This window comes from Patiria miniata, unplaced genomic scaffold (assembly GCF_015706575.1).
Source record: "Patiria miniata isolate m_02_andy unplaced genomic scaffold, ASM1570657v1 HiC_scaffold_19, whole genome shotgun sequence".
Taxonomy (NCBI): Eukaryota; Metazoa; Echinodermata; class Asteroidea; order Valvatida; family Asterinidae; genus Patiria; species Patiria miniata.
Window position 1 is genome coordinate 15,779,677 of NW_024037057.1, and position 102,629 is coordinate 15,882,305.

Here is a 102,629-nt window from a genome sequence, read left to right on the forward strand (position 1 = left end):
TTCATGCTTTATCGCCGCACGCATAGCGCGTATGTTTACAACCACCGGGTGAGCCATTGAACCTTTTCTCAATCACTGATTGGTTCCCTAGGAAAGCCTAAGGCGAAAATAAAGAAAAAGATAAACCGCTTAAACGAAATGGGGAAGCCATTAGTGCGAGTAGGCCCGCTGGTCAACCTCGTCCCCAGGGTGTCGAGCAGTACGCGCCCACCACTACCTGCTCTCTCACCCTGGTATTGGATCATTTGCATGTGCAAGATTTTTGAACACGTATGCAAATTAGGAGTAGTCTGGTGCCTGCCTGTGCGTTACATTTGCGTTTGTTTTTGCATGCGGTGTCTGGGGTAAAAACAGAATCAATTCGTCGCAGCGCGAGCATGGCGTGAGTTACGAAAACATGATTTTATTTTAATTAAACTGTTACGAACTTAACGAGACAACATGCAGTATCACATTTCATATCAATATTAACAAACTGGAAAGGAAATGAATATTTTCGAGAAGGCGTGGACGAATGATCGCGAAAACACTTGCTGCACGTTGTGAATAAAAACACCAAGTACACGATATAAATCCATTTCTAGCCAATTGCGGTATCGTATCAGGATGCAGGAAGGAAGTTTCATATCCAGGGTTTACTATTGGAAACAACGTTGGAAATAAAGTAAGCACTGGGGACGAGGTTGGCCCGCTGGTCTAATTGTTGTGCCATTGGAAGGGCGTACTATGCACCGTTCACTATCGATCACTATAACGTCTAGGGCCAAGACTATGTTCGTTTCGGTGCTCATGTTTCTGGGAAACGATAGATCCTGTGCGAATGACAATTCACGGATAGCCTTATAATGTAAGTAGTTCCTGCCAAATAAATGCAATTTCAGCTCAGCAAATGCAACTGATGGAAACATGAAAATATAAAGTCTGACATTGTCGGCGGTGCTGCGCCGTTAACTACTACATGTACACGGAAACTTCAGTTCGGACACTGTTTAAGGCTCCTTTAATAGTGAAAATGCAATCGTTCACCGCTTCCACCATTTATGCCGACAGTCTTGTTTGCTTTATTTGCCTCGCTTTGATTTTTTAGATGGCGTACCCTGACAGGTCTATTACGTTCGAATCCTGACTATTTTGAAGCTAAGTCAACCTGAACTTAAGCTTGTTTTAATGCCCCTACATCTATATATGTTGAAAGAAAATTTTTCAAAGATTCCTTCAGTTTGCCACCCCTAATTTCCCTTAGAAAAACAAGTAAAACACATCATCAAGACAGAGGTATGACAAAACAGTTGTTGACTGATGTGATGTGGGATATGACGTTTTGAACACCCTCGGGGACGCATAGCACCCTCGGCTTCGCCTCGGGCGCTATGCGTCCCTCGGGTGTTCAAAACGTCATATCCCACACCACATCAGTCAACAACTGTTAAGTATACACTTTACAACAAACTCCATTGGCCCAAGGGCGTATTTGACAAAGAAACAGAAACCCCCGAACACAGGTGCATTTAAAGGTTTGCCAATTTCCTCCTTTTTCTGGCCTGACCTTTTTTTCCACATTATGCGCTAGGGATCTTCCATGTAATTGTACGTGTGCATATAATTCAGCATTAAATCGGTTCAAGAAACTATTCTGAAATTCACTTATTTTTATATGACAGAGGCAAAAACATCCACACAGAAAAAAAATGATACTTGTAACAAATTCTATTCCCGATTACTGAAGAGTATCATCTTAACTGTCTCACCCTAGCACGAAATGAAATTTGATGTAGTCTAACTTAAAAAAATACCTTTATTACATTGCACTAACAAGTAAATAGTGCAAATGCATGCTCGTAATATCACCCAGTTTCAAACGAATGTCAGTTTTTCATAGTCCAGAATTTATCATTGACAACCTCTATCAAACCTGTATCACCTTGAAACACATTACAACAAGCAAACACGATGTCATTTTTATAAGTGACCAATTGACCTTTTGGTAAAGTTTCCCAATTGACACTTGTTTTTGGCGTATTGCTATTGGTCAGAAAACTTGGAAGAAAAATACACTCCAAAGATATTTGTCCGTGCAGGAAACCACTTAAAACAACATCAAGCTCAATTTTATAGTAACTGGACTGGATGATACTACAAAATCCTCCAAAACCATAAAGGATCCCTTAAAAGGCTATGATTAATTTTGTCTTCCTTTTCTCCTCCTTGAAGGGTTCCTTCAAGCAACAGGGACAAACTTCAAGGCTACAGGGTGACGAGGAGCTAAGAACACGACTTTTTCAAGTCCCACAGTTTGCTAGAACCTTTTATCCTTTCTTCTTTATTTATTGCAGGTTTAGGGTAAAAGCCCCCCAACCCCCCCCCCCCAAAAAAAATTACTACAATTGCCACACAGAATCAATTGTTGTCTGCCATCTCCACCCCATCCCCACCCCAAAGCTGCCAAAGCATTACTCTGGATCCACCCTACTTTCGTTCAGAATATTTAGAATTATAATAATTGATAGACTGTTATAAACAAGTGTATATCTAAATATTTAACGAATTTGAAATTCACAAACAGCATAGCCCTCATCGATGTGTCTCCGGCCATCTCTATCCTAAACTCTGTCAGGTTCTGTGTCAGAGCAATTTTGATCTCAGCCAGGTCAACGCGAGGAGCCGGCGGGAATTTGGAGGAGCCGATTGCATCTCATGGACAGTACAAAGCAAAACAAAAATAAAATAGCCGACTTCCATCATGAGCTCTCCAATTGGAAACAGACAGAGCCCTAATGACATCGCCCAGAACTCGACTGCAATGGCTGATATACCTGGGGAAGGAATACGAAAGAGTCAAAGGAGACCAAAACTCTGTCAAGAAGCTTACTCAGCTGCGCCAACTCCCTGCCTGCCGTATCCCGTGGTCAACCATCGGTTGCAGCTCCGTCTCAACACCACCCAAGCATAATTACGTCAGACGCATGTCAGAATGGGCGTCGCCATGATTTTTTTCGGGGGGGGCAAAATTTTTCATTATATTTTCAATTTATCATTTTTCCGAGCGTGAGCCCCCCCCCCCCATCAAATTAACAGCAATATGGCTTCGCACTTCTTTTTTCTCCTTTTCCGGGGGGGGGGGGGGGCAAGCGACATACGTTGTCTTGTTGACACAGTCTACGTCGACCTTCCAGTAGATAGCCGTGACCGCATGGGCTGGGACTACTTTTTAGATGCACTTCAGTGACGGGGAGATTGGAATTCGGGTCATCCAGATGCGTACTGCAACATTGGACGGAGCCGTTGCAGCAGCAATAGAGTTACAGGCTCTTCATCAAGCTGAAAGGGAGTGCCGGTCAACTGAGTTGAAGAAATTACGCAGTGCTAGTGTCAATGCAGCCCCAACTGCTGAAGGACCTATTGTTCAACCAGATGCTGGAGAAACAGAGTGGAAGCAGCAGTAGGAACTGATGACTCACATTCCACGACTGAAAAACCACACTGGCATTTATCCTAGACCCAACTCCATTGAAGAAGTTACTCAACCAGGGGTACAGGGCAGTGATCCGAGTGTGCGCCAAAAGTCACCATTAACCCCTCCGATTAAAACAAACGACACTGCTGCAGGTGATGAAAAAAGGCAGAAACGTCCCCGAAGGCTCTCTCAGAGGTTTGGGGAGTGGCAAACATAGCCTGAAGTACTGCAGTTGATCACATTATCAATGTTTACCAGTTGATGTCACCCCGTTCTTTTTGTCTCGTGCCAGAAAGATGAATGAGACACGAGTCGCTCCCCCGTAGCAACCCACACCTGCAGAGACTGCCACAAGGCATTTTCGACATCTGCCATTTTGCGCCGGCACATAGATGATCTACATCTACTCAAGGAGAGGTTGCAGTGACCCTTCTGTAACGTGAATTTAAGCGAAGAATGGCCTCATAACAGACACTGGGAGGCGAAGCATAAGATGCCAGCAGCTAAGAAGGATCCTGAGGTTTCCAGAACGCCCGGGCATGCTATAGATGTACTTACCTTACACCCTGACCAAAATGACCGAAGTGTGGTGGCGAAGTGTTCCTCACCACTTCCTGTTAGGTGAGTCATTGCTTCCCTCATCAGTAGCTCAGTACATCAGTGGCTCAGTAGACAATGCAGCTGGCAAAGCATCACAATGAGAGGGTGGTGCAGACAGACCTGCCAGCGGAAGGGAGGCTGGTGGAAAAGGGGACCCAGGATCTCCTCGACGGGAAGGACATCATCGCGAGGATCGTCAAGGAGAGCTTCATTTCAGAATGATTCACTGTTTATTTATGTACATGTAGCACTTTTCGTTTTTAGGAACAAATCAATCTAAGAGCGTTAACATCCTTGCAGCTCGAAAGTTTCGAGTTTAAAACAAGTTTGGAAATTATGTTTCATATCTGTCTACGGTTGGAAGTATGTTGCTACTACACATTTTAAATAAACTGTTTTGATGTTTTACAAAGACGTTAATTGTTAAACTTGGATTTCAGGGTTTTTGAAATTGTAGAACGTGTTTAAAGTTTAATTATAAGATTGAGCGATAAGTGCACACATCCTTCATTAACCCTTAAGTACGGGTTATAATGGGGACATTCCTCCACACATAGAGCAAGTGGCCCGCATGACTGCACAGCCTTTGTGTGGTAGCGGGACTGCACAAAAGCAGCAGCTGTGGAACTACCCACTAGCTGTGTGCCACGGCATACCACAGCTGGCAACTGCATTCCAATGAGGATTAGCGGCCGCGGCCATGACCGCTTCCCGTGCTCATGGAGTTAAAGGAGGGGGTGATGTAACAAAAGCAATTGTAAAATTAGGTCAGGTTCATTGTGTTCATTTGTATTACATTTGGAGTGCGGCGTGTACACGCACATGTGCTCTTTTAGTTTAGGCAGACAATTAAGGCCTGCATGGGCTCCGTTTGGGTAGGACGTACCATGATTACCATTTGGTCATGAGAAACTGTGGATTGACCATCTGTCGTCACTTGTAATATTTGTGTATTATTTCAGTTGTTAAATAAAATAAGCAGAGATTACCAATCCGCTATACATGTACGCAGTTCACCTCTCGTCGATCCCAATAAGTTATTATGTCTAACTGAATGTCATCATTCCGGCCGTTACCGTAGATGCCCCTTGGTCTGAATTCTCTGATTTGCTGTGTATGATCCCTGTGACCGCTCATAGACGACGTTACAATATTGCATGCATCATATGACTTGCACCAGTAATCTATCAGATCTAATTCTTACCAGGTGACTTTTGTAGCTCATTGGAGAACATTTTATCTTGTAATAAAAAAACAATATAAAAGAATGGGGCCAGTTTCACAGTGTGTTCAAGTTCCCCCCCCCCCAGAATATACACCACAAAATCTAAAAACAATGTGGTACATGTCCAAACAAATCCAAAATCAGCAACAATTCAGTCTTTATTTGATTTGATCGTATTGATTTAATCACAGATGAATCAGGTGTTACAAAAATATATAACTTGGTTTAGAAAGCTTAATCTCACACGAAGATGCAATAATTGGTAAGTACATGTACATGAATGAATACATGTCAATACTGTAAGGTACTGAGTGGGCTTATGAGGAAACTCGCTCTGAATATGCCTGGAATTTTTTTTCTTGGACAGGTCAGTGAAAATTTTGGGAGCCCAGACAAAAAGTACATTTTATATCTAAATAATACAGTTAAGCCTGGCCAAGTCGGCACTCTTGGGACCTGCACATTTGTGACAACGTACACGATTGCCACCACCTGCTGTATTTAAAGTTGTCATTTTGCCAACTTACATGCAAGGCCTATGCACATGATTTGTTGCAATACGTTTGGCTTCGATTTACCTTGGTTTATCTCCTTATGGCTTGAGTTGATTCCAACAAATTAATACTTGATTTTTATCATCACAGGCTGGGGTATTTCGTAGCATTCCATGTACTGGAGACCATGTATGTGTACATTTATACGCGCAGAGTATTGAACGTACTGTCCATAAACGAAACGTACGTGTACAACATATTGCAAATTGAATACGCACATTGACTGCATCGTTCAATAAGACGACGCCCAAAATAGACCTAGCACATGCGTGCAGGACTAGAGGGGTACATGGAATTGATGTGCTCACGATAGATGCAGTATTGGAGAAACCCCTTTTTGATTGCGCACACTGTGGAACATGTTGCCGATCGCAGTGCAAGAAGTCCATGCCAATGTTTGATTTTTTTAAATGGCAAGTTAAACAAAGGATTTTGTTGTGCTTTTTGTGGAAAGGGGACCGCGAGTAACACACCAAATTTAGCCAAATGGTGACTTACAAAAGCCAACTTAAAAATAAAAATTTCAATGGAAATGCATTAGAGACGATCGGGACTTTCGTTAGACAGCCACCTTGAGCGATTTGGCGAGTTGTACGATGTCGACTTGGCCGGAGTTTACTGAACAGGGTTTCTTGCAGAATTTGACGACAGGAAAATCCACTGGAATTTTCAAAATGAAGACAAATTGCTCTTAGCTGGTTTGCGCAGATCGCCAAACTTTCCCCGGAACTTGGCAAATGTTGCAGCATTCATGATAGCATTGACTATCATGGTGTGGGCATCATGGTCAGTCTCAACAGCCTCGGTAGATGTCACTGTGGCTTCTTTGTACAACCAGCTGTCATCAACATTGGACAAACCAGAAGAAATGCACAAGGTCAGAAAGAATGAGGACATTTTTTTATCAAATTCCCAGTATTTTTCAAGATCTTCAATTTGGCACAGTAAAAAGGTTTATAATAATATAGGTTTAAAATGTGAAAGCCCACAAGTGTACGGATGGAGTGAATTCGTGTGAAACCCTTTCAAAGCATTTTTTCCCCAATTGTAATTCTACCACATGCTTGTGCTTATTCGAGAAAACCAAAATCATTCTATTACGCGTCAGTGTACGAAGTGCACGCGCACACCTGTGTGTCAGTTCATGAAACCGAAATTATTGATTACGCAGTTTTCACAAACTGACAGCACAAAGCGCATGTGTGTCAATTTGTGAAAACAGTGACGAATGAAGTCCTCCAAGTCACAAGCCATCCATGCTAACTGTGACACCTCAACCGCATGCCTGTTTCATTGTTAATCACCGGGTACTTAGACTTGTAATTTGACAAGCTACTGGTGGACTTATGATTAACTTGCGACTGAATTGTGGTTGACTTGTAGTTGACCTGTGGTTGACTTGTGATTAACTTAAGTGTTGACAAGGGATTGACTTGTGATTGAGGTATGATATGATTGTCTTACCTAAGATGAGGACCACTCATTGGTATCTCCAGCTGGCAGGGTATGATATCAGTTACCTCTAGTAACTTGTCCTGAATACAGTCCTTGAGTTTATCCAAACCATCACCCTTGTCAGCAGACACCAAAATTCCACATGCTTCATGTTCACTTCCCATAGGCCTGCACACAGAATACAGATACATGTAGATTTCATCAGGTGTGCATACCAATTATGTGTACAATCATATCCATATGTAAAAAGGAAAATAATAATAATAATAATAATAACAAAGCATTTGTAAGGCGCACAGTATCTGACAATAACAGTCATTCAAAGACGCCGGTCAGTGAAAGTCAGTGTGTGTGTGTGTGTGAAGGTAGAGGTCATTATGTGTAAGAGAGAAACTGATTGAAGAGGTGGGTCTTTAGGTGGCGTGTGAAGAGAGATAATTGGTGTATTGCCCTTAACTCGTCTTCATTGTGACCAACGTATGAATTAGCAATTGTTGACTGCTATGATGTGAGATATATTGATTTTAACACTCAAGGGGTGCATTTATACAGTTACAAATGATTTTTTGAAATTTGGAGTATCTGCACAACGTTTTAAATAATCTGCTTGTGTATGATTTTGTTTATTCATGGACTTGAATAAGTCATGGACTTATGCACTATGAAACTTTTGTGAAATTGTCATAACTAAATGTTGCGCAGTGTGAAATGCAGCAATTACTGGGACAATAAACTGTGGCGCAAGTGGACTTGTGCCACTGCGTAAAGTTTTGTGAAATCTGCTGCTGATTTTACGTAATTGGCACCACGAACTGACACTCAGTTGCGTGTGTGTGCACTGCACGCGCGTGTATTTACAGAACCGGGTTATTTAGGGTTTCACGAACTGACATCCTCCACAGTGCGGCACTTTTAGAGTGCATCCCCTACATTTTCGGTTTCACGAACGGACACTTGCCTTATTTTCACCAATCACAACACTTTTTAATTAAATTTTTGAGAAAGCACACAAGTATATGAATGGATTAAATTTGTGTAAAACTTTTCAAAATGTTTTTCTCTGTTCTGTATTACAGCATTATGCTTGGGTGTCAGTCATTGTTTTGTCAGTTCGTGAAAACAAAGAATCTTCCTATTTTGTATCAGTGTCGATTGTTGATCGTGTGGTTTTCACGAACTGACACCTACTTGCGCGTGAGTGTCGGTTCGTGGTGCTGATGACGATTTGATTGACTTAGACTGCTGAGATATGGCTGAGATGATGTCTGAATGAGTTGTGAAATTGTGATGAAACTTGCTTATGATGACTTTTTGGTGACTATACTACGTATCATCCTGCCAGCCGTTGGGTGTCATTTCTATAATGACTAGCAGGGCTAGTACTCATGATTGTGAAGACCCTATGGTCAGTAAAGGTTTGGAATAATAACTGAATAGACTTACTCTTGGAGTTTATCTGCCTTGTTGCAGACTTCCACCATGTTATCAATGAGTGAATCGGACACACCAAGTTCTGTCAACACTTGAAGGACGTTAAGCTTCTGTGATACTGTGTCTGGGTGGCTGATATCCCGAACATGTACAATCACATCCTGATACAAATTATAAAAATACATGAAACACAGCGTGAGAATCACACTTGTGCCTTCCCTTTTCTCCAGTTTTGAACCAAAATGTAAAAGTGTTGGCCTGCCTTGGTGCATTTTTTAAAGCTACAAAAGTTCTAAAAATCTAAAGATGGGTGTTTATCAACTAACCTGACAAACTTTTAGCTCTGTGAATGCTGTACATTCTGAAAAAAATATTCTAGGATCTCGATTTCAATTCAAAAGTTGCAGAGTCATGTTTTGAATTGCGCCCGAAATCAGCGTCCTAGACACGTTCTCATTCAGCCAATTGCAGCATATGTGCGTCGTGTCAACGCTTGCGCCCACCCATGCACGAATTCACCAAATTGCCGACCAACTGCTTCCAGAAATTTTCAAAAATGCATCAGTAGATGCATTTTTGGAAAAGGCCTTCTTTTATTGTTTTCTTCAAAATGACAGCCTGCCACAAAGAATAATTTCGCAGGGAGTTTAATTTATTGCCATTACTATGTTTAAAATAATTTTGTCTGTTACATTTTGGATAGCTTCAAATGATAAACTCTACCTTTACGTCCATATCATTGAAGAGTTGAAGATCCGACCTACAGTACATGTTTAATGGAATATTTGTCAATGAAATGGGGCAAATGATTAAATGTCATGTGACTAAATTCCACCAATCACATGACAAGGATCTATTTAGGTGTTACATACAAAATGCTATTTCATGGAATGGACTGTTGAGATATCCATGGAAAGTTAATTCACATTAACTCTTTGCACGGTGAGTTTCAAGGATTTACTAAAAGGAAAAAACTATTTGATACAAATGTAACTCACCGAGAGCAAAACATCTTCTAGAGTAGCAGCAAAAGAAGCAACCAGATTATGAGGCAAGGCTGATATGAAGCCAACAGTGTCCATATAAATGACGGGCATTCTGTTGGGCAGTGTAGCGGCATGTGCAGTCACATCCAACGTTGCAAATAGCTGGTCTTTGGGTTGCATGGTAGCATCTCCACTCAGTGCCTTAATGAGAGTGGTTTTTCCTGATATAGCACAAATGATGGTCAAGACAATGTTTTATCAATGCTTGTACCTGAACGCAACATGCTGTTCTAAGCAGACTAGGAACTACTGTATCCCCTAAACGGTATGGTATAACATGTTTATCCCACCACTGACACCAATAAATCAATTGAATATCAAATAACAGAATCTGTGTACCGTAATTTCCTGCGGATAAGACGCGTCTCATCTGACTTTCTAGACCACAAAAACATCGCTGCGCCTTATCTACAGGTGCGCCTTATCTGGTGTCGCTTGAGTTCAAAGTGACGGTCTTTGTGTGAAGAATTCTTTCAATGCCGCAATCCATAATGCGGTCAACCAAGGCTCAACTCTCCAGACATTGTGACCGTATTTTCATTCCAACAATGCCGCGATGTGTTGATCCCCCATGATCGTGCTTTCATTCCAACAATGCCGCAATGCGTTGATCCCCCTTAGTGATCGTGCTTTCGTTCCAACAATGCCGTCATACAAACGTTTTTCTTTGTGGCCGTTTTTTCATTCCGAAAATGCTGCAATCAGAATTACTTAAACGTTTGGAAATCGCATTCACTCAAGTTCTATTGTGTGAACGTTGAGGGTGTTTATTGTACAGGATATCTTCGAAGTCTGCAAGCCTGAAGATCAAGATGAAAACAGTGCGAGTCGGTAAAAGCGGCTCAGGAAAGCGTACTTCCGGCCCGAGCACCATGTTATGCATACAGAGACCGCACGAACCTCAGTGCACGTGTGGCCGAACATTTTGTAGAAACACGCTGCGGTGTATCATCAAGTCCGAGCGGTAAAATCTCGTTAAAATATATATTTCAACGGACAAATACATACACAGAGAAGAGAGATCACGTTCTGAGAATTAATTTGCGGAAATTCTCTTTCTCCACCGATGTATGTTATTTTCTACGATCCAAATTCGTCCTGATACGCTACTGTAGTCATGCACGGAACATCATGGTCCGGTACCGTACGTAGGCCGTAGTCACTGGTTCCTGGCCCACATCATAGCTTCGATTCTGTAAGCATGCGATGGGAACCAACGAATACTGATGGCACTGCTGCCGCACGGAACATCGTACAGCGGCATGGCTTCGACGACGTGCATCACAAATGCGTCAGAATTACAGGCCTTTTCGTCAAGATTTAGCGTGTCAAGATGAAATAATATCGTGTAAACGATTATGTTGTGCATGCAAATGGCGTGTGTAATATTACTGTGCGTATCGGCGGCTGAAAATGTGATCGGCAATTTGTTTTCTGTGTACGGTGAGTAATTATACTGACACTGTGACAGCTCGGTTACTTCTCCCACGCGGTCTGGGTAAATTTTCCCGTGTCGAAAGTCCAAGTGCGGACAGTGGTCACATTTGACCATTTCTCACTTTACTATCGTCTCGGTAAAACCTTCCAAAAAAAAATCCAGTGCGGACACGGCTTAATTCATCCTCCGAATAGTGTGATCGTTCTAAGGCAACACAATGGCCCCTTTGTGGCGCTGTACCGACACCGGGTGACGCCTGGTGTTCTTCTGTGTGCGGTCAAACATGCGTCTTATGCGGCGGTGCGCCTTATCTGTTGGCGTTTGAATTTTTTTGGGGTGATTTTAGGGACCTGCGCCTTATCCGCCGCGCGCCTTATCCGCAGGAAATTACGGTACATGTATTCAACAACTGACCTGCTGACACCAGCAAATCAACATACCTGCATTTGTGTATCCCACCACTGACACCACTGGAAAGTTCTTCTTGGTCCTGCCACTGCGTAGTAAAGTTTGTTTCTTCTTGAGTTGATCCAAGGCTTTGCGTACCTTCTGTTCCCGTTCTTTCAGGACTCGCTGCCTGACAGTCAAGTAGGTTTCTCCTCCCCCACTGATGAAGGAGTGCCCGCCCCTTTGCTGATCCATGCTGCTGGATTCGTTGCGGAGACGGGACCTGTATAAAGGAAATATTGAAACAAGGAGAGGTGGGGAATATAGTGGTTTAACCAATGTTATGATAATTACCATAGGAGTACCGGTATGCCATGTTGTATCTTTTACTCTCTATAGTCTGAGGGTTCGATAGTCGGAAGGTTCAGTACTCCAAAGGAACAATAGTCCAAAGGTTCATTAGTCTGAAGGTTCATTAGGTTCATTATTCAGAAGGTTCAGAAGTCTGAAGGTTCGATATTCTGAATAAACGATAAGGTTAGACAGTCCGAATATACCACAAGATTAGATAGTCCGAATAACGATGCGGTTCGATAGTCTAAATCAATGAGGCTTAACAGTCAGAATTGACAACATCGAACCTTACTGTCAATTCGGACTACTGAACCTTGCATGCTTTTCAAATTAATGAACCTTGGGACTTCTGAACATTGTTTTAATTTCAGACTTTTGACAGACTAATTAACCTTATTCTTAATTCGTACTCCTGAAAAACTCCTGAAACTTCAGACAGGTGAACCTTCGGACAAATGAACCTTTGGACTAACGAACCTTTGGACTATCTCATCAAATGCTCGGATTAATGAACCTTAATTCACTTTTGGAGTAATGAACCCCCGGTTATGGGAAATTGGTGTGTTTTGGACTATCGAACCTTCAGATCAATGCCTTCAGACTATCAAACCCTCAGACTATCGAGAGGATCCTGTTTCATCATAGAAAAATAGGTAACAACTCCATATACCCAGTTTGAATCCTACCAAGTACTGTGCAGCACAACCAATGAATCTACAGTCCCACTGGTTCCAATAATATGTGAGGCTTCTGACAAAATGAGATGGAACTGGGCGCAGGCAGTAGTGGACCTTTTTTACAATTTTCAGTAATAATTCGATATTTGTAATCTTCATGTTTACTTCTCATACTTTAAAGAAACAGCATAAAAATCATGGAATAAAAGTGTTTCAAAGAAAAACAATTGGCATCTTTCATCTCCACGGTCTAAACTTTAAAGACTTTTTCTCAGCATTTTAATTTTTTTGACATGTCAATCAATGCGAACTTTATAAACAGCCACAACCTGTCAATGGAAAGTCCAAATGTTCAACAAACAGTATTGATAAGGAGAATTTTATTCCCTTTTTTAATACCCGTAAATCCTCATTTTGACCTCTGCCCAGTTCTGTCTCATTTTGCCTGAAGGTCTCATAACAAATGCAGTGAGAAGCCAATGTCTTTGCTGGACATGTAACTGACCTGAGGTATGGGATCTCAGCGAGGGCAATCTGCATCTTGGCCTCTCTAGTCCTCGCATGATCCTTGAAGATCTTAAGTACTACACCATATCTGTTGATATCACACACAATATAAAGAACATACATTACTCTCAGTTGTTTTACAATGCACCAGAGTTGCTGACTCGAGTCATGTGACTTGGACTCGAGTCGGACTCGAGCCGCTATTTTTGTGACTTGTGACTTGACTTGTAAATACCAGCTTTGACTTGTGACTTGACTTGGACTTGCAAACAATGACTTGTGACTTGACTTGGGATTGCAAACAATGACTTGATACCAACCCAAGTCAGACGCTACTCGAGCGATCCAATACACTTTAATTAAGCTATTATACTTTTAATTAGCTGTTTCATTCCAGAAAATAGACCTCAGTGACTGAATCCAGTAAAATGAATAGTTCCCACTAGTTTCAAAAGTTTTCAATAAGACTGTCACAACAAACTACAGTTTTCAATGACCAATTGTCTCTTGCTTAATGTATTGGTTGAACAAACTTTGAAAGGAACCTTTCATGAAAAGAAAGCAGGCCTTTGTCAATTGCATGTAAAATACCGGATAGCCTAACCCATTGGTATACATGAAAATTGAACAATGAAGTGTTAGTATACTACATGTAATCAAGTGAGGAAGTCTTTTTTTCACGGTCATCTCAACATTTATTTCTACAATGTAAAGTAAATTTATTAAAGTATACAAAGGGCTAATATCTGACAGATATGTGATAAACTACAAGAATAGTAATTGCAACACATTGAAAAAGGGGAATTAAGGAGGCATGTTCAAAATAACTCTTAAGTTCACGCCAGGTTAATTCTTTTAGCTTATTACAGCTGGACAAAATAATGTGCAACTTGACGTGTTCTTGGAAAAAGATGCTTGTGACTCGACTTGTTTTTAGACCAAATGACTTGTGACTTGACTTGTGACTGGACCTAATGACTTGTGACTTGACTTGTGACTGGACCTAATGACTTGTGACTTGACTTGGACTTGCAAACAATGACTTGTGACTTGACTTGGACTTGCAAAAAATGACTTGCTGCCACCTCTGCAATGCACCCATTGGTTTGACAGGATTTTGCAAGAATTAACTCTCCTAGTGTCTGAACAGTCACAGACAGTCAACAAAATAATCCTCTTCCCCTGTCATGCCTTTAACACAGGCTAGTCACCAACAGTCAGCTCATATTTCAAGCAAAGAGCAAGGAACAGGTAGCACTCTGACTAGTCAAATTCAGTCAAAAGACAAAAACATGCAAGTGGCTTATCAATCACCTACAGTCAAAGCATTGCTGTATCCAGTTATACATAAGGCTCCTGTCATTTGTGACACCAGAAAATAATGCATTTGTAACTGAACAACTTGACCATGCCCATGTGAATGCCTGGTGAGACTGGAGCCTAAAATATAGCATTCATCCAAGATATGGTTTAATTGGCATCATTAAATGTGTAGTGTGAAAATTCAACAACTTCAGTGTGTTTTTTCAAAGGGTGAGAAGTGCACAGTTTAGATGCTACAATGTAAATGATGTATACAGAGTCAATGTTCCCACCTGTCGTACACCTGCACCCCCCATGCTTCCTCCAACTCCTTTTGTTGTAATGCACTCAACTTCTCCACACTCACGAAGACAGCTGTAATCTCAGGACTGGATTGGATCATCTCCGTCAACTTGGCATGAGTTCCCTTGCCAAAGACTGACTTCTTAGCTGGCTCCTTGACCCCTTGCACCAATCCCTCAACTACCGTCCAGTCCGGAATGGTCTCAATCAAGGCCATGGACTCCTCCAGTTGCAGCTGGGGGTTCGAAACCTGTCCATGTTTGGAACCTTTGATTTTAAGGTCAGGCTGGAGTACAAGGAAGCGATGGCCTCCCACAGGAGGCGGGTCAAGGTCCTCTGAGATATGCTCCTCTTGCAAGAGGATCGCATCCCATTCTGATGTATCATCATCCATGTCATCTTCAATAGTTCTTATATCTGACCCTAAACTTTCAGTAGTCCGGTGCTCCTTCGTTTTCTTGTGCTTTCGATACACACCATGAGTTGTTTGGTATGACGACTTAGGGAACCATGCCAATGCTGCTCTTACCCATGGCAGATGCACAGCTGTACCCGTTACCGACCAGCTTATCTTACAGTGAGCATGACACTGGAACGCACCAACTGTTCTGTTTAGGCTGGGAGAAAGATGGCCCAGTAATCTGCCATGGCAAGCATAAAGGGGGATGCATGGGAAACCTTGGCCACGTGTGATGGATGTACATAGAGTCAGCGTGTCTCTTACAGTAACATTGACTGTTCTTGTCACGATCTTCGTGATAGCTGACATAGTCATGATAGTGACAATGTGTAGCAGTCTTATTCTGTGAAGGAAAACTGAAAGAGTTTGCCAAAAAAATTGTTTCAACATTTAAGAGAAAACAAATTAAGTGTAGCTTATAAATACACAACGTACATATGGGTTGCTGCATCACTTGAAAATAACATGTACGTATGCGATATGCGCTGTGAGTGGATTTACTATAGGCACAGACCGAGCGCAACCCAGACTTGGCCAAGTCTAGCATGCATGGTGCATCGATCTCCGCACGCGCACTGCCTGTACGTAGGCCTGCGCGATATTCTGCATGTTCGTTGTGTCATGGAGAGGAAGGTGCAAAACATTGTGCACTCCAAAGTTCCACGCGCGCTATCGTCATACAATTGAGGAGAAACGGTCAGAAATGGTTTCAAAACGTATTTAAAATTCATTTCTATTTATTTTAATTATATTTCTTCCCTTCCAAAAAAAATATCCAGGGTCGGCCGCATTTTTAGGGTCGGTCGGGTTACGCCAACATAACACTTTTTTTTTAGGCCTAAGTTGGGTCCAAGTTACTCGGACTACAGAACTGTAAGGTTTTTTACAAACCGTTAGCCTTTAGGCGCTAGGCCTAACATGCCTGAAGAGTAAGAGTTACTAAGACCAATTGAAGTTGCTGTAGCAGCACATTCTCAATTTTTTCTGACCTCGAAACTCTGCTGTCGCGAAATGTTTGGCCTCAATATTTCACAAGTATTATCTGGATGAGGATTTGTACCTCTAGAGTGGGTTGAAATTTCTCAAACGTCAAACAAAAATGTGAAATTTACACAAATTTCGTTAACTTCAGGCGTCTCGCACTCGGCCGTCTCTCGTCGTTTACCGTCGACTGAGGGCGCTCTTGACCAACTACAGCGCGGCCGCGGCTCATCATCATCATGCATCGCGCGAGGCACGGAGAAACTATCGGAATGAAAGCCGCGCTGTCAATGTCATTGTTTGAGCATGCATAGGCGTGGACGACTTACATTCTCCATTATTTTAAAGAAAATCCACATTAAATATATTTTCATATTGGGTAAGGCCAAAAAAAAAGTTTCCGGTTTCTGGTATGCACGTGCGTCGCCGTAGCCATGCGCGTCGGCAAAATGAAAAAGGTTTTTTTTCAATGAAAGATGATGACTCAAAACCGCCAAACTCACTGGTTTGACTGGAATCCTGCTGCTGCACAATTCTAACGTATTTTTAGATGGGGTTATGATCGAGAATAAGCTTTATATGGCCTCTGTGGACCCCCATATATTTGGGGGTTTAGTCGGGCACCGTTTGCAGTCATCAGTCGACATTTGAAGCAAAAAAAACAGGTAAAAAAAAAAGCCGCGTCGCCGCACCACTTTTGGGCAAGCTCCATACCAGAAACCGGAGACTTTTTGTTTTGGCCTAAGGCAAGTTTTTATCAAAACTTTTAGATGGACAGCTCGAACAATAGGGTTGAATGTGATATAGTTCAGTCGGAAAAGGGGGGTATCGTGCACCCTCGGAAAATCAATTTCTAATCAACGTCTCTAGGTCAGAAAAAAAATGCGTAGAAAACGATTTGCTATGTTAAAAAAATTCAAAAAAATTGTCCCACGTATTGTTTTTATGCAAATTAGTGCCACCATTACCGACAAATCTATTTTTCACTGTATCTCAGCCAATATTGCAGATAACTGAGCGAATTTGGTGTCTAAACCCATAATGTCAAGGTCAGAGATCACAATAAAACTTTTCTGGAAGTGACCACATGTGTCTGTGGCATAGGAATATGCAAATTAGTGCCGCTAATACTGGAAAATCATGTTTTTGGCATATCTCGGCCAATATAGCACATAACTACACAGGCAAGTAAGGTGTCTAAACCCATGCTTTGAGCGTCAGGTATCATTAGAAGACCATTCACGAAGTAAATATGTGTATCTCTGGCATACAAATATGAAAATTTTAAATGGCCGGTTTATCAAAAATTTGATTTTCAGCCAATGTTTTATTCAATTTCAGCCAATATTACAGTTAATTTTGAATATGATGGCTTAAAATCAACTTTGATAATTACTGCCTATCAAAAACCCTTTCCTGTCAACATCAGCTGCAATATTGGCTGAGATATTGGGTAAAATCAAATTTCTGATAATGAATTTTTAGCTTTGGTTAATATCGAATAATGGAGTGGAAAAAAATACGTCATTGCACACGGTACGGGTGCCGTCTAGAAAGTAGAAGCGGGCCTAAGACAAAAAAGTTTAAAAAGTAAAAAGAAGAGGTAAACAAAAATCCAGAAGGCTGTTATTATTCCGTTTATCATTCGAGCGAGGTACGTACTATTTGGTCATTTCTAATTTAAGCTGGATTGTTAGTAAATTTTGGACTTTTTTTCAAATAACAATAAGCCAAGCCTGTAATCGTTAATGACGGTTTTTAATAATTACTTTTTGTGAGATTTACAATTAAAAAATACCGACTCTCCTTCAAGGGCGGATCCAGGGGGGGGCCAAAGGGGGCCATGGCCACCCCCCCCCCAAAACGAAACCAATTTTTTTTTTTTTTTTAATGTGACATCGCAATAAAGGCAGGCAATGAGTACACCACCATCTTTTCCTCAAAAAAATTGGTTAAAGTGGTCAGAAATTGCCTCAGATCGCACCACAGAGCATCTAGAATCCAAAAATTTTTCGGGGCCCTAGCGGGCCCCGAACCCCACGCCGTAATTTTTTAGACCCACTTTTTGGGGGGACCAAAATTTTTTTTGGCCCCCCCCCAAAATTGTGTTCTGGATCCGCCCTTGCTCTCCTTTCGCGTGGGTACACAGTAGGCAAGATGGCGCCATCTTGTATCTATAGGTTCACTGTGGTTGCAAACCATGTAAACATATTTCCATACAAGTATAAGCTCACTTTCGCGCACTTGCAATATTTAAAATACCGTCTCTCCAAGGTGTTGAGGCACACACCAAATTAAATTTTATTTCTTCATCTTTCCTTACCCCAGACTGTGGTATTTTCCGATCCCCTGAGCCCATTTTTTGGACAATAGGATCAGCTAATCATTAGTACGTCTAAAAATTGAAAATATCAGTCAGTAAAGTGGTTGAACATTTTCTACCGCATTTCTACCTACCTTTCCACACTGAAACTGCCAACAAAATTAAGTTACCTCTTTAAATAATAATTAACTAATGCAAATATATTAAACGTTAATAAGGTATTAAATGTGTGCTTGGTCGGTTTTAAACACTCTCTTTAAGAATTTTATAAAAGTGGGTAAGTCTGGTGTTTTCCGCCTATCTGCCAAAGGAATCCCATTTTAACGTCTCGATCATTAGGCGGATGTTGCGAATAGGCGGATGTTGGATGACAGTTATCTACGATCGTAGATATACGAAACAACAACAGACCAAGCACTGTGCCTTGAGGCACTCCAGATACAGCCTTCTGTCAGACTACCACTGATAAGCTTCTCCATTGATCACAACTCGTTGTTGTCTCTGGGTTAAAAAGGTGCTGATCCAGTTGAGGATGTTGAGGATGAATGGCCTTTGCGAAGTCCATGCTGTAATGATATGAGGATATCATGTCTATCAAGGTGTTTACTAATCTGAGAGTGGAGGATGCGCTCGATGAGTTTACACATAATAGCTGTCCGCGAAACAGGACGATAGTTCCCTGGGTCGTCCCTCCGAGCACCTTTTTTGTGAAGGGCGGTGGCATTTGCGAGCAACCAATCTTCAGGAAGATTCCCCGGATTGCTGGAACAGAGCAAATGAATGGATAACCAACCCACGCACCCATGTCTTCGTTCATACCTAGTGTGGACATTCCTTTGTGTTCGTGTAGTTAAGAAAAACCTGTGGAAAAAAAATCAATTTACTCACACTGTGAAAACTCTTTCAACTTCAATTTTTTCTATGATTCCTTGAGTGTTTCTCTTCATTTTGCGACCGATAAACCTAACCTTCAAATGCCTCTAAACCTGTTTTCAGAGAGGGGAACCTTGTGCCAGTGTACGTGTTCATCTCTTCAAACCGTAAAAAATACCAGAGAACAAAAGAGAACAATATCGTCCACGATTCCCAGCATACGTCCGCGATTGAGGTCGAGTACAAAACATATTGGAGTCTTCCTAAAATGTTGAGTACAAACAACAGAGGGACAATAGGACGTCCACGATCGACGGTGAACACGTTTGTGTGTGTGCCTGTGCAGAGCATGTGCATACATGTGATTCAAAAGTTAGCAAATCTGCGCGCGTTTTTAGGAATTAAAACGCCAATTGCCTGAAACGCTGTGCTAAGATTGGCTTCTACCGAAGTGGGTAGAAGCCAATCAATAGACTGTGTACAAACATGGAACAAAGGGGCGCGTACGCTTGACATTTTGACCAAGTCTGGGTTGCTGCACTGTACGTTTTTAACATTTTGGTCAGGGTTTGACGCATGATGGCGGCCGTAATGGTAAGGCGTGTTTAGTGTATAATGTATGCGCTAAAGACGTATGCTGTTTAACAAACAAGCCCAAGATATTCTTGAGCATCCTGAAGTCTACGAATATGTCTTGTGGGCATTTTTCACGTATTAGTTTGTGGTGCACGTGGAACAACAAACTTTACTCTTCATTTATATAATACATCATTCGGCAGATTGATGTCTAATTAATATTTGCATATTATGAACAGGTGCGGATCTAGAGTGGTTTTGGGGGTCAACCCCCCCCCCCCAGCTGTGTCTTAATTTTTTGTTCTTCATAGAAATACATTGAAATAATGTGAACCCCCCCCCCCCCCGCCCTGACACCCAAACAATAATGATAATTACATTTGTAAATAATATCCGTGCGTGCAATTTTGTCATAGCCAACTGGGTTATAGAAATACCGGTATTTCTACACTATTCTGTAACAGTGTTGATGATCGTCGAATTTTGAACAGCGCCTCCATTGAAAGTATATGACACGAGCCCCCCCCCCCCCCAACTTTACGGAAGCCAAGTGTCCGGAGAAAAAAAACCCGTCTACATTTAAGTTTTTTGGCTGCATGAAACCCCCCCCCCTTGCAACAATCCCTGAATACGCCACTGATAAAATGGATAAAAGTGTTGACTTGTCCTACTGTTTTCCAATGTGAACAATTTGTGAATATTACTCATTAGTAGCTCTGGTAATAGCATATAATGCTCATAGGCGCAGTACAATCAAATTAAAAAAACAAGTTGAAGTTAAACATTAAAATAAAGAGTTAAAAACATTGAAAGATCACACAAAATTACACAGATTTACAAAAACAACTTAAGGTTAAACCTTAATATTAAGATTTAAAAAGCATTCAGGGATCTCACAAAATTACATAGATTTACAGGAACAGTGAGGCCAAACCAAAAAAAATCGTGTGTTTACGGTAACGGTTTGAAAAAAATCCAGGTAGGTAGGTAGGGAAATAATTTTATTTTGTAAAATTTTTATTTCAGTTCTGCAGGCTCATGCGTGTTCTTTCACAAAATATTTGTATAAAAACATTATTCAAGCATTCAAGATACTCAATCGATACATTTCATTCCAAATTAATTCGTACCGTCCCAGGGTTCTCCCCAGGATTTTTTTCAAACCCGTGGGGGAAGTTTTGCTGTGATTCAACAACCAGCGAAGCCATGGCGTGGGGTTCGGGGCCCGCTTTTTAAGGGTCCCAAACATTTTTGAGAGAAGATCTTGTAGGCCCTTTTGTAATTAAAGAAAAAATCAAAATTACATTTACAAGTTAGTTTCAAATTAAGAAATTACGGTGAATAAAAAAATCCTTTTGCTTCCGATTACATGCCTTTCAAAATAGCGTCAATACGTCGGAAAAAATTATTTCGCCAATTTTTTGGGGGGCTGATTAATGGAGCATCATAGAGCAAGGAATCATGTTTATTTTGTGCCTGGATTATTTTCATTTGCGCCACGAACATTATCAAGACTGGCCATCAAAAGTGATTAAAGTGATTGTGTAGCGTTCCTTTTTGTTGTGAGTTGTATAAAGGGAGAGCCTCGTGTAAAGAAGTGGCAAGAATAAATGGCCGGAGAGCCCCGAAACCCTGAAGAATATTGTCTGTGGTTTCCTTCGTCTGGCGTGTGAGAACCCCAGATTCGTTCTACGTTACAATATTTCAGTTTGACTGCTGGGACCCTGAGAAGAGTTGTGTCAGAAAATGACCTAAGCGACCGGGCTGTTGTGTATGGCATCAGCAAGGTTCCGGCAGGCCTTGTAGATGATAACACTCAGCTTGTATGAATCCTGCGAATAACAGGCATCCAGTGTAGAGATCTGAGAACTGGAGTAAGGTGCTCTAGATCTCTGCGTTTTGTGCCAGTAAGAAACCTCGCAGCCATGTTCTGTAATCGCTGGAGGTGAGATATGGCGTACTGTGGAAGGCCATGCAGCAGGGCATTTATACACGAATCTAACCGGGAGGTGACGAATGCATGTATGGCATTCGCGCTGCTGCTTCATCAGTGCCCGGGTGCTTTCTGTTCAGTCTTATATTATACAGCTGATGATATGTAGCTTTACAGACCATGGTGATGTGTGCACTTTTACCCAGTGATGAGTCAAAAATGACTCCAAGGTTGCGAGCCTGATCCTTGGGCAGGATAGTACAGTGGGATATGTAAAATGCTTGGCCGCAATCTTTGGCACGCTGTTGATGGGTGCCAATATAAACCAGGAATTCTGTTTTATCTCCATTGAGTGGATGGTGCTAAACAGGCTCATGAGGCTAGCACCATCCACTTCTTTAATCTCAGCAACACACTCTTCAATTGCAGTTGCATCGGTTGAAGGTTTGAATGACAGGTAAAGCTGCGTGTCATCCACTTACAAATGGTAACAAAGTCCATGTCTTCTTACCAAATCTCCGGCAATGGTAAGGTGTAGATGGTGAAAATGGGTCCCAGCAGAGGGGGAATGGCCCTGAGAGTGAGTTATTCCCGCGTACTTGCTGCAGCCTGCCGGTAAGGTAGGAGTGGAACCACTTGAGTGCCTCAAATGTAATGCCAAGTCTGTCCGACATTCGTTGCAGCAATATATCGTGGTTCACCGTGTCGAATGCAGCAGACATGTCCAAAAGGATCAGAACAACTGCCTCCTGCCTATCCATAGCCATATAAGCACACCATTTTGCACTGAAGTGCAGTTTCCGTGCTATGTCCTGCGCGATAAGCTGATTGCAAGGCTCAAACAAGTCGTTTCTTTTTATATGTGCAGCTAGCTGGGCAGCTCGCAGACACTGCTCGCTCAATAACTTGCAAACATATGGCAGGTTTGAAATGGGACGATAGTTTTCCTTGACTCGGTTGGCGAGCCTTGAAGGGGGAAGCTTGCAACAGTGGCATAGCCAGGAATTTTTCAGTGGGGGGGGGGGGGCGCTGGAGGGGGGCTGGAACATTTCATGGGGGGGGGGCGTCATGTAGGGGCGTCAATCGCTTCTCAAAATTGGGGGGGGGACATTCCTTGATCAGAACTGATGCGAGCGCGAAGCCCTTTACGGCGTGGGGGTTCGGGGCCCGCTTAAGGGCCCCGAAAAAAATTGGATTCTAGATGTTCTGTGGTGTGATCTGAAGCAATTTCTTACCACTTTCCTCCATGCTTCAACTAATATTTTCTTAGCAAAAGATAATTATTTGAACATCGTTTTCGAGGTTGGAGTCATTGAATCAGCTATCGGTTTTTGGAGCTATAGGCGTGGGGTTCGGGGCCCGCTTAAGGGCCCCGAAAAAAATTGGATTCTCGATGCTCTGTGGTGTGATCTGAGGCAATTTCTTACCACTTTAACCAATAATTATCTTAGCACAAAAGATAATAATTTAAACATAATTTTCGAGGTTTTCTCAGCAAAAGGCATAAGAACTTTTTTGAACATTGTTTTCGAGGTTGGAGTCATTGAATCAGCTACCAGAATTCTGAGCTATAGGCGTGGGGTTCGGGGCCCGCTTAAGGGCCCCGAAAAATTTTGGATTCTATATGCTCTGTGGTGCTATCTGAGGCAATTTCTAACCACTTTAACCAATATTTTCTAAGCAAAAGATTCATTGTAGTACATAATAGGGCCCTGTAAATGAGACACGAGTTCAAAAATCTGGGGGGGGGGGGACATTTGATATTGTGTCCCCCACCCCATCAAAAAGTGGGGGGGGGGGAACCAGCCCCCCTGTCCCCCCCAGGATTGACGCCCATGGCGTCATGTAGATCAATGATTATTTTTTTAGAAACTCAAAATCTCAGTGGGGGGTGACTGGGGGGCGACAAGGTTTCATGGGGGGCGGTCGCCCCCCCCCCCCCCCCCCCACGCCCCCCGGTGGCCACGCCACTGGCTTGCAATGTATATAGCCTAATCGGTGCCTACATATCCCTACTGGGGTTGTTTTGACTGCTCTCGGACTTCTTCGTTGTTAATGAAGTCATTCCACCTGATGCCCAAGATCTTTCTCATACATTTTGTGTCAAAGGCATCAAGTCTCTTTTCCTGACTAAATTTTAGAAGCCAGGTTTCACAGCTGTTGAGTAAGGTGGACAAAACATTGTAAGAATTGTAGAAACGAAGCTCATGGCGCATACTTTAAAAGAAAAACAATACATATGTAATTACCAAAACGACTTAGATTTAGGTTAGATTTGATTGTAGACAGGGATTTCATTTGACATAGTTCAAGTGGGAGATTGCTCCAAAGTTCCGGGGCAGCATGAGCGAAGGACCGTCGACCCCACGAGTGATTCAGTGGCCAAGTTTAGCTTTGGCCAAGTCATTATACCGTGATGGTACGGTAACTATTTTGGCTGCAAGTTACCCTGCAGATGGCTAGCGATGAACGCCTTGACCAAGGATAAGCTTGGTCTTTAGGGTAAGCTTCTTAATTGCTTGTTCAAATCTTGTTACGCTGGTTGAAGGCTGCACACCTTGTCTACAGCTCATGGTCCATTGTACCCCGGTTGTTGATAGAACTAATTCCCTGGTAAGTGAAGCCTTTGGTGACTTGTTCTTTGTTCTGGCTAATAAGAGACATCATCAGGTGGCCAGTGGTTTCCTATCAGCATATTTTCATGGTCTTCTTGTCGCAGATTAACAGGCCTAGACCACCTGTACTTTGCAATGGCATTCACTACGCCCTGGAGACGTTGCTACATGTATCAGCAAAATCAAGGTCAGTCAGCTTGCTTCCTTCATACCAATTGATGCCCTGTCATTCGTCTACTATACAATGTACTACTTCTACTACGTGGACTCAGGCAGAGAGGGCGGCGTCGAGCGCGAGGAGGAATTCTTCACTCCTCCCTCTCCCTCTCCCGCGTGTTTAGTTCATCTACATTCGCTGCAACTGTCAGTCGTCGCTCTCCTCATGACAAGACCGTCCCAGTCAATTTCCAAAGCAAAGCGGATTGGGGAGAGGATGCAGCCTTGTCGGATGCCGGTTAATTAACACCTGGAAACCAACTGCTGAAACCATCTGTCCTGACACAGCAGCAAGAATGCAAAGGGGACCTGGTATACTTGAGTACACTCTTGTCATTTCTTGCTGATGCGCTGGAGAGTGAAGATCTGTTCAGCGCATGAGCGCTTTTGTCTGATACCTGCCTGATTGCACTCCCCACCAGTTGACACAGTTAAAGATTCCCTTTATTGAGTACAGCACCATCTTTCCAATCGTGAGAGAGTACTCCTGATGAGTTCGACATATAGTTGCAGATTGGCACAACTACCGAACAGATGATGGCTTTCCTTGTTGGGTGTTGATAGGAAAGGTATATACAGGGTCTTTGGGCTGGGCAGAGGTAGTATAGTGTAACGTCAACTGAGTCCTGGGTTGTCACACGCCAGACGAAGGACAACCACAACACTATTCTTCAGGTTTTCGGGGCTCTAGGCCATTTATTCTTGCATGCACTTTCTTTACACGAGGCTCTCTCTTTATACAACTCAAAACAAAAGAACGTTATACAAAATGTCACACCACCGAGCCGGCGCAACCCGGCAACGCCCCCCCCCCCCCCCCCGGCCAAGCACACAGCCGCACGGCGGGTCCGCCCGGCGCCCCCAGTGCCAGTGCTGGTCAGTTTTAGAGCGCCCCCATTTGGAAGATGGGTATCCCCCGCGCTTGATCTGACCAGTCTATGATCTGACGGAGGCCAAGTGTCAGGAGAAAAAAAAACAAGTCTACATATTTCGGCACGAATGTGAAAGTGCAAGATCTTCGAATTCCTTAAGACAATATAGCTTCCTGCAAGTCGCGCTTTAGAGCGAGCAAAGATTAATAACTATAATGCATAATGATTCATGAATCACGGGTATGGTTACCAGCTGGTCGAGATAACGCCCTCTTGCGGCGGCGGGTTATCACGACGGCGGCGGATTTTCAACATCTACGACTTGACCTATTCATCGTGCGTGACATAAACAACTGGTTTTTTCGTCCTCGGTCTCGTGTACGGTAAGACATTGGCATTTAGGGGACAATGTTGCAACCTGACGCCAGCGGTTGTGTACAAAGTCTGTGGAGAGTCAAGAAAATGTTCGTTTCCTAAAAAAATTAATAAATGTTTCTCAGTCATGTGTGTCAGTCTAGTCCCAGATTGAAAAAATTCCATAGGCTACTCGATCGCCACTTTTTTCAATTAATTTTCTAGCGCCAAAAGTTACATCTTTTATGGTTATTCCCTCCACTAGCCCCATATATGTGGCCAATTTATCCGTAAACATAGGCCACACGTCCACATGTACAAAAACGTGTCGCACTTTGTCAAATTTTGATTTTCACATTTAGGATTAGCGGTTTGTAGGTTTTTTTGCTTTAGAACTAGAAGCATACTTACCCTCTTTAGGCCTATAGGCTAATCAGAAAGTGCTGCCTTTTTCAGATGTCTAATTTTTGTGAAATTTCATGTTTAAATTTTGATACGCAAATGTGTGCAAATGAATCTGGAAATTTCTCGAAAAATAGACATCTGAAAAAGGCAGCACTTTCTGATTAGCCTATAAAGAGGGTAAGACCGTAAGTATGCTTCTAAAGCAAAAAAAACCTACAAACTAAGCCTAAATGTGAAAATCAAAATTTGACGAAGTGCGACACGTTTTTGTACATGTGGACGTGTGGCCTATGTTTACGGAGGTAGTCCAGTAAATTGGCCACATTGATGGGGCTATCCCTCCACTTTCCCTCCTCTACTCTCCTCTCTCACCCTCTCCTTTCCTTAATTTCTATTTATCAATCAGTCACTTACTTCATCGAGATTCGAACCTCAGACGCTTGTGTGGCTAGGCCGCACACGATCGCTGTTGCAATAATCAATCTTTGGACGTATTTGAAGTATCCATTGAAATGAACTAAATATTCATGAGAAAATAAATATTCATAATGAGGTATTGCACTATCATTGGCCGGCTCATGCGACGTCATGGTTATCGATGTCATGCGCATAACGTACCGCTGTTCCAGACACTTCAATCAGTTTTGACCGGCTGCCTCAACTTGGTTCTGGACGACGTGTGCATCCAAAAATGTGCTCTAAAAACACATTTGTCCTAATTTTTTTTCACCTTAACACAGCTTCCTGGATTCCTCTTGGTTGAAATCACAATGTGAGGTGACAATTAATATGTTTGGCAGCAGATAAATTGACGATCGAGTATGGAATTTTTCCTATTTCTTTCATATTTTTACCTGATAGATCATAGTACATAGAAGAAGCTGAAATTTCGTTTACATATTCCCTTGTGTCCAGAACTGTGCGTACGCTGGGTTCAGAAAAGAAAAATATGTTTTGTGGGCGGCGTTTTCAGTACGAACTCCCCGCGTGAAGACTTATCATCAGACCTCCTCAAGCTACGCGCTCCTATTTGAGTATTTCTGCGTACTTGCCTTTAACTAGTTATATTTTGCAAGGCATGCATCCTAAAAAATGACTAGGCCTACTTTCACTGGGATCCTATCCTTTGTGCACGAACTTTAACCAGCAGCCGAAATACATACATGTGGAAATTGAAGGCATTACCGGGAATTCAGGCAAAATATGAAAAAAAAATAGGCTTTTTACAGCTAATTACTAAGTACAAATGCAGGCAGATGCTTCCGGGCCTGCAGAAGTCGAAAATATGACCAAAAGGTGACCTTTCTTGGTCTCCTATTATCGTCTGTATTATAGTAAAGATGTCATTGATAAGAATTTGCAGTTTCTACGAGGGTGTTAAACTTACATGTACATGTACGGTGCAACTAAAAAGACACATTTCTTATATTTTTTTGGAATTGGTTTGGTCATAAGTTTTAAAATCCGACATCTTAAAAATTGTCTCTGTTGATTGGGATGATCAGAATAACAATGTCATGGGGATCTACATTTAGTAGGTAAATATGTATCAAATGTATTATGTAAATATATAAATATAGGCCTTAGTATAAATCTCGAAAATAGGATATTGAAAATAATCTTGAAAAAATGAAAAGTGTATTGGCATTGAAAAAAGAAAGGAAAAAGAAAGAAAGTATGTTTGAAAGGCTCAGGAAATATATTTCCTAAAGCCGACAAGTCCAAGTCATTCAAAAAAAAATGTATATATTGAGTTACATGGCCCGGACAGCACATATTTTTCAGAAAACGTCCCCTGCGCAGAATTAGGCAGGATTCTTTTCTACAACGCCAAAACTGCATGCTTTGGAATTCCCCAATTTCGCTTTGTTAATCGGTATGGTGGATGATCGTAAGCCAACAATAAAAGTTTTGTTGAGGAAAAGAGTGGTTCCTTTTTTATTTTTTAAGCTACTTGGTTGCAAAGCCTTATGTGCGCAGAAATACATGTAGGAGGATCGATGCCGTTTGCTGCTGTTTGCTGCCGTGGCGGCAGCGTGCAAGGTGTGCATGCACATGTGCGGGCAATCCTCACATGGGGAGTTCGTACTGCACTGAAAATATTTGCAACGATCGAGTAAATTGCGGTTGATTTTCGGTAAACATGCCACCCGCGGATATATTTGCCTTTTTGGCGAGCTGCGAAGCAGATGCGAGCCTATGTAATACCAATTTCCGTCCGTCTGTCCGGGCGGACGTTCTAGCCAGACGGACTTGTGGGGTGATAGCATTGTGTTCCCATTATCCCTTTTTCTAAAGATTCCCTTCTGGGGTGATGTTTTTCCATTGTGTAAAAAGTGGGGTGATGAGTTCTGAAAGGAACATCACCCCACAAGGGTGGTCTGGTCAGAACGGACATCCGTCCGTCCGTCTGTCCGTCCGTCCACGTTCAGATAAAAATGTTGAAGTTTTTGGTTCTAGTTAACTTGGGGAAAAACTTAAATGCAGTTGTCATGTATCATCTCTATAACTTCAGTTAGGTTCATATCATTGCAGTAAATTTTATGATTTTATTGAGGAACTTTAATTCAAGGAAATGTTAAAGTTTTTAATTGTTACATGTACATGTATACTGGTATAACATGTACGTGTGTGTATACCGGTATAACATGTACATGTACACTATGCATTATGGGGATGTGCATGAGCGTCTGATTTGATCTTTTAGTTTATGGGGTTGGAGTAGGGATGGGGTAGGGGAGGGTGGGGTGGGGTGGGTTGGGGGATAGGGATAGGGTTGGAGTTAGGGTTTGTGTGAGTAGGATGAGTAGGGGAGCTAGGATGGGTGGGGCGGGGTGGGGTGGGGTGGGGAGAGGGGTTGGAATACTGGGTTTGGGTGGGGTGGGGATTTGTAGGGGTGGGGTGGGTACATGTAGGGAGAGACAGGTAGGGAGAGGATGGGCATGGATGTAGGGGTTGGGTTAGGAGGGGGTTGGGCAGGGGGAGGGATATAGGATCGGAGTAGGGGTTGGGTTGGGGATGGGTTGTTGTAGGGGTTGGATAAGGGGAGGGGGAAGTATATAGGGATCAGAGTAGGGGTTGCATGGGGTCAGGTGGGGATGTATGGGTGGGGGAATGGGGTGGGCGGGATATTGGAATTCGAGTAAGGGTTAGGGTGGGGATGTGTAGGGTGGGTAAGGACAGATAGGGGAAGATAGGGTAGGTGGGTGTAGGGGGTTGAGGTAGGTGAGGGTACGGGTCAGTGGAGGGGGAAGGAGATAGGGATTGGAGTTTGGGTGGGGTTGGGATGTGTAGCTGATAGGGTGGGGATGGTTAGGGGATGATGGAATGGGTGTGGGTAGGGGGTTGGGTTGGGGAGGGGGCAGGTTGGGGATGGGGTAAGGTTTTGGGATAGGGTAAGTTTTGGGGGAGGTGGTGATGGTGCTGTGTCTTCATGTACATGTATACCCATTCTTGTTCTGCATTTGTGGCGACTACACAAGAGTTTTCCCATGGTAATACAAGTATGGGGAGCAGAAGACACTGTTGGGGCTGCAAAAATTCACAACTGGGTCCTAATTACCCTAGCAATGGAAAACTCCCCCATAATACAGTGATGGCTAACCTATATACACGTGTATTTATTAGGTAATCTGTTGACTTTTTATGTTGACATTTAAAAACTGACCCCTACGCCTAGGCACATCAACAAGAATCCTTATCCCCTTCCATCATGCCCATCCCCAACCCTACCTTCAGCCTCCCTTCCTGCCTTGGACAGCGAGCCATGGCGGCTTCGCCGTTCTAGTTTAAATCCAGCGTATGCACAATTCTGGACACAAGGAATCTGTAAATGAAATTTCAGCTTCCTTCATCAGGTACAAATATGAAAAAAATGTTTTAGATTTTTTTTTCGCCATAGCAGCAGACTACTTCCACTTCCAGAACTTACAAACCTTACAGAGAGACCAATTGAAGTTGCTGTAGCAGAAAATTCTTAATTTTTTCCAACCTCCAAACTATCCTGTCGTGAAATGTTCAGCCTGAATGTTTCACAAGTATTATCTTGATGTGAATTTGTACATGTATATCTAGGGTAGTCCGAGTAACTGGGACCCAACTTATTGCCTTTTTAACACTCGGAAATGGTCTGGCGATATTAGTACGGTCCAAGCTAAACCACATCACCGGTCGAAACAAAAACCCAGCATTGCCCAACAAAAACATCAGATTTTTACCATCAAAATGGCCTACAATTAACTAGACATACCACCTGAGATACAAGTAGACATCGATGATTAAGATGGTTGTACTTAAGTTTACTTACGATCTGGTGAAAAGTGAAATTTGGACCCAAATTATCACCTTTTTAACATTCGGACATGGCCGGTCTGGTGATATACCTTGTACAGTGTCCGATTAAAAAAAGTGTTGAAGGTTTGAAGCAACAAAAGTGCTCACAATCTAAAGAAAGGTGATAAACAACTAAGCTGATGAAATCTCAGCTCAGCTTCAGCAGTATTTTGAGAAAAATAGCATTCTAGGTTGTTGATTTCAAATCAAAAGTTGCTGAATCATGTTTTGAATTGGGCCTGAATTTAGGGTCCGAGACACGTAAGTTCTCACTGAGCCGATTGCAGCTACGTGATGTCGCGCACCGATCCAACGAGTTATAGCAACTGCGCGCGTGTGTGCGTCATGCATGCCTGCGCGCGCATTGCCGAATTAAAAAACGAACTACTAACGGAAATTTCCAACGGTGCATCTTAAGACAGATCGTTTTAAAGGCCTTTTTTCGTAAATTGCTTCAAAATGACAGCATACCATGAAGAATAATTTCACAGGGATTTTACCAAAATTATCCTTTTTTTATAGGCCCCCCTATTCGTGTAGCAAGAAAGATAATGTGTAAGTCTATTCCTTCTTCCATGCAGTTGCAGTGTCAGTTGGAAAGATGTCATCACAGACTAATTGCGACCATTGTGGAGGTCCATATCAGAAACGTGTTGGAGGGTCTAGCTATCTTCGGTACAGAGTAGGTCTTATGGTAGACCAGGAATCTGCAGAAGTTCTCTTTCCGTTGGTAAATGCGACAGCAGGGTTTGTCTGTCAAAAATGCAGGTCGTTTGCTATGTCCAAGTGTAGGAAAGTGAAGGGACTTGCTATATCCAAGTGTAGGAAAGTGGGACGAAGGACACGGGCAGCATATAGGCTGCCACCCTCAGCAATAGCAAGATGGAGGAGTGGGCTGCCACTCGAGGAAGACCAAGAGCAAGGAACAGAAGCAGTAAGTATGCAAGTACAACTACAAAAAAACCTGCTAAGGCTTTATCATGTGACTTCATGTATATTTTAGTTGACACATTGCTCAAATTTGAATATTTTAATGTCAGAACAGCTAGGCCTACCTGAAATTTGCTAATCTTTTTTTCAAGATTCAAAATTGAGCATGGTGAGTTTTTGAAATGACTGTTGCATTTTCCTAATTGGATTTACATCACGCGACGCAGAAATTCCATCTTATGAAGAGTTAATGCAGTACCCGCTTCTGTGTACATCAGATTCGAACCAGCCAACCAATCCAGTTAGCTTGGTGGTCAAGTGGTAAGACATCTGCACTAGAAAGCAGGAGGTCATGGGTTCAATTCCCACCCGAGTGACTTGGCATGTCACAGGTCTTAAATACAGGGTGAGTAAAAAAAAAAGGAAACCCAAATGTCGGGACCATTTTTTTTTAGTGAAGTTCTGCATGTAGTACTTTCAAAAACTAGGATATGAAAGCCCAATTCATAAACTTTCTTTTAGTACAAAAATCATTCAAATCACTGTATGTACTTGAAGTTATGGAATTCTAAACACAAACAAATCGCATAGGGATGTGTGTGAATTGTTTTCGTTTTGCTGAAAGAACACAGGCCTTTTTTGTGATCCGTGAACAGAACTTTAAAACGGCTGTTGTGTTTAAAACTCCGTAACTTGAAAAGTACATGAGTGATTTGAATGATTCTTGAACTAAAAGAAAGCTTATGAATTGGGCTTTTATATCCTAGATTTTGAAAGTGCTACATGCAGAACTTCATGAAAACAGTGGTCTTGACATTTGGGTTTTCAGGGGTTTTTTTTACTCACCCTGTATTGCAGAACATCCTCTTAGCCTATTCAGGTCTTCAAATTCAAACTTTTTTGAAAATCAGTACATCTTATACAATGTTTAAGCAGTTCCTCGTAACTTCACAAAGCTAATATTTTGTTCTATTATCTATAACAATTTTAATAGGTTCCAACATACGTCTGTGTTACGAATTTGTTTCAGGATTTCCACTTTTGACAATAAAGGGATCTTCAAAATAAGCCTCTCACCACATTGACTCTCCTGCGTGTCTGTCTTTTATCAGTGTGCCCCGCTTGATAGTGGTTCTCCTATGGAAGCAGTTGGATCTCTGCCACCTACAAACAACAGTGATGAGGCTAATGTGATGCCACACAGTCTTCCAGCCCAGCCATTGCTGTATAAAAGAGGAAAAAAACCAACTTACAAGGTATCTTTCAGCTTCTTTATATACCTACAAGGGGTTGACTAGAGGGCGTGCAAGTCACAAGGAAACTATCGACACTGCGGAACTCTGCTACATTGGAGAATTTGCAGGAATTTTGATGGTCAAATGTTGTCCAAGAAGCCAAATCCGTAATGCCCTTCACGATGGTGACTTTGAAAGGGTTGCTACCGTCACTGTCTAGTGCAAGAACAAAGAACACAAGCCAGAAAACACAACTCGGGTTCGTTTTTTCATAGGGACTCTTCTGATTTCTTTTAATTCCCCTGGCTTTTAAGATTGTTTCTGTGTGTCTGTACATGTATGTGCGTGTGTCTGTTCAATTTGTTAACTGTTTTGTGCTGTCATATCCAAAGTCGGACTCCAGTCTTTTGTTGACAATAACCTTTGGGTAGGGGGCATTGCAAACTCCAAAATGATGGCGCCCTTAAACACAAGTAATGAAAATGTAATGCCTAGTAAGCTCTCTCCTTATATTACAGCTTGGCACCGCTTGCTCATTGATATCAACAGATTGGAAAGAATCTTATGATCCAGGCCATACATGTACCAAATCCACTGAATTTGGAGCAACTTGGCTTGAATCGGAAGTGGTGGAGTTGCCCTCCAGTGGATTGGTAGGTCAGGGCTTGGAACTGGCTCTTGCATTACCTGCAAACTCCCAAATGTCCCCCCCCCCCCCCCCCGACTTCTCGAATGAAATCTGGGGTTGGGTCGGCCTGATATTCCAGCATAATCAAAGCAATATGCAGCGGTGCATTGTCCTGCTGAAATGGGAATTCCCGGCCGATCAAACGATGGGCAGAAGAGATCAGAATGCCTTCAACTAGCACCAGCTACAGGCCGATGCCACCTGTGGATTGTTGATTAAGCCGAAGCAACCCCAGACCTTTATTCCCAAACCTTGTACTTCTGTACATAAGTTAGTCCAGGAGGGTTTTCCAACAGCGAGTCCAAGAACCTGTGGAGAGGTGCGTGCATGGTTGCCCATGCAGCCTCCCACTTCCACTGTCTCTGGTCGCTTCCAGTTTCTCCATCCAGTATTGGCTGCAGGGCATCATGCGCTGCAGCCTTGAATGGATGGCTTGATTTCAGCCTCTGTGGTCCAATATCTCCACTGCTTTTGACAATACCATGGAGGAGATGATCCGGACACAGGACTGCTTTGCAACACTGAATATGCTGCTCCCTCGCGTCTGATGGTAGCTGGCTAAATACCAGCAAGGACTGGAGGCTGTTCTACTGGTGTTAATCATAGACATCCAGTGATAGTATGGAGGCAGTTGTTAGGCATATTGACAAGCCGAGTGTGTGCACTGCGGCTTGATGTGGCAGCACAGTATTCAGCTGGTGCATACACCAGTGATAGTGCTGTAGTTCGCAGCACTTTGGTGTTTGCGCCCCAGGAAGTGCCAACTAGCTGTCGTAGGAGGAGGGCAGCGCGAATGACACTTTGTCCCTCAGTCCTTCTAGATGTTTCCGATAGGTAAGGGACCGGTCCAACTTGACTCCCAGGGTAGGTGGGGCATGGGTCGAAGGGCAGGCGGGTTCCATTGAGCTGGGTGTACAGCTCGCGGGAAGCTTCCCTGTTGTTGTGGTGGCACGCTGCTGAGACTGTTGTTGCACTGCTGAGCAGAATTCGCCACTTATTCAGGTAGGACGACAATGTACATCCTGGTTGAGATTACACAAATATAACATGGTTTGAGGGTGGACAGTCGATATTTGCTCCCCGAGGTATTGAAAGTTGACAAACTAGTTTGTCAACTTTCAATACTGAGGGGAGCTAATATCGGCTGTCCACCCGAAATAAACCATGTTATATTTGTTTTACTGTACCTCCTACATATTCAGCGCCAATTTGTTTGTTTTTTCGTTGCAGTATGCACCTCAAAAAAAACTTTTAAAAACTTGTCCAGTTCACCAAAAGAATCGCATTGCTCAAATTCACTAGTTCAGTTTGTTTACAATACAGTGCAGCTGTAAATACAGTAGTTTGTGTACAATGATCTTTGGTACAGGATGAATCTCTTTTGTCTATAAATATTCTCTAGTTCGGCATCATTGAGCTCAAGAAAATAACAATTGCTTTGTAAAGCGCATGCGTAGTAGACTGTCTAACGGGTAACCCATGCGACAGTCCTGTGCGTGAAACCTCGCGCATGCTTAGTAAACAGCAAAAATAACATCTGGCTCGTGATGGTGAATTGACCAGTAAGAGTTCGGCTCATGATCATAAATATGTATGAGGTAAAGTAATGCAATCTATTCTCTCCCATCTGTTGCTAGTCAACTGGATGGCAAGGTCGTCGGCATAGGCATATTTGCTTAAGATAGTCTGGGGGATGTCTTGCAGGTAGATGTTGAATAGCATTTGCTCTAGCACTGAGTCCTGTGGGACTCGCTCACTGTACTGCATAGACATCTGGGGTCCGTCGCGCTGATCTCCTGTGTCCGCGGTTTGTAGCCTGGTTCCAGAGCCTGTCAACCTTCGGTCCCAGTTGCTCGACCCAGGATGTCCTTGGTGGGCCTTGGGGTCTTGACCAGCCAGGTGCTGGGGGAATTCTGCCTCTGCCGTTAATGGCGATATTAAGTGCCTTCTTTGCCGGGATATCGTTGGCGAGGCGGGCAGTGTGACTGAAGAGAGCCTCTCTGCGGTGACGGACAAGATGTCCAATGGTGGATTGTTTGGTTCTTTGGGTGACTTCTGCATTGGTGATATGGTCATACCAACGGATCCCGAGGATGATCCTTTGGCATCGTTGGTGAAAGGCATCGAGTCTTCTCAGATCGGTCTGGAGGAGTGTCCTTTGGGACACCATTCCTCAAATGCCACAGGCAACTTTGTTGATCATGGCTGGTCCGCAGGACGAAGTTCCCTTTGGAAATTAGCTCCATGATGAACTGGACCATGTGCTTGTCAGCAGCAGTACTCAACAGCTTGTATGCCAGATCTCAGTGCCACATGGTATCATAGGCGGCCGACTTCGATTTGGTCTGGAAATTATCTTCGATGTCCTGTGTCCAAATTTTTTTTTTACTTGGTCCACTGTTGACCTGCCGTGCCTGAAACCTGCCTGCTCTGGAGGAAATTGATGCTCGATAACAGGCTCCAGGTGGCTGTGGATCATGCTCTCCAAGATTTTATATAGAACGTGCAGCAGGGATATCAGTCTGTAACTCTTGATGCCATCAGATAGCTTGTTCAGCTTCTAAATGGCAATTACTGTCGCTCTTCTCGAGATCTTAGGGGTTCTGAGTTGTCGCATGCATGAGGAGAAATATCTTCCTAGCCATGCGAGGGCATCTTTCCCAGAGTGCAGGATGAATTAAGGACGGACGAGGTCCAGACCCGGAGCGTTATCACCTTTTAGCTGGCGGATGGCGTCTCTGACTTCAGATGGTGTGAATTAATGTCAACGCCAGGGGATTACCACAGCTCTGACAAACTTTTCGTCAGTTCCCTCTGGAATGACCTATCACGATGGTTGTGCCAGCCATTCTTCACAAGTTGTGAGGCAATGTTTGTTGGCTGAGACTGGGCACTTGCCTGGGGCTGCTTTTCCTCCGCCAGTGTGCGCCAGGCCTTCATGCTGGAGTGGGTAAAGTCCACAGATTCAACCATTTCCATCCAACGCGCTTGGCGCTTTTGGTCCAGATGGTCCATCAAGGTATGCATCAGATGCTGATTGACTGTCTTCTGCAGTGGTTGAATCTTTAAATTGATCGTATAAGGCTTGGCATTCTTGGTCCTAGCATGGAATGTAGTTCTTGCGACATCCCTGTGAGATCACCTTTTGTCCACCATAGAAAATAGTGAATTAGTACATGTATTTGTGTTCAATTAGATTCATGACTGATGTATATTTTCAAATTTAAGGTTTCAACAAAAAGACGCACATTGGCTGCCATTGTGGCTGACTCCCCACCACCCAGAAAGCCACGTGCACTGAAGAGACTAAATAAGAATATCGAGCAAGTAAGTGACGTACCCCACCCACTTGTCAGTGATGTCTCTGTGTGCAAAAATCTTCACCAATACGGTGTATTAATCAAATCATCTCTGGCTTTTTAAAACATTCCTTCCACACGGAAATTTACATTTCAGGAAGAGCACTGTTTAAATTTCTCTTCTGTATTTGGCAATTTAAAGCAAATATTAAAAGATAGCATCAATTTTTACCGCTCAGCTGAGAAGCTGGAGGGGTATCGCCTTCGGCATCCGTCCATTGGAACATTGGTCCACCCGTTGGGTTAAAAATGAGATTTCGGTGTCTAACTTTGGCAGGGGCTTGCCCTTGGGTACAGGCAGCTTACCTGTAGTTTCCAAATGATAACTTGAGTTTAGAAACGTTGTTTAAGATTGTGACTTCGGCAGAGGGTTTCCCATTGGATGTAGATAATTTGGTTTCTGATTCGATTTTTAATGGTTTCTGGATTATAACTCGAGTTAGAAATGAGATTTTAGTGTCTAACTAGGGGGTTTTCATTGGTTACACATAAGTTAGGATTGGTTTGGGGGTCAAAGGTCAAGGTCAACATGATGAGTTTAAGGTTAATGGTTTCCTAATGATAATCGAGTTAGAAATGAGATATGGGTTTCTAACTTCAGTAGGGGGTTGCCGTTGGGTACGGGCAAGTTGGGATGGATTTCGGGATTCAAAGGTTAAAGGTCAAAGTCACAGTGGTGAGTTAAATGTTTATTGTTTCTGGATGATAACTTGACTCCCGCTGAGGGGTTTCAACAGTGACGCTGTGACGCTGTTTCAACAGTGACGCTGTTACTTTAAGACACAATTGCAGAAAACCCCGCCACTCAATCTATGTACCTCGTAGCTGGCTACGGAGTCACGACTGATTGCCCACAACAAACCCTCTCAGCGCTTTACCTGTAAGTACTAGGCACTCGTCATATTCCACTGCACTCCCACTCTGTATCCGCGTAGCCGGCAACAGGGTAGTTGGTTTCGATTTAGAATTTTTCCAGCAACCCCCATTCCTTTTGCATTGCTTCGTTCTCAAGAGGACCCCCACTTAGTATCTGCGTAGCTGGCAATGGACTTGAATTGTTTCTTTTGTAGTGATTCCAACTGCGTAGCCAGAGATTTCAGGGGTGTATTTCAGGGTGGCGGGGTATTCTGTAATTACTCCTATTTTAATTAGAATAACTAGACGTACAAGGTACAGCACATCATTTGCAGCTATCCAAAATGGAACTGACAAAACTATTGTTGAAACGCCTTCTTGGTTTAAATATAGTAATATCAATAACTCCCTCTGAAGTACTGCTGTCGTTGTTAAGAAAACACTGGAAGAAGGTCTTCCCCAAAGAGGCATCTCAAGATGCATTTTGGGATTTTTTTTTCTCAGTAAGTCGCTTTTTTATTTGGCGACTGGTTCAAGCATTGCCACAACGGACAAAGTACAATTCGTTGGTTCAGTGTGTGGCATAGCGTAGCAGTCATCTGAATGAGAACATGTCTCAGACGCTGATTTTGGGTGCAATTCAAAACATGAATCGACAACTGATAGAATCAAGCTCCTAGAATACTGTTTTCCCGGAATATGTAGCATCCACTGAGATAAAGCTTCATCGGGTTAGTTACAACCCTTCATCTTCAGCATTTTTGTTGCTTGAAACGAAGGAATTGCACAAATGACAAATAATGTAATCTGTCTTAAATTCAAAAGAAAATAATACATCAATATCTTTTCTAAACTGAAGGAACATGACTATGCAAAGATGGTGGCTTCGGTGAGGGAAAGCGACAACCTGAAGAGCAAATTAGCCACGCAAAAAGAGGTGAGTGACACAAAGAAAAGGACCTAGAGAATAGAGAAATCCCTCACATCTTTGACTGACGAGTTTCTGGAAATGAAGCACATCAGCGAAGACCAAAAGAAATTATTGACAGAAAGGTATTCCAGTGCAAAATCCTTTCTAGCTGCTAACACTATTGCTTCTGTTCTGGGGGGGGGGTATTTTTTTTATTTATTTTTTTTTGGTTCTTTCTTGCTTGATTAAGCACATTTGTCCATAAATTTTGCCCACATTTTCTTCCAACCCTACATTTTGGCATTTTCGTGAATCCGATGGACCTCAGACTTTGACACATATAGACAATTATCTAAAGATGGAGCTAGATGTTCCTCACAAGTTCGTCCGACTATCATAGATACAGAAAACCATAGATTCATGAAAAAAGATATCTTTTTTTTTTTAACGTGGTGCGTTTTAAAAAGGGAATGTTCAACATTTGCTTTTGCTGCAATTTTCAGAAATATTTGGACTTGGAGGATTGGTATGTTATAACAAATACGTTACACTGACTTGTTTCATGTTTTGGGTTCATAGATGCAGGAAAAACCAAGAAAACCAATCATATTCTTGTAGTCTTGTTCCCTGAACCCCACTTAAGATGAAACGGATCAGTTATAGACTTTGGGGAAATTGTAAGGTCAGAGAATCAGTCTAGCAAGCTTGTACCTCTTCACAGGTGTGTAATCAATTGCAAAGCAAATGCAAACACACTAAATATGAACAAGACTTATGTTTTTGGACAAACACAGGGCTATTTCGGTTATTTTTTGTGACATATGACATACATGTATAAAGTTTCAAATACATGTATAAGTTCCATCCTGGAAGGATGTGTAGTTCTATTTATAACTGGTGGCATATAATATGTGATTACATTCTCATCTCTTTACATTATGACGTCATCATGTCACATGTGACGTCACATCAATTTTCATCTATAACTATATTTTTGTTTGTAAGTAACAACTTAGCCATAGCATACATCATTGAAAGCAAGTTCACATCTTTCACCAATTTTAAATTACAAGGCACTTCCGGTTTCAACCGGAAGAAAGGGTCACGTGATTTTGCACATACTATAACAAATGAAGACCCTGGATTATTCTATCGATTCCCGCAAACGTCAAGTTCAGGTCTCTCACAGTTGATTTTATATTGATTTTCAAAGATTAAATCTATTAATTTTTAACCTGACGTCATGTGATCCATGGATGACGCCATCGTGACGTCACTTCAATTTTCATCTATAACACATCCCGGTTAAGGTACATACCAAGTTTCAACCTTATCGAACCTGCATTTATGGAGATAGAGGCCTTCAAAATATGGACCAATATTGTGACGTCACATGTCATGTGATGACGTCATCGTGACGTCACTTAAATTTTCATCTACAACACATTCTGGTTGAGGTACATACCAACTTTCAACCCAATCGGACCCGTAGTTCTGGAGATATAGCCCAATCTGTCAGATCTAGCCGAATTCTGCTAGAAAATGGTCACAAAAGAAAAATCGCATATAATGTGACGTCACGTGACTCATGATGATGTCACGATAATGTCAATATTCGGCACACAACTTCAGATACTGGTTGAAGTGTATGCCAAGTATAAAAAGTGTATGCCAAGTATAAAGTCAACTGGATTGATTTTGGTGCCCAAAGTGCCGGTAGCAAAAAAACGTGTACAAATGCTATGGACAAAATGATTGGAAAAAAAAACAAAAACAAAAAACTAGAGGTTTATGTCTGTTCAATCAACAGAACATATGGCTTTTTCGCATTGTTGATTGTTGTTGTTGGTTGTTGTTGTTGATTGTTGATGTTGATTGTTGATGTTGATGTTGATTGTTGATTGTTGACGTTGATTGTTGATGTTGATTATTGATGTCGATTGTTGATGATGTTTCTTGATGATGATTGTTGATGTTGGTTATTGATGTTGATTGTTGATGACTGTTGATGTTAATTGTTGATTTTGATGTTGATTGATGATTATTTGATGCTGATTGTTAATGTTGATGTTGATGTTGATTGTTGATGTTGATGATGTTGTTGTTGAATGTTGATGTTGATTTTTGATATTGATTTTTGATGTTGTTGATGATTGTTGACGTTGATTATTTATGTCGATTGTTGATGATGTTTCTTGATGTTGATTGTTGATGTTGGTTATTGATGTTGATTGTTGATGATGATTGTTGATGTTAATTGTTAATTGTTAATTGTTGATTTTGATTGTTGATTGTTGATGTTGATGTCGGTTGATGATTATTGATAATTGATTGTTGATTAATGATTGTTGATGTTGATTAATGATTGTTGATGTTGATAGTTGATGATTTTTGGTGTTGATTGTTGATTTTGACTGTTGATTTTTGATTTTTAATTGTGGATTGTTGATTAGTTGATGGTGATTGTTGATGTTGATGTTATGTTTATATGTGTTTTCAACTATCGCATTTTCATGACGTCATGATGACGTCACATTCTTTTCAAAATTTTGTGTATACTTATTCCCTATCAAACCAAATAGAAAAAGAATTTTGAATTTTGCATCTTGCGTTCGTGTGATATGGCTTAAAGGTCCAACAATTCATAAAATCATATAAAATTGCATGATGACGTCATTATGACATCATTTCAATTTGTACCTATAACACATCCCGGTCTACCTACATACCAAGTTTCAACCCAATCAGACTTACCCTGCTGTAGATATTGGGCTTTGAAATATGAACTTTTAAGATGACGTCACGTGACCCATGATGATGTCATTAAAACAATACTTGGCGGTGCTCATTATTGTTTTGTGGATTTAGCCTGTACCAAGTTTGAAGCGACTCAGATGAATAAAAGTGTTAAATTTTGTAAGGCCAAAAAAAAAAGTCTCCGGTTTCTGGTATGCGCACGTCGCCGTAGCCATGTGCGTCGGCAAAACGAAAAAGGTTTTTTTTTCAATGAAAGATGATGTCTCAAAACCGCCAAACTCACTGGTTTGACTGGAATCCTGCTGCTGCGCAATTTCAACGTGTTTTTAGATGGGGTTATGATCGAGAATAAGCTTTATGTGGCCTCTCTGGACTCCCATATATTTGCACTAAGTTTAGTCGGGCACCATTTGCAGTCATCAGCTATATTTGAAGCAAAAAAGTCGGGTAAAAAAAAAAAAAAAAGCCGCGTCGCCGCACCACTTTTTGGACAAGCTCCATACCAGAAACCGGAGACTTTTTTTTTGTCCTAATCAGAATGAAATTGTAAATATTTTAAAAATCGTTAAAAATCTGTCGATGACGTCATCGTGACGTCATTTCAGATTTTGTGCACTGGTACAATTATCTACCCACCCACCAAGTTTCAGTACGATCGGACATTCCCTTATATGTGTTTTACAAAATCACAGTTTTGATGACATCATCATGACGTCACACATTTTTCAAAATTTTGTGAATATATACCTATTGCTTAACAAACCTAATACAAAAAGAATTTTGAATTTAGCATATTGCATTCGTGAGATATGGCTTCGAGGTCCAAAAAGTCAAAAATCGATATCAAATCACACGATGACGTCATGATGACGTCACCTCAATATTTATCCATAACACATCCCGGTCTACCAACATACCGAGTTTCAACCCAATCCGACTTATAGTTCTTTAGATATAGGGTCCTAGAGTTTGCACATTTCAGATGACGTCATGTGGCCCATGATGACGTCATGATGACGTCACTTTTCCATGCATGAGTTCACTGTGGGTTCTGACTCTGTGCCAAGTTTCATTAAGATTGAAGTATGTTCAGGGTCAAAAGTGGGGTCCAGAATAAAACATGTGCAAAGTCAATGGGATTTGGGATAGAAGAACAAGAAGAAGAAGTAAGAAAAATAAAATCAGAGCAAAAACAAAGGCTTTTTCGCTGATGGCGAAAAAGCCACACAAAAAATCTTAAAGAAAACAAAGGCTGTTTCTGCTGGTTGCCGAAACAGCCAAATATGAGGAGCAGTTTTTGAAAAAAGGCCAGTTTTCTCCAATGCTGGTCGGCCGACCAGCGTTGGAAAAATACAGTTTTTCTTGAAAATGTCAGCACACCAGGATCCACTATTTTACAGGATGCTTTAGACTGTCATTCCCTTACAATCTAGTAAGGTATTTTGTGATAATTTGATCATTTCGTTTTTTTTATGTTTGCAAATGTTGTATTTTCCCTTTAATATTGCTAGAAAACCATTTTAGCCTATTTTAGACTTCAAATACAACTTTAAAGAAATTCAGTGCACCTTATTTAATTTTGCGATGCCATTGTAAAAAGCAATTCCCCATAGAAAAATTGTTCAGAAAGCTGCCCATCTTTTTGTGATGGTTCAAATTCAAGCTGACCTACTTTTACGCCCTTCTGTGGAAATTTTTTTCAAATAATTTCTAATTGTGAAGTTGTGAACAATATTTTAATTGGTTCAAACATACATGTATTTCTGTGCTAGTAATTTGTTTCTGACTCAGCTTTTAACGATATCATTGCTGCTCTTTAAGGGATCTTCAAAATAAGCCACTCCCCACATTGACACCTCTTTTTCTGTTTATTTTATCAGTGTGCAAATCCCTTTGGTAGTGGCTCTACTATGGTAGCAGTGGGATCTCTGCCACCGACAAACAGCAGTGATGAGGTTAATGTGATGCCACACAGTCTTCCAGCCCAGCCATTGCCGTATAAAATTCCAAGAAGAAAAGCAGCTCACAAGGTGCATGTACCTTTCAGCTTCCAGGACCCTTATATACCTACAAGGGGTTGACTAGAGGGCTGATTTCCAAGTTGTATATACTCATTGTATTTCATTCCTTCTTTGTTTATGAATCTTTTCTTTGGTTCCATTTGTGTTGTTTGGTCATTCTCCTCACCTTTGGACTCCAGCAGTATTTCAGTTTGAGTGATGCCAATTTGTTTTCCAGAAAGACGCCATCAACAGCGCAAGAAAGAGTAACTATAGAGAAACCCTGGAGCATCTATGGTGCCTGAAACAAGGAAGGCAGGCTATCATTGAATTTGTCAAGCATAAATTGAAGGAGGAGTTGAGAAGTGTGCAAGGCACAAGGAAACTATCGACACTGCACAAGTCTGCAACAATGGAGAATGTGCAAGAATTTCGATGGTCAAATGTTGTCCAAGAAGCCAAATCCGTAATGCCCTTCACGATGGTGACTTTGAAAGGGTTGCTACCGTCACTGTCCAGTGTAAAAAGAAAGAAAAGAAAAGGCCCTAGGACAGAGCGGAAGTAAGTTAGTTCATAAAGACTCTTCTGATCCCTTTTTATTGTTTAATTTTGTAGCCATTTTGAAGCTATTTTCATTCAGACAACTTCTTGTGTATTTGCGTAGACATGAAGTTGTCTGATTGAATCTAGCTTCAGATGGTTTGTTTACAATTCTCTCTCTCTATATCGGTGATCAGGAAGTTGACGACCAGAGAAGCACGAGCGGTGTGGAATCTAAAGGCTGGTAACATCCTGGCAATTCTGCTGTTTATGTGGAGACCAGATATCTACAATCTCTGGCAATCGGTTCTTGGAGTTGAAATGTGGCATCAAGGTGCAACTCAAAAACTTATAACCATCTTCCATCGTCTTGGCCTGTGCCAAGCAGTGGTGACAGTTCGAAGTAAGGTGAACCAGATCTGTACTCTCTACGACAGAGAATTGATGGAGAAGGCTGAAGTTGCTGTAAGTAATTTTCCTTAGGACAGTCATGGTGTTTGCTTGGAGACTTTATAGAGACATGTGGGAGTGGCAAAGGGGGGTGGCCGAGCAATCCTCAATGTGGCAATTTTAGGGGTACTTTTTGCCACATTTGCCGAAACGGCCTTTCTTTTTGTTAAAATGTTTGTTTTTGTTGGGGTGTTGGTTTGTTGGTTGTTTTTTTTTTCAGACTTCTGCCCATAGCATTTGTACACGTTTTCATAATGGCCAGCACTTTGGGCACTAAAATCTACCTGATTGCCTTTAAACTCAGTGCACGCTTAGACCAGCACCTTAAGGTGTGTGCCAAACATTGACGTCATCACGAGTCATGTGTCGTCAGAGTATAGGTGCATATTTTGAAGGCCTCTACAACTACAGGTCCAATTGGGTTGAATCTTGCTATGTACCTAGACCACAGTGCTGTAGTACTCGTACTTGGTACTCGTACCCAAGTATTATTTGAGTACTTTCTTGGAGTACTCATACTGGTACTCGAATGTCAAAGTACTCATACTCAAAATGACGGTACTCGTACTCGGACAGCAAAGTACTCATACTCGACATGTCAAAATTGTACCGATTATCAAAGTACTCGTACTCAAATAGCAGTACTCGGGGGTGGGGGGGGGGGGGAAATGGTATAGCTTGACTTACCAGGGCCTTACTTTATAGACACTTTCAGTTTGTAATGGTTTACTGGCTTGTGGCGAAATCAGAGTTTCCTGATTTTCCCTTGTGCACATTGAGCAGCTAGCCATGAGTGGGTCTGTATATCGGTCTGACTGGGCCCAGGCCAATAATGTACAATTTGCTGTATGTCTGTTTTGGAAATACAAGTCCTCATACTCATACAAGTACTCGGAAGTACAAGTACTAATACATGTATTCGTAGGTACAAGTACTCATACTCGGAGATCTGTACTTGTTCTCGGAGGTACAAGTACTTGTACTTGGCAACCTAAGTACTCAGTAGTACACGGGAAAAAAGTACTCTACTACAACACTGCTAGACAGGATGTGTTATAGATGAAAATTGAAGTGACGTCACGGTGACGTCATCACGTGACGTGATGTCTGAAGGCCTATATCTACAGCACTACAGCTTCCTACTTGACAACTCTGATAATGTAGTCTGGTAGAATATCTCAACTTAGGTGACTTGCAGGTATTTCATTAGTGGTTTATTGTTATGTTTATTAGTAGAGCGGACATTGTTAGGTAAATACCAATATAAAAGCTTTTTCATAATTATACCTAAGACACTTTACCAATTCCCACTGGTCGAGAGTCTTGAACAGTTGATAAAACGCTGGCTGGTTTTAAACATTTTCCAGTGTCGTATGAAATTTGCACTTTACCTTTCAGCGGTTAAGCGTTCACAATTTTCACTTAGGAGTATTGCCAATAAGCCCTTATTTACAAAGTCTTTATTTCACTGCGCTCGTCTTACCCGTAAAGCATTTCTGCATGTGCATTAATTGCTAGCAGTCAGGCGGCTTAGACCCAATTTTTTAACAAGATAGTGACCGACTGGTCCAAAGCACCAAACTTATTGATGCAACAACACCACTACGGTGTCCTACATCAAGCGGTAAGGAGGGACGCACTCTGCAAGCCTATGCATAGCTATGCCTACTCACGTGGCAGCATTTGTGTCGCGAGCATGCCATCTTTATCACAGTGGTCCATCTGATCTAGTCGGCACAGACAATACCCACAGCAGACGCTCTCTCCCAGGACTGGATTCGCCCCATAGAATGGAAACTTCCAACCTTGGTCATGCAAACAATCTTCTCACATTTGGATCATCCTCTAATGGAACTTTTGCAACAGTCCTCAACTGCAAGCTCCCGGTGTACTGTTCCAGATCCCCTGAGCCCCAGGCATGGTAAACTAATGCCCTCTCACTTTGCATTGACCAACCTGTTTGCCTAAACTTCTCCCCAAGCTACTACCCAAAGTAGTCTGGAAGATCGAACAGGATCCATACAGGGTCCTCCTGATTGCCCCATTTTGGCCCCAATACCTGTGGTTTCCACAACTTGTCTGCCTTCTCTACCTTCCTCCTCCCACAATGGCCAGACATTCTTCATCAGCCCTAGGTTTCAACCCATCGGGCAAGCCTCCTTGCGATGTGCTGGCAGTTGTCCAGCGTTCCTTCTGACATGTAGGACTTAAAAAGAGGCTGCTGCTATTGCGGTGTCAGTCAACCCAAACTGTTCATGACAGTTGATTACGACTTTCTGTAAATGGTGCAGACAGCATGTAGTGTATCCCCTCGCTGCGATTCCAACCAAAGTTGTTGATTTTCTTCTCCAGCTCTTCCCTTTGGGTGTAGCAATTTGCACTGTGAAGAACTATCACTGATGTCTGATTGCACCACACTCACACACCTCCTCAGGCAGGACACCCCTACCATCATGGATCTTGGAATCTCTCGCCCGACCCCCTTTTGAAACTGTGGACCAAGCTGCTCATTTGAACATTTCTTTGAAACAGCCTTCCTCCTGACAGCAGCCACAAGCTGCTGCATGAGTGAACTCCAGACCCTGACTATAGGCCGAAGGCAATTAATAAATTATTAGTATCTTGTGAAACCCCCTTCCCCTTTTTATATGAAACTTAACCCATTAAAAAAACTGGCACTTCTTATTGTCTACTCTCGTGCAGCACAAAAACAAATGAAAAGAAAAACATGAACAAAAAGGGACCTCTACAAAATTTGATCCTCCATTTTATTATTCCCTCTCATAAAAAATGGGGAAATAAAAGCAAGCTAAAAGCAGTTTCCACACCATCATAACCTAAAGAATAAACCAAATTAACGAAAAGGTCAAGAACAACTTGCCACTAAAGTGAACTGCCAGCATGGCCAGGGATTAATAAGGACAGGTCCATGTCCAACAAGGCACCACTAATCCTGTAATTGATCTGTTGTCTGACTGTGGCCATTGATGCCCCACAGTTCATGTCACCACACAAGATAGCGCCGTGTGCGTTGGGGCAAACATGCAAGTCTCCCTCTTTGGTTTGAACCGTCCCACACTCACACAATAACACAAGCAGCTCACGGTAAATGAACCAGGGCTATTTTGCCTGTCCGCCTTAAAGTGGGTTTAACATTGTTGGCTAAGGGCTCACGCTTCTTTCTCTTTCTTGCCACTGGGCAATACCCAAAGTTTTTACGTAAGTAAAATGATCCATTCCTAATTCTGGTTTGAATGTTCCAGAATGTTCCAGATGCCACAGTCATGAACGTTCCAGATGCCACAGTCATGAACGTTCCAGATGCCACAGTCATGAACGTTCCAGATGCCACCATTATGAACATTCCAGATGCCACATTCATCAATGTTCCAGATGCCACAAACATGAATGTTCCAGATGCCCCAGTCATGAATGTTCCAGATGCTATGCAACAACCTCCTGATACCAGACTCAGCATCAAAGGCATTCTTACATCAGTAAGTATAATCAAAAATACTAAGTATGTATGCACAGCTATGTGGGTTGTTCTTCAGAATTTTGAGTGACTTTCGGACCCCATAGGCAAAATGTCAAGGTTTTCATTTTTGAAGACAAATAAAATAATGACATCATGATAACTCAACTTGATTTAAAAAACGTATTTGTTGTAGGTTTTGATTATTCCAAAAATTCATATTTTTATTTCTAGGCCTTTTTCAAGTCACAAAGGATTCGCTTTGGAGAAATGTATTACTTACACCGTACGGCTGAAATAATGTTAGGCCAGTTAATTTTGTTGATTTGTGTATTTCAGGCTAGTCCAGTCAGTATGCAATTTGCTTTAAATCACATGGATTGACTTCCCAACAACAAAAAGAAAACTTATTCATGGATCATAGGCATCAATCAATGCAGTATGTAATAAGCTTAAAGCCGTGTCCGCACTGGACTTTTTTTTTGGAAGGTTTTACCGAGACGATGGTAAAATGAGAAATGGTCAAATGTGACCACTGTCCGCACTTGGACTTTCGACACGGGAAAATTTACCCAGACCGCGTGGGAGAAGTAACCGAGCTGTCACAGTGTCAGTATAATGACTCACCGTACACAGAAAACAAATTGCCGATCACATTTTCAGCCGCATAATCTTTACACGATATTATTTCATATTGACACGCTAAATCTTGACGAAAAGGCCTATAATTCTGACGCATTTGTGATGCACGTCGTCGAAGCCATGCCACTGTACGATGTTCCGTGCGGCAGCAGTGCCATCAGTATTCGTTGGTTCCCATCGCATGCTTACAGAATCGAAGCTATGATGTGGGCCAGGAACCAGTGACTACGGCCTATGTACGGTACCGGACCATGATGTTCCGTGCATGACTACAGTAGCGTATCAGGGTGAATTTGGATCGTAGAAAATAACATACATCGGTGGAGAAAGAGAATTTCCGCAAACTTATTATTCTCAGAACGTGATCTCTCTTCTCTGTGTATGTATTTTAACGAGATTTTACTGCTCGGACTTGATGATACACCGCAGCGTGTTTCTACAAAATGTTCGGCCACTGCACGTGCAGGTTCGTGCGGTCTCTGTATGCATAACAGGGCGCTCGGGCCGGATTTACGCTTTCCTGAGCCGCTTTTACCGACTCGCACTGTCCGCACTGGACTTATCGTCTCGGGAAAAGTGACCTGGTCAGTTTTCCTGGGCGCGTGGGAAGTTTTCCTGGGCGCGTGGGAAGTTTTCCTGGGCAGCAGTTGGCCAGTAAAAGTAACCGCTGGACTCAGGAAAAGTAACTGAGAGGAAAACGTCCTAGGCTGTCCACACTGGACTTAAAATGGGAAAAGTACCCATAGTCTCGGTTAGTTTGACCAAAAAAAGTCCAGTGCGGACAGGGCTTAAGGGGGAAATAGCAATGTCCATGAACATTCCATGTGACCCAGGTAAGCTAATGTTAAAAGAGTGGTGTCATGTCAAGGGAACAGTTGCAGGGCATTTGTGTTTTTGACACTACTTTTCTTGTTTGCTCTTATTCAACATGAAAATACATGTATTAATGTATTTTTATTAACAGGTATCACGTTTAAAGTTGGGTAACGGCAGGAAACACAAGACGCTACAGATCTGTGCTGACCAGCATTCCAAAGACAAGATTGTTGTCATCCTCTGGGAGAATGCAGCTACTCAAGACATGCCTGGACTCAACTCAGCTGTGACAGTCACAAATGTTGCAACCAAGATGTGCTCAAACAGGATGACCTTCAATTCAACAGAGGAAACACACGTCAAGGTACTCTCCATTTTTCATTTAAAAAAACAACAAATTGCTCTAATTAAAAGGTAAATAAAATTATTGTACATCGAAATGTCCGAAAAAGGCAAAATAATGAAATACTTGACAAATTCAATCAAAGAGGGTGCTCTTCAAGTAGGGCACAAGAGGGCGCTGAGCACAGGCGGCTTAAAATCATTATAGCCAGTATTCCGGTTGCCAAGGCTCTGCATGGAGCGTTGATCAGGAAAGTTTGACATAACTGGGCATCACACACAGGGCAGTGAACTGATTGCGCCCCCCAAAAATATCACATTTTTGAATGTTCTAGTGTTAACAGATTTATGCTCCGTATGATTTAAATGTTAAATTATAATAGTAGAACCTATCGTAAACTTAATATCAGGGAATTAATTACCGTTACTGATTCAGAAACATCAGTATGGGTCACTGGTAAAGTTTACCTAAAAGTCATTGAAAAATTGTTCTAAAAGGCCCCCAAATCCATTGACTTTCTTTCCAGGAACCCTTACAAGTTATTTCACGATTAGTTGAACACTTCCAAGTATATTCTGAATTTCAGCTTCATATTTTGTTGAAATAACTTGTGTTACACCTTCTACTATCACCAATTCAAGGTATATTTTGACTCAGATTTTTGCTCTCAGCAAAACAACACATGATCTTCTGGTACATAACGATCGATTTGGCTGAAATAATATGAAAAATTTGGCTGCAACGGTGACTTAACCCGTTATTAGCATATTCATAGTGACTCCATGTGACTTCGCATGGGTCTCGCTATGGACCAGTGGGAGCTCGCCAAAAAGTTTGATAATTATTAATAATTTGTGAAAGGGGGGGATCATACAAATGTTTACTGCACACTATATACGAATAGGAATCGTATTACTATTTGTGAGGATTATATTGCAAGCACCATTTGTTACAGCTTTGAAAAATGGACATACCCAAACCTATTTTTCAATTTGAATGAAAAATATTAAACATATCAAAACAATTTTCAGCACATAGTTGGACCATTTTTAGGGAATCAAACTCCGAAAGTGGCATGAAGTTTTTGTGTTCAAAACGGGGGAAATTTTTCATATGGTTTTGCCCCACAAACATATCTGTGTATCTGCATATCTGCGTAACAGTAATTTCAGCTTCATTCAAAATAAAGTGTTATGTAATGGGGCAAAATCGGCCATATCAACCGAAGACTGTACAGATTACGAACAATTTCTGTGGATCCAGTTATGATTGTTACAGTGCTTGTATTTTTGAGAATTTTTTTTTTTTTACAAATTGCACATAAAAACCACTTGAACTATTCTGAAACGGTTCAACATCCACATACAGACATTGTCAAGAACGTCCACACATTTCCTTTCTCTACACAGCCAGATGACCAGTGCACTACCAAAGACATTGCAGTCACTTCCTTAGCTGAAGAGAGGTAATATGAATTGACATTTTATTGTATACAGTTATATACGTCTTTAATGTTATCATTATGATGAGATAATACTTCCTAAGCTCCCTCCCCAACTCACCCCCAATAAAAAGACACATACATTTAAATGGTTTTGTTCCTCATTAATTTGAACCATCTTCAACCAGCAAGCCAAGCATGCTGCTTGTTGCCTTGAGTCCTACTCAGCCACATATAACTATCTGCAGGTCAGAATCTCAATGCCCGAGTTTTCTAGATGAGTGGCAACAGCACTAGCAATGACTCTTCATGTTTCCAACTCTAACAGCAAGAAAAAGAACCATCACCTGTGCACAAACACCTGTCATCAGAAACAGAGTAAATTAAAGAATACTTCATGCATACTGTATTCACAGACTGTAGATTGAACATCAGCCCATTTAAGAAGAAACCACATTCTTAGTTTTTCCTGCGAAATTAAAATCACTCGCTCATCTTTACGTGTTGGAATGAAGCAAATTATTAATCAAAGTTTATCATCAAGTCATATGAAGATAGTCCAGTCATAACTTAAATGCAAAATCCCAATATTTCAACATAGCCTTCCCAATATTTTGAACAAAAAAAATGAGTGATTCTTGGCATCCATAGATGCAACATCCTCTTGCTGACAGAAGACAATGAAGTGCTGTATGTGGCGCCCTCTATCTTCAGCAGTTTCAGCAACACAGTTCTTGAGCAAGTTGTACTTCCTTTTTCAGCCACTGTCACTTTCAATGCTGCCACGAATGTGATCAGTGACATGCAACAGTAAGTACTTACCTGGAGAACGCTTGCTTTAACAACCCTCATCACTTCAAAACTTAGAAAATTGCTTGTAGTCTTTGGTCAATTATGTGTCTATTACTACTCCAACGAACAAAAAAGCAGCCGTGCAAACACATCACTCGCTATTCTTGCACCTGTATATTATCTTTCTCTCGTACGTATAAATTGTTTTCTTTCATTGTACAGCATTCCCTGCAGTGCATCAGTCATGGAAGTTACATGAAGACCGCTAGACCAAATCACACCATGCACAGTCAAGGACCACCTCAGTCAACATGGGCAATTCCTTGATGCTTTCTTTATTGTTCCTTACGTTTCTGTATCATATGGAAGCATTTCTTATATCGTTATTCAATTGTTGTCTGCTGTGATGTGAGATATGCTGTTTAACCCCTGCACTTGTTACATTGTGTATTGTCATAATTCATCTATCATAATTGTACACATTACTTGTAGCTATCTAAAAAGTAACTTACTAACTTATTGTTAAAAAGCTTACCTCTTGTGAAACTATTCCTTGGGGCATGCTGTTATTTTGAAGAAAACGGAAGGTTTGTTTCGAAAGATGAGTCAAGTGACATTTTTTTTTCATTTCTGTGTGTAATATGACATGAAAATATCATTGAAATTGACTTCAAACTATTGTAAATTGTTTAGCAGGTAGTTTGCATGACATAATCACTCTTGGAGGTCGAAGGCATGAAAAGATGTGTTCTGAATTTACAAAAACGGACGTCAGATGTAACAGGGACACCAACAAAATTGGACCCTGAATTTATAGAGTTACCCACGGACGTATGCTTGGTTGCTATCATTCATCGGTTCAGTGCATAATATCATGTAGCTGCTATTGGCTGAATGAGAACATGTGTTCCTAATGTTGATTTTGGGCGCAATTAAAAATTTGACTCGGCAACTTATGAGTTGAAATCTAGATCCTAGAATATTGTTTTCTGACAGTATACAGCATTCACAGAGCTAAAAGTTGTTTTTAGATATTTTTATTTGCTTCAAATGAAAAAAACTACACAATAACAAATGATCCACTCTACATTTAACCTGATAACAATTTAATGAAAACCATGAATCATACCAGATACCTAGACATTTCATCAGTTTGTTCTTAAAACAAAAAGAGGGGTTTTTTTGTTTCTTAATGCTTTTAATTCATGAAATTGAAAAGTTATAACTATTCCCATATTCTGCTTGCTCCAAAAGAGATATATCTTCAGACCTGAGTACATGCATCTACCAATGCACTGTGTAGTGTTGACATATAATACCCGTATACCCATGTTTGACATTTACGAGCACCACGTCTAAAATTAAAGATATTGATACAGCCTTATTCAAATTCCGTTAAAGTAACCATAAATTACTCTGTAAATATTATATCATTACATGAAGATCAGTATGTATCTTTCATTACTGAAACCAAAATAAAGTGTTTTGTAGCAGCGTATGTAACTTTTACAGTGTCTAATTTCTTTCTGTTCTAAAAACAATAAACTCATATTGTGAGTTTCTTCGTATTTTTTTAGTCCGAAAGCCGAAAAAATCCAGCACGAAATGTTTGATGGTGGCAGTGAGTATAATGTAGGTCGTTAATGTTAAGGGCACCATCTGACGTATGCCCAAATTTACCTTTAATTAGAATGTCGCGTACAAGCGTCAAAACGTAATATTTGACTAAAGAATGACAAATCTTGTCCATGTTTAAAAATGGCACAATTAAGATTTTCTTGCTGTCAATTAGAATTTTGAGCCAACTTAGATCAGTAGTAAAGTAGCCGCATACTCTAAGGAACTGCGATGTTGAGATGAATGAGAGTATTGAGCACAGCGATCATTCCAACACTAAATGGTGTCTAGCGTAAAAGGAGGGCGAATGATAGCCAACGTATAATATCTATCAGGGTGGCGGAACCGGGGGAGGGGCAAGGGGGCACTTCTCCCCACTCCCCCCCCCCCCCACCCCCCGATTTTCCTAGGCCGACAAAAGTACCCCTCTCTCGGTTACAAATGTGGCCCGCCCGGCCCCTCGAGTTGAAAACGAAACTGCCCCTCAAACGCACACATGAAAGCATATGATACCGCGCTACAAATAGATACGTCTCCTCTCGTAATGGAAAACTAACCCTCCAGAAACCCAAGTGCCCCTCTCGCATTATTACAAGACTGGGCACCTTCTCGAGATGGAAACTACCCCTCGAAAGCACAAATCCCCCTCTCGCAACAATAAAATGGTGCCCTCACCAGATGGAAAATTGGCCATCAAAAACAATAGTGCTCCTCTCGCGATAACTTCGAGATGTAATTTGCCCCTCGATAACACACTTTCAGTGCCCCGCTCACAACATTAAAATTATGCCCCTCTCATTGAAAAATGACCTTTAAAAATGATAGTGCTCCGGACCCAGAAGTCATTGCTGGGGTGTACGATGTAAGGGCGGATCCAAGGGGGAAACGGGGCCATGCCTCCCCCCCCCCCCCGGAGGCATGGCCCTGTTGCCCCCACCCCTAGCTACTACGTACACCACCATCTTTTCCTCAAAAAATGGTTAAAGTGGTCAGAAAATACCTCAGATCGCACCACATCCATTTTTTCGGGACCATCCTCACGCGCGGGCGCCAAATTTAACCCCACGCCGTGAATTTCCCCCAAATAAAAAGTGTCCTCTGGATCCCCCATTGCGCCCGGGAGGCCGAAGGACTCTACACACCGACGGAAGGTACCCCTTTTTTGGATAACTTATAAGTGCTCCCTTTTGGTCTTGCCCCTATTTTGTTCTTGCCCCTCCGCCGTTTGATCATTTTATTTTTCCTTTTTGAAATCGGAGGCTTTGAAGATTTAAAGGGAACTAAAGTCCGAATTTCATTACGTTCGAATTCTTTTCTTGTTTTTTTTTAATTTCATATTAATTTTGTTCTCATGTTTTTAAGAAATGTTAAGTCCAAATCGTCATAGCTATACCCCATGCGGATGTCGTTTGAAAAAAAACCCATTTCGCGGCCGGTCTTTTTACGCACAATCTCCAGTCAACGGTTAAAGACCCACATTACATGCACTCTCGCAAAAAAGTGGTCGGCCCCCATTCTATACAAAACCTCATTGGCCGGGTTTGTTTTGCGAAAACCTCATCAGTCACCTGATCACAACTGACTTCGGCAAAACCGCAAGTCCCATCATAAAGAATAAATTAACATGGGCATTTTTTCCCCCAAGAGTGTGTTTCTAATGGCTTGGCTTTTGAAGAACTTTTGCAAATGGGAAAGACACTTTGGAAATATCTTCATGAATTTCTGTATAAACGAGCACATTTTTAAACAGTACTTACTTACTATTATTTTTCGGGGTGGTGGGGGGGGGGGGCTAGACAGACGATACATCAGAATGGCGCAATAAGACCGACAGCGGGCGCAATAATTTGATTAGGGTTTCAAAAATTTCTACGCGAGTCATTTGCGTCAATAAAAAGTGACCCCGCAATTTTTGGTAAAAAAACGAGACCATCTAGTTTAAAAATTAGTGGAAGTCGTGCGAATATAGCCGAGGATCATCTCCCTAGCCGGATTTTGGGCTATTATCTATAAGAGCAGATTAGATAAAATTAGGGTCCAAAAATGGGTCCTATTGGCACGAGAAAATGTAGGGATGTCACTAGTAAATTTGGCAGTACGCAGGCTCGGCAAGCATCACCCTCTCATACAGGGGCGTCAATCGCTTCTCAGTAGTGGGGGGACATACTTAATGATTAGAACTGATGCGAGCGCGAAGCCCTTACGGCGTGGGGTTCGGGGCCCGCTTAAGGGCCCCGAAAATTTGGATTCTAGATGCTCTTTTGTGTGATCTGAAGCAATTTCTTACCATGCTTTAACTAATATTTTCTTGGCAAAAGATAATTATTTGAACATCGTTTTCGAGGTTGGAGTCATTGAATCAGCTACCCGAATTCTGAGCTACAGGCGTGGGCTTTGGGGCCCGCTTAAGGACCCCGAAAATTTTGGATTCTAAATGCTCTGTGGTGCTATCTGAGGCAATTTCTGACCACTTTAACCAATATTTTCTAAGCAAAGATACATTGTAGTACATAATAGGGCCCTGTAAATGAGACTCGTGTCAAAAAAATCTGGGGGGGGGGGACATTTGATATTGTGTCCCCCACCCTTCAAAAAGTGCGGGGGACATGTCCCCCTGCCCCCCCAGGATTGACGCTCATGCTCTCATATCCGTCATTTAGGCGCGCCCCTAACCCTTTTGCTTTCTTTTGATAATACTTTGGGGCCGGTGTAATTTGACGAAAATTTTGGTAAATCCCCCAAACACAATTACCCCTTAACTCATGAAGCGAAGGCCATCGCCATTTTTCAAATGCAAATGAATTCCAAATTTCCCCGAAATACAAGTTTATTAGGGATTGTTTGAGCTGACAGCCACTGAACTATCAACTTGATCAGTTAAGCCGTTGTGACAGGTAATTCTGTCCCCCCCCCCCCCCCCCCCCTGGTAAATGTGTCCCCCCGGACACATTTACCGGCTCGTGACCCGGTAAATGTGTCCGGGGGGACATTTTTACCTAGGTAAATTTGTCCCCCTCCAGGTAAAAATGTCCCCCTGCCCAACGGTGAAAGTGTCCCCCTGGTAAATGTGTCCCCATGCAGTATGTACTGAGAGCAGCAGCGTGTCGCACGCGCCAGTACATGCTGCAAGATTTGAGGCAGTTATAACATGTGTACATATGCGTCTCCCTCTACAATGGAAATTCGTCCAATAGGAAATTTCGTTACGCGCTATGATGGGAACACAGACCAATCCAAGGATGCGTTGTATCATACTATCAATGAGACGAGGGCCATCGCCATGCATCGCCGCTGTGTTGACCTATCGTGGTAGAATCGCGATAGACTTCACCGTACTCCGAATCGAAACATTGTGTTCACGTATCATCTAATAGACTAAATTAATTATTTTTTATATTCATGAAGGGCAGACTAAAAGTCCAAAATGTATACCTTGTAGAGTGAATTCATCAAAACAATAACCTTCCGGGTTTCAAAAGAGGGGGACAAAAAAACCTGGGGGACAGAATTACCTGGAGGGGGACAGAATTACCTGGAGGGGACAGCATTAACGGGCCAGGGAGGACACTTTTACCTAGGTAATTCTGTCCCCCCGGACACTTTTACCGGGGGACAGAATTACCTTCCACACCGTCATGTTGTCTTGATAAGGCGCCCTCTACCATTAAATGAGTCTACTCACGTCTTGTATCAAGACTATTGATTGCCGATTGACCTGTTTCATGACCTTACGTGCATATGCATGATAATGTATGTAATGCATGTAATGTGCAGCTGCAGCTGGAACGTTAGGAATGCCATGATCAGCGACAGTGTCTGACTGCTTGCAGTGGAGATTGGACGGTAGATTGAGCTGGAAAATGATTTTCTGAAATCTATCGTCAACAAAGACACCACATTCATTTTATACTTGCCTCAAGTGCATAGCAAGTGGTCATTCCTAAGTGCAAAATTCCTTGATCTGTTGTTGGTCCAGTGACTGTAGTTTCGTTTGTCAGACTGGGCGGGGCCGTGTCTCCAAACTTCCCAAAGACAAAAAGTGCTTAAGTTATTTTCTGCGGTTGTTGCTGTCTTCGGGAAGCACAATGCCTACCACATCGTACCGCACCAAGACAATCCATAGCATTCTGGATCCAGTTGCCCAACAGGTGAGAACTGATTGAGCGCCCGATTCATTACTTAGTTGCGTTAATTGGGGTAATCCTTTACTTTTAAAGTTTTAGGACACCTCTATTTTCTGTTCAAAACTAACTTTTGCAGATGACTGTCCAGTACTACCAAAGTGACTTTTGCAGGCTAAAGCAGTCTTTTTTCTTCATATAAACTAGGGCCTAATGTTACTTGTTAGTTGTAATTTTGAAACTGAAAGCACTTTCGAAGAAAATGTGACTTTCCTACACTTTTTCGCAGTCAGACGTGCACATACTCCTAGAACTATGAGGCTCCGCTCACGCGGAGCCTCATAGTTCTAGGAGTAACGTGCACATTCACTGACGTTGTAGTTCTCACACACGTGAAAGCCCTACATAGTGAAAGCGCGATGCTGATTGGCTGCTAAAAAAAATGGAAAAATTTCCGTACTGGGCCACCACTTTTTTCAATTAATTTTCACGCGCCAAAAAGTTGCATCCTTTATGGTTATTCCCTCCACTTTCCCTCCTCTACTCTCACCCTCTCCTTTCCTTTATTCCTATTTATTAATCAGTCACTTACTTCATTGGGATTCGAACCCCGGACTCTTGCTTGATACATGATACTCTTAACCGCTAGGCCGCGCACGATCGCTGTTGCAATAATAAATCTTTGGACGTATTTGAAGTATCCATTGAAATAAACTAAATATTCATGAGAAAATAAATATTCATGCATAATGACGTATTGCACTATCATTGGCCGGCTCATGGGACATCATGGTTGTTGATGTCACGTGTATAACGTACCACTGTCTTTCAGCCACTTCAATCAGTTTTGACCGGCTGCTTCAACTTAGTTCTGCACGACGTGTGCATCCAAAATGTGCTCTAAAAACACATTTTGCCAAATTTTTTTTCGCATTTACACAGCTTCCTGGATTCCTCTTGGGTGAAATCACAAGGTGAGGTGAAAATTGATGTGTTTAGCGGCAGGTAAAGTTGTGGCCCAGTATGGACATTTTCCCAAAAAAATAAATGAGATGTTCATTTTTTATCAGCCAATTAGCATCGAGCTTTCATCACATCAAGCTTTCACGTTTGCCATCTTGGTTTTTTTAGTCTGTTTTCTGCAGTTCTGGTTGTCATCGTCGTCTTTTAACCCCTAAATTTCCCTCATAAATCAAAGCCCTGCCCTCTTCCCACAAAATTAAACCTGCTGATATTTAAGAAGGTGTCATTGCCAATTGTTCAGATGTGCCAATAAATATCATAATGTCAATTTTGACTGTTTCGGTGAATCTTTCCCTTCCTATATAGGAACGGGGTCCTAAAAGTAAGGATTACCGTTAATTGATTTAACCATTATTGAAATGGTATAATTCATAACTTAGAGGCGATCATGAAGTGTAGGGCCCCTGTTTTGTTTTGATCAAATTATAGAGTCAAAAATGTTTTGTTTTGTTTTTTTGCTAAAAAATTACCTTTACAATCAAAAGCAGACTTTTCTCAATTCTAATGACACCCGTTTTGTAGTTTTGAACAGATTCTTGGGGTAGAAATCATGATTTTCCTGCGCGGTTTGTGCCTTGCAATTCAGAGGGCCATGCGTGCTCACGGTACATCGCACCGTGATTGCCGTCTCTTTATTTTCGGGTCGCATGTGTCGCCGCTCTGTCATCGTCATTTTACCCCCAAATTTCCCTCTAAAAATCAAAACCCTGCCCTCTATCTATGACATTTATTGAGAATGTCGCCAACTAGTTTGGTAGGTCCAATCATTTTAGGTGGATTTTGTTCCCTAATGTGAACCGGGCCCTACACTAACGATCGCAGGCTTAGCTTAGCCTTATCGCAAATAACAAAATACACACTGCACAAATCATTATGAGCAGGATAAGGGGGCAAAGAACATACACATTGTGCGGCTAGCTGGCCGACAGTACATGCATGAGGGCGCACTATACAAAAAGGATTTGCGCGAGGGCATTGTTTACATGGTTCAGCTGGAACATGGATGCAATTGAGTTGTTGGAGTAATTGCAGAATGCCCTGCCACTCGGAAATACACCCCTAAAATCTCTGGCTACGCGGTTGGAATCACTGGAAAAGAAACAATTCAAGTCCATTGCCAGCTATGCGAATACTGAGTGGGGGTCCCCTTGAGAATGAAGCAACACAAAATGAATGGAGTTGCTGAAGTCCAAACCAACTACCCTGTTGTCGGCTACGCGGATACTTGAGAGTGCGGTGGAGAATGACGTGTGTAGGCCTAGTACGTACAGTTACTGAGAAGGTTTATTGAGGGCAATCAACCGTGACTCCGTAGCCGGCTACGAGGTGCATACATGTAGATGGAGTGGCGGGATATTCTGCAATTGTGCCTCAGAGTTGTGTTTACAAACTGATGGCATGCCAAGAAACATCCACTTTCGGCTGGAGATAATGCAAAAGCTGGACATCTGACAAATGCAGCAAATTCAGGGTGCGTGTGTTTGAAAGCGTACATCAACTATGCAAGCTGTCTGAATGTGAAAAAAAAATTGTAAAAGTCCTACCGTTTTTAGTAAATTTGATAGTGGGGCCTTTATTTACGGAGGTAGTCCAGTAAATAGGCCACATTTATGGGGCTATGCTGGCATCATCCCAAAAAGCCGTAGCTTGTGGTGGATATGCCCAACAATACCTGTACAGAAAGTTTTCCATACTAGGACACCACTTTTTCAATAAATTTTCAAGCGCAAAAAAAGTTGCATCTTTTATGGTTATTTCCTCCACTTTCCCTCCCCTACTCTGACCCTCTCCTTTCCCTTTAGTCATATTAATCAGTCACTTACTTCATAATCGAGATTCAAACCCCGGACTCTTGTTAAAAACACAACACTCAGTTTACACGTCCCCCTAGGATGAGAACCCTGGCTATGCCGCTGTCTTTTTTAATTTACAAATTACTCGCGTATTATTAAATGATATGATAAGGCGATCCCCAGATCTATCTGAAGTTCAGACGAGTTCAGCCAGGTTGCTAAGAACGCATGTTCAGTTTGGTGAAATCTAACTTAGGACTAGTCACAAGTTAAGACGAGTTGCCCTTCCTATTAGACGCCTCTTAGCATTTTGTGACATCGGCCCCATTTCCTACACTTTTTTTCACAAATCTTTTTTGTAGTACGGTACGAACCAAATATTTGTCAAATGTCCTAGCTTGGTTACCCAGCATCGTAGACATGTGAACATGGCTAGATGCATGCACAGGGTGGTTAAAAAAACAAGGACACCCACATTTGACAGCAATTTTCACCTATTTTTAAAAATTATTTTTAACTATCGATTAGTAGCTATTAAAGTACTGGCCTTGAAGCAAATGTGACAAAAAAATTGTTGCATTTGCACATTTTGTCGTTGAGCTATGCTAATTTGAACATTCATGTGCGAAACCTGTTTGTCCACGGAGGTATACTGTACATTCCCTTCCCTTGACTGAGCTCAGCTATCGGAGCTTTATTTGAAAGGGCATGACATTTGATATGTTATGTAATGTTATGCAACAATGAAGGCGTTTTAATTTTTATGAACTACGAGAACGTCAAATTTACATAGAATAATCTGTGGACAAGACTGATTTTGGTGACTTGCATTCAAATTAGCATAATAAGGACCTGTAGTTCTGGAGATAAAGGCCTGTAACAGATGCAATTTCTCTTATGACGTCACAGGTCACGTGATGACGTCGTCATAACGTCTCTTCAATTTTCATCTTTAACACATTCCACTCTCGGTACATGTATATCAACTTTCAACCTAATCGGACCTGTAGTTCTGGAGATATAGCCAAATCTGTCAGATCTAGCCGAATTCTGCCAGAAAATGGTCACAACAGAAAAATCGCATATAATGTGACTCATGATGACGTCACGACGATGTCAACGTTCGGGGCACATCTTCAGATGCTGGTCTTAGTGTGTGCCGAGTATAAAGGCAATTGGATTAGTTTTAGTGGCCAAAGAGCCGGTAACAAAAAAACGTGTAAAAATGCTATGGGCTTGGGCTGAAAAAGAAAAAAACAAACAAACAAAAACTAGAAATGTGTTTGTGGACAAACACTGAGCTGTTTCAACCGTTTTATTAATGACTGCCGTAAAGGATTTTCATCCAGGTCGAATGAACATGTACATATGCGTATTATATACAAAAAGTGTCCATCCTATTAAAAAAAAAAAAACATTTTTCTTGACGTCATGATGACGGCACACATTTTTTGCAATTTTCTGTCTCCATCTACAACCTAACAAACCTTTTGCAAAAAAGAATTTCGAATTAACCACGTTCCATTGATGAGATATGAGTAAAAGGTCCAAAAATTGAATAATTCATATAAAATCACATGATGACGTCATCGTGACGTCACTGCAATTTTTGTCTATAACACTTCCTGGAATATATGCATGCCGACATTGAACTCAATCGGACATCAGGTTCTCTGAGGTCGATCGGACTGTATTTTATATAATTTTTGCAAAATTTGAAGAAAATATTAAAATTTGAAAAATTCATAAAAAATCAGACGATGACGTCATGATGACGTCACTTCAGATTTTGAATGCTTTTATCTATACCTACCTACCCACCAAGTTTCATAACGATCGGACATACCCTTATATGTGAATCAAAAAATCACGTTTTTGATGACGTCATGATGACGTCACACATTTTACGAAATTTTGTGCATCTATCTACGACCTAACAAACCTGTTACAAAAAGAATTTCAAATTTACCACATTCTGTTTATGAGATATGAGTAAAAGGTCCAAAAATTGAATGTTATCATATGGGAAAAAAAGTGGAAGAAAAAAAAAAAGAAAAAAAAATTAACAAAAACAAGAGCTGTTTGGGTGTGTACACCGAAACAGCTAAACAAATCTTTTAACGAAAACAAAGGCTGTTTCGGCTGGTTGCCGAAACAGCCAACGAGCACTTTATGTTCCTATAAACCCTGCTGAATCCAACAGGATCCAACTATGTCACATACCCGATGGAGCCTGTTGGATTGAACAGTAAACCCCTTGTGTACATGTACATTCCTCATGCAAAATGTTGGATTCAGCAGGCAACTGAACTGCATAACACCAAGTTGGAAAATGTTGGGTGGCTGATTTGACAATGTTTGAAACACAATTACTCCCATTTTAAACATTTTTTTTTTCTAGCAGGAACGTGCTGCTTTATGTTTTGATTTTTTGGTTGGAATAATGTGAACAGTATGAACAGAAAAAAAATGAGTTTGTTGAAGAACAGGGAGAACGAAACTTAAATTTGTGTCAAAAAAGTGGCAGTTGTTTTGATTCACTGACTATTGGGTTTGGAATGTTCTGGGTTTGCTCCATGAATTAAAGGGAAAATACAACATTTGCAAACATCGAAAAATAAAACTACCAAGTTGTTATGAAATACCTTACTCTAAGGATGTTGGTAAAGGACAGTCTAAAACATCCTGTAAAATTATGGCACATGGTGTGAAGTCATTTTCAAGAAAATGGTATTTTTGTATACATTTCCAATGGTGGTCAGCCAACCACCGTTGGAAAAACCTAACTATTTTTCAACTACTGCTCCAAATTTACCTCTTTTTTTTCAGTCCAAATTTTGTTTGCTATTGGTTGCATGTTCATGAACGGATGCAGGCCAGCTACACTGGTTCCCTTACCTTACAATTTTCCGGCATCTATAAATTGATCCATTTTATCCCTAGTGGAGTCAGGGCACCAGACTACTTGAACATTGTTGTTTTTCTTGGTTTTTCTAGCATTTTCGAACACTAGATTTAAAATATGTCAGTGTAACAATATTTGATATATACTAACCCCTCAAATAGTTCATTTCTGAAAATTACAGCAAAAGCCAATGATGTACATTCCCTTTAACAGAATCTCTTGTACTGGTGGCAACTTTTTGAACAAAAGCTATTTGCACAAAATATAATTCAAAACAGTGTGAGATGAATTGTATCCACTCATTGTACATCGAGTCAAACACATTATCATACTGCTTTGGACATGGATGAAGATTCACCCTGTTGAGTGCACACAGGAGACTGTATCCCATGCAGTAATGAGCGTTGCACATGTGCAGTGTACGTGCTTGCGTGAATGACTAATACCCTTGCCCTACCAAACATGGACATGCATGCCCTGACCAGACCTGTGCAGTCATGGCAGTAGCTTCATCATCAGATCATGCAACTCTCTGCGTGTTCATGTGGGGTTGTACAATGCAGGCCTACATGGGTTTGTTTATGGTGTAGATGGGTGAAAATCCTTAAATGAATTCGAGGACAGGATCGAGTCAAATTGAACACGTCCTCAATTAGAAAACATGTACAATTCCAATGGAAGTAGTTGCAAAAAAAGTTGTAGTAATTGTAAAAAGATTACTGATGATGAGGAACAATATAAATCATTGATTTACACCAAAAATAAAGTGGGTGTACATTTACATTCTCTTGTATAAACGTCAAGGGCAAATCTATATTGAATTACAGTACCCTGATGTAAATTCATCTTATGAATACTTTAATTTCTGTACCCAATGCTACATGTACCGATCCTGCACCGATCCTGCAAGCTTGGTTGTCGAGTGGTAAAACATCTGCACTAGAAAGCAGGAGGTCATACTAGGTTTGAGTCCCACCCGAGTGATTTTTCTCCAACTTTCACTTGGGAGGTAACACACTGAGTATACAGTACATATGTTGATGAAGGGCAAAACTTGATCAATCCAATGCAAATTCCACCTAATGACAACATGTATGAAACTTTATTAAATCCAAAAGTGGAAAAATGTATGAGGTGTAAAAAGTATGGGCTCCGTGCGCCAACAAAAGAGGAAGCCCTTTTACCTAGCAACGACATCCCATGGGCGGGACATTTAGCTGATTGACGCGCACCGTTTATTTGACAAATTTTGTACACGCAGTGGTACGGCTGCGCGTCACAGCAAAATTACAGTAAAGGCAACTGAGGCAAGATGGCGTCGGTCGGTCACCCCCAACTGTACTTTCTTTGCCGGTGAGGGGGTACTTATGAACGGAGTGGCTAAACCACATGGTTCAGGAGAGGTACATGTACATGTACATGTACATGTACATGTAGTCCCATCAACCAACATTTGAGAACCACTTCGGTGCTACTCTTCAGACTATAATGTACATTGTCCCACATGTATCTACACAAAATAAAGCATGATTGTTTTACTAGGAAGTATTGTGAAATTGACCCTGTCCTTGTAGAAATTGCTCTAAATGCTGTTCCACTGTAATGCAGGTCTTGATTGGATTGAGTGTGGAAAAAACTGTACATTGCTGCTCAGTAGACCTTGAGCAGACCTGTGTGACAGTAGTGTAAAGCAATGTATGATGTGTACTTTTTGTGTTCATATTTCAAGGTTGGGCACCTGGTGATTCTACATGAACAAGCTGAAGATGGCAATGCTATGACTGATTTGACTTCACCCATCAAGATTGTGGACCAAGCTGTCAGTAACTTAGTTGCAGTAAGTTAAGACATTCTATGCTGCAGCTAACCTTGGATTATTATTATTATACAGTTGGTCAACTGTTTTTACATTGTTGAAACTTGAAGAGTAGCACAACAATAGTTAAATCTGAAGAGAGCAAGTCCATGAAACAATGTTATGGCGATGTTAAACAGAAACTATGGCTTAGCATATTAATGACTAAGCATGGATTACCTGAGAACTTGTACATTGCATTTGCAAGATGTTTTGGTTGGTAAGCTGCTATGCTTTGCACATATTATTTATTCCTATGCTTAGCAATCTTGTGTCTATAAACCCAGTGTGGTATTATGCGTGTTTAGTTACATGCCCTGTAATTTTGTGGATAGAGGGCAGAGTTTTGAGCTTTTTGAGGGAAATTTTAGGGTAAAAAGGATGATGAAGATAGAAAAAAAAAAAATGATGGCAATCACCACAGTGTATAGTGAATACGCAAATAGCATTGATTCGCATGACTTCAACTGAAAAGTGCCGTAGTAAGCACAACTAGTCTGCATAGGGCCTACCTATACATGTAAGATTAGTGACTGAAATTGGCCAGGAATGGTTATGTATTAAATTTCCCTCTATAAAACGTTTTTGAGAATAGGTTTGTTTGTGATAATTATTTAGCAAAAAAATTAACATTAGTTTGATTTGCTGCTACCGGTAGGTTGGTAAACAAACAGCCAGTACCAGCAAAGATGAGATACTACGTCGGGAGATGCCTCCTACTTTCACCCAGGTGGAGAGGTCTTCAGGGTTGTTGGTGGAGGCCAGCGCCTTGCTGAAAGCTGATCCTTACTCAGTACCAGCACGGAAGAAACTGATTGAAGGAGCTAGAGGTCAGTACACACAAGGCCAAGCCCCATATCATAGCAATCAATGATTGTTTATTGCGTTGTGGGATTCAAGGAAATGTTACATTGTGTCCTTGACTTGCCGGGCTTGTTCAAGTGTCTCAGAAGCAACCACATTCAAAATCAAATCACATTTATTTCCTCTTCATGACAGAAATGAAAAAGTAATATAAGTACTTAAACATATAAAGGCCACTAGAGGTGGCAAAACCTTAAAAGCATAGCTTGTATCAGGCATGCCATTACACAAAACAGACGAATAATAACAGAAACAAAAACATTTAAAAACAAAGACCAATTACACACATGTATAATTCTAAGCAGTTAGCAAAGTTGTGAAAAAGTTATAAAAATAATATTAATAATTAATAATGGGCTACGAGTAGGATCGTCGTGCATACAGAGTCCAATTATGGCAGAGGCATATAACATATACATTACATAAGATACAATTTAAGTTTGCGTTTGAAAATATTATAAGACCTTAAACATCTGAGAGACAATGGTACATTGTTCCATATTTTAGGTCCGGTGTATTTAATGCTATATTGAAAGGCAGATGTTCTATGTTGCGGTATGTGGAAATGTAAGTTAGTAGACACACAAGTATTATAGTTATGCAAATTGCAGTTTAGTACAAACATGTTTGAATAGGAAATGGGCAGTAAATTGTTTTTAAACTTGTACATAAATAGAGCTTGTTGGTATTTATTTAGGTTTGTTATGCTTAAATATTTTAGTTCACGCAAGAGAGGTTGACTATGGGCCCTATATGGTGAATTTGTAATAATTCGAGCAACTCTTTTCTGCAATTTTATTAGTTTATCCAAATTCGTACGGAATGTATTCCCCCAAACAATGTTACAGTAAGAAAAATAAGGAAGTATTAATGAACTATAGAGAGTATTTAATACCTCAAAGGGAACAGTATGTTTTAGTCTGTTGATAACACCAATACTCTTAGAAACTTTACTTACAATCTCATCGATATGATATTTCCAAGTCAATTTTTCATCGATGATTACACCTAAAAATCTAAACTTGTCTACTTTCTTGATAGTTTTGCTATCCATTAAAATATTTAAGTTTGATGAGTTATTCTGTGTTTTCCCGTTACTGAAGATCATATAATTACATTTATCTAGATGAATTAAGAGTTAAGCGGTTAGCTTTTAACCAATCACAGATACTGACCAGTTCATTATTGACAATATTATACAGGGTAATAAGATCTTTGTTACAATAGAATAAACTAGTGTCATCAGCATATAATATAAAGGATAATAAGTTAGATGTCTTTGAAATGTCATTAATATAGAGTAGAAATAGTAAAGGTCCCAACAGAGAGCCCTGGGGTACTCCGCATGAGATGCCTGTTAAATCAGAGAGGCAGCTATTAAAAGTTGTACACTGTTTTCGATTATTTAAATAGCTCGCAAACCAATCATGGGCAACCCCACGGATACCATAGAAATTTAATTTATGAAGAAGAATATCATGGTATGTAGTATCAAATGCTTTTGATAAATCTAAGAATATATCGATTGAAAAAGCATTCTCCTCAAACGTTTGGACTACTTTATCTGCTAGGTCAATAAGTGCCATTGAAGTGGAGAAATTAGATCGAAAACCATATTGGTTATCAGAAATGATGTTATATTTGTCTAGAAATGCTACTGTCCTATTGTACACAAGTCTTTCAAGAATCTTGGAAAAACATGATAGTACCGAAATTGGTCTATAGTTACCAAGCTCAGCGGGGTTTTCTTTTTTAAATATAGGAGTGACTTTGGCAATTTTCAATTTATCTGGGAAAACCCCTTTAGATAGAGATAAATTAAAAATGTGACACAGGGGATCACTTATATTGGTTATGACAGATTTGATTAACCCTGGTTTGACACCATCCAAGCCAGGAGACTTATTGTTTTTAAATTTGGAGACAATTTCATGAATTTCTGTTTTTGTTATTGGATTAAAGAAAATGGAATCTTCGTTAGGATCAGTCAAGTAATTCTCATAACTAGCATTTGCTTGAGGAAGATTTCGATTGAGAGAAGGGCCTATTTGAGTAAAGTAGTCATTAAAAGCATTTGAAATATCTTTGGTGTTATTTGTATGGTTTCCACGTATATTGAATTCAGAAGGGTACTTTTTATGATTATTTTTGTTTAATAATGAGTTAATTATACACCATGTTTTTTTAGCATTACTTTTTACTTTTTCAAAATTATCTTTATAAAATTTTGCTTTGGTAATCTTGATGATGGCATTTAACTTGTTACGGAAAACTTTGTATTTGTCAAAATAGTTACTAGTTGGGTTTTTTAAATATGTTTTGTATAGTTTATTTTTATGATTAATTGAGTTCAAGATTCCATCCGTCATCCATAATTTGAGTTTCTTAGAGGGCTTGGTTTTCTTTGGGGGAAAGTTATCTTGAAATATCTTTAAAAAGTCAGAATGAAAATTATCAAAAATATCGATTTTGAATCGATTTTGAACCGATTTTGAACCTTTCCAATCTATCTGCTGTAATGTGTCTGCATAATCGAGCTGCATTTTGTTTATCAGTTCCTCTAATATTAAAGGAAGATATCTGATTCATTGGTAAGTGGTCAGAAACGTCATTGAACAGGATGCCGCTTTCTGTACGTCCAGTACTGTTTGATATAATATTATCTATTAAGGTAGCAGTTGTTCACATTGCAAAATACACTCCCAGATCATGCAATCCATTGGGAGAAATTGGAAGATTTTGAAGGTTTGAGTAAGGTAGAACCATGGGATATGATATCCAAGAAGAACTTTTAAGTACAACAAATGAATGTCCTGCTCAGAGGTGGATATTGGAGGACTGAGGAAGGTTCTTAGCAAGCGTCTTCATGATGACTTTGCCCTTGTCACCATGTACATGTAGGTATCCTGCAAGGCACATCTGATCTACTGTTTGTCTTTGATGAGAGTGAGGTGCGTAAGATTGTCAAGATCTGTGAGGGTGTCTTGCAGTTACTGGCAGTGTCTGAGGTGGTTGACACCATGCAAGATATTCTCACATTCGTGCAGGTAAGACGGCAGAGTTGTAATCAAGCCAGTGACAAGTATGTACAAATATAACATGTGGATAGTCGATATTAGCTCCCCGAGGTATTGGAAGTTTGTCTCAGGGGCTAGTTTGTCAACTACCAATACCAAGGGGAGCTAATTTTGACCATCCATCGGAAATAAACCGTGTTATATTTGTTTTACTGTATCTCATACATGTTCAGTTGCCAAATGTTCCTGTTGCACACCTCGGCATAAAATATTTGTAGAAACTTGTCCAGCTCACCAGAAGACTATTGCTCAACCTCACAAAAGTTCAGTTCTTTCGCAATACAGTAACTCTTAAAGAGTTTCTACCGTAGTGTGGACAACTTTTTTTAGTACAGGCATGACAGGAGGCATCTTGAGTGCACAGATTCTCCAGTTCGGCATCATTGAGCAGACTTTGGACTTTTCTTTCTTTATGAAGGCTTTGACGCCTGGAGTGACTAACATGAACAGTCAGGTGTCAGCGCGTCGCGAGGAGCTGATCAATGCTTCCCATGCTGCACAGCTAGCTCAGCATTCAGAGCAGTTTCAGAAGTTGATCCCTCTATTGGTCTCCAGTATGAAGATATATGTCACCATTCTAGAGCAAGGTAAGTCCCACAATCTGACAGGGATCTGTTTGACGCCAGGTCTGTGCAAGCAGACCTGACTCACATGGAGCACAGGATGCAGCGCATATCATTCGCACAAGCTTGGTGCGAGTCCATTCAAGTACTATCAGTGTAACAGTATACAATGCTTGTCATGTAGTCTGCCGTGTTTATGCTGTTCATCAGTGTAAAGATGTATTCTCCTGGCTAGTTTCTAGTTTCACTGCTAAAAATAGATTTGTTTTTTTCAATTGCTATTTTCCAAAAAAATGTAAAAGTTATTCATGTCAAACAGATATCAATCAAGCACAAATTTCCACCAACATTTAGTTATTGAATTATTTCTTCACACAAATTGAATGCCAGACAGTAATTTGTCTCTCGCAGGACAGGTTCGTTTGTGCACAGTACTAAAGCCCTTTCTCAGAGGATTGCAGCTGCCCATAATCAGAACTTTTATTTTTTGTTAAAAGAAAAGAAACAAATTAAAATATGTTAGGAGAAAAAGAAAAAAACCTTTCAAGCACAGGGTATCATCTTTAAATTGTATTGAGCCATGTTTCGGTTTATAATTTGTGTAGAACATCCCTCAAGTGGCATCAAGCTGAGTGGATATCCTGCATATTGTAGGATATCTGTGCTTTGTTTCAGAAACCTAACCTGAATGATATCCAATATGACTGATTGATTGCTTTGCTTTGGTGTGTAGGCAAACCTGGCAAGCAGGAGGCCTGGGAGAATCGTACCTATGTGGCTAGTAAGATGATCTATCACATCCAGGAGATCATTAGGGTATTGCAGGCTGTGGTGAGTACACAGGAAACTGCTGGTAGCGATATCAATACAAGTCATTTACAATACACCTTACACATTGCAGGAATGTCGAAGACTGTCTCTTCATTTAGTTACAAATAAATCCACACAATCTGTTCTCATGCCTGTCCAAGCGATGAAAATTATCCCCCTATACTTCCGTCTTAACGCACAAGGTCTATCAAGTGTGTCACTCAAATGTTGACCTCAAAGAAACCACTTCTAACTTTACGGTGCGTTGTCATTTCTGAGTATTTTGTCCTTATCCATCGTTTAAAAATTTGGAAACTCCCTAAGTTGTCTTACCTAGTGCAAATTGAACAAACAAATGTCTGGAAGTACAAGCCTCCAAAATGGCTGCCATGCCAAGGGTCTGTTCCTGACAGCAAGGGTTGGCACTCATTGGCACTGTTAGATGAACATTTTATCATAAATATGTTGTGTTATAAATACAAACTTAATGAAGCCCACTAGCTGTGAGGTTGCAAGAGAATTAATCAACCACAGTCTTTATGTATCTTATTATCAACTCTATTTCCGCACAGTGTTGGTGTACATGTAAGAAAGTGATTATTGAATGAATTGTCCTAAACAGGTTCCTTTCAAGCATAGACCAAGTGAACCCTGGAACCGACATGGACACCATGCACCAGTATCCTCCCCACTTTGTTACAAAGATAGAGAGAGAGAGAGTTACATCGCTGCAGTATGCTGGCATCATGCCAACATGCAGTATCATAATTCATCCAGCTCACAATGAGCCAAACACGCAGGAACTAGTGCATACGTGCATGCACCATGCGTCCACTACAAAGCAACTAGATAGATAACGCAAAGAATGAGCTAGTGGTTGTAACCTTCATGACCTTAACTTCAGTTATTTCTGCCTTGTATCTTGTTGGTTAGGATGATGATAGTTTCCGTGTGGATAATGTGACTGGTCTCCGTGCAGCGCAGAACCACATCAAGAACAACATGGATAAAGCCATGGGCTGGTTGGCAGATCCTAACGCACTGGCTGGGGGGATGGGTAAGTCGTGTCTCAAAATGGGTCACTCGCAAGGCTTGGAGTGGTACACATCACATGGTTTATGCATCTAAGAGCTGTGAAAAAAAAATTATATATTTCAGGTATATTATCTATATGCCTGTGATCTTGTTTGTGTATCATACGTGAGTGAGTGCGTAATGTAATACAATGTATATTTAGCACAGGTGGTAATGGGTTAAACACAGGTTCAAGTTTTTATTTTGGTAACATTCGGCATCCAGGTCGGATGTGTAGTTCCATAGATGTTGGGATACAAGTACAATTAGCACTTTCACGGTAATATGCGCCATCTTGTTGCTAGACTCGGCGCATTTGGAATGAACGCATGATGACATTGAAGCGCATAAAACGATGTTTACACAGCAATGCATGTGTATTTGCCCCATAAGCAGTATGGCGCATGTTACCGTGAAAGTGCTTATTGAAGGTGGTGTCATATAATTTGTGATGACATTCTCATAGGGCTTTCACAAAGGCCTATTTATTGTAATGTCATGTGACATATGATGACGTTATCATGACTTCATTTCAATTTTCAATTATTACATGTCCCTGACTATGAACAAACAATATTTCAACCAACATGGGCCTGTAGTTTTGGAGACATAATGCTTGGAATTATGTCTCCAAAACTACAGGCCCATTTCGGTTGAATGTGACATCATATGACACTCGACGATGTCATCTTGACCTAAATAATAGTTGGTTTGTTTTGCCATATGTGAAGGTGAGAAAGCTGTGCGACGTATACTGGAAGATGCTAAGAAGGTTGCTGGTGGTCTGGATGGGCCTAAGAAGGCAGAAATAGAGCAAGCTATCGATGAAATCACTGCCATGGTTAATGAACTGTCTGATCTCAGAGCAAAGGGACTGGTAAGGCAATCGCAAGAATTCTTGTTACAGGAAAGCTGAACTTTGCGCTGCTAATCCCACTCATTTAAAGTGTAGCATCAAAATGTTCATTTCTGTTAGTAGACTTGGGAAAACAATTCAAATGTAGTCAGGTCATGAGTCAGGTCATAAGTCAGGTCATGAGTCAGGTCAAGTCAGGTCATGAGTCAGGTCATGAGTCAGGTCAAGTCAGGTATGAGTCAGGTCATGAGTCAGGTCAAGTCAGGTCATGAGTCAGGTCATGAGTCAGGTCATGCGTAATGGGGGTTGAATGATTGCTACACACAGGGAACTTGTTTAAACTGTAGCTCAGTGTGGTATCTTTTCAGTGTGCTTGAGTCGAAATAGAATTGTCAAATAAAGTGGATGAATGTATTGCTTCTCTAAAGGCTTCTGAGCTTGCAAAATGCAATTATCAATCCAGGAGTTATCAATTCAATATATTTTGTGGTAATGAACATCATTGGTACTCTTTTCTGACTAAGGATTTGATTTGATTTAAGCTTGATCATATCATGATCATATCAACTTGGACTTGAGCCAGACTTGAACTAAGCTGGCCTTTGAGTTGGCTCAAGGAAGGTCTTAATGATGCACTTAACTTGGCTGGGAGGTACAACTGACTGTAAGATGAAACAATTTATTCATCACCAAACCCACATCAAGGTATAAGTAAGTGGTCACCTTATTGGAAATTCAGTGACTTTAATCCTGTAGATGCGTATGTTGAAAAAATGGATGTTTGACTGATGTTACAGGGTAACAGTCCTCGTGCGTTGGAGCTAGCCCATGCACTCGGCGGTGAGCATGGCAAACTAGCCAATCTGGAGAGGCAGATCAATGCTGCCATTGCAGAGATATTGAAGAGTAGTATGGGCAAGATGGCCTACACTGCTGGGGGTAAACTAGCTCAAGCTAAGGAATGGCTCAGCAATCCAGGTGCTGATGACAAAGGAGTGGGTAAGAGAACGCAACCTCTCTTATTTCCTCTCTGTAGCCAGTATCAGTATTGATACTGAATATCAAATTTAAAACTAGTAACTTAATTATTTATCAATATTTTATTTCGGCCCCACTGCTCTGCCAATCACAGAATGTATCTGCTGAGCAATATAGATCACACATCATTGGACTGATAAGTTTTTACTAATCAATTTCATTGAGCTACAAGAAGTATAGAGAAAAAAGCAAAACCTGGTGACACAAATTATGGGCTTCTTGCACAAGTACCAACGGCAAGACAGGGAGTGTTGGGGAGATTACTTAGACATGTCGCTCATTGCTGATGACGCCTGACACTCACATGAAGATGCTATGACTTTAATTTGTGCCCACTCTGAATACAATTAGTTGTGCGTACTTTGTGCTATACGTGCAAACCAGTACGTGCACATGGTGGGTCCCGTCCACAGGGCTCTCGATAGTGGTAAAAAAAACGCCCTCTCTTTTTCGCGCACGTAGCCAATGTATGTGGTCATGACTGGTTTGGATGTGATATTTGCATGGCTAGGGAGTATGTCAGTATGTCTGCTTCTCAGGTCTATGACATTTGCCCCTGGTGTGTTTCTTGCATCTTTCTACTTCACCCTGTATACTTGTTGAATACTACCATTAGGTTACCGCGCCATCAAAGACATCATTTCAACAGGACGTCAGATTGCTGGCACCTGCGATGATCTTGGTCAACGAAATGATCTTCTCCGTCTTTGTAACGAGGCAGAATCTCTGAACGACCATCTGAGAGATCTGTGTAAGAAGGGACAGGTATGCTTGACAAATGACTGCAATCCTCAATGCCACAATGAACTGTTCTCTTTCAAAAAATGTTGGTGAAAATATAAATTATAAACAGTTAAGATTAAAATTGTTAGTGTACTGTAGTGTAGACTTTTTAGTGCACATAGTTTTTCCACAAAATAGTGTATTGTGCAAGATGTTGATCATTTTAATATTTTAACTTCAACTTTTGAGCAAGTTGTAGCATCAGCTACCAGAAATGGCAGTTCATCCAAGCAGGCAAGAATGCACAATGGTTGAAGCACTCTAGTTGGTTATTTTAAACCTGACACAGGGACAGTTGTATCAATGGTTCTCAGTAATGTTCATTATTAATGAAGTTCACAAATAATGTTCATATTAATTAAGTGCAGAAAGAACTATTGACAGTGTGTAAAATAGCTGTGAAAAAAAATTAAATAGGAATGGCAATGTGCAATACACCTAATTCAGTAATGGCTTGACTAAGGTTAATTGAGTTGGACTGTAGCAGATCAATGGTTGATGCGCTTTGTGCTACCTTCATATCTTCTCTTCCAGGGTAACACTCCACAAGCTGAAGCAACGGCCAAAAAGTTATCAGAGAAGCTGGGTCAGTTAAATGACAAGATGACTGAGATTGTCATGGGCCAGGTGTCGTCTGATTTCCTTGACCCAATGTCTGCCGTCAACAAGATGTATGAGGCTGCCCTAGCTCCTGAAGGTATGTCTGGGAATCTGTCTACAACCCCTGGCTTTATGGTATCACACACTAAAGTACATCAGTTTTAGGCTATCAGAGAACGCGAAGACTACTGCTTAAGTAGAAACCACACATTCAGAGGAATGCCAACCTAATGTTTTGATAAGCAGATGAACACCCTTCAAATCAATGCATTTGAAGTCTTTGCTGATTTTGTCCAGCATCCTCCGTGTTACTCCATGTTGAGGGCATTAGCTTCTCATGTTTCAGCATCAGTTTCATCTCAAGCTCCTGAATAATTAAGGAGTCTTAAATGCTTTCACCAGATGAATGCACTCTCAAGATATGGCCTCATGTTATAGATGTGATGTCAGTGATCTATAATATGAAACTGAAACCCGAAGCTGAAGATGGCCCCTGTTTTCAGCAAAGGCTTAATCTCTAGCTTCAGATGGAGGAGATTGTTCGGCTCATGTCTTTTGGTACTTCATCTCAATGCCCATGCTGTGCCTTAAACACATGCGATCGTCCAATAATGAGGTCAAAAGTTGAAGTATTTCATGGATGCACATTATGTAAGGCGGCTTAATGAATCTGGAAGCAGAAACAAAGCTGAGATTTAGAAATAGTCTGAGTAGAAGCCCAGACTGATTGAATTCTCCGGCTATATACTATCATGTATTGTGTGTTCCTGGCCAGGCGCCCCACACCGTGAGGCTAACTTCACCAGCAAAGCGCAGATCTTTCTTGAGAGTAGCAACAAAGCGGCAGATACAGCGGCTCGCTTTGCTGGCATTGCTGATGCAGACAGAGACACAGTGGATCAGATTCATCGCCTCAGTAATCAGGTAGGAACCTGCTCAGTTGCTTATCATCTCTCTGTCACTGCAACTTTAAACCAAAACAAATCAATTTCATTCTACAGTATTTTGAAATATGTCAAAACGGGGCCCTAAAATGAAGGGTTTCCTCCATCCCACACGAAGAATAAGTTTGATTGAGAAACATATAGCGAAAGACAAGTGGCATAATTTTTTGCCATTTGGATGAGTTTTCTTCTCTTTTTTTGACAATCGGGAGTTCTTCTGAAAACTTGAAGTCCTATTACATTGGCACATGTGCCATGAGTATGTGATTGTTGTCATCCCTGTGTTATTGATAGTGTCATGTTGTCATGTTGTCATGTTGTCATGTGTGTGTGACAGGTGAAGGAGCTGACTCCACAGGTGGTCTCTGCTGCTCGCATTGTCCTGATGAATCCCAACAACAAGGTCAGACTTTATGCATGCAGTTATATTGTCCTCTTAACATTTCTGGTATGTTTGCATAAGAAACATAATGATGTGAGTGTCTAAGACAATCAATGTTAAAATTGTTTTTACCTTGAAGGAAGAGAATAAGACATGGGGTACAATACAATATCCTGACACCCTTGTGAGGATATTTTATAAAAATTATCATGACTCCCCCTACCCTTTCTCGGCAAACCTCTTAAGTAGCATCATGATACCATACAAACCTTTACATGTACATAGATTTATTGCTTTGTTTTATGTCACTTGGTAAGAGAATAATCATTGAAATGTTGGTCAATTGACACAGGCATATATTAAACAAATATTAAACATTGGCGTATGTGATGTACACATACAGACTGATCATTCCCAACTGACACATTTGCTACATAGAAGATGGCAACTAAATAATCTTCATGCCTCTCGGGGAGGGGGGGGGGGGTGGTTTGATGATGCGGGCACTGTCCAGGCCCTCCGTAGCATAAAGGTAGTGTTGATTGTAAGCCACGTCTCAAGTGGGCATTGTTGCAATGGCTGTGGCTCTCTACTGTGCCACACCAATGACATATGAATGTCATAGCCACAGTATCCCTGATTCACAGACAGTCTAATAGTCTTGATAATATGAACAGGTTGCAGCAGCTCATTTAGATGTGATGAAGAACGATTGGGAGGGAGCAATGAAAGAACTGGATGCCAAGCTGACGTCTTCCTTAGATGTGCCAGCATTCATGAAAGCCTCAGGTTAGATGAGTGTCTTGACATAACAGTAATAGGCTACTATCAATATTATACTGGGATTGGAATATTGGTCATCATGGTTCTCTGAGTAGGTTGCTGTGTGTAGGGATGCATTCAGGTTAGGGTAAAGGGCTGATTTCTTTGAAATCTGTACATGTGCTATATCCTGTATTCTTGGGCATCTTTTAAGAGAATGTAAGGGGTAATATAGTGTGTGGGTATTTGGGGGGCTTTTGTTGACGTCCGGATGAGGAATTACCACATAGTAGCCAAAGTGTTTAAGTGAAATCACAGTGATTCTGAAGTACAGTGCAGTACAATCCCTGTGTACACAATAGAGCGTACCATGGGAAATGGGCATGATGTGTATATTTGTTCAACTCCTATTTCAATGCAATCTATATACTCCAAACACATGGTGTTCTAGTTTTCATTCAACTGATTTTGTAACTAATCTGTTTTCATGTGATTTACAAAAATAGCACTTTTGCCAAATAAGGCCAAAGATATGTTTGTGGAATGATATAATCCTTTAGTTTGTCAGTGACTGATGGTTGCTTTACATGGTATCTCTGTGATCTCTTAGAGGAGAGTATGAAGAAACAGACTGAGCTTGCTGTAGCCGCTGTCCATCAGCGCAACCCACAGACCTATGCCTCATGCATCTCCAACATTGCACTACGCGGTAAGAACATGGTCAAAGTTGCCAAACGAGAAGCTGAGAACAGTGAGGATCCAGAGTTCCAACACAAAGTAGACTCCGCATCAGATCAAGTCAACAACTGTAAGTTGTTTTCACTTTGTTGTCTTCTGTAGACTAATTTGATGACCACAATCTGATGCTGTTAGTGAGTTGTCCTTTTATCCAATGCACAAATACCCCCTCAAACACTGAAAAGGAGAGATGTGAACTAATGAAGGAGTCCTGAGCACCACTGCAGTCATGTGCCTGCACTCAGGTACTAGCTGTGTGGAGATGCACTACAGGTATGTTCATATACATAATTGTGAAAATTGGTTGAATAAAATGTGAACCGATGCACCCACACAGATGGCCTTCATACATTGGCTACCATGAACAGCCACTTAACACCATCTATTCTTACACAGAGTTCACAATGTAGCCAAGATAAGCCCTCCCATCAGAAATTAAGAAATCTTACAACACACATGCAAGCAATGATCCACCTCAGTTATATATTCAGTTTGTGGTCATTGGATTATGAGATTTCTATCAGATCAATTAAAGGAGGAGAGTGCTTTGTGTGCTGTGTGTACATGGCCTGTGATCACCATGCCATAGTGGTGGTTCTCAGGACTGACATTGCACTCTCAACCGCATGATTTGGATGTACACATGCACACAGTCTCTCATATCTGTGTAATATGCCGACTGTTAGCACAGGCTTTCCTGTACTAGCTGGTGAATTCTAAGCTAAGCGTAACCAAGAAATTGACTGCCATGATTTTCCTCTGTGGTTTTAATGTCTTTCCTGTCAAGTAAACTCTTATCTGTTTTATGAAATGTGAGATAATGCTTTCTTCTTTACCCAACTGCCCTGCAGCAGGAGGTTGGCATTTATTAACCAGAATAACTCCAGTCTGCAATGTTAATGTGCTGTGTTACTATGATTGTCTTGATAGGCATCCCTCCAACAGTGACTACTGGCAAGCAATTGATGCAAGACATGGCAAATCCAGACAAAATGGCCAACTGGCAAGATGCAAATAGCAAGGTAAATTGACTCCTCATTCTACGACTTCTGTCCACTGCGTCTGTATTTCTATATTCCACAGCCTTTGTGCAGTCTATATGGAGTCCATTGAGAACAGCAGATAGAGCAATGTAGCCTACCCACCACTGCCTGTGTGTGCAGGACATGGTGCATATGCCCACTGTGTATGGTAGGGTGCAGCCAAAGCATCTTCATAGAGGAATGCACATGACTAGTAGTGGTAGTGTCCTGCAACCTCGCTCTCTCAATTCAACTGTATATGAGAGGTCATTGTACATGGTGCCCAGTGAATCAATCTTGGATAGATACCTGCATTATGCAGTCTATTCAATTGATAGCTGTAATTTAATGATACGTTGTCTCAGGTGAGGTTAGTTTGCTTCATCCACTTTTGGTGTAAACGTACATAGCCCCACACAGGTTGCAGCACCAGAAGGTGACAATACATTTATGCTGGATGAATTGATAGAGAGTTTGAGAAATCCAGGCAGTATAAGTTTGAAACAAAATGGAACGAGGCAACTGTACTCCAACTTACTAGATAGCACCCAGTTTCAAAACCTATCCGGGTCAGGAAGCAACCCAAATAGGTCCTGAAACAGTTCTCTATCTAGTAAGTTTGAGTCCAGTTGTCGCGCTTTAATTTGTTTTTTAAATTTATCCTGTAGCTCATGTGGTAGTTTGTCAGTGGCTGCAATCGTGAGTTGACATTATTAGATACAGAGCAAATCAACACACAGGTTGCCACAGCAGCCGTGGTATATTGCAGTGAATACATGTAACTCGGAGAGAGTGAGGGTTGAGTTAAACATTTACATATGCATAAATTACATACATGTTTGTAATACTGTTTACAAATTTCCCGATGGTGTTGTTGCTTACCCAATATTCTAGATATGAAATATCTGTTGTTGTCATTGGATCCCATTAATCTGAGAAATTGATTTATCAAAGTTCTCTTTTTTTTTCAGGAAGGATCGTCTGTCTTTCATCCACTCATGGTGTTTTTATTGCACTACATTTTGCTGAACTGTTTGAAATCTGAACTGTTTAGTAGAATCACACATTCATCACACAATATCCTGCACTTGGATATAGAGTCTGAGAATAGCTAGCCTATTATTGTCTATATGACCTCTGACATGGGGTCAATTTCTTCAGGCATCTCATGTGTATGTATAGGCGCTGTGTTGTGCTTGTATGCATAGCTGCTAGATAGTCTAATCACATTCATGGTTTATTATTCTTTATGCTCACAATAATCATTATTATAGGTACATAGTATAAGTACAATTAACAAAACAGGCAAAAGGAAACAGTTGGGTAAGTTATTTTAAGATGAATACTGAATGTCAGCATGGAGGGGGAGGCAGGAGAAGCCGAAGGCTTTTATTCCTCCCCCTTCCCATCCCCTATATCACCTTTAACTATAGTTACTGCATTGAAGGCTGTTGTATCCCCATGTATGATATGAGGACATGTTTGCAGTCTAACCACGTCAGCCTTGCCTTACCACACAGCTAATGACTTCAGTGGCGGAACTCCAAGTGCCATTCATCTATGTCATTCCCCCTGTGGAGTACTACGCCCCTCCACCACCGGTACCACCACCCCCATCACACCCAATGGCTCAACAGGCACAGCCAAGCAAACAGGTGCACAGAATTGACGATCACTCACAACTAACTTTGTTTGTGCTTTGTTTCCTCCAGTAATAGTTGAGCATCAGTGCATGGCAGATTCTTCACATTCAGTAGTGGATTAGGTAATGACTTCATTGTAGTGAATAATATGATGCATTGATAACTATCCATTGCCTAGCTGTTAAATACATGTATCACGTTATCAACTAATCAATTAACAAGAACGTTCTTACAGTAGACTTCACTGTACAGCATGTACATAGTGTTTGTGTATAGCCTTCATGAACATATGTGATGATGGAAAAAATAAGAAGTCGATATCTCCAATGAGGTACAGGCCTGGAATAGTGGTGTACTGGAGTGATCAAACAAAGCAAGCCTCCCAAGGTGATCTGTTTGTGAGCATGGTATAGTCCAGAAGCAATGGCAAGTAAACTAGAATGCTGCAAAGATCAGCAAGGAAGGCTTATATCAGCGTACCGTGAGTGAAGAATAGCAGTCAGTATTTGCATTATTATACCGCATGCTTGGATTATCAACAGATTTAAAAGTATCTGATTAATAGACGTAAACAAAAATCAAAGAAAACAATTATGTGGAGAGAAATTTTATGACATTAAAAAGTTGTCAGAATATTATCATGGTATGATTTGTTCATGTAGAAGGCATTACCGTCATCATTGGCGACCAGGCCTGTATACTGCATGGAAGTACTAACATTCCCATATCTATGCATTGACCATGTTTACTTCATGTATCTTTGTTTATGTACGTGTTACATCTGTACAGCCTGAAATTCAGTATTCACATCATTGAAGTGCAATTATTATAATTATTGATTTTTTTGGAGGGGGGGGGGGATCTTTGGGACAATTTTTATTAATTCCAAACTTCCACAGAATTGATTAGGGTATTGTCTGATGTTAAGAGGGTCAAGAGGCTCAAATCCAGCGACTGTGTTGTGTCCTTGGGCAATCCACCTCACCTCCACTTGCCTCCTTCACCCAGCATGCCCAGGGGGTGGGGAGTAACCTGTGATGGACTGGCATCACATGCAGGGGTATGTCATATATTCTCACAATCCTTGAATACCAAGGAAACCAGAGATACATACCAGCCCAAATGTCTCGAGAGAGAGACTTCAGTTTGGCCCGGTACAGATCTCTTTAATATACATTCATATTTTCACAGTTCTGCCTTTGCAAGTTTGTTGCATTATTGTGAAGAAATGGGAAACAAAGAAAAGGACACCATACAACATTTGTTTGTATACATCATACAACCTCAGCATGCAGCTAATTTACCTTTGTAATGTGTTTTGCTTGGTCAAATATCACCATATCAATATTTTCAGTCTCATTATTATCGTACAGTGTTTATGCCTGCCGGATTTATATCCACTCGTTAACAAACAAGCAGCACTTCACAATGGCCCTTGTTGGTATCTCAATGGTTGTTCATGTTGTGTAGTAGGAAATCAGACTGGGAAGCCTGAAACTCAAAATTTGAAAATAAGTAAACCTGTCAGTTGGCATGGGATGAGTTATGTGTGTGCAATAAATAACTGAAGAACTCATAACCTACATTTACATGTACATTACATGTATGTATTATTTTGTACTATATTTGGAAAACTAAGGAAGCTGTTGGAAGTTTCTCTTGCAGAGTGCACATATCCAGCATGCATAGACATCAGATCCTCTCATATTCAAGTTTGTATTCATGGTGTGAACCAACATACATGTACATTACTAACCACACATGTGCATGTGAATAATCAAATCCTAAGGCTTCATGGAAAGTTGATGTTTAAACAGTCCTTTAAATTCACAAAAGCAAATGCATTATTATTCATAAGATGGATTCGTTTTGCATCGGGGTGATGTCAATTTAATATTGGGTTCTGTCCTTCACCCTCAGCGACGGGCAGGACCCAATATTACATTCATTATTTGCATGTTTCTCCATGGAGAGCCTATCTCTTATCAATTCTGTTGTGTTCTTTTTTGAAGTGTTTGAAATAATCAGCATTGCCAGCATTGAGGTGGTTGATGTTCATTACATAGGCGTTATTTCAAGCTGTGTGCATCATGGTGTTATGTATCTTCACAAGTTCCTGTAAAGCTGAAATAAATCTAAACCATTATTTGTTTGAGTAGATTCCTCTGACAATGCTTTCTATACCATTGTAGTTCAGTCCTTTTCTGAGTCTGTGAACTGAAATACGTATAGCAGGAATCTAACCTACATGTAAGCAGCGAGGCTGTGTGGATTGAGTATTTGGAGACATATACCTAACACATACATTTGTATACAAAGATTTGCAAATGGACATGGTCTCTGGTCCAAGTTTTGTTGTATTTCTTGGACATTTTGGTACACCCTTTTGTCCAAGTCCAATAATCAATAGTACAAATACTCAGAACACACTGCCTTTCTCAAGGTTTAATTCTACTGTTTCCCTAAACCGGGAAGACTCAGAGAAGGACGTGGTTCAAGATGGTCTTGTACCCTTTTCACCCTTGTAGCGAGCAGGACAGTACCCAGTCTCCAGCATGTCTCAGTACAAGACCCCACCAGGACCTGACTTGCCTGGTTACAAGATGGCTGCCGCTCAGTTGCAAGATGCTCTGCATAGCCCGCCCTCACATTACCCCGCAGTGTCCAGTCATCAGTCCTACGCATACCCTACCTCTAATCACTCTGATACTCCCACGTACATTGACTCAGCATCAACAAGTCTACCATCTTATCATGCACAGGTTTTCAATTACAAGTTTTTGATTTCTTTCTGTCCTAAAGTCCAGACAAATGTTGCCTTGTTTTCAGCCATGTCTTTGTACAATGTTTGCATTTCCTTGATGTCTTTACAATTTCAAGTTGGAAAGTGAGAGCTGGATGTTGTTTCTTTTATATTTTGATGAAGTTGAGTCTAATGTTGTTTGTTTTAGCTGTGTTTTGGTAAAGTTTTGGTTGAGGTTTTGTTTTATATGATTATAAAGGTCATAGATTTTGTCACCATATGTAGAAAATTGAAGCTGGATTTTGTGCCTTGTTGTATGTGAGTCGGCATGTTTGTGTTTGGTTTTTGCAACTGTTGTCAAATGCTGTGTCGGTAGTGGTTATTGTACTGTGTCATGGTTACGATGGATCCATCATCTTATAAGAATACATCTTCCTTTGAGTCAGTGCCCATGGCATCAACAGCACATGCCATGAGCCCAGTGCCTGCCTTTGAGTCAGTGCGCATTGCATCAACAGCACATGCCATGAGCCCAGTGCCTGCCTTTGAGTCAGTGCGCATTGCATTAACAACACATGCCATGAGCCCAGTGCCTGCCTTTGAGTCAGTGCCCATGGCATCAACAGCACATGCCATGAGCCCAGTGCCTGCCTTTGAGTCAGAGCGCATTGCATCAACAGCACATGCCATGAGCCCAGTGTCTGCCTTTGAGTCAGAGTGCATTGCATCAACAGCACATGCCAAGAGCCCAGGTTCTGCCTTTGAGTCAGTGCGCATTGCATCAACAACACATGCCATGAGCCCAGTGTCTGCCTTTGAGTCAGTGCGCATTGCATCAACAGCACATGCCATGAGCCCAGTGCCTGCCTTTGAGTCAGTGCGCATTGCATCAACAACACATGCCATGTACCCAGTGCCTGCCTTTGAGTCAGTGCGCATTGCATCAACAACACATGCCATGAGCCCAGTGCCTGCCTTTGAGTCAGTGCGCATTGCATCAACAGCACATGCCATGAGCCCAGTGCCTGCCTTTGAGTCAGTGCGCATTGCATCAACAGCACATGCCATGAGCCCAGTGCCTGCCTTTGAGTCAGTGCGCATTGCATTAACAACACATGCCATGAGCCCAGTGCCTGCCTTTGAGTCAGTGCCCATGGCATCAACAGCACATGCCATGAGCCCAGTGCCTGCCTTTGAGTCAGAGCGCATTGCATCAACAGCACATGCCATGAGCCCAGTGTCTGCCTTTGAGTCAGTGCGCATTGCATCAACAGCACATGCCATGAGCCCAGGTTCTGCCTTTGAGTCGGTGCCGATGCATCAACAACACATGCCATGAGCCCAGTGTCTGCCTTTGAGTCAGTGCGCATTGCATCAACAGCACATGCCATGAGCCCAGTGCCTGCCTTTGAGTCAGTGCGCATTGCATCAACAACACATGCCATGTACCCAGTGCCTGCCTTTGAGTCAGTGCGCATTGCATCAACAACACATGCCATGAGCCCAGTGCCTGCCTTTGAGTCAGTGCGCATTGCATCAACAACACATGCCATGAGCCCAGTGTCTGCCTTTGAGTCGGTGCCGATGCATCAACAGCACATGCCATGAGCCCAGTGTCTGCCTTTGAGTCAGTGCGCATTGCATCAACAGCACATGCCATGAGCCCAGTGCCTGCCTTTGAGTCATTGCGCATTGCATCAACAACACATGCCATGTACCCAGTGCCTGCCTTTGAGTCAGTGCGCATTGCATCAACAGCACATGATGATCCCAGTGCCTGCCTTTGAATCAGTGCGCATTGCATCAACAGCACATGCCATGAGCCCAGTGTCTGCCTTTGAGTCAGTGCGCATTGCATCAACAACACATGCCATGAGCCCAGTGTCTGCCTTTGAGTCAGTGCGCATTGCATCAACAACACATGCCATGAGCCCAGTGTCTGCCTTTGAGTCAGAGCGCATTGCATCAACAGCACATGTCATGAGCCCAGTGTCTGCCTTTGAGTCAGTGCGCATTGCATCAACAACACATGCCATGAGCCCAGTGCCTGCCTTTGAGTCAGTGCGCATTGCATCAACAACACATGCCATGAGCCCAGTGTCTGCCTTTGAGTCAGAGCGCATTGCATCAACAGCACATGTCATGAGCCCAGTGCTTGCCTTTGAGTCAGAGTGCATTGCATCAATAGCCATGCCATGAGCCCAGTGCCTGCCTTTGAGTCAGTGCGCATTGCATCAACAGCACATGCCATGAGCCCAGTGCCTGCCTTTGAGTCAGTGCGCGCGCATCGCATCAACAACACATGCCATGAGCCCAGTGCCTGCCTTTGAGTCAGTGCGCATTGCATGAGCCAAGTGTCTGCCTTTGAGTCAGTGCGCATTGCATCAACAGCACATGTCATGAGCCCAGTGCCTGCCTTTGATTCAGAGCGCATTGCATCAACAGCACATGCCATGAGCCCAGTGCCTGCCTTTGAGTCAGTGCGCATCGCATCAACAGCACATGCCATGAGCCCAGTGCCTGCCTTTGAGTCAGTGCGCATTGCATCAACAGCACATGCCATGAGCCCAGTGGCTGCCTTTGAGTCAGTGCACATTGCATCAACAGCACATGTCATGAGCCCAGTGCCTGCCTTTGATTCAGAGCGCATTGCATCAACAGCACATGCCATGAGCCCAGTGCCTGCCTTTGAGTCAGTGCGCATCGCATCAACAGCACATGCCATGAGCCCAGTGCCTGCCTTTGAGTCAGTGCGCATTGCATCAACAGCACATGCCATGAGCCCAGTGGCTGCCTTTGAGTCGGTGCGCATTGTATCAACAACACATGCCATGAGCCCAGTGCCTGCTTTTGAGTCAGTGCGCATTGCATCAACAGCACATGCCATGAGCCCAGGTTCTGCCTTTGAGTCAGTGCGCATTGCATCAACAACACATGCCATGAGCCCAGTGCCTGCCTTTTGAGTCAGTGCGCATTGCATCAACAACACATGCCATGAGCCCAGTGTCTGCCTTTGAGTCAGTACGCATTGCATCAACAGCACATGCCATGAGCCCAGTGCCTGCCTTTGAGTCAGTGCGCATCGCATCAACAGCACATGCCATGAGCCCAGGTTCTGCCTTTGAGTCAGTGCGCATTGCATCAACAGCACATGCCATGAGCCCAGTGGCTGCCTTTGAGTCGGTGCGCATTGTATCAACAACACATGCCATGAGCCCAGTGCCTGCCTTTGAGTCAGTGCGCATTGCATCAACAGCACATGCCATGAGCCCAGTGCCTGCTTTTGAGTCAGTGCGCATTGCATCAACAGCACATGCCATGAGCCCAGGTTCTGCCTTTGAGTCAGTGCGCATTGCATCAACAACACATGCCATGAGCCCAGTGCCTGCCTTTTGAGTCAGTGCGCATTGCATCAACAACACATGCCATGAGCCCAGTGCCTGCCTTTGAATCAGTGCGCATTGCATCAACAACACATGCCATGAGCCCAGTGCCTGAGTCACAAGTCAAATGCTCCAATTCCTTTCCTTTCGTCATTTAATCTTCATGTGGTTTGATTGAGCATGATCATTTGTCCCTTGCAGTTATGAAACGAATATCATTTGGCAGAAATGCAAAATTACTGATGGCATTGCTTGTGTTCATATTGAGGTGCAGACACACAGGAGTATTTCACGGATTGCCGTTACAGTACCTGGTATCTGGTATCTGAAATCTGCTATATGTTTAGAACAAGTGCTTTTTATGAATGTTACTGTGTCATGTGACCTGCAAACCCTCACTTGTACTGGTTCTTTCATTCCTAATATGCAATCATTGAATGAAATGAATGTGTAAATGTGCCGCCACAGTATAACGGTAATCATCAATTGCTTGTAAATGACTCCCGGTGACATTGTGATACCACAGTCAGACACACATCTTGGAGTTCATGATCATATCAGATTTCAAAATCAAAAACATGGGAGAAATAATTTTAAGAACGTTGAAGAGATACTCTTTTAAAACCGTTATTGACAGCATAATATTGATTGATATTTGATGAGATGGTTGTTTTTTTGTCCCTTTATTAGCCATCCCGTTATGAGGCCATTCAGCCTGAGAGTGCTTCACCTCAGGTGCATTCTGCTCCACCTGTCCCTCCTCCTCCGGCACCTCAAGCCACTCAGGTGCCTTCTCTTCACTCTCTGGCATGCTTGTTGTCCTGTCCTGTCTAGTTTCCATGTCTTGTTCTTTGGGATGCTCACTTTCTAGTGAAGGATTATTGGATTTTGATGGAATTGTTTGTGTTATCAGTTCATCACAATGCATCCAGTCTCAAGTTAAGTCACAAGTCATTCCAGTGAACGGTGACTAAGGCACTCCTTGGCCATTGTTCATCCCTTGCTACTTGTAACCAGGACTCGTGATTTGACTTGAGGTTGACTGGATTACATCTCTGGCATTGTTTGCATCAGCATGAAGTCTGGAGTTGAGTTGCAGTGGTTGAGTCCTACACTCAGATAGCAGTGCTAATATGATTGTCGTACCAAGAATCACCAAAGACATTTGTGCTATAGAACAAGTTGTGCAAAGAAAACTTATAATGTGTTGTCTTTGTCAAAGTATTGAACAATTTGTCAGAGGAATGCCCGTCTGTAGTCTACAAGTATTAATGATGATTGATGAATAATATTTAGGGCTTTTAACTGAGATCAAAGCACTTGACATATTGCAAGGATTCAGTTTTGAATCACAGGCTTCAGCATGCGTCATGAAAAGTCGTGATGTTCAACTACAACCATTTAAAACTTGAATCATTCAAAAATTCAGTGTCAATTCATCATTTCATCTGATTGCTGTGTGTCAAATTTGCACGTTTTCCATGAAGATAAATAGGCTTGCCATGAGTGTTTTTCATAGCTGTACAACTTGCAGTGCTGTGTGTCTCCACATCCCCTCGGCCAAATAGCCTTCTGAACATAGATTAGATACACCTGCATGAGTCTCAGTGATCTAGTTACCCGTTTGGAATCACCTACAAGAGCAGCATTGGATATTGGCAAGGCACATTTGAAATCACAAATTACAAATAAATTCCGAAGTGTATACAAGTTATTGAGTCTCCTTGTCAAAGGGTGTCCCCCCCCCTTTTAAAAACAAAAGACAAAAACAAAGGGGGGAGGAAAATGGAAAAATAAAATAACATAGTGGATTCAGTTATTGAAAAGTGAATTTGATATAGAGTTAACAATAGGTACATGTAACAATCTTGCATCATGGAGATAGAGCACTCTTTAGTGTTAATGAACATCCAACCCAAGGAAAATGTCAAAATATTTCCAGTGAAATCCCCATGGAAAAAAAATTTCACTTTCCTACTGTTGAGATGTCAATAAATAACATTACGCTATACAGTGCTCCAAATGCTGAATATCTGGCTTTGTTTAATGCATGACAAGAACAAAATTGTTCATTGGACTGCTGTGGTCATGAATCCCCTGTGTTGGTTTCAGGAATGATCTCATCATTTCATATATTCCATTACCATAGCAATCATATGTTACACCACCACCTCCACCTACACCCACATCACGGCGCATTCAGGTAAAATCTCTTCTTGACTAGCATCATTTCCACTTCCTCCCTACATCTGTTCTTTATCACAATCTCATCCAAGATGCTGCTGTGTCTACATGTATCCTCTGAAGGCCTTGATTATGTATGCATGGGTTAGCTTCACTAAGCACCGTGATCAATCATATCTTTAGTTACAGTGGATATCAAGCTGTAACTCATGGTGGCTGCAATAAATGATTTCAAGAAACTTACAAAGTATGATGAGTCATTTGGTCATTGAACATTAAGTGTCATTTCAGAGCTTGTTTTACAACCTATCAAATGAAGAGGTGATCCTAAAATCTGGGTCTCATGTATAAATCTTAACACAAGAAACACAGGAAAAAAATGATATCCCTTGAAAAATTAATACCTGACAACTTGTCTCTGAATACCTGATGACTTGTGTCTGAATACCATACTGACTTGTTTCCGAATACCTGACAACATGTCACTGAATACCTGATGTGTCACTGAATACCTGCTGTGTCACTGAGTACCTGAGAAGACTTGTCACTCAATAACTGACTACATGTAACTGAATACCTGAGGACTTTTCACTGAATACATGACAACTTGTCACTGAATACCTAATGTGTCACTGAATACCTAATGTGTCACTGAATACCTGATGACTTGTCACTGAATACCTGACATGTTACTGAATACCTGGTGACTTGTTATTAAATTCCTGATGACTTGTTTGTTCATCTGATCCCTTGAAGAACTGATCTTAGCTGTGATTGTTTATGGTGCAGCTATCCCTCCTATCTAGGTTCATTGGTTACAGTAACTTTAGGGAACCCAATGCCTGATTCTGCAGTGCAATCCATATTGCTGTGGCATTTCATGTACAGCATCTTTCTATTTATATCTGTATGTAGAGTCAGGAGCCACCACGCCCTCCACCTCCACCTAGCTATCAGCCTAAAAAGGTCTCAACATTCTTTCATGTCTTTTTGCATGGCTTACTGACAACAGTTGGTTGAGTTTAACTGGAGCAGAATCTAAACCAGTGACATCTGATTGGACATTGTACTAGTGCCCTACCAACTGAGCTATCCGCCTGTATATTGCCAGTCTTCCATTATGTTGGCAATCTTCCAATTTGTCATTGTCTTCATTCAAGGGCTGCTAGTCAGAAGAACCTAAATGTATGCCATGAGTCCAGGGATCACAGCCAAACATGAACCATACTGTCAACCTGGGACATGGCTTATTACAAAGTTCGTTTTCAGACCCGAAATCATTTTGATATCCACAAGTCAAGATTGACCATTCATTGGCTTACATACCACATTCCACCACCATTTGGCTGGGGGTGGGGTGGTCCCTCATTCATTGGGTATACGTATGCATATATGTATTTTTACTTTGGATATTTTAATGAAGTATATATCCTAGAAGCGATACTGTGGTCTTCCTTGGAAAAGTCATAACCATGTCCATGGAACTATGCCACCATTTCATAGAAACGTATTCATCGTACGGCAATGAAGCTAAGAATGTTTTTTTTTGTTTTTTTAAATGAATGCCTATGGGCACTGTTATGCGTAAAGGCTAGCTCATACTTCATGCGAATGCGATGCAAATTTGACGTCATGAAACATTCGCTGCAAAATTCGGCGGAGTTAAAATTGTATTCAACTATTGTGAATTCGCAGTGCGAAAATTTGCCCTGACATCACAAATTCGTGTTCGCATTCGCTTTCGCGTTGAGTATGAACCAGCATTCAGAAATTCTTTCAACACGTAAATTGATGTTGCCGGTTAATTTGAAATAGTATATATGACTGATGTTATTTGTAGTAAACATTCCATAGGTTGAAATGCTTCTTGTTACTATTTAACATGATAATGGGCTATTTGTCTGTCCAGGCCAGCCAGTTATCTACAGGTGCCGGTCCTATGTCTCATGTCTCAGGCTTAGACACCCATGGACCCATCTCTTACCAAGCTACACCATCTATAGGCCAGGTCTCTACAGCACCTACGTCAGCTTTACAGCCTCAAGATTGGCAATCAACCCAGGTTTCTAACATTTGATCTCCATTTCCTCCTGTTTGCTTGTGTCTCCCATTGCCTGCCGGTTGATAATAACATTGCTGACTGTGTTGAATTTCAGGACAAAGACATTTGCTAGGATCCATTGTCATGTTGATCATCATTTTTAAGTGATTCCAGTTGTACTAACAATAATTGCATTCATTGTGCATGTTTTTCCCCCATGTTATTTGTTTGCTTTGTGTTTTATGTTTGAGAAATATTCTACCAGGATGAAAATGTCAAGCCCTCAGACTGGTATGACTTGTATGGTACATGTATCATAATGCTTCAATATTAGTACCTTACATTGTCAGGATTTGCATCAGTAAGGTCAAGACTGTGTTTTACAAGACGTTATGGCTCGCTTGATGGATGATACATGTGTGCAGAGTGTTTGGCACTAGCACCATGTACATGTACAAATGTATCTCGTTTATGAGTTAATGTGTGGTTCTTAGAACAACCAGCTAACTATGACCTGATATGAAGTCTAATCACAAAGACTCCCTCAATATTTATATAGAGAGAGGAGGGACTTTGGAATGCATTGAAGATGAGTGAAGATGAAGCGGGTTTGTGTGCAATCAGAATAACATGAGTCAGGTGTACTTTTATGCCGTGCGCACTTGATGCCTGAGTTGGTCATGAAGCGCCCTCTATGGTTGATACATGGAGTCCATAAGGTGGAACAAAAAACTTACTAGGCTAGAATTGTGCACTTCACCAGAAATAACCAGTTTTTCTTAGAATCACACATAATTCACAAAAGAGATACTTGGTGCTTCCAAAAACCTCTGAATTCAGAGACCTACGTATAAAGAATTATATCATTTTAACATTCAAGTATGATTTACATGTAAATATATCCCTGTTATGAGTTATATGTAAATAACACTTGTATGAATTCTGCCTCAGTGACAAGTAAAGTAGAATGCAATGTAGTTACATACATGGTTTGCTTCAATGGCAATGTGTTTCATGATGCATGATGTGACTGATTCCAACTACAGGACCATTTCTGTAGCCTCATCCTGAAATCCTAACACATTTTTGCAACTGACATTTATCATACTTGACTTTCATTAATTTGCCAGATTTGTAAGTGAGTCTGTAGTCAATACAAGTCACAACCAAGTCAGCATGTTCATCTCCTGTTGTGACCTGATGTGTGACCTGTCATTGACTTGATTTCAAATCTGTTAAACATTTGCTCATACATGTATGTCATACCAAAAGGTACTATAACAAGCGGTCATATGCTGCAGTTCCATGTAAGAATGACTAATATCCTAATCGCAATGGACAATGGCTGATTTGTTTTGTTTGCAGGTTTTCATTAAATTTTGATTCATTTCCTTCAGCTTAGAAATGATGTTTTGATATAAAGGACAGTATGTTGCTTCAAACCGTTTGGGGTTCAAACCCTCAGAAGGTTCATGGTCTATGTGTGTTCTTGGGCAAGACACTCTATTACAATTGCCCCTGTCTATCTTATGGGTATCGTGACAGTTGAAAACAGATTGTGATGATGTTGAACTAAGGGAATAAATGTGTGCTCCGGAGGTTTTTATCACTCTGTTTAATACCACTTAGAGTCTGGGTGCTGATAATTACCCGAGCCGAAGGCGAGGGTAATTATCAGCACCCAGACTCTAAGTGGTATTAAACAGAGTGATAAATACCGACGGAGTACATATTTATTCCCATTCATAAATACCTTTTCGGTAAAAAAAAAATCATATAATTCGTTCAAAACATCCCGATTTTGTTCAACAAATTCACTTTATGCTTTTTGAAACATCCCTCCTGCAAAATAATGGAGTGTTCAGCTGGCGAGTAAGATGAAAACAACCCTTTTATGGAGATTGACGCGCGCGTATCATGTTCTACGCGATGTCGCGCAGAACGCACCTGGCGCGTTGCGTTTTGAATTTAGAACTATAAAATTCTAACTCCCTGGTAGTGTTGCGCATGCCTACGTGAGGATTGTGAACGTTCAACCAATGAAACGATAAGAGGCACTGGATTTTTAGGAGTCCACATTTTATTGTGACACTGGAAAAGTGTTTAAGACCAGCTAGCCATGTCTTTATCATCCGTTTAATACCGGCCACGTGACGGGCTCTCGACCAATAGGAATGGCTAAACTGTCTGAGGTATTTATGAATACTGCATAATCTGATCTCATGGCCAAATGAACAGGGGTAATGATTATGATTGGAGTCATTTGAATAAAAGGCAGTGATCTAAATGTAAATGTGCCTTGAAGATTGGACACTGCTCCTATCTCTTTATTATTATTCTCAGTTTGTACTCTTTGTCAGCGATTCCCCAAATATGATTTCACATTTAATTTGTCATTAACTTTTGAAAATGAAGGCCGTTTCATTTGTGCTATCTCCTATGAGCAGATTTGACATTGAACACAGCTGAAGCCACAGAATATCTGATTCTGACAGGACCTATAGATAAGGAATGGCTTGAAGCATAAAACCAGCATGAACAAACTTCTGATGCTATACATGTTCTCTGTCTATGTTGATATCATTAGTTGCTGGATAGTGTTGGTAATGTTCGTCAAGCATTTGTCATGTCACAGCCACCAACCGATGCAATGAGCAGTCTCAGTTTAGGTAAGATGTATTGAGGATGTCTGTACAGCTTCATAATCAAGTCCCTTTCTGGATCCTTAACTGTGTTGATAAAAAAAACATGCGAAAACATGTATAAATATCTGCATCAAGACCCTGACTTGGGCCAGTCTGCATGGTCTTTATAAACCATGTGCCTAGTGACGTCCTGCCAACAGGCAACCACCGGGCAACCCAAACATTTCAGCATCTTTTGCATGTTATTTGACCCGCATCAAACAATATATGTAAACAATTATAAAATCGTTCATATTTCAAGAGGTATACATGCAGTGCTGATGAAAACGTTTTGCTGTTGGCATAACGTGACAACAACATCCAATTTGTAAACAAATGGCACATGGTCTAAAATACTTGGACATTCTCAGCATGCCTTTTTTGTCCAAATACATCCCTATCTGTAGGTAAGAATCCAGATACTTGAACCACACTTACTACTTTTTCAGCCTGACCTGCCACTATCGTCAGTATACTCGTGTGGCTCAGAAAAGAACTCTACATCAACAATGGTTGCCAAGCAGGAAACTGTTGTTTTTTCTGACTGCTACCAGAAATACCTTCCATGACATTACAGTGAGGGCACACTTGTGCTACAAGGCCACACTCCATTCTCACTGATGATCACACTTGTAAATTGGTCATTTGTTTGACAGAGAATGCACCTCCGAGGCCACCCCTACCACAGGGGGAAGTCCCCCCACCCCGCCCACCTCCCCCAGAGGAAGAAACAGAAGCACACTTCCATGAGGCACCGCCTAGCAACCAGCCTATTATGGTATGACACTGACTGCAAATCATTCAAATAGTACGAGATGAGATCAATTATCAGTAGTCAGATATTTGTCAATTGATACCATACTTTCGAAAGGGAATACATTCAGATGAAAAGAAACAAAAAAATCATTCTTTGTTGAATTGTCACTTATTTTAATAAGTGAGAAACTATTTTAACCGCTCCTTAAACTTGTGTAGTATTGTAAATGGGGTTTTTTTAACCAAATATCCATCTGCTTGTAACTTGTAATATTTTTCATTTACATTCATCTTTATCTCTGCAAGTTGGTTTCACTTCTTGCACTTTAAGCATTTGTTTATGGTAATTTCTGTATTTTTCTTTCAAGGTAAAGATTTACGAAAAAAATCAACTCTCAAATTACTTCATTGGCTTGATGTCTCCAGCGCACTATTTCCAGAGAATACAATATACACGTACATATATCAGCTTAATGTGCTTGAATAATTGGGAAATAACTTGGATATGGGCTCCGTGCGCCAACAAAAGAGGACGCGTTTTTACCTCTTTTGAGAGCTCTGTGGACGGGACACACTGAATGTAAATGTGCCAAAGCTATTAGCCACAGCGTCTTCGCGTGAGCGTCAGGTGTCGTCGGCGCGCGAATATGTTCGAATTCAACTCGCGATGGTCTCCGAGACTAAGCCCCGCCTCTAATAACTTTGGATATATTCGAAATACGCAATGGATGGACTGGGAACCAGTCTATGTCATTCCAACTCTCCTTTTCTGGCCGTTGGTGGGGTACATGTGCATGGAGCCCATAAACCTTTTTCCAATCAGCTTTTTCTGGCTTAATCATCCATTCTATAGACCTTATGCATTCAGGTGGAGTTAGAGGGCAATGGTCTTGTATCCTTGGATAACCATGAGTAAACATTTGAGCATCCCTTGTTAAAAAATATAACAACAAAACACAGCCTGTGAGACACCCGTAGTGCATAAAGTCTACTGACTGTTGTCATGCCATACTGGTATAATGAGAAACCCATTCACAGAGCCTACCAAGGTCACTAATGACTGACAGTAAACAGCTAGTTACTCTTGTGTGCTTGACCTTCTAGAAAGCTGCCTATGACTTGCATTTGGAGACACAGAAATGGTCCAGCCAGGGCAATGACCTGGTTGCTGCTGCTAAGAAGATGGCTATCCTCATGGCTCAAATGAGTAAACATGTCAGGTAAGCAGTGCCTTATCACGTTGGTATTAGGTTATTGGTCAGGTCAGAATGTTTAGTAATTTTGTTGTTATTTTTTTGTCAGCCATGGTTTGCCCAACATGGCCAAGCTTCATGGAGCTTCTCAATAGACCATTTCTCTATGTGTTAAGCATGGAAGACAATGTGAGAACCAGTTACAAGAAATGCACATCTAATGACATTTAGTTATTGCTGAGCAATCTTTTCTATGCTTGGGAATTATAGGGCTCGTTCAATGATGGCCATCTCTGTAGGAGAACTGCAACTGCGTATTTTACTCAATTAAGCACGCATTGCCTAGTGTTGAAAATGTTCCAGACACGCGCGCTTGTTGCTCAAAATGTGTTCGAAATACGACTTATGTAAGTTGACGCTCAAAATGCTGATGCACGTGGATGGTCTGTAGGAAATGACGTCATTTGAATGAGACCTATTGGTCTGTGTAGCAACTCTATGCAATACAATGGGCCTCTGGTTTTCAGTGGGGCCCAGCATTAGTAAAACAAAAGACTATGTAACTGTATGTTGTAATGACAACATACAGTTACATAGTCTTTTGTTTTACTAACACAACTGTATACATATAAGCAATTTTCATTGAAAAATTGAGTGCCAATGACAGGTCATTTGCAGGGAGGGTGAAAACCTTCTTTTTTTTGGAGGGAAACACAGCACCAGTCCAATATGGCTAAGTTATTGAGTCGCTGGTGCTAGGCAACCTACATGTATTCTACTGTGTTCTTTGATTTTCATTCACATCATTCAGCATACCTGAAGTTCACTCATAATTGCTATTTGCAGACTCTAATTGTTCCCGATTTTCCTAGAAAGGCCCCAGAATCCTGTTGCATGGTTTGTCAGCTTGTCAGTACTAGCAGATGGCAGCTACAATGTATACGTGGTGTCAACTGCTGTGCAATAGACGCTGACATGAATGCTCCAAAACACCAATGCCTGTACTATCTAGCAGAGTAACATTCAAACATGTTGGTGCATGATAGGAAATGCCTAGTTGATGGTTGTCTGTTTGTGTTGGTTGGTTTGTTTCATAGGGGAGAGGGAGGCAGTAAGAAGGATTTCATCATGTGTGCTCGGATGATTGCTAAGCAATCAGGAGAAGTGACTCGACTGGCTAACATCATAGCAGATCAGTGCACTGACAAACGCATCCGATTGGTAAGCATAGCATTTCTGTTCTGACCCAGTGTCATTGCACTGCTCACTGTAAGCATCACTACAGCAGAGATGTCTCTGCTAATGGTTTGCCTATATCGCAAATACTTGTACATTTACATGTAAACAAAGAATTGGGGCTTGAGTGCGTGCATACACATAACATAACTGAGATTCTCTGCCGACACATTCTTTCTATAAAATATAGCAAAAATGTCCATACTAACAGTAAGCATATATCACGAGTTGGCAAGGAATTTAGGCTTAGTTGCATTTGTTCCTGCAGTAATTAAAAATATTATGCTTAGAGGGTTAGAATATAATTTGACTGTTAGAATGTCAGCTATGTAAGCACACAGTGGTCATAGATCAGCACATTGTTATTCTTAGGAGAACGCATCACAAAGTTGCATGAACTCACTATTCTAAATTGCAAGCATTCACTCGGTCTAATTGTCCACTTTGTTTAGAACATGAAGCAAGTGATTGAGCGAATCCCAACATTCAGCACACAACTCAAGATCTTGACTACTGTCAAGGCTACTATGCTGGGTGCACAAGGTGAGTTGCACTCAATTCCACTACACCTCACTGTTTATGGGTCGGCTTCAGGATTCAGTGCTCACATTTATTGGAGGCAACATCTGTCATGCATATGGCTAATACCTTGGGCTTATTTCACCACTCATACGTGATGGAATTCAATTTAAAAAAAATTGGTTTTTGTTTTCAAGTTTAATTCAATTTAAGTGAAATTTATCTCCCCATGTGCACATAAAACAATCAATTAGTATACGTTCTGAAATATTTTTTAGATCGAGAAAAGTATTTGCAATGATAGATTTTTCAAAGGGTTTTGTGACATGGTACTTACACAGTCTACTTTCCAGTCGTATTTATAACAAAGATTTCTGTTGTCAATTTCATTTACAAGCACCTTATTACTTGATCTGATACTAGAATGTTCGCTTTATACATGGCTCCATGATCTGCATCTGATTGGAGGTTTGATACATCAGTTTTTTCTATGCTTCATCTACGTGCAATGCAAACATACTTGGACAGGCAGCAGGTGTACAGAACGTTATGTGGAAGTTTGACTAAATCAAATGTGGATTCCCCTGCATGGCTCAACTGGATTTTATTTTTGTATTCAGATCCTGAGAAAGATGAGGAAGCGACTGAGATGTTGATTGGTAATGCACAGAACTTGATGCAAGCAGTCAAAGAGTCTGTACGTGCCTCAGAAGCTGCTTCCATCAAGATACGTACTGATGCTGGACTCAAACTACGCTGGGTGCGACGTAATCCATATGCTTACTAACTCCATATGGAAAGGCCCGTTTCTAGCCAGACGTGGCCGTCCCGCATGATTGTCGCACTCACAGTATATTTGTTACTTGAATGTCTGAAGGTAGTTGCTGATTGATGCTAGTGACATCACTGCAGAGTTCAGTTATTGAAATGTGACTTGATTGCTGACATGACTTCTTGTAACTACACCATACAAATGATGAATACAAACTAATGACTACAAACACACACGCACAGTTCACAGTGTGGCACAAACACAGCAATTGTTTTCTCTTTGTTGAAAAATGACTGGGTTTGTAATGATGTATCATTTGTCAAAGCAGTGACTGTCACCTTGTATCCAGTAACTATAAGCATTGACAATTGTCAACTCACAACCAACTGACCACCAATGGACTTTGGCAATCCCCTTCCTTTCCTTTCCCTCCAAATCTGCCTGATGATTTATTGACCCTCTTCCTTACGGTCCAGACTTGACTTTTTACTTATCTGTTTGACCAATGACACTGTTGAATCTGTGTAGCCCCCGCTGCAGTGTGCCGGAGGTCACAGGTGCAGATACTGCTCTTGTCAACTTTTTGTTAATTCTGAAACTTTATATTCTATTTGCTTTGAGTTGGTGCTTAAGATATTCTTCTATGCAGGTCATTAAAAAAAGCAGCTTTAAATAGTATGAGATGGAAAATGCCAGGCATAGTAAAGCGAGTCAGGTATAGTAAAGCGAGTCAGGTATAGTAAAGCCAGTCAGGTATAGTAAAGAGAGTCAGGTATAGTAAAGAGAGTCAGGTATAGTAAAGCCAGTCAGGTATAGTAAAGCCAGTCAGGCATGGTAAAGCGAGTCAGGTATGGTAAAGAGAGTCGGCCATAGTAAAGCGAGTCGGATATAGTTAAGAGAGTCAGGCATAGTAAAGAGAGTCGGGTATAGTAAAGAGAGTCAATATCACGCTATGGTAGGGAAAAACAGACTATTGACAATAGAGTACCACTATCAAGCAGTTACCTTCAACAGGCCATTTCATAACAGGGCTGCATATATCATCTTACCATGCAAACACATCGCACTACCTCTAAGATTAAAGTGGACATTATTCACTCATGCATGTCCAAAACAATGTACATGTAAAAAAAAAACCTGCAATTCCATGTCACTTGGTGCATAATGAATACCTCAGGTGATGTCTGCAAATGGTTGTTATCCTTTTCTCAAAGTCCACTGCAGAGTGTGATATAACTGATGAACAAAAAAGACCAAGCACCATAGAATAATCCCAAATAAGCCTTGAAATCCAGAATCTCAGTGCTAAGCCATTGTATGAACTGAGGAGCTTTTCCATTGTTTAATCCTCTCAACAAAAGACAGCACTGGGGCCCTTGGTTTCAGTGCCAATTTGCAAATCCCCTATTAATGTTGAGCTGTCACAATATTTGTAAGCACAAATATATCAGATGGTTGATGACTGTCTAATGAACTGCCTCTCCATACTGCCCCAACCAATCACAAAACAGCATGGTCAAAACATTACTTCAAATCATCGACATAGATATATTAACAAGTATTTTTATAATAGACTTTATTTATAGCAGCCTACTTTTTGCCACTCTTTTTCTTTAGTCGATGCATAGAAAGTGTGAAATGTATGAAATAAATACTAATCAATGATTTTCATTTTTAAATATTTGATATAATTAAGCAATAGAGTTTTAATTATTTCATAGTTACTAATATCGTGGAATGTGTGAATACATTCTACATTTGTATTTTGATTGGTTCTTGAAATGTGGAAAGTGACAAAACTTGGACTTCCTATGTTAACTGTGTAAACTAATTTATTATTAATATTTTACTTCGTAATAGAACAATTTGTCATTTTCTATTTTGTAAAACTTCCTTTTGAAGAAAAAAAAATGACTTTGCAACAAAATTAAGGCCCATCTTATGGAGCTGCCGAGTATGAGAAATATTTTGCTTTATAGCTTAGACGGGTTACATTTCCGTGAAATGAGAGCTTACTTACACAATAGATCGTTTGCACTGCAGCCATCTTGGAGGTGCTTTTGTTCAACAGGGACATGCATGGCTAGACCTATTCATGAGATGAAATGTACCTCCTGCTTTCTAGTGTAGACGTCTTACCACTCGACCACCGAGCTTGCGGGGTTGGTTGGCTGGTTTGAATCTGATGTAGCAGGGGGTGTCACAATGAATATACATATATTCATAAGATGGAATTTGTGTCAGGGCGATGTAAATTCAATATTAGGTTTTGCCCTTCACCTATGTGTAAAGACTGTATACTCAGTGTGTGGACCTCTTAATGAATTAATATAACAAAGCACACCTCCAACATGGCTGCTACATGCAACCCATCTGTAGCTCAGTGTGTTTGCTTCAAAAGTGTAAGCCAGTTACATGACATTGCCTTTATGCTTGTGCTTTATTGCATTGACGTCATTTTTAATATATCTGTTGCATTGAACAGATTCTTGCATAGAACACTATTGAGCTAATTCAGTAATGTTAAGTTCATTACATGTATTTTAGAATATGCACAATGTGCGTAGTGACATTCTCACAGTCAGTTTTCAGCTAGACTGTAAAGTCATGTCACTTGTTTCTAATCTAAAGAATGACAATCTAAGATTATGATCTCTGAACTGACGCAAGTAGATTTGTTGTATTGTAAGCGATTCGGGAAGTCAATGGATTTAAGGTTCAGCAAATACTCTTCTTTCTTTTTTTCAAGTCAATACATGTAGCTGTAAGTGGGATATTTGCCCGACAGCCAACTAATGTTTCAGCCTATTAAGACATGTGGCATCACTGCTTATTATCAGACTTGTATTCAGGCACCAAACATGGAGGCTGAGTCCGAGTCATGTCTCCTGAGTCCGAGTCCCGAGTCCCACTGGTCGAGTCCGAGTCACAAGTCACAAATGTCGAGTCACCTTTAATATATTTTGGAAATTAATTTGAGGTACTGCTATAACCTCACAGTGTAAATGTTTCAATTTCTATCAGGTTTTTCTCTAATTTAATGAACTGGTATACAATTAATGAATGTTTATGAATGCAATGGTGAGAATATTGTCATGAGATGAAAGATGGAATGTTTATGATACATTCAACGAGGCGAAGCAAGTCCGAGTCACAAGTCTGGTTATTATAGCTACATGTACACATACATAGCGAAGTGTGCAATAAGGAGCAAGGACCTTGAGTTTTTGCCCATAGCTCTATGAGACGTTCTTACGTTGATGCAAGCGTGTACCAAGGTGACCACTAGTCAACCAAACATCTTGAACAAACTTGCACAGAACATGGCTTTCATTTGGAGTTAGGTTTTTGTACCCTTATAATTTAAACAAAAACGTGTGTTTGACCATGGTTTTTTGACATTAATATAGGCCTATAGCCCGTTATGGATATTGTTTCATATTCATTAGAAGTGTCATGCAATATTTTGAGAGGATGAAATAGGAATTTTTTTTTCAATTCTTTTCTTTCTTTTAAACTTCTTCACATCACCTTGTAAGATGACTGTTTGTTCCTTTTAAAACGTACCCTCTACAGCAAGAACTTTTAATGTTGCTCTTTTTGAGTTTCATGCAGAAAAAAATAACATGTATTTCTGATTTAAAAGTGCTGTTTTCCTACCACTACCAGTTAATTCACTGCTGAATAAGACATCAAACAAAACGCTTGCTCCTGTTTAGCTATGGAATAATTCAGGCAGATCTGTTTTTGCATCGGACGTGCAAAATAAAAGCCTTATGCAGAAGGTTGCAGACACAATAAAACAATTAACAATTACTTGGCAGAAAACAAATCTCATATGTACGAGAGCACATGGGATTTTGATGGAGCAGGTTACCTGTAGAATTACTGCCTTGACTAGTGATTTATCAATCCTGTAATTAACGTTTTCTAACTCTGTAATTATATCATACATGTAAGTGTAACTGGTAATGTAACCGATGTGTGTAATGTAGGACGTACATGTATATTTAACATGCACAGTTTCACCGAATGTAATCACATGAAAAAAATTAATCACTTGAAAAAGAGGAAAATAATTTGGTTTTTATTATGCATGCAAAAGTGAATACTGCCTTTGAACACTCACATTATATAATAATTGACAGAAATCTTTCAACCATGGTGCCTTGACATTTGCTCAGTGTACATGTATTCAATACAAGATGTGATGCCATGCCTGTAGGTACGGTATGCATAACACGGGACAAACAGGTTGCTATAAACGTCTTCCTCTAATAATTTCTGTAATCAATATTTTACTTATTAAATTCCACCAGTCTTAGCTGTGGTCGTCTGACAATGTTTCTGTAACTGCTCTTCCCAGTGTACTTTGTATTTCTGGACTAACGCTGTAGTGCATTATCAATGCGTGTTTATTTATGGTTGTTTGTAGTTTTGTTTTAAGAGAGCTTCAATTAAAATGCCTGGCAAGGTAAACAGATGAATTCATGTCAGTTTCACATCATTTGTTCGCAGTTCGCATTGGACAAACTGTTTGCCCTGCTGACACCAGGTTGAGCACACCCCACCCCACCCCACCCTTCCTTGCGAGTATATGGAGATCAGGTGACCAGGAAACAAATCCTGTCTACCTTTTAGCTTTGCTCGTACCCCCCGCCCTGCAAACAGGGCGCTGGGAGGACTGATGAGCTTCACAGAATCTTGTGAAGTGACCTATGACTTATATATAAAGCATAGTG

At 41.1% G+C, this 102,629-nt stretch overlaps 3 protein-coding genes across 15 annotated transcripts; 2 read left to right on the forward strand and 1 right to left on the reverse strand.

The window, feature by feature from the left end:
• Positions 1–5,412: 5,412 nt before the first annotated feature.
• On the reverse strand, positions 5,413–16,425 carry LOC119725903 (putative GTP-binding protein 6). 6 transcript variants are annotated; one of them, XM_038197501.1, is made up of 8 exons: positions 16,306–16,425; positions 14,724–15,536; positions 13,127–13,216; positions 11,644–11,873; positions 9,718–9,926; positions 8,732–8,880; positions 7,298–7,456; positions 5,413–6,671 (listed from the first exon to the last, which is right to left on the reverse strand). In XM_038197501.1, exons 1-8 carry the CDS (start codon positions 16,413–16,415, stop codon positions 6,503–6,505), a joined length of 1,929 nt encoding a protein of 642 aa, XP_038053429.1. In that variant the 5' UTR covers positions 16,416–16,425; the 3' UTR covers positions 5,413–6,502. The 6 variants fall into 6 exon arrangements, with proteins under 6 accessions (XP_038053429.1, XP_038053433.1, XP_038053434.1 ...); XM_038197505.1 differs by having other exon boundaries at positions 14,724–15,549; positions 16,306–16,356; XM_038197506.1 differs by having other exon boundaries at positions 16,254–16,354.
• A 9,421-nt stretch (positions 16,426–25,846) lies between these two features.
• LOC119725904 lies at positions 25,847–53,409 on the forward strand. Of its 4 annotated transcripts, none has more exons than XM_038197507.1 (13): positions 25,847–25,965; positions 31,255–31,607; positions 32,716–32,859; positions 36,755–36,853; positions 38,600–38,677; positions 43,288–43,437; positions 43,646–43,968; positions 44,145–44,412; positions 47,661–47,894; positions 49,479–49,694; positions 51,083–51,138; positions 51,766–51,924; positions 52,129–53,409. In XM_038197507.1, exons 2-13 carry the CDS (start codon positions 31,275–31,277, stop codon positions 52,163–52,165), a joined length of 2,097 nt encoding a protein of 698 aa, XP_038053435.1. In that variant the 5' UTR covers positions 25,847–25,965; positions 31,255–31,274; the 3' UTR covers positions 52,166–53,409. The 4 variants fall into 4 exon arrangements, with proteins under 4 accessions (XP_038053435.1, XP_038053437.1, XP_038053438.1 ...); XM_038197509.1 differs by having other exon boundaries at positions 51,876–51,924; XM_038197510.1 differs by lacking the exon at positions 51,766–51,924.
• A 3,875-nt stretch (positions 53,410–57,284) lies between these two features.
• On the forward strand, positions 57,285–102,374 carry LOC119725907 (vinculin-like). 5 transcript variants are annotated; one of them, XM_038197513.1, is made up of 27 exons: positions 57,285–57,671; positions 65,095–65,202; positions 65,879–66,050; positions 68,986–69,131; positions 69,580–69,748; positions 70,458–70,555; positions 71,468–71,591; positions 72,340–72,485; positions 73,262–73,463; positions 74,119–74,267; positions 74,820–74,982; positions 75,661–75,809; positions 76,167–76,232; positions 76,889–77,000; positions 77,584–77,781; positions 78,642–78,733; positions 80,254–80,388; positions 82,905–83,138; positions 87,193–87,288; positions 89,602–89,652; positions 90,596–90,748; positions 93,315–93,396; positions 94,068–94,189; positions 95,272–95,387; positions 96,458–96,581; positions 97,049–97,139; positions 97,736–102,374. In XM_038197513.1, exons 1-27 carry the CDS (start codon positions 57,609–57,611, stop codon positions 97,900–97,902), a joined length of 3,528 nt encoding a protein of 1,175 aa, XP_038053441.1. In that variant the 5' UTR covers positions 57,285–57,608; the 3' UTR covers positions 97,903–102,374. The 5 variants fall into 5 exon arrangements, with proteins under 5 accessions (XP_038053441.1, XP_038053443.1, XP_038053444.1 ...); XM_038197515.1 differs by lacking the exon at positions 82,905–83,138; XM_038197516.1 differs by lacking the exons at positions 82,905–83,138; positions 87,193–87,288 and having other exon boundaries at positions 57,286–57,671.
• The last annotated feature ends 255 nt before the right edge of the window (positions 102,375–102,629 follow it).

Bases quoted from the DNA above. Each gene is read 5' to 3' on its own strand.
- LOC119725907 (XM_038197513.1), top strand. From the start codon at position 57,609: ATGCCTACCACATCGTACCGCACCAAGACAATCCATAGCATTCTGGAT. The intron at 76,233-76,888 runs GTCAGACTTTAT...TAATATGAACAG, and splicing joins TGATGAATCCCAACAACAAG to GTTGCAGCAGCTCATTTAGA. The intron at 80,389-82,904 runs GTGCACAGAATT...TCACCCTTGTAG, and splicing joins AGGCACAGCCAAGCAAACAG to CGAGCAGGACAGTACCCAGT.
- LOC119725903 (XM_038197501.1), bottom strand. From the start codon at position 16,415: ATGATGATGATGAGCCGCGGCCGCGCTGTAGTTGGTCAAGAGCGCCCT. The intron at 15,537-16,305 runs GTAAATTTCACA...TTTCCTTCACAG, and splicing joins CTGAAGTTAACGAAATTTGT to AATAAGACTGCTACACATTG. The intron at 13,217-14,723 runs GTGGGAACATTG...TGATATCAACAG, and splicing joins GGGGTGCAGGTGTACGACAG to ATATGGTGTAGTACTTAAGA.
- LOC119725904 (XM_038197507.1), top strand. From the start codon at position 31,275: ATGTCATCACAGACTAATTGCGACCATTGTGGAGGTCCATATCAGAAA. The intron at 38,678-43,287 runs GTGAGTGACACA...TTATTTTATCAG, and splicing joins AATTAGCCACGCAAAAAGAG to TGTGCAAATCCCTTTGGTAG. The intron at 43,438-43,645 runs GTGCATGTACCT...TTTGTTTTCCAG, and splicing joins GAAGAAAAGCAGCTCACAAG to AAAGACGCCATCAACAGCGC.